Raw genomic sequence first — 144,179 nt, 5'->3', positions numbered from 1 at the left:
AATTACTGTCGCCACATCCCTTCTCTTAGATTGCCTTTTAACTGGCCTCATACATTTCAATCCATTTTCATACAATCGCTTGTGTAGTGTATGATGAGATATCTCAATACTGGCATCTCTCACGTTATACATAATATTCTGAGAGGTTGCAGTTAGACCTTCTAGAGCCTTTCGTAAAATAAGTCGGTCCTCCTTTTAAATTGTCTGTAAATTTCCTCTGAATTTTTTTCGACTACTCTGGAAAACGTGTGCTTTTTCACGAACAGTACTGAATTTTAGGCACTGATGACTTAGAAACCCTGGCATTTGAGGGAATCGCTGCATAGCTTGACATTCCCTCTTTCAAAAGGGACACACCTTGTATCTTTTTTTCTATCTCAATATCTCATTTCCAGTTAATTTACCGTTAATATAAAACACAGTTATATATGCAAAGTAAATTGTACCGTTAAACTTACTACTGAACTTAATTTCCAGAATTTGGCAAGAAAAACCACAAAAAGCACAATAATATTAAAAAATCGACCAGCTTAAAATACGACTTTTCACAGAATAAAGCGACTGTCAGGCAAATAGCGGTTATAATTTTATTCTAACGTCTTAACATATGTGGCGGAAAGGATGTCAAAACTAAAACCTGCACTTGATCGAGACGTAATCCAGACTTTTCATTTAGTACCCCATATGACTATATTCGGTGTCAATTACTGCATGAATGTGCAGTTCCAGCTGTTCCAGAGAAAGATGCGTATGGCAGACAAACAGACAGGCCTACGTAGCAGAAGCTGACCTGAATTCGAACACGGGCAACAGGAAAGGCGAGCTAACAGTCATATGTCAGTCACGGATTCTTGTATGCTCATTTGTATGCTCACTGTCGCTGGAAAGAAAACAGCTAAAATAATCCTGGAACGTGTCAAAGAATATTTTGAAAGTTTGATCGACAGAGGCTGGTTTCCGTTCGGGATCCTCCTGCATTGACCACTTCAACACTCTTCGGATCATTTTGGAGCAGTGCGTGGAGTTTAGATCTTCTGTTCATCTGCTTTTCATCGATTTTAAGAAAGCTTTCTATAGCGTGAACAGACATCAGATACACTGATGTACTTTCCACAGAAGGGGCATTCCGCAAAAACTAAAAGCTTTTATTGGAATGACATATGATGACGTCAAATGTCATGTCCTGGACTAAGGTAGAATCTCAGTAAATTCTGAAGTGCAAAGCAGAGCCTGTCAATGTTGTATTTTGTCACCGATATTATCTCTTTTTGTTATCAGTGACGTTCTTCATGCTGCTTTGCCCGGAGAATGTAGAGGAGGTCAATGGATGATAACATCTTTCCTTAAAAATCTCGACTACGCTGATGACATCTGTTTGACCCCCAATTGAGATCTGCTTTCGCTGCTTTCTGCAAAATTTAGAAATGCAGTTATTTCAATGTCAAGAATAATTTGAGACCGGTACGAGCTATTGTTCTTTTTGTGTTCTTATTTGGGAGTAGCACATAGAAAGTGACCTCCACCGTCACTTGAAAACTCTCGACCTTCGTGAACACAACGTATCATGGAAGTATGCTGACCTGATACTATATTAAACGAAGAACTTGGATGGTGCATAGGTTTCGGAATTTGGAGGGGGCAGTGGGTAGATCACACATTAAGGCGGGAAGACGATTCTATTGCTGTTTGAAAATGGAGCAATGATTTTCATAAAATCGATGGTGAATATAGCCTTAACCTAACTGTGTGAATGGCCGCACGGTTGTTGTCAGCCAACAGAGCCTATTTCAGCTTATAAAAACTGCTCCGCTCGAAACGTCTCACCATAGGGTCAAAGCTCTTACTGTACAAGACTATGATCTTGCCGGTCCTCATGTATTCCTCGGAAACTTGGGTTCTTAGCAAGAAAAATTGTGAACTCTTGGCCGCGAGAAAAGAATCCTCCTAAGAATTTTTGGCCCCCTACAAGAGGATGGACGATTCCGTAGCCTACATAACGACGAAATCTATGAGCGATACCATGACCGTCCGGTTGTGGATAAAATCCGGCTTAATACGGTGGGTGGGTCACTTAATTCGTATGGATGAGGATGATCCCACCCGGAAAGTCTATAAGGGCAATACCTATGGTAGAAAAAGAAGACGAGGGCGGGCCCTCCAACTCGCCGATGTTCTGGTTGTTCAGTAGCTCATCAAAGTAACAACCCATCGCTCTAATATGCCCATTCTGTCGGAAATCAGATTTCCCTCTTTGTCTCGGCAGGATGAGCATCGAGGTGTATAAGGCTTTATCCTGCTGACTTGTTGGTAAAACTTGCGCGCCTGGTGCGGTTGCTCCCTGTACTTTTCTAGTTCATAGACTTGTTGGTTCTCCCAGGCTTCCTTTTTCCGTCTGTGAAGTCGCTTCTCCATTCGACGGAGTTCGTGATAATCTTTACTACAATGACCACCATTATTTCTCTTGGTGTTACTTAGTCAAGCCACTTCTACTTTGTTATCCATTCGCCCGGTAGTACCTAATTTTTCAAAGATTTCATTGCTCCCAATCAATGCAGGTGGTAAGATTGCCTGTTAGACCAGTGCATTGGATTGGAAAGCTGTTTATTTAACAATTTTCCTATTTCCTAAGTTTATGATCATTTCGCTGAAGATTATCCCTAATTGGGAGAGAGGTGTCATTCTTCATAGAAGTTCTGCATGTCTTTAGAGGAAGTTTATTTTGATTTAGTATTCGACGAACCGTCTCTTCTTAATTACTGTTTTCACTCTACAACATCCAATATTCTCCTTGCGAGTAATTGTTCCTTCTTCCAGCCACTTTGGAATTCCTTTTCGTTGACTTGAAATTTTTCGTGTAGTGTTTTCTTGCCGCTTCCCGTTTTTCCAGCAAAATTACATTCAGATTCGGGGTAATGAAACAAACTATCGGAGTATGCCCCAAATCAGTTCTGAAAAACGTGATCCTTTTCCGGTTATCGCTTAGTCACTTGAGTATTACTCAATCACTATTCAAAAAGAGATCTTTTTTCTCCGGTCTGAGACCTGCCAACATTTAGGTGATTGTACTGATCAATAGCCAAAAAATTATTCATTTATGGCCCCACGTGCGCCGTAAATTAAAATAGCGTAATTCTAGTGGCTGTTGTTACCTAGCATCTCTGAAAGATCTATGTCTGAATCCCCTCTACATGCAACCAGAATTTGAAATTCTCATTTATCTCCGTTCGTGTGTCTTTGTGGTCCACAACGCGTTAGCGTCAAAGCTTTGGGCCGATGACGCTAATGGGAGAAAGTAGAGAGTTTTCGATTCTGAAAACATTTCAAGTTCTAAGCTTCGAGCTAACGATTGGGTCTTTCACTTATCCTGGCATTTTCTCATCTTCATTTTTATTTCTCAGACGAGTAGCTCTTGTCTTCTGGTATTTTTAACGTAGGTCAGTGTGTAGAAGATATAAATTACGACCAGTATTCGTACGCTTATGACGAAAGTTCGAACACAAATAGGAAAATGGGAGACACATAATATGCAGTAGAATTTATTGGGAGTCATCAAAAATTGGAGTTTTAAATAGATTTGATCATTGGGGTTGGCTTTATAAAGGTCCTATCCAACTATTTTATTGAAACATTATTCAAAATCTATCTTGCTTCCTTCAAAACGCATCTAACTTTTAGGCTTTGTTCAAGACATTTTCTTGATATCCAATTTTTTCAAATTTTAGCTTTCCTTCTGGAAACCTGCCCCGAAAATTAAGAAAATTTGTGTGTTTCTTGAAGGTCTACGTGTGTTGTACCAACAGATTCGACTTTTTCATAAGTTTTCTGTCTTGAGTCCTTCGTTTTAGATTTATTCTGATGAAGTCTTCAAACAGCGGATATTGTATGAAAACTTCTGCTTAAAGTAAATAACACTTAATCAAAAGTCTGATCAAAGGAATGCGGTTGTCTTCCTTCCCATTCGATTTGTTTTACTAATGATTTATCACAAGAATCACTTGATAAATGGCTCTTTCTGCTGTGAAACGGTTTCCCGACAGTTTCTGGTTACTTTCCTAAACTTGTCTTTAAAATACACACATAATTAAAACGCTTAAAATAAGAATTTATTTTTAATAATGCACATTTCAATAATTTGTTGGTCACGTTGGCTATTTCGCCTTCCAATTAGAACAAAATGCCGCATTCAATTTGGCATTTTTTCAAAATATTTTTGGTGAACAAGAAAAGTTTTTTTTGCATACCTTTGCTTATACTTTCAGGTAATTTTTTGAATAATGCGAAAATATTACTGATGACTGTGTTAAGATGGAAAATTTTTGCAACGGCAAAAGCATGCACGAGTATTAGGTCAAGCGTTTGTGACGTACTTGCAATTTGAGAAGAATCAGATGTAGCTTTTTTGTGTTGGGTATTTTTGAGTTTCGAATTTATTGCTTATTTTTTTTTATTTTTTGGAGAGCATTTCGTTCGTCATTTACGGACAGCAATCATTTCTCATAAATGACAACATTAATCTGGTTACAAGTTTTTTCTTTTAAAAATTCAATAATTTTCAAAACTAATTTGACTTTAGCGACACCTCGTACTTTTCCTCTAACAGCAGATGATTTTTTTCAAAATACCTATAGATCCCTCGGCTTGATCTTGCTTTCAAGTCTATGGCTGAGAACAGTGTCCCTTGGAAAATTTGATCATGATCTTCTTGTGCTACAAATGAAGAGGCGTTGCTAGCGAAAATACGAGCATAATAAATTGTATGATACCATTTTGCATACTGTGGAGGCGCACCAGTAGAAAGAGGACGCGAATAATAATACAATAGATGGAATTGCCGAAAGGTAAATTTCTATTATTTAAATTGTAATGACTTTCTTGACTTGTGGATGATCATTCGACCATCCTGAGTGGCCGAAGACGATCTAGAGAGGAGGGCCATCCCAAAGCCTACGAGTGGCTAAAATGGCCGTGAAGGTATGCCCGCAAATACTGAAGCTCCATCCAAGCGCTTTGTCGATGCGTGCTTGCACTCCTCTGTACTAGTTAGGCTTGGGAATGTGGGGGGGTGGGCGTTCTTTGAGTGATCTTGAAAATAATTACACAAACAAAGGGGATTCGCGGAAGCCTAACGAAATAAAAAACAAGTCGGGAAACCGAATGCTTCAGGTATGTGTATTTATTTCATAAAAACAATTGAGTGGACATTTGTTCCATTAGTACCTTGCACGTAATATATGAATGTGAGAATATCCACTTTCGCGTGATATTGACATTCAAAGTCTTGAATTTGCACAGAAGCGACAAATTTGACCTATTATAACTTTGTTAATAATAGTGCGATTTCCACCAAACTTGGTATATCATGCTCTATATTATACATTGCTGCACAATTACATGGTTTTAGGATGAACTTAATGGTTTTACAGTCAATAACTAAAAATTATAGTAATATACTATTAAGTTGTTGCAAATGAAATGGCCCTTTTGGTACTAAAATTTGAAACGTCTGTAAAGCTTACAAAAATTTATTTATTTAATCAAAATAGGTGCCAGTCGATTCAAAATACTTTTCCCAACGAGATTCAAGAGCATGTATACCAGCTTCGTAGAAGTCCAACTTTCGGGTGTTGGCAGCCTCTTCGTTCCTAAATTGTTTTTCCGTCAAAAAATGATCCAAATGCTTGAAAAAGTGGTAGTCGGTTCGTGAAAGGTCCGGTGAATATGGTGGATGAGGCAGAGTCTCATACTGCAATTCCTTCAACTTTTGAACCGTTGTTCTGGATACATGAGGTCGTGCATTGCCGTGAAGGAGTATTACACCATCTTTGTTGACCAATCTCGGCGGTTGAATACTCAATTTTTGGTGCATTTCCTCGAGTTGAGCACAGTATTTCTGTGCATTTATCGTTTCTCCAGGTGCCAGAAAACAATAGTAGGTAACTCCAGCTGTAGACCACCAAACTGTCACCATTACCTTCTTCGGATGGAGGCTCGCTTTCGGCATATGCTTCGGTGGCTCATCAGCATCTAGCCATTGCGCTGATCGGTGACGATTGTCGTATAATATCCATGTTTCATCACATGTCACTATTCTGTGCAAAAAGGGGTTGCTTCTGTTGCGGGAGAGTAAAGAACTGCAATGGTCATTAGAAGCGTCATGTTTTGCTCCGTAAGGGCTTGCGGTACCCATTTGTCGAGCTTTTTCACCTTTCCAAATTGTTGCAAGTTCCGGGAAACTGTCGAATAGTGTATGCCCAGTTTCTCTGCAATGTCTCTCACATACTGACGTGTGTTGGATTCGTCTAGCACCCGCAGCTCGTCGTTTTCCATCGATGGTCCTGGATGTCCATGTGCCTCACTTTGAAGGTTTACGTCGCCTGACCGGAATTTTTCGAACCACCGCCGTGTGATTTGTTCGCTTACCGTATCAGCTCCAAATGTGCTGTTAATGTTTCTGGTCGCCTCCGCTGCTTTATGACCGAGCTTGAACTCATACCCCAGTGAAACCCGTAGTTGAAATTCTGGACACACTAAAGAAACTTTCTGTCGTATGCTGTCCGTTACGACGGTATGGCGAAAGTTACTCCAGACGTGTCCAGAATGCAACTTATGCGAGGAACAAGCGGAGTTTTCTCAGATTGCTCCACGAATCCCAATAGAGCATCCAGACAGAACAGTTTTCGGTGATAGAAGCGAAAGAATATTGTGGTGGACTTTACGGGTAACCCGCCTAGCATGCACAAAAAATTTAGCAAAGTAATTTCTTTTGAAACAACGAATGGTCCATCATCGTGGAATACAGCAATCCGAGGGAATGAAGGATACAGGAAATAATGGCGAATATTATCTAGCTGCCTATGAACCACATCTTGAAATATGGAGGACGGTATTGAGTTGGACGTGTTAGTTTCTTTTATGTACTTTTCTTTCTTCTTTCCGTGCAAATTTGAACGGAGGGTAAATTCATGGATGATTTTTCTGAAAAAGGGACAGGACAGAAAAGTTGTGCGTCGAGATGTCAATGCCCGCGCAAAATAAATTTCTTTCGTTACTGTGAAATTTGGGAAAATCCAGAAATTTCTTTATGTCGCTTGTAAACTGTGCATTTGTAGATACTAGGACACATACACAAATTGCTTCAATTGTTGCTAAGCGGCCAAAGTTATCCTTGTTCATTTGGGAACCGGACCTTGTGAGCTCATGAAGAAAGGCGCGGGTTTTATTTAATTTAATTTATATTTTTTTATTCTTATTACTTTTAATTTGTAGCATTAGTATTTTCCTTTAAATTGTCATTTTTTTCATCCTTACGTTTAAGGTTGTCCTTACCATTTTTTATTAATCGCTTCTTCTTTTAAAAAATTTCCTTTTTTTCTTTTTGATTGTGGCTTTTATACTGATGTTTTCGTTTTAGCTTAATTTATTTTAAGTTTTTATTCAGGTTTTTCTGGTTTTTATATCCAATGTTATATATGAAGTTTATGTTTTTTTGTGAAATAAAACCTTATTAAAATCGATTCTATCTGTCTGTCTCTCTGCCTGTCTCTTTGTCACACTTAGTTTGCTCAGAAACCGCTAAACGGATATGTTGGGTGAGAAGGCATGGTTTGAGAATCCCTTTACATATAACCAGTGCTACAATTTTGTATTTAGTTTAAGCACCGTACATGCGAAAGACGGGTGTAATTTTTTCGACAGAGTATGGTCATGTGGTGTGTCAAAAGAAAGGCCTCAATTAGTCCTTTTCCAAACTGGTCCTATATGTAATATTGGACAGAACATAGAGCAAGAGATCAAAATATGAGCTCTGAAAAGTGAAACAGGTCTCGTTTTCAGAACCTATCCATGTCCATATAGCATATATGTATATGAAATCTAGACATCAAATCTGCAGTCGCAGAACATATAGTGGAAAGCGGTCCTAACATTTCCTAACGTGGACATACAAAAAATACATAAAGTTCACAAACTAGATGCCGCAGCAAGCTTGGAAATATTTAAATAGACTAACGGCTGGCTGTCGAACACCGGCATGCCCAGATGTTCATCTAGCTTGTTCCAAGTAAACAAGGTAAATAATAAAGAGGGCACCATAATTTCAGGTAATTGAATATTAGTTATTAGGTTGATTAGTTTAATTGGCTATGATATAAAAGACTATAGAGTTAAGCGAAACAATTTAGTGCAAAGCCAGCACTGAAGAAGGATACATATTGTGCCCGAAACACGTGTTTGCATTTTTCAAAACCCAAGAATAAATGTACAGTAAAATCGGAAACTTTTTCTTTTAATAGTTTTATTTAGATTTCTTTTCTATTTTGCGAAATTTTGTATTTTTTTCATTTTTATGTCTCACATTTTCAGGCCCGTAACTATCATTACTTGTGTGATTAGGATAAAACGATGTTAAGAAAATGTTATCGCAATAAAGCGGGAATTTAGTTTTTAAAGAAAATTACTACAACATCAAAATTTTAAGGAAAAAAAACAATCTTTGCATTTGACAAGCTATTGCTTCTACGCGACTTACTCTATTTTCACAAACAAACGTTTGTATTCTAGAGTGAAGTCTCAGCTGCGATTCAACGTTTATTCCAATGCTCTCTTTATCGTTGGTTTTGAGTTATCATAACACTACTGAGTCGTCAAAACAAGACCGCTTAGTTCTAAAGCTAATTTAGTATTCACCAATGATCTCTTCTGGATACGACCTTAGTTCAGAGCCTCTGTGACTGTTACAGGGAAATTTATCTCCCTTCTTATATAAGGTGGCTACACTCCTGCCCTGCCCCGTGGAACCACCGTAAGGTATTACTCACGGGGGAGAGTTAGCTCACGCTAGCTTGATCTACGTTCTTCTATAAGCGTGATTACATCCCAACCTTTCTCACATGCTACGATTCTCGACACCAAATTTTCTAGTGCCAGTACCTCCTTTTTTGCAAAAATATCAGTTAGTGGAAAACTAAATGCTCTAGGCCCTCTGGATCTCCATCCCACTTGGGACAATCTGATGAGATATCCAGTACCTATGCAGGCATTGGCGATATCATGCGTGTTGTGTGAGAAACTGAGTAACATTATAGTCGATATCAACGTGCCGTCCCTTTAACCACTTCTTGATGATCAACCTGTGAATCCATCAACTCTTCCCCAACGCCGTTGCGATCTATTTGCATATCTCTACCCTTAGGCGTTCTTCGTCTGCGATAAAGAATTGTCTACACATTGTATATGTTCGTCATTTCATCTGCCAAGATATCAATCAGGATCATTCTGGAGATGAGGAATCAGAGACAGTTCTGAAGGCAGAACACTCCATTAGGGCTGTCCTCCTGTTTAGTAGCATTTTAACTGAATTTTGTAAGGTTTCTCCCCAAACTGGTGTCACAAAAGATAAGATCGAACTCTCCAACAGCTATGGATAACCTTGAAGTATACAGTGGTCTTCTCGTCTTCGGCATTATGCTTGCCAGGGTTATACTTGCCGTGGATACTATTTATAACTGAGTTTCGCGTTTATCAATATTCCCAATGGAAGTGATGATATGATTCTCAATTTGAATTTGGTCATAATATTTTTCACGGCGACTGCACGGGTTAGACTAGAACTCTGTTTTTTTTGCATAATTATAATTCAGCATCTTTGCAATGCCTTACGACTACAACAAGTGCTATATCGTAGGCGCAACCCAGCACCGTGATTTCATCCGGGACCGGTAGATTAATTACATCACTGTTCATGATGTCCACAGAAGTGGGTCCAGTACGGAGCCCTCTGGGGCTTACACAGACCCCGTACTCTTGGGGTCTGTCATCAGTATCATACCAGAGTCTCTGTTCTTGTAAATAGCTGTTGAAAATAGCCGCATGTCTTCTATTCTAGCGCAGATCTTCAACAGCTTATCTCTGATGACTGGTTTTATTGAATCTCTTCCTCATGATGTTGCAATAACGCCTGGATGGTTTTTAATAAGAGAGTAGTCTACGTAATCTGTAGAGATGAACGGCCTCTAAATGATCTCCTTGTGGCGGAGCGAACAACTGAAGTGTCGTACGGGCACAAGTGCGGATCGAGTTGGTCACGGCACCGAAAAACATTTTTTGACAGCGAAAATTGTTTTTCGATGCCAATCGGAGTTCGAACGTAAAGGCAAAGCAATTAAATAAATAAAAATAAAATGAATCAATTAAATTAAACGAAATTAATCTGCTATCCGCAGGTCCTGCCACTCGTTCTTGTTGCCCTCTGAACATCCAATCGCGAAAAATTTGTTGCAAGTCCCGCGGAGATAGTGTATGGGGAGAATCTGAGACTCTCCGGCGACCCTGTTCTCGTCATCAGGTCGGAACTCAACGCTACCGGTCTGTTGCGTCTGCTCAAGAACACAATACCAAAACTGAAGCCGCTACCACCCACCAACCACGCGAAAGCCGTGACTAGCGTACCCAGGGATATCGAACCCTGTACGCACGTCACGTGGAAGCCGCTGCAGCTACCTTATGAGCGCGCGACGCGTCCGCTTTGACTTGTGGCAGCCGAGTTGAGGGAGCTGTATGTCTGGTTCCTCGCTGAAACCCTCTTTTGGTTTCTACTGGGGGTGAAGTGTTGTGCCGGAAAAAGCAACTAGCGTGTCGCACACGCACAAGTGCGAATCGATTTGACTACGACATCGAAAAGCATTTTTTGACAAGGAAAATTGTTCTTCGATGTCAGTCAGAGTTCGAGACGGCACCAAAGGAGTAGAGAGGACACTCCTCACTAAATAATTAATAAAATAATCAATTTAAATTACGAAAGAAAAATATTTTAATTACAATTCAATTTAAATTACAAAGGAAAAGTGTTTTTAATTACACCATGATGATTCTATAGACTCTCCGCCATATTCTAATGGCGGGTGAAATTTCATATAAACGACCTCTATTCTAAGTGTAAAGTATCAGTGTAGCATATATTAACGAAACGTTGATATTTTGTTGAAAAATTTAATTACAGACAGTTCGACATAACTAATGCTAAAATATTTCCAAAGACAATCGATATTTCTCTTCAGATGTATGCTGAGGCACAGCCTTCTTTTCTTCCATTGATATTGCCCTTATGAACTTTCGGGGCTGGATCGTCCTCATACATATGGATTAAATAACCCGCCCACAGCAACCTATTGAGCCGGACTTCATCCGCAATCAAATGGTCATGGCATCGCTTATAGATTTCATCGTTATATGGGCTAAGGAATCGTCCATCTTCATATAGGGGGCCAAATTCTTCGGAGGATTTTTCTCTCGAACGCGGCCAAGAGTTCGCAATTTTAGTTGCTAAGAACCTAAGTCTCCGAGGAATACTGAGGACTGGCAAGATCATTACCTTGTACAGTAAGAGCTTTGACCCTTTGGCGAGACGTTTCAAGTGAAACAGTTTTTGTCAGCTGAAATAGCAACGGACCGAGCCAACAACGGTGCACGGATTTCACCGTTGTAGCTATTATCAGTTCTGATTTTTAATCCTAGATAGGAGAAGTTGTCAACTGTCTCAAAGTTGTAGTTTCCCATCTTTACTATTCTCGTTTGACCAATGCGATCTGATGTTGTTGGTTGGTTGGTTTTTCATGCTGACCTTGCCACCAAATATTTCGTCTTGACTTCATTGATGTGCTGCTCAAGATCTCACGCCGCCTGCTCGATCAGGTTGAAGGACAGTTTATACGTCTCGGGTCGTTCTTCGATGTCGGCATCGCCAACATAGGGTAGTGGTTGGGTGGATTTAAAGAGAATGCTGCCTATCGCATTTACCTCAGCATCAGGGATCATTTTTTCCAGAGCTAGGTTAAAGAGAACGCATGATAGGGCAAATCTTAGACCGTTCTTGATGGTAAATGGTCTCGAATTTTCTCATGGCCGTGCACAAACCCACGCGTCGGTTAAAAGGACAAATATTTCCGTACAATGACACGTTAAGGATTGAGCTGTTTAAAGACACCTCGCCCCCTCATATTCCTGAGCTTATCTAGCACAGAGGAATGCAAGCACGTGACGACGGAACACTTCGATATATTTTCGTTTTAGGAATGATGGGGTCCTAAGTCCGCATCAACTTAATGCTGGACCGGACCAAATGGGAAGCAACTTACTCCCTCTTTCCTGGTCCACGGACCCCTCGCTTAGGGCTTGCCGTCATTGTCAACATTGTAAATCCGAAAATAGCAGCTGCAAGCCAGTTACTTGTTTTTTTTTTTCGCTTCAAACTGGTCTGTCATTTGATCGATCTTTTGTAAATTCTTTAGGTTGAAAACGCTGTCTGTGGTTCCATTGTCGACTTCCTGGATGTTACTGGATATAGCGTGCCATTTATGTGTACGTCATTCGAGTGAATCAGGAGGAAAGTTCCGTTAGTAGCCATCTCGCTACCGTTCTCGATGATCCTTGCATTGTTGTCGTTGATGAGTATTGTATTCTCGTCGATTTGTACAATTGGTGAAATGTGGTGGGCTGTCGTGGTGTTGCACGTGGCTGTGGCGTTACTGAAAATCTGCATTAAACAGTGGTCGAAGGGATACTTCTGCCAGATAGATAAACTTAAGGCTTCTTTGCAATTTCTTAATGCTTGGTTTCCTGACTCACACGTAGAGATATGCTGATGAAGCAGATTTAGAATAGTATTATTATGAACTACGGAAGAAACTTTTACTAATGGAAAGATTTCCTCAATTTTTGGAATTTTAATTAAATATTTTAATATGCTTTCGTCGGAATAGACTTTAACTTGTGAGGCTGTCATTAAATCATTTAGACTAATAGTAACGTTTGAATTAATCAAATCTCTTATTTCATAATTTGCTAAAATAATAGGATTTACAATGTTTAAGCGTGCAAAAGTAACCGAGTAGACGACATTATCTAATAGACCTATTGCTCTTTCATTTCTTATTGAGATTAGTTGAAATAGGCTGGATCTTGCAGAATTTTCCACCCTAATGGAATAACGTTGAATCGTATTAATTTGAGTGGTTAATTCGTTAATTTTTGCAGTGAGTTCTGTATTGGTCTCAATTTGTTGATTTTCCGCTATAAGCAATCTAGATTGTTTTTCTTGAAGTATTGTCCAGTCACTATGATCAGGAGTGCCAGTAATAAATTTCAATGCAGAGCCTATGAAATCAATTGATCTTTTTTGTTTGTGGAATCGCAAGGAGTTTAGTAATTTCGTAATTTCGTTAAAATCAGCTTCAAGAGATGCTTTTTCTTCTTTAACTTTAAATAGCTTTTCAAAGTTCTGAATATTTTCTGCGATTACTTCGAATTCGGTTAGGTTCACGGTGTGTATTAAATAAATAAATTCTTGGTAAATCGCGACGTTACCCTTCCGGAAAGGTATATACATAGCCGTTGAGAAGTCCAATAGTCGTGCGTTGGTTGTGGTGAAGACTAGTAATCCGAAAAGATTTTTATCGAATATTATCTTTGTGAATCTTTTTGCCATCAACTAATACAGTTGTCCCTAAATCTTCTTGAACAATCTTCGTTACGTATCTCCTAGTCAGTTTTGTTCCTCGCCGTTTGTCTATTCTAACAAATATTTCTTGACCGGCGTGGAATTCACGGGATACCCGTTTCTTATTCTGGATTTGACATTGTTTCTCTTGAGCTTTCTGGAGGAGATATCTTACTTCCTTAATTTCCTTTTCAGGTAGGGAAAATAAGACGTCTACAGGTCTTCTTTTAGTTACGGAGTGAATTGAACCATTATATTTGATGGCGGCTGTTAATATTATTTCCTCAGTGTCATCGGTGTGGTTCTCCATATTCAAAGTTTTCGAAATTTCAGCAAGTGTTGAATGGAATCTCTCTATTTGACCATTACTTACGCTATGCATTGCAGGTACGGTATAGTGAGATAAGTTGAACTTGCTTTTAATTAGAGATTCGATAGTTTGAGAACAGAATGAAGGTTCATTGTCAGTAACCAGTGTTCTTGGTTTCCTAAAAAATCCAATAATCTTGAGTAGAACATTCTTTGTATCGACTATGCATCGAGAGGATATACGTTCTACAATGGCAAACTTAGAGAACTTGTCGATACATGTGATAAAGTAAAGACCATTTGTGTTAAAAATATCCACGTGCAAGATCTCACCAGGGTAGTTGGGGATTGGAGTAGGAGTCAACATCTCTTTCTTCGGATGTCTTGCATACTTTCCTTGCGCACAAATAGCACATTTTCCCACGAAAGCCTTAATTTTCTGCCTAAGCTTGGGAAAGAAATAGCTATCTAAAATTTGTTGGTAGTTCTCGTTTGCTGAACGGTGTGCTCTTTCATGCTCTATAGCTATGGTTTCCACTTGATCGTTACTATTGAGAAGATCAATAACGAATTTAGTAGTGTGCCTAAATCGGACTAATGGAAATAGTTCCATTAATTCGTTTTGGATTTTTCCGAGCACATCAAGCGGACAATAAATTCCGTTTACAATATTATAATTAATTACATTTTTAAGAACCATATATAATGAATGAAAATCCTTAAATTGAATATCGTGTCGGAGATAGCCGGCGAACGGTGCTGTCGTTTTTATTTCGGTTGATTCTGCCAGTGATAAAAATATTTGGTTTCTGAAACTATTTATCGGTTTATACACGGTCCGTATGTACTGAGTAAAAGATACTTCACTGTTTGTGCAAGTTCTCCCAGTGGAATTATCGTTGCTGAGATGTTGAATGTACTGACGAGATAGAGCGTCTGCTACGACATTACTATTGGCAGGTTTGTATGGTAGAGCTTCGTTTGGATCAGCAAAAACGTTAGAATTACATCTCAAGATTGATCTGAATTCCGAACGAAACTCTTCAGGAATTTTACTATAATCCATCCTCAAGGTATTTACCTGAGCACACTCCATAAAGGAAAGAGGTTCCACGCCATTTTGGTGTCTGATACAACTTGAACCTGTATCAACAGTAGCGCTGATTCCCTTAAGGAAGTCATAACCCAATATTCCGTCAAAGTCAACCAGGTTCGGTAGAATGAAAAATTCGGATTCCTGTCCTAGAATGTGAATGGTGCATTTTTTTGAAATTTTGGTTGACCCATTAATTGATGAAACATAAAATGGATTCTGTACCGGTCTAATAGATTTCAAAAATGAAAGTTCTTTGATGTAATTCTTTGCAGTTCCAGTATCAATAAGTACCTTCAACTTTTTTCCATTAGCTGCTGTTTTCACAATAAAAGGTAGTCGAGAGCTAGTGTTCAATAAATGAAGTTGGTCAGTAACATTTGAATGTCGTTCATCATCTGAAACATTAGGATAATTCTGAGCTGACTTTGATCCGTATTTCTGTGCACTAATATAATTGGCACGTTGTGATCTTCTATGGTCTTTACCGGATTCTTTATTCTTAGGTTTGCCTTGTCGGGAAAAATTTGTCACTTGGTTTTGGTGGAACACTCTATTTGGTCCACTTGTATTAAAATTTGGTCGGTGAGTCGTCGAATACCTGTTCTGAGTTCTTTTAGAACTTGATACATTATTGAATCTCGAAAATGATGGATCTATATCCATAGGCTCGGGAGGAGATAAAATCTGTTTCTTTGTTTGGGACTCTACCTTGTACTGTGGAAAATGTTTGCGAGGCATTGGATTGAAAGTTTTTCGTTCAGCGAATGCACTAGCAAAAACTGACCTTTCTTGGTTCATTTCCAATTCTTGAGCCAACGCTAAAGCACTAGGAAGATCTACGGGTCTGCTGGAAAACAGTATATCGCTTAATGGGCGATTCAATCCAGATACAAATACACGCAGTGCGTCGCTCCTGTATTTTTCATTCAGCAATTGCAATGCTTCCTGGTTCTCGGAATATTGCATTAACGCTTTGTTTGTTATGAGAGTGAGCTGTTTTTCCACGGTATCGTAATACTTTACTATAGATAATTTACCCTGCCGAAGAGTTGAAAGTTCCTGCTCTAAGAGATGCAATGGTCTTTTATCACAATACGTATGGTCAAGTCTAACTAGAATAGCTTCAAAATTCAAAGGAGTGCCAAAGGAAGACAAGACAGTGTCGGCTGCTCCTGTAATTTTATTACGAAGAATTGCAATCGCCTGATAATATCGATTTGATCCAACGTATCTCTCATAAGGCTTAATAGCCGCTTTGGCCGATTGTCGCCAAGAGGGGTATTTCTCAGTTATTCCTGAAAATTCTGGCACGGTTTTTACAACGTCCAGCGAAATTTCACATGGAATAGCGTCATTAATTTGTACATCTTCGTACTTTTTTACTTCTTTAGAAGGAATAGCAGAATGAAATTGGGAAGATAATTCATTTTTTTGCGATTGGAGTGCATACTGAAGTCGCGTTTCTAAGGCGGCATCTGCTTCCGCTGAAATCTTTTGACTTTCAATGGCTAATGCATTGATTTGCCCTTGCACTTCGAATTGCATTTTAGATACAATCTCCGTAGTGATTCGGGTTATAAGGTCAGTAATGGCATCTGCGCTCAGTGACATTTTTTCGAAGTTTACGAAATTTCAAAAGAGAATAGAGAAATAAGAGCAAAGTAGATAATATTAGCTACAAGGTTTTACAAAAAAAAAAAAATTACTTACAGGATTAACATCGACGTATTTTCACAGGTAACTATAACTAACACTTAACTGTCTCTAATTGCTCGCCAGAATGCCACTTATCACTGCTATAACACCGTGCAACTCGACGCGATTATTACATGTACTATACACTCTCTCTTATACCGGATATAACTTTGCCGTGAAAAAATTTATCAAGGAATAGGATAGGTTCAAATCCTTTGTTGGGCGCCAGTTAACAAATAACAGTTGACAAATGGGTTAACAAATGAAACGATATTTGTTTTATACTTTTTTATTCGTTCACGAGGGCCAGAGTGCTTACGCTCTGGTAGTACTCGAGGAACTGTTGATCTCCGTTTTCTACACCTCCTTAAATACTACGTCTTATTTACTAATGAGTCGACAGGGAAATATATAACACATATTTCCTTGTGACCCATGGTTCTTATCTTTAACACAGGGAAACTATACAAAACATGTTTCCCTATGACCTGTGATCTTAATTACTATATGGGTTCAGACTTTTATTACCCATGGTGATAATGTTCCTGGAAGGTCGGGGATTTATTTATCTAATGGGATATTATTCCAGGAAGGTCGGGGATTTATTTATTTAATGGGATGTTATTCCAGGAAGGACTACAGACATTGTTATCTATTGAATTGCAGATGGTTGGCATCTGCTTCGTCGACTATGACTCCTGCACTCTAAATATTCGTATCCTCACTGGAAGATCGAAGGAACTCACAAGAGCCCTATGGTGGAGGCGCATAGATATTTAGGTTCTATGAGAAACTCGATGGTGTAGTGTGAAAAGGTTCTATGTCGCACCTTTTACGAGTTAAAAATGTTTATAAACTTCCCGGTTTCCTATTTCTAATATTGCTAGTATTGCCATCATTGGAGCTTTTTCGTGTCGTCATTAAAGAAGTCTATTGCACGATTTATTTGTCACTGTGTACGTACCACAGACGAGTCAAACCGATGCCGAGAAAGATGTCTTCTAACAACTACTTGACATAAAGACCTGTAACGCGTCTGCAGATGACATTATTGTAGGGCATTCGAATGGTCATGCGGGTAAAAAAACAGATGCTTTAGGGGGAAAAGGATTTAATATAGTCGATTTTGCAGACATTCTTCCTACATTTTATATTTAGAACAGTAAAACGCAAATCGACTATATCCTCATAAGACACCAACATTTTATCACTGTCACTGACAAGGCAGATTTGTCTTGACTTGTCAAAAGCCGACACGAACGTACACAGGATCTCGAACACCTCTGTACTCTGCTGTGGTACTTTGCTTACCAATCGATTACCCGCGACGGACAGATGACGAGTATACTTTGAGCAGATTTCAATGGAAAAATTTGCTCATTCTCCGCTTCCACATGCACTGTCTCCATTTGGACAGATTGCACCTATCAGCGCCATTGAAGTCGAGGAATCGGAGAAAGTAACAGTTCAGCAGAAGGTTCAAATTACTGTCCAATCCGGTTGCTGTCCCATACCATGAAGATTTCTGAACGCATTCTTGACAACCGATTCGTTTGGTTAACCACGACAGCATCACCCTCTGTACATTGTATTTTTGGTCCTAGAGAAAGCGTTTGATTTTGTGCCACATGAATTCATATGCGAAAGTACTTAGCCTCTGGTACTGGATGGTAGAAATTTTCTTAACGAAAATCTGCAGGCGGAGAAGGATGAAGGCGAGTCTCCAACGCCTAAAAACGGGACATTGTACCAACTGGTCCTCCAGGTTGGGGGTTGGGTAGGCCTGACAAACCCTACAAGGGAAAAAACATCTTATTACGAAGCCACAGCAGGAGTCTTGGATTGGATGGGTTTTACAACGACGAACCCGGCAACAAAAAAGGAATTACGATTTGCACATTTTCTCATGGAAACTGTGCTCCCTGTACTGAGATGGAGCTGCCAAGCAGTTAGCCGATACCCTGTTCCAATATAGGGCTGATGTAACAGCGTTGCACGAGATGCGTTGGACAGGCACCGGTTTCCAGGAGAAGAGTTAATACACCCTATATTATAGCGGCCATCCAATAAACTATGTGCTCAAAGTAGGTTTCTTAGTCTGCCAAAAAATGAAACATAAGCGAACGCGCTTGCGAGGCAAATTTAGAAACATAAGCCTCATTAACGAAATGGTTGTTGGATCCTTTCCAGACGGGACTACTTTCAACCAAATTGACCACATGCTGATCGAACGCCGCCTCCTCTCAGCCTTGATGAATGTCAGAACATATAGAGGGCCAATATAGACTCGGATCACTATCTCGTTGGCTCTCGTTGCTCCGAGCTCGAATAACAATACCACCCAGAATCCACTCTGACACCAGGTGAGAGTTAACACTGAAACCATTCACAACACAGCCCTCCACAACACCTATAAGAGGGAAATGGATGCCGAAATAACCGCAGTCAACAGAGATCCTGGAGATCAACAAATGATCTTCACAACCACCTGAAGAACTAAAATTGATAGACGATAGATTACTCCAAACTACAATTTTATTTTATTATGTATATATATATTTCGGGAGCAACTTACTCTCTTTATCAGTACAAAGCTACATAGCTTATACATATATACATAATAAAATTGTAGTTTGGAGTAAGCTACTGGTCTATCAATTTTAGACTTAACTACAAATAGAAGACAATATCTAACCTCACCTGAAGAACGTTATCATAGATACGGCCACAAACATACTTGGCTCAGCCGCAAGAAAAGTCGGAATGGCTGGTTTGACGATGAATGTAAGCTAGCTACGGAACAGAAGAATGCCGTATACCGAGTAATGTTGCATTCTCAAAGAACGTGGGCACGCGCGGAGACTTACCACGAACTCCGGCGAGTGGAGAAGCGACTTTACAGATGGGAAAGGGAAGCCTGGGAGATCCAACAAGTCTGTGAACTAGAAAAGTACAGGGAGCAACCGCACCAGGCGCGGAAGTTTTATCAACAAGTCAGCAGGATGAAGCCTTACACACCTCGATGTTCATTCTGTCGAGAGAAAGAGGGAAATCTGATTTCCCACAGAACGGGCATATTGGAGCGATGGGTTGAGTACTTTAATGAATTACTGAACAACCAGAACATCGACGAGTTGGAGGACGGACAAATACTGCCACCACCAAGTGTAGAAGAAACAGATGGAATGGAGGTGACCAATTACACCAAGTGGTATATCCACTTGTGCTCAAGGTGTGGGACCGCGAATCAATGCCTGGGAAAGAGTCATTGTCTGTTTCATACATAGAAAGGGAGATATCACACAGTGCAGCAAGTATAGAGATATCACATTGTTGAGTATCATCTATAAAATATTCTCCGCTATCTTGCTAGGCCGGATAGTCCCATACGCCCACAACATGATTGGCCCATACTAAAGAGGCTTCACTCCAGGCAAATCAGCAATAGATCATATTTTCTCTCTGCGGCAAACGATAGAAAAACTGTTGAAATATGGACATCAGTTACACCATCTGTTCATCGACTTCAAAGCCGCCTATCATAGCATAGCCAAGGTAAAACTGTATACGGCCATGAGAGAATTCGGTATCCTGACGAAATTAATAGGACTGACTAGGCTGACCCTGACCAATGTGCGAGGCCAGATAAAAGCAGTAGGATCACTTTCAAGACCATTCGATATCAACTTTTTTGAGACCGTTGATAATTTCTCCTATCTAGAGTCGAAAATCACAACCGCGGGCGCACGGTTGTTGGTAGCCAACAGCCTATTTCAGGTTACAAAAACTGTTCCGCTCGAAACGTCTCGCCATAGGGTCAAAGCCCTTACTGTACAAGACAATATCTTGCCAGTCCTCATGTATTCCTCGGAGGGTTGGGTTCTTAGCAAAAAAAATTGGGAACTCTTGGCCGCGTTCGAGAGAAGAATCTCCCGAAGAATTTTTGGCCCCCAACATGAGGATGGACGATTCCGTAGCCTACATAACGATGAAATTTATAAGCGCTACCATGACCATTTGGTTGTGGTTAGAGTTCGGCTCAATAGGTTACTGTGGGCGGGTCACTTAATTCGAATGGATGAGGATGATCCAGTCCGGAAAGTCTGTAAGGGCAATATCTATGGTAGAAAAAGAAGACGAGGCAGACCCTACCTGAGGTGGAACGATGACGTAGGTCGGAACGTCAGACAGCTTTTAGGGATATTGAATTGGTGGAATTCGGCGCAAAACCGGGATGTCTGGAGTTCCTTATTAAGGCAGACCTAGACCGGATTCCGGTTGTTGCGCGTTGATGATGATGATAGCGCCACTCGTTTGATGAAAATTGTTCCATTGAATGTCCATTCTATCTTTTATCGTTACAGAGTTTCAGCATTTTTCATAAATAGTGTCAAAAAGTTTGGTCTGCCCAACAAAATCACAATTTTCCATTGCCCCAATTATTTAATCCCAGATTTGATACCATTCTCAGAAACTTCATGAAATTTGGTGTAAATGGATATTTTTCCGATTAAGGATAGGAATCGTCAGCCTTTGCTTCTTGGCTTCTTGGCTTCTGTTTGCATTATAAGATCGTAACATTTTAGGTGTGCTTCCCTTACAGTATGAACTAATTTTCAATTTCGGTGGTTCCCCATTTAGCTTGAGGTAGAAACACTTAATTCAAGTCTTTGGCTTGGCTTGACATTGTTTTGGTTCCAATTAATTTATTAAATTATGTTTTATGATTAAACGCATCAAAAAGCCAGAGGAAGGAATTTCTACGACCTGTACCCGTTCAATATTCACTTCGAATATTCTTTGAGCACAAAGTCAAAGAAAGTCGAAAAAATCAGAGCTTGGAGCTTTCTGCGTATAAGAAAATTCTGGTAATTTTGTATGTCACATTGTGGTAATGATTATTTCATACACAAACCTACCTCATTATAGCAGCAAAGACGCAATCCTAATTACAAATATTTGCTCAATAAAGATGCTGTGGGATGATTCGATACAAGTTTACAGCTAAAATGTCTATTGCAGTAATATGACTGTTAAGGAGATTGCAGTAATTTTTATGAAGCAATTCAGAGGAAAAGGAGCAAGTGGATTTTCTTGGAACTGAATTAACGGTGTAAGTAAGCCTAATTGTAATGTACTTTTTATGTGAAAGGTTTCATTTAAGTTTATAAAATACGGACTGCAGATGAATGCAGAAATTACAATTTGAGAATGCGACGAAACGAGTTCCAGGATAATGATGAGATATTGCTTATCTGAACATCTGATTTTTTGTGAATTTGCAGCTAGCAGATAATAGCTTCGATAGATTCTTTCTGTACCTAGTTTTCCTCTCTTCTCATCTACATAATGCCATACGCAGGAGCGTATATGGTACCATTTGTGTGAATAGAGAAGGAAAGTACGATAATATATGTTTGTATGAGTGAAAGCTACTTAATGTTCAAGAATGGATACTTCAAAGCCCTGTTGAGGCTCCCGAACAACATGGGTAATCCGCTAGCGAATGGAGAAGCGTGTAGCGTAACTTGGTATTTTGACAAAGCAAAAAACGAAACCATACTCAACAAACTGATTACGGTGCATAAGAGCATTACATTCACCATAATAATAATCGTTGGCGCAACAATCCGTATTGGATTAGGGCCTTGAAGTGTGTTAGAGCACTCAAGACCGTAACGGCACACTACAGTACACTGTAGGAGGCAATGTGGTCAGCAATGCGTTCGCTCGAGATTATTACCCTGATCTGACTCAGGTACTCATTCACAGCTAAGTCGACTGGTATCCGACATCCAGTCACGATAATAAACCCCTTTGCCACCAGTGAAATTTGAACCGCGACCTTGCTCTACAAAAGCTCAATGCTCTAACCACCTGAGCCATCCGGAAATTCACCATTAAGCCGAATGTAACCACTAACTACCCCCAACACAGGAAAAATCGAATTTGGCATTTATCGGAAACCAACATCCCAGCAACATTACTCCACTCCGCAGTTCTCCATTGGCTGATAGCATTGATTTTATATATTTAAATCGCTCAGTTCTGGCAATAACAGTAACCCGCCCAGAACTGAGCGATTTAAATATCTCGGGTCAATGCTATCAGCCAATGGAGAACTGCGTAATGAAATTGCTTCACGCATTAACGCAACCTGGATGAAGTGGCATTCCATAACTGGTGTTTTTTGTGATCGACGTATCAGCACACGTCTCAAATCTAAAATTTATCGCAATGTCGTCCTTCTGCCGCTCTCTATAGTTCTGAGTGTTGGCCGACTATAAAAGACAATGAACGGCGTCTTGCGCTAATGGAGACTAGTTTTTGGACTAGTGGCGTGACACGTTTTGATTACATTCAAAATGAGGATATCCGCGATCGATATGGGGTTGTGCCGATCATGGGAAAAACTGCGAGAGAGGCGTCACGTAATTCGCGCTAATGAGAATTCACTTGCCAAGATTGGTCTGACCATCGAAGTCGTTGGTAAGTGACCAAAACGCCATCCGAAAAAACGGTGGCTTGATACGGTTGATGCGGATTTAAAATCCTCGGGATTTCTCGAGATCCAGATCAGGCATTTGATAGAGCCAAATGGCCAAACCGATCAGGATGAACAGGACAAAGGCGGAAGAAAAAGAAGACGGAAGCAGGCCTAACGTTCCGTCTAGTGCAGTAGCAAAAGATTTGAAATTTGATAAATTAATTACTGATTGCAGGTATCACTAATTAAGGAACCTATTAAAGGGTGAGATAATCTAATTACAGTTTTGGACAACGCCATTCTCTAATTATATCTGGCGATAGTCAAATTGGGATTTAATTTATGTTAATGAGCTGAGAACACAAGCTCAGCTATAAAAAGACTGGCCAAATAGGGAAGAGTATTATTCTTGGTTTACAAAGCTGATTGCATTATTAAATTCGTTCTTAAAAAAAATTTAACAATACAAAATGGAATTAACTCCTTTAGACAAAATCTCGACCATCAAAGGCAAACTTGAGAAGTGTTTACAAGCGAAGGCGGAACTACAAAATTTGGTTGAAACATCAATACCAGGATATTATGTAAAACAAGACAAGTTTTTGTTGAAAAATGTAGAGATATTATCAGAAGAGGATATTCAACGCCACGAAACGGAATTGGACAGATTAATCAACAAGTTGGAACATGATCTAAGCGAATTGGAAACTGATATCTGGCAGTGCTACCCACAATTTGGACGTGTCAGTACCTTGTCGAGTGGGTGGCTACCTATGATGTCATCGGAGACGGACCCTTCAATTGAATTCATTCCGGTCCCCTTTTTCTCGAAAGAGCGCAATACAGTAATGTTTCATCTCATCAGCCCTGACGGCAAATGTTACATCAGTAATGCTGGGAGAGATGGCTGCATCAGAACCGTAAATCTTCCTATATTTGAAATAACAGTGCTTGGAAGAGATAGCAATTTGCAGTTTGTGCCAATTCCGTTCTTTTCAGAAGAACTTAAGAAAGTTATGTTCATGTTAATTAGTACAGATGGTAGATATTATATTAAAAACATATGAAGAAGAAATTTTCAATTGTAGTTGTAAATAAATTGTATTTAGGTTATACCAATTTTTTCAATCCTTTGTGCGAATGCGCTCATATCCCCAATAAGCACTGTGGACAGCTCCACCATACGTAGGCCCGCTTCCGCTGCTTCATTACCTTCCAACCCAACATGGTGTGTCTGTGGACAAACTTGAGTAGTGTTCATGACAATAGAATTTGTACTTATCTGTACTTCTATTTGCCTACTATCTAGCATTTTGCCCATCCAGAATGGCAGATTGTTTCCCACTCCGTTGCGGCTCAGGGCATCTTGTATCTCTGCTTGCGATGTGTTGTCAAATGCTCCGTTGATATCCAAAACACACAAAGTGCTATTTCTTTTGTTTCTATGGCATCCCGTAGTACATCTGTCAGGTGACATATCGCTCGATATGCGGTTGCACTGATCGTAGAAAAACTGCGAGTGAGGCGTTTCGATGGTGTGGTCACGTAATTCACGCTAACAAGAATTCATTTACCAACATTGGCCTAAACATCGAAGTCAATGGTAAGCAACCAAAAAACTGACCGAAACCACGGTGGCTTGATATGTTGGATGGGGATTTAAAGGCTGTGAGGAGCGACAAGTGCATGGCAGCTCCGTGTCACACACGGTTCTTCTAGAATGGAATTCTAATATTGCACTCGAATCTCAATTATTCTCGTTAATTATGATGTCAGTATCTTATTTGTATGGCTTAAAATGCTGTCAATTCGCACGAAATTGATAAGTTTGAACTGCTGATACTGTATTGCCTAGGTAGCGATACTAATTCGATACACTAATTCTAGTTTCGGAAAACTATCGAATAGTGTTCGGAAGTGTTTAAAGTTTTCAAGGTTTTAGACGAATTTTTTAACTTTATAAATTTTATAACTAGTATTGGTTTTGCTAATATACCTAATTAGTTTTGTGCTCAAATAGTAAAGTTGTCTGAAAGTGGCAGAAAGCGAACAAGGGGGAATGAATCCCCGGATGAAAATCTTCGAAGTAAACTGAGAGTTCTGCGAAGACCACCACCATTACCATCTGAAATGGCGGGCGCATCCAACCGGTTTAGCATTTTACAAGTAGATGAAAATGAAATGGCAGTCGATAGCGATACAGTTAATGTGGTCACCGCCACTCAAAAGAAGGTAAAAATTCCACCTATTGTCTTTCCGAAACTACAGAAAGCTGAAATTGACGAGGCGATGGAAAAACTCAATGTTACTGTATACCATGTCAAGTATTCAGGCATCGGACGGAAACTTTTCACTGACACTATCGAAGACTTTGACCGAGTTATTAACCACTTCAAAGTAAATAAGACTGAATTCTTTACTTATCGTCGACTAGATAAAAGGCCGATCAAAATTTTATTATCGGGCCTGCACAGCATGGATAATAACAAACTGGCTGAGCTGCTTAAAACCGAATATGGCATTACCTGTCTAGATGTAAAAAAGTTCGAACCATCGAAATCCCGCTACACCGAGCAAACGTTTTACATTTTATATTTTGAAAAAGGTACGATCAAGCTAGCGGATCTCCGTCGCATAAAATCATTTCAGCGTACAATTATCACTTGGAGTTATTACAGTAATGCACGAAGAAGCCCCACTCAATGTCCCAACTGCCAACTGTACGGCCACGGTAGCTCTAACTGTAATCTGCCTACTAAATGCCAAATTTGCAGCATTTCGCACAAAACAACTGATTGCCAGTAAAACTCCAACCTGATCTAATTATAATAGATCATTTCTAAAGTGTGCTAACTGTAATCTTCAGCATTTAGCAAGTGATCCTACTTGCCCAAAGCGTCAAGAGTATTTAAATGCTGTCAGGGGAGCCGCATCAAGACGAAATCATTCAAGTTACCGCCAGCCGACCAAAACCGCAGCCGTCAATCATTTTAACAATGAAAGCTTTCCTCCTTTAAAGTTACATGGTAATTCGAATTTGCAGCAGAGTGCTTCGAAGTCGAACTTTGAACCCTCACGAATATCGTTTAGTCATGCAGTCAGGAACGGACTGCCTACGACCAATAGTAGAAATACAATTAATAATGCGAGTAACCTGTTTTCTCCAGAGCAAATGATAGAACTGTCAGCCGAGCTTATCACAAATCTTTCAGACTGCAAGTCTAGAACAGACCAATTTAATGTCATTGTAAACTTAGCTGTTAAGTTCCTTTACGGTCCATAAACTTAAAGTAGTTCTATGGAACGCACAAAGCTTTAAAAATAAGTCCGATGAGCTTTTTGACTTTGCAATAAGTGATCATATTGATATTTTGTTATTAACAGAAACTTGGCTTAAGAGTAAAGATAAGTTCTTTCATCCTAGTTTTAAGACTTATAGGAATGATAGGCAAGATGTAGTAGGCGGGGGGGTTGCCATAAGTTTAAGAAATAACATCAAGCATAAAATACTACCCGCGTTCAAAACTGAAATTCTTGAGACTATTGCTTTAAGACTAGAGGAGTTGGATTTGAATATTGTCGTTGCTTACTTTTTCCAGGCACGAAGCTTAATGTCCAGAAACTAAAAGCGTTTGAAAACGACCTTAAATTACTGATTAGTAAAAATGAAAAATTACTCCTTTGTGGTGATTTAAACGCACGACACCGTCATTGGAACTGTGTAAAAGCGAATAAGGCTGGCAAAATACTTTTTGATCTTGTTTGTGAAAGAAATCTTTTTATTCACACTCCCACAAGATCCACCTTTTTGAACCCTAGGGGATACGACTCTACATTAGATATTGTAATTTCAAACGGCCGAATCAGCATCGACCAACCTGTAACAGGGGACAAACTATCTTCGCCTCATTTACCAGTAGCTTTCCAACTAACTTCTGAGACTTCACTATCAAATCCAGACGAATCAGTGGATAGAATTAGAATAAACTGGTTGAAATTTAAGAAATACTTGAATGATATTATACAGCTTAAAAATTTAAATTTAGCACAGATCAGCTCTACCGACCAAATTGACTCCCTAATTAGTACCTTTTATTGCCATATTAATAGTGCCATAAAATTCGCATCCTATCCTGAGCAAGCCGATTTATTTCCCAAACAAGTCATTGATGAGGGAACCAAATTCCTAATTTCTTCAAGAAACTACCTACGGCGTCAATGGCAGAAAACTCGAAGCAGAAGCACAAAAACTGTGGTTTATAAGCTTACTAAAGCCATTCAAAATCGAATCTTCGGTGCTAAAAACAAGCGATGGGGTAGAATGCTTCAAGAAATTCCTAAAAACGGTGATAAATTATGGAAATTAAATAAATTATTAAAGAAGAAGAAAATTATTCCGCCCATGCGGAACGCCGGTGATATTATTTACGATGATGAGTCTAAAGCGAAACTTCTAGCAAATCAGTTCCAAAAAGCCCATTTTGCGTCAGACCACTTAGGATCGGTTTTGTTCAACAAAACCGTTCAGGAGAGGGTGGAAAAACTGCGTACTTCTCTCTGTGATTTCGATGCTCGTGAACTTTGTTCCCCTAGAGAAATCAAGGCAATCATAAAGCACTTAAAGGTAAAAAAGGCTCCAGGTCCAGATCGGGTAACAAACTCAATGGTTAAGAACTTTCCTAGAAAGTTACTATATACTATACTATATGTATACTATAATTTCATCGTGAACAGCTGCTTAAAGCTCTCTTATTTTCCAAAAGTTTGGAAGGAGGCTACGGTAGTACCCATCGTTAAACCAGATAAAGACCCAAAACTGGCTGACAGTTACAGGCCTGTTAGTTTAATTTCTAGTCTCAGCAAAATTTTTGAGAGAGTTATTCTAGCTCGTGTTAATAAGATTCTAAATCAAACGAATTTATTACCTGATTTTCAGTTTGGCTTCAGACCTAAACATTCAACTTCACATCAAGTGTTTCGGGTGACCAGCGAAATCCAAAAAATTTTCAAATATAAAGAGTCCTTAGGATTTCTTACTTTAGATATTCACAAAGCGTTCGACTCTGTTTGGCACTATGGCTTGGTATACAAGCTATTACTGTTCAGGTTTCCAATATATCTGGTCAAGCTTTTACTATCATTTTTAACTGGAAGAAGGTTTACAGTAAAAGTTGGTAGCAAACAATCCCCAGATCGATCGATTCCAGCGGGGGTTCCTCAAGGTTCTCCACTAAGCCCCATACTGTTTAATATCTACACCTCGGACATTCCAACTGCCCCAGGGTGTAAACTAGCTGCATTTGCCGATGATGTTGGCATTATTTCTTCCTCTAACGATCCTTCAACAATTATGTCATCTCTTGAGAACCAGCTGGATTCTCTGCATCAGTTTTATTTTAGGTGGAAGATTAAAGTGAACCCTTCTAAAACACAAGCTGTGTTCTTTACGAAAAAGAGATGCAAAGCTAAGCTGCCAAGCAGAGAGATAAATTTTCTTGGGGAGAGTATTAAGTGGTGTAATAGCTTAACATATTTAGGAGTCGTTTTGGATAAAAAACTTACATTTAAAGATCATACTGATTCAATTTGTTCGAAGATATCTAAATCATTTTGCTCGCTTTACTCGCTGCTACACAGAAATTCTAAATTATCGGTAGACAATAAATTGATTATGTTTAGAATGGTTATCCAACCAATTATTTCATACTGTGCCCCGGTTTGGTCTCAATGTGCAAGAACACATAAACTTAAAGTTCAGCGTGCGCAAAATAAAATCCTCAAAGTAATTTTAAACAAATCGTTTGACTTTTCAACTGAAAAACTGCACAATGAGGCAAAAGTCAAATATGTTGAAGATTTATGCTTATCGAACTCCGTCAGATTTATGAACAACTGCAGAACTGCTAGCAACCCTCTAATAAATATCCTATGCTCGTCATAAATTCTAGGTTAAGGTAGTTCAAGTTAAGTTAAGTAGGTTAAGTAGATTTAGTAATTTTGAACAAGGTTTTTGCACTTTTCCTTGGGTAATTCATACCATAGAACGAATTTATTTATTTGCGATGCAAATTTTAATTTTGTAGAGTAAAGATGAGTCTGGTATCTACAGCCATAAGTTCTGCTATTGTATAGAAGGTTAAGATCAGGAATAAAGATATATATGTAAATATGTAAGTTTGAACTGCTATAATTTTGTTGCGTTAATGGTCAGTTTTCCATGAAATTTAGCACATATATACGAAATATTATCCTCTAGGCTGGTATATTAAAAAGTTGATAATATGATATACTATCAGTAAGTTTATTTGAGCAGATATCGGAATAGGACAAATTTTGAGGCCTAGAGCCACACTGATTTTTTTCGGATTTTTAGGTTGGGTGGTTCCGAAAATAGGTCCTGTCTCACTTTGAGTGCGTACATTTTGACTCCTCACCCGCGCACTTTCCAATTCACGACTAAACTAATATCAGTTGCGGAAAGTACTAATCGAGACCTTTCCTTTGATATCCTACGCGAATATATCCGGGAGAAAAAAATTTTTGAATCCCCCCTTTGCCTGTATGGGGAGCCTTCCTTTAAACTCTACTTAAGTTTATGCCATTAGCTGTATGCATGGTATTTCATAGTTCGGTTTAGCGGTTTAGAAGAAAAGTACGTCTGACAGACAGACAAACAGACAGTAAATCGATTAAAATCGATTTATTAAAATAAGGTTTTGTTTTGCCTTAAAAACGTCCGGTACTTATGATCCATTCCTAAATCAGCTACCAAATCAAAAATATTCCAAGGAAACGCGACATCGGAGTGATATCTACTAGCAGACCACAGCAACTCCCGAAACGATTAGGGAGTGGCAAGGACCCCAAGAATGACAGTGAGAAAGCGGCATCTATCAGATTACCTGCACCGATAGCGAAAAATCATATATACGGCTAACTAGAAGACTATGTAATAACAACGATCATCAGTAGCCAGAAATGTCATCGAGGAAAAGCATACAATAACGGATTATAAAAGGTAATTAAGGAGGTCAATGATCCGATTTTCTCTTTGCGGTAAGCGATGGAAAAACTGTTGGAATATGGACAACAGTTGCACCATCTATTCATCGACTTTAAAGTCGCCTATGATAGCATAGCCAGGGTAAAATTGTACACGGCCATGAGAGAATTCGGTATCCCGACGAAACTTATAAGACTGACTAGGCTGTCCCTGACCAATGTGCGAGGCAAGATAAAAGCAGCAGGATCACTCTCAAGACCATTCGACATCAACAACGGTCTACGACAAGGGGATGCTCTATCATGTGTCCTCTTTAACCTGGCCCTAGAGAAAGTGGTCCGTGATGCTGAGGTAAATGCAATAGGTACGATCCTCTTCAAGTCCACCCAACTACTGGCCTATGCTGACGATATCGACATCATGGGAAGAACCACCCGAGACATACAAACTGCCTTCATCCAGATACTGCAGGAATCGATGTTATGAACATCCTGCTATGGCTGCTGGAGGACGCAAACGCTTCGTATAAACATTTGCGGACGGTCTAGCGGTAATAGTTACCGCCATGTTGACGGGCACAGTATATGACCGCTTGAATGCAACTAATCCAGAATTAGTGTCTCTGCTAGTCACAGGGAACGCTTGAAAGAATGATTAGTTATGTACACTTGGGGACGTTAGGTGAAGTAGCTACACGCTACTCACCTTATCAGGGACGGTACACCACAGTCAAATATTTAGGAGTACATCTCTACTCCAAGCTAATTTTGAAGCACCGCATCTAGGAACAATATAAGAAAGTAGCATACTGCTCTGCTGTTGTAGAGCTGTGGGATGGGGTGTTTCGGCAAATCCGATTATGGAACTGGCCCGGTCCCTCGAAAAAATGACGGCCATTTCATCGGCAGCAGAAGAATGTTTGCGACAAAAATGGCAGGTTTGAATCTGCTCTGACAGTTGGGCAGCGTTATCAGCACTAAACAGGTGCAACATATCAAGCCAGTTTGTGTGGAGTTGCCACCGGTTGTTGCTGAAACTTGGCCAGGGCACTCAAATATTGCTGGTGGTGAGCAAGCTGGTGAGGAAATGATAGGGCCAGAGCCAGATTTTGGCACACGTCCATCCACTGTCAAGTTTAATTTAAGGGGTGAAATTGCAAGCATACATGCATAGGCAGGTCAAAGAACTCGGGACCTCAAGGGTGGCATTATTGTTGCTCCATAAGAAGTAGGACATCAACACCCTAGTAGCGCGTTTAACGGGACACTGCTTGAAGAAACTTGACACTTGAAAATCCTTCAGGAGTAGCAGTATTGGAACCTTTTCGAGTGCGGAAAATGATCAATTAAAATTCAGAACCGAGATAAGAATCAATTAAAATTCAGGCAGAAATTCAATCGGCAAATGACCTTCTAAAATCAAACACTATCTTCGTGGTTTTTTTATTTCTTTATTAAAATTTTATACATATTTAAATATCTTCAAATTACATTCGGTAGTACAAATAATATTATAAGTAGAATGAGTAGATATGGCTGGATGATGTGTTGGTACTTAAGAGTTAGGAAATATATCAGTATCTGTGCGCAATTAGTAACATTCTTGGGCGAAAGGTGAATTGTTCAAAACGAAAAAGGTATTTCCAAAGGTTAGTACCATACTGCACCGACGAAGCTTCCACTGGAACAAAGTATATTCGAAAAAAATACGGGTGCACCTTTGAAGGCACTTGGCCACGGTTAATATTTGCAAATATCCAATAACCCTCCCACCCTTGTTGACATGGATATGGTTTCCTTATTGCAGTATACAATCCTATTTCAGTGTTATTGTTAATATTCTATCGAGTGATAATGTTAGTCGAGACTTGAGGTTCTAGATTCGTATTAATTGTAAAAAGGACTCGTTCGAAACGACTCCGTTTGTAAGCAGCTTTAAAGTAAAGGTTTGACTGTAATAAAGCAGAGTAACGAGTATTTGTTTCTTAAACTTACGCTGAATCAATATTATTTCAAAAAATGAATATAGAAAAAAATATGATAAAATATTACAACAAAACAAAAATAATAAACCGTAAAATTGGCAATTCAACTGGTTCAAAACGTGAACTGGTTTTTGTTTTACATAATTGAGCAGGGCATGGCGCAGCACAATGGTAAGCACACTGGGATCATCGTTGCACCTGACTTGCTTTTGCTCTTGGACCTTGATTCGGATTCATACTCATATCGGCCTTGTCCACGCGCCCAGGCTCCCTGAAATATTGATTGATTAGTAACAGAACTGCAAGAATGGCGGAGGAATTATACCCCTGCTCGGTAAGCAGCTCCAGACTCTTCCTTGCGTGCAAACATTTCATGTCCTGGTGGATAGTATACTGGTGGTCCAGCAACATTCTTCGATGGCGTAGCAACCACGGCTGAAGATTTTCCGGTTGCAACGGCTGTTTCCACTTCCCTTCTTGGCGTGTAGGGTTCATCGACTAAAGGTCTTCCATTAGGTTGAGGACCCTGAAAGAAGGAACGTTTTATTTGTATTAATTAAAAAAGTAATCTTTTTAAATATTTTTTTCAGCAAAAGAGGACACCAAAAGAGATACTTGTAATCATGAAATTGAAATTTCAGAACGAATGAGTTCTAAGGGTGAATTTAAAGAAGCGGAACAGAAATAAATGCGGTTTCCTTGTGTATCTGGTGAAGGCAAAAAAGCCGGTTTGCGCCAGAACATACTCAGAGTCTTCCCTGACTGAATGGGGTACAAGTTTGTGGGCTAGCAACCAGCGAATTTTGAAACTTTATTGCTACCGAAACGTCATTAACGCCTCGGGTAGGGACTGACCTCACTCCGAAGGCTATCGAAAACGGACAATGATTGGTTTCTAGAATGTACGCGCGCTTCTCGACATTAGTAGCAACTTAAGCGGGGATTCAAACGATATAAGCTGCACATTCTGGGCCTAAGGCAAGTAGGATGGTGGGAATCTGGAGGGCACTCCTTCAATTGTGCTTTCCTACTCTGGGAAAACTAGTGGTAGTAAATGCGAATTCGATATCTGACCGCTATTGCAAGGCACGCTGTCATCACTGGGACCTGATTCCTAAAAGAATTTTGATTGTGAGATTCCAGACTACATTAAAGAGCATCACAATTGTTCGCAAATATGAAGGTGCTCGTAATTCAAGAAAGATTTCCTAACATTGTGACATTGTAATCGTGATGGGAGATCTGCATGTCAAAGTAGAAACTGACAGCACCTTGTTCGGGTATATGATAGAAAGAAACGGTATTAGTGATCGTAACAAGAACGGTGTAGGGTTTGTAGATTTCTATGATTTTCGCCGCTTCGTGATGGTCAACGTATTGTCTGAGCGTGGAGCCTGATAAAAGGTCAGTTCGGGTTTGACCAAATCGGTAATATATCTCTACGCATTTACAAGCAAATCTCAAATTCGACCAAGCTGTACCTTGTTTCACTGAAGTATTAACATCAGCTGCCCTGCATGCAACACAAAACCTTAAAAAAAGGAGATGGCTTTCTAAACTAAGGGTAAACCTGGTATATTTTTGTATATACCGATGTTTCGGGAGCCAGTTGCTCTCTTCCGCAGTGCTTATTACAATCTTTTATTACAGTCTGTAATTAAACTTCAATTATGTGGAGCTATGGAATGCAAACGCAGAGATTGCTATGTGCTGCATTATATGTGGATCGCTACTTAACAATAGAAGCAACGAAAGACTGTCTCCAAGTAGGTGTGGTTTTAATCGATCGGCATAGTATTGCGCCAAATGCAAAATGTGCCGATGCACGTCCAAGCCTATGTGGATGAGATAGCTGCGCCAGTCGTTGATCAAAATCCGGGGTGAAGGAATCGACGGCCTATCGGATAAATTGCAGTGACGAAACACTGTATTTCAGCGGCACCCCTCCAAATACCTTCCTACTTTTGGAGGTAACCATGGGGCATTGCTACATTGGAACCCTGTTGCAGAATTGACTGGTTCCTCATTACTCGAGGAAATAAAGTTAAGAGTTGCGCAACAACACCGGAAGGCCTATTCGCTCTTGGATGCTTTGGCGGAAGACCTTGATCTGGATCAGGCAGAAGACTTCTGGAGAAGTATTTGGAGCGAACCCAGCCGTTGCAATTTAGAAGAAGTGTGGCTTCCACACCTTATGCGCTGATGTGATTCCCTTCCCGAAATGACTATGCCTGACGTAACAGAAGTCGACGTAGAAGCCGCTCTTGAAAAGACAGGTAATTGTAAGCCGCCAGGAGTTGACATGATTCACAACTTCTGGCTGAAGGGGTTCAAGAGCACTTACAACGTATTGGCAAATCATTTTAATCAGATGATTGCCGATCCTAAATTAGTTCCAGAATTTTCCACCAAGGGGATAACTTCATCTCATCTCCAAGGAATAGGGTGGCTCTTGCCCTTCAAAATGTCGACCAATTACTTGTCTTCCTACTATCTATAAGGTCTTCACTTCAGTTCTCTTGCAAAATATCTTGTTGTTCTTAAATTGACCATAGCTGAGGAGCAAAAAGGATGCGCAAAAGGCTCCCGAGGCTACAAGGAACAGCTTCCACCCTAGATCGATTATAAATCAGCCTTTGACATCATACCACATTCGGGGTTACTACAAGTGTTACGCTTGTATAAATCAACCCGAATGTGGTTCTTCTCCTCAGAACAGTAATGAAGAATAGGAGCTATTGGTATCCTCACAAAGATTATACGAGATACAAATCAGGCGTGGCATTTTCTAAGGCGATTCTTTAAGCTCGCTGTGGTTTTGTTTAGATTTGAATCCGCTATCCCATCCAAAAACGAGAACCAACTTCGCTTTTTGCTCGACAACGAAAGATACAGCCATAATAATATCCAAATTGAAGCGTGCGACCTCTATGCAAACACCTCGGCAAATTGCAAGCGTGACAATCAACAGTTTCGCCATTCCCGCCCTTCTATATACTTTCGGTGTGATACAATGGAGTAATACCGATTTAGGATCTGAAAATAGACAGGTTTTTGCAAACAATAACATGTACAATAGAGATGTCGAAAAATTGAGGATAATCCACCCACGTCATCAGGGAAGAAGGGAGGTACTTGATTTAAAAAAGTGCATGCAACAATCCTCTAGTGAATTACATCAGGCTATCGTCATGACAGATAATAAATTGTCACTTTTGAATTTGAAAAGCAGAGAATGGGAAATCCATTCAAGGAGGTCATATTAAAAATTTGTTATTGCCAGGCATTGAAATCGAAGCTTTCAACAAATGGTTGACTAACCGTTTACTATGCTATGGGACTGAAGCATTCCTAACTTTAATTCAGGATGCTTCGCCAGCGCTTCCAGTACAAAATATCTGCATGCAGAGTGTGGAGTAGTCTCGAGTACACCAATTGTTATAACTCCGTCTGCAATATTCTCCACCAAAACCTTGCGTTGAAATATAACTTAATGGCAACCTGCCGTCCTTGTTATAAGCATACTCCGCAGAGAATCTTGGAAAATGTTAGTCACAATAGACCCGATCTAGTTCTGCTTCTCAGAGATGAACGAGCGTGCTTCATAATCGATGTAACCATACCGTTAGACTCGAATACTGTTGAAAACAGCAAGAAAAAAGCTGCAACTATGCAACTGTGCAAAAAGCAGTCATCCTTGTAATCTGTGCTATAGTCCGAAAAGTCTAGTGGACTCCTATGTTGATCAGTACTGTTTTCGATTAACATAAATATGTATCTGTAGTTTAGATCCAGCGCGTCACTACTTGAAGTGTTTGCGATAATTGGAATGTAGAAAGACATTTTTATATGGTGGCACACATTTTGCGTTGAAACGCATCATCGCTGTGATGCGGGCGTTTGGATGCTGCCCTCAGTCCATCCTTAGGTTGATCGCCCCTTGGTCCGGTTGGACGGAAAGAGGGTTCCTGGCCTTTTTGAACTATATTTCGAGGACTATTATGAGAGCAGCTCATACATTGATTCTATTAGGTCGAAGATGTGGAGAAGTTATTGGAGTATCAGTAACATTGGCTAACGTGGCTACCAAAAACTGAGAATAAGCTTCCCATAATGACAGGTGACAGAGATTAAGTGCTGCAAGGTAGGCCTGACGAAACAAGCAGACCTGGAGGAATATTGTTGGCATTCCGACTGATCAGTGTGGAAGACTCACTAAAGCGCGGAAACCTGAAACCTTTGTGGCCCTACATTCGCTACTCCCGCTGCCCTGCCCAGTTATCCCCTCCGTCCATTAAATTCTCTGGCTTCTCAGCCAACTCCCCCCAACTATCTTATGATTTACTCTGCCGCTACTTTTCGTCAGTCTATGTTCCCCCTCCTTCCTCCGAATCCCTCCCGATAGTGGATGTTGCCTGCCCCACATCGTCTACCATTTCCTTTCTTACCCCTATCCTTGTCGAGTACCTCATTGGCCAACTTGATGCCAATGTCGGACCTGGCCATGATGGTCTTGCAAACCTCTTTTTGCACAAAACTGGTCCATCTACCTTCCCCTATCTCTTATTTTCAATAAAAGCCTCGAAGAGAATCATTTTCCCGGCTTGTGGAAAGAGGCTCTCATCATCCCCATACAGAAAAGTGGCGATTGTACGCTTGTCGAGAATTACCGTCTCATTTTCCTCTTCTCCTCCCGTTCCAAAATCCTGGAAAGATATGTCAATGACTGGTTGTCCGCCCACTTTGGCCAACACATAGTGAAAGAGCAACATGGCTTCGTTAAACGTAGGTCCACTACCTCCAACCTGCTTGACTTTACCAACCAACGCCAAATGTCTAATCTTAAGCTGTTTTCCGCTATATCGTCGCCTATAGACTGTGTTTCCTTCAATCTAACCTGGACACTCTGGTTCGTTGGTGCTCGACTAATGGTTTAGCGCTAAACGTCAGAAAGTGTCACTCTATTTGCTACTCCCTAAAATCCTCATCCACTTTCCTACTCTCTTAACGGGCATTCCTTATCCTGCTTAAAGTCCACTCAAGATCTCGGAGTCACTTTCGACAATAAGCTCGGCTTTGACACCCATTGCCTCGATGTCATCAATCGAGCTGCAAAATTGTCAGGCTTTGTACTTCCCGCCCCCTCTGATTTGGCTCCATTCAACTCTCCTTAACTCGTTCCCTCGTGAGAAATTTTCTTGCACTTGAAAATGTGCAACGTAAATTCACCCGTTCGTTAAGAAAAGCTTCCCTCGTGTGGACTATCCCTCCCGCCTCCGCTTTCTGAACCTTCCTTTCCTAGAACAGCGTAGATCCTATCTGGATCTATGCACAATTTTTAACCTTCCCTCGGGTCTAATTTTTTTTTTTTGGGAGTAGGGTAGGTGAATGCGTTTACGCACAGAGTGTTGAACTCCCACAACAGCACGCTGGCGGACTACCAACTAAACACCTCCCTGTTATCAGAGACCTCGGGTCTAATGGACTGCTCCGCCACTGACGACATCACCTGCCATCCTGCTTTCTATAACAAACGTAGCGCAGACATTTTCAACGTGCCCTTTGCTGAGCTCGAAGTCTATTTTTATTCCCCGATTCCTAGGCTTTGCCGAAATTACAATGCAGAACAGCTTGGTCCTTTGAACTTCTCTACTTTAAGTAGTCTTAAACATAGTCTCCTCCTCCTGAGGACAATAATTAATTGGAGTTTTCTCTGTTTGTTGTCCGTTAAATTAAATAAATTAAACTAAATAAATAAATTATTTATTAGTTTCTCCAAGATGATACAAGTCCATCCCATATTGAGGAAGGCGGTCAAAGGGTAGTATAGGTCCCGGGGCGAAACGTGGATTGGTACCCACGATGGAGCATAAAACCTGGGAAATGCCTGCTGAACCAACACCAACAGCTCTACTACCAAACCCTATCTCCACCTCCACGTGGTGACCGCTGGGAGCTCTTTCTTGACGAAAAGCTGCAGACGGAGAAGGATGAAGGCGAGTCTCCCGCGCCTAAAAACGGGACAAATTGTACCAACTGGTCCTCCAGGTTGGGGGTTGGGTAGGGCTGACAACCCTACACGGAAAACAACCTGTTACGAAGCCACAACAGGAGCCTCGGATAGGACGGATGTTAAAACGACGGACCCGGCAACGACAAAGGAACAACGATTTGCGCATTTTCTCATGGAACGTGCGCTCCCTGTACAGAGATGAAGCTGATAAGCAGCTAGCCGATACCCTGTCCCAATATAGGGCTGATGTAACAGCGTTGCAAGAGATGCGATGGACAGGGACCGGTTTCCTGGAGAAGAGCCACTGCACCATATATTATAGCGGCCATCCAGTAAACCATGTGCTCGGAGTAGGTTTCTTAGTCAGCCAAAAAATGAAACCTGCTGTTATCGGCTTTGAAAGTATAAGCGAACGGCTATGCACTCTGCGCTTGCGAGGCAAGTTTAGAAATATAAGCCTCATAAACGTTCACGCCCCTACAGAGGAGACTGCAGAGTCGGAGAAGGATACCTTCTACGAGGCAGTAGAAAGAGCCCTCGAAGCCTGTCCCAGATATGATATCAAAATCATACTTGGGGATTTTAACAGCCAAGTAGGGAAGGAGCACGTATTCAGGCGATACGTTGGCTCCCATAGCTTACACGAAAAAACAAATGATAACGGACTGCGGACTATTCAATTAGCAGGGTCACACGAAATGGTTGTTGCAAGTACCTGGTTTGCGCGGAAAGCGGTCCACAAACATACGTGGGCCTCTCCAGACGGGACCACTTTCAACCAAATTGACCACGTGTTGATCGAACGCCGCCACCTCTCAGCCTTGATGAATGTCAGAACATATAGGGGGGCCAATATAGACTCGGATCACTATCTCGTTGGCATGGTGCTCTGAGCTCGAATAACAATACCACCTAGAATCCCCTCTGACAATCAGGTGAGAGTGAACACTGAAGCCATCCACAACACAACCCTCCGCGACACCTATAAGAGGGAAATGGATGCCGCAATAACCGCAGTCAATAGAGGACCTGGAGATGAAGCATCAACTAATGATCTTCACAACCACCTGAAGAACGTTATCATGGATACGGCCACAAATATACTTGGCCCCAGCCGCAAAAGGAGTTGGAACGGCTGGTTTGACGATGAATGTAAGCTAGCAACGGAACGGAAGAATGCCGCATACCGAATAATGTTGCATTCTCAAAGAACGCGGGCACGCGCAGAGACTTATCACGAACTCCGTCGAGCGGAGAAGCGACTTCACAGACGGAAAAAGAAGCCTGGGAGAACCAACAAGTCTGTGAACTAGAAAAGTACAGGGAGCAACCGCACCAGGCGCGGAAGTTTTACCAACAAGTCAGCAGGATGAAGCCTTATACACCTCGATGCTCATCCTGCCGAGACAAAGAGGGAAATCTGATTTCCGACAGAATGGGCATATTAGAGCGATGGGTTGAGTACTTTGATGAGCTACTGAACAACCAGAGCATCGGCGAGTTGGAGGTCCCGCCAACTGAAGACGACGGACAAATACTGCCACCACCAAGTTTAGGAGAAACAGTCCGTGCAATTCATCGGCTAAAAAATCATAAGTCGCCAGGAGCCGATGGAATTACAGCCGAATTGGTTAAATATGGAGGCGACCAGTTACACCAAGTGGTTCATCAACTTGTGCTCAAGGTATGGGACAGCGAATCAATGCCTGACGATTGGCAGCGAGGCATAATCTGTCTCATACATAAAAAGGGAGATATCACACAGTGCAGCAATTATAGAGGTATCACGTTGCTGAGTACCATCTATAAGATATTCTCCACTATCTTGCTAGGCCGGATAGCCCCATACGCCCAGAACATCATTGGCCCATACCAAAGAGGCTTCACTCCAGGCAAATCAGCAACAGATCAGATTTTCTCTCTGCGGCAGGCGATGGAAAAACTGTTGGAATATGGACAACAGTTGCACCATCTGTTCATCGACTTTAAAGCCGCCTATGATAGCATAGCCAGGGTAAAACTGTACACGGCCATGAGAGAATTCGGTATCCCGACGAAATTAATAAGACTGACTAGGCTGACCCTGACCAATGTGCGAGGCCAGATAAAAGCAGCAGGATCACTCTCAAGACCATTCGACATCAACAACGGTCTACGACAAGGGGATGCGCTATCATGCGTCCTCTTTAACCTGGCCCTCGAGAAGGTGATCCGTGATGCTGAGGTGAATGCAAGAGGTACGATCCTCTTCAAGTCCACCCAACTACTGGCCTATGCTGACGATATCGACATCATGGGAAGAACCACCCGAGACGTTCAAACTGCCTTCATCCAGATCGAGCAGGCGGCGCGAGATCTTGGGCTGCACATCAATGAAGGCAAGACAAAATACATGGTGGCAACGTCAGCACCGAAGACGAATCAACCAACAACATCAAACCGCACTGGTCAAACACAAGCACGAACAAGAATAAGGATAGGGGAATACAACTTTGAGACTGTTGACAATTTCTCCTATCTAGGGTCGAAAATCACAACCGATAACAACTACGATGATGAAATCCGCGCACGGTTGTTGTCAGCCAACAGAGCCTACTTCAGCTTACAAAGACTGTTCCGCTCGAAACGTCTCACCATAGGGTCAAAGCTCTTACTGTACAAGACTATGATCTTGCCAGTCCTCATGTAGTCCTCGGAAACTTGGGTTCTTAGCAAGAAAAATTGCGAACTCTTGGCCGCCTTCGAGAGAAGGATCCTCCGAAGAATTTTTGGCCCCCTACATGAGGATGGACGATTCCGTAGCCTACACAATGATGAAATCTATGAGCGATACCATGACCGTCCGGTTGTGGATAAAATCCGGCTCAATAGGTTACGGTGGGCGGGTCACTTAATCCGTATGGATGAAGATGATCCCACCCGGAAAGTCTATAAGGGCAATATCTATGGTAGGAAAAGAAGACGAGGCAGACCCTGCCTAAGATGGAGCGATGGCGTGGGCCAGGACGCCAGACAGCTTTTAGGGATATCGAATTGATGGACCTCGGCGCAAAACCGGGATGTCTGGAGTTCCTTATTAAGGCAGGCCTAGACCGGATACCGGTTGTTGCGCCGTTGATGATGATGATGATGATATTGAGGAAACGGACGCGATATGCTCAAACTGCAAGGGGTAACTTCACATCCTATGATACAAAAACCAATGCGGAATATTGCGTTGGGCGGGGGAGTCGAGCACAATGACCAATACCGCTGAGTGCTAAGAGGAATTGCCTATCCTTCACCTCATACACAGACACACGTTATATTTGGAGAAAGCCAATGGAGGTAAGGACGCACTATGACAGACAATAGATTTAGCGGGAGTTGTGTCCTGTGTAGGGGAGGCATTAAAGGTCAATTCGTTCCCTACACATTAGGGCAGAATGAACAATCGAGATAGCCTTGGAGAATCATCTGGGGTAAATTAATTATTACGGTAAAATACCTCCAAAATGGAATGGCAAGTCGAAACATTGAGAAGACGATTGTTCACAGGGAAGAAATCGGACTCGACTCACGTTACAAAATTTCGCAAAAGTTTTCCCCCCTTATTTCAAAAGGTTTGTCAATGAAGGTCTCTTGATTGGCTACCATTTAAGTAGCGCAAGCACAACGGTCAAATAATAGAAGAAGGAGAAAGGGGAGATTAACCAACAAGTAGGGGTAGGAAGGTCTGTTCCGTCGGCTTGTCTGACATATAAATTAAAACCAGATTGTACTCCTGGTACTACAAGAATGGGAGGTTAGTGAATAGGAATACTGCCACACTTGCACGGTTCGTTTCGGTCTCATTTCCTGCAGATAGCTTTTCAAGATCAATGTCGCTAGCCAGATAAATATTCTCACTTACAATGTCGACTACGAAGAAACATTGTCTTCGGTTATGAGACATGACTTTGTGAGAGTACTGCCTATTCTTGTTGTTCAGAGAGCACTTCATGGCTGGTAACCGACCGTGCAATGTGGCTATTTTAGAACTCAAGGTCTTATCAAGAAGAAAAGAAAGTCTCAATTGTTATGTAGATATGATGGGCTTATCGCGTGATCAAGTTGCAATGTCTTCACCGGAGGGAGAGTACATAGCTGCCCTGTTTGTAAGAAGAGGGATATTATGACACAAGCAACTACTCACAGATAGTACTCATGACAGTGAAGCTTAAGCGAATTTCAGGTCCATTGAAGCTAGGACTGAGCACAAGGAAGAATCCTATCCTAGCGTGTCCGGATAGCCGAGTGGTTAAAGTACGGAAGGTCGAGGTTTAAATCTCACTGGCAGTGGGATTTGTATCGTAATTTGACGTCGGATACCAGTCGACTCAGCTGTGAATGAGTACGTGAGTCAAATCAGGGTAATAATCTCGGGCGAGCGCAATGCTGACCATATTGCCTCCTACAGGGTTCTATAATCCTGTAGTGTACCGTTACGGTCTTGGATGAAGTGCTCCAACATACTTCAAGGCCCTGATCTAATATGGATTATTGCGCCAACGATTATTATTATTAAGAATCCTATCACTAAATCAAAGCTGCTTTAGTTGTTTATTTGGTCATACTTTTAACCTCACACAGCCATCTGGGACAGAGGTTACTGTCCTTACGGTGGAACCATCCAACGATCTACAGTCACTTGCCGTTTCTACAAACATCCTATCTTATGATTATATGTATTTCCTACAAAGGCAAAATAAAATACTAAATATCTTACATTTCCAAACGACGCCATTAGATCATCCAAACGTTTCGGAGGCGAATCTGTTTCCGTTTGTGGTTCCAAACCATCAAGAGGGAATGGAGCAGGTTGCAACAGAGGCTCCCTTTCTGATGGTGTTCCATGTGTTGTGTTTCTTGATGTGGTTGTTGATGAATACTTATAAGTGACGTTGCCTGGTTCGTTGGGATATCCAGGACCATGCGGACTGCGCGGTGATCGACTTGGCAAAGTATCATTGGGATATGTAATGACTGGTGTAGGTGATTGATCATTAGGTCTACCGCTTCCTGGTGGTCCGTACAAAGTATTCTTCGTATTTGAAGATTCATACTTGTAATAGTATGTCTGAGTTGGTCCTGGCTGTCCAGGTTGCCCTGGGTGACCTGGATGGTCTGGATATCCTGGATGTCCAGGCTGACCCACCGGAGAGGGATGCTGATGTGGTGGTGATCCAGGACCGTAATTATTGGGTGGATATTGGTTAACATTTGTGTTTGTGATGTTCTCCTTGTAGATTATTGTAGTGTTCGGTCCTGGTTGTGGACTAGATTCACGTGGCCGTGGTCCAGTACCTGATGGATAACCTGGTGAACCAGGATAAAGCGTGTTGGTGGTTTCTGTAGTATTTTTCTTGTGAATGACTCTAGTTGTTGTGGATGGTGGTATTGGTGAAACAGATGGTTCCCTACCCGGTGGATAACCGTCAGTGCTATCCACCGTATTGTAGCTTTCTGTTTTGAAAACAACCGACGGTGGTACCTCCCTGTTTGGAGGATACGTGGTATTTGTTGTATTGTGCTGTTCGTTTTTGTAGAGGAGAGTTTTCGTTTGGGTTGGTGGTGTATCAGCTGGTATTTCATAGGTATATGTTCGCACGGTAGTTGTGACTTTAGTTCCTGGAACCGGCAAAATGTCATCTGAAAGCGGTACTTTCCTTAGATCGTCTGGTAGGACCGAGGTATCAACAGTGACAGTTTTTGTAGTGTATGGTGAAGTAGCACGTTCTCGGTTTGTATCCGAAGAATAGTTGTAACGGTTGATGGTATTTGTTGTTCTAATTGTTTCAGTTTCGGGTAAAACTGAAAATAGAGAATCTGTTAGGTAGGTAGGTAGGATCTAAGAAAATGATATATGGATTTTTTACTAATTATTTTATTATTCTATTTATAACTTCTAATAAGAGATCCATAAGCTTACCTGGTTCAAATGACACATCTTTTACAGTTCTAGTTTCTGTTGTTTTCATGTAAGATGGGCTTTTCGGTCCTGCTCGACCAGATGATCTTAAAGTGGAACTAGCGCTTGGTGGATCGAAAACGAGTTCACGCTGCACAGTTGGTTTTCCGCCACTAGTGGAAGTTGTGTATACCCTCGTTGTTTTGGTCACGGTAGAACCAGGTTCACTATAAAATTGAAGAGAACCTTGATCAGAGACAATTTTTTTGTAAGTACTAGTAAAATTCTTACACCAAGCCAGGATCCAGACGAATATCGTTGACATGGCTATAATCTGTAAAATGAAAGGAAACAAGTAGAATTCTCCCTCAAGTAGGCAATTTCAGAGCCTTACCCCTCTCGCGAGTGATTTCCCGCTCATTTTTCAAATCTTGCAGTAACGAGTCCAACTGATTGGTATTTGGATTTGAACTGTATGACACTGGACCCGTAGAGTATTGGTAGTTGGATGTTTTATAAACCCGGTCAGTAGTCTAAAAGAGTGGGGGTGGTTAGCTATTTAGTTTGCCATCCACTTTTGAATATCTTACCGAATTGGGACTTTTAGAACGTTCTCTAATGACAGTGGTTGAATTAGATGGAGACAAATATTCGATGTCTCTGGTTGTTGTTCTATACGAAGAATCATTCCTGAGGCCATTGTATGGACTTTCACTCCCCGAAACCGTAGATTGAAGATCTTCGAGAAGATAATCTGTAAACGAAAAAAATACAATATTTGTAAAATTAACGTTTTTGTTACATTAAGATGATTCTCAATAATCGTCAGCGGCCCTATTAGGCATTCTCGTACGTGAGAGGACTGCTAAGGGGAGACTTTATTCAGTTGTCGATGCACAGCTGATATCTAAGTGAGAATTTAATGCAACCTGAGTCATCATAAATTGAGTCTATCATTTGGATTCAGTTTGCGAATAAATTATTAATGGTGGGATGATATAATTTCCGTTGGTGATATTTGTTTAATTGTAAACGTCCACGCATTAGAGAGCAATTAAAGTTTTTATCTATGACACCATCAGAATTTATAATTTGATTTGTTCGATTCACGTAGAAATTCAAATAAAAGTTGTATTACTTTTGTCTGTAGACATATCGTTCATGTTATGTTAAAATTCCCATTTTCGTAAATTCCTAGAGAAATACCCCAAGATGGTGGAGAACCACAGGTTTTTGGTAGGCAGAGTAGGTGATTAAATGTCCGGCATGCAGATTTACTGAATGCTAACGAAAGTACTAGCTTGGCTGGTAATTTATGTGATGCCGACACCACAATGACCAACTGGAAGAGGAAGAGTTTTTTTGATGTCCTGTCTAAGAAATCGTTCGCTGGATGCATGTATGGTATGCATCATATGGTAGCCGACGCTAAATTCAATTAACAAAAAGCTACTGGCACAAATCCAAAGGCTTGGCTGCTAAAGCATTATTTGAGCGATTAGAACTACCCCTTTTGCATCATTTGAAGATACCTTAAATCTATCTTGCATTTACTTACTAGCAGCAGATAGACGCATTGGTACTATTGTGGATTATATTTATAGATTAATCTTTCAGGAGATTATTATTATTCTGTTAAGGGAAAGTCGCACCGCGTCCTTGAAGAACTATTGTGCCCCTTTTACTGGTTATAGTGTACCTTTGATCATAGTATCTCAAGCAGGCCTATAACCGTTAGGAACTTTAGTATGTTCCCTACTTCCAGATCTTTCAGCTTTGCATCTGGCATTAAGTGTTCTCCCAGATGCTTCGACCTACTTTGCACAAGTGCCGGACACTGTCCCAGGACATGTATAGAGGTTTCGTCATCCTCCTCAGAATACCTGAAGGCAGTGTTCGTAGATATCCCTAGCTTCCCTAGGTGGTAGTTCAGCCGACAATGACCAGTGAGAATTCCCACTATGATTCGATGGTTCTTTTTGATGAGGTTTAAGCAATCCTTTGTACGTATGGATTCGTATCGCCCAATAAGCACTCTGGACTGCTCCATCCCTGGTAGGCCCGCCCAGTATAGTTCCCTCAACCGTTTCCGATTTCACAGAAGGATTCTGGCCCGAGTAAAGGCGTCCTTGCTCCCTTCTTGGCTAGTTCGCCCGCTGCCTCGTTGGCTTCCAATCCAGCATGGCCTGGAACCCAAAGTATCCAGACATTGCTGGACGAGCCTAGTGTATTCAGTCTCTGAAGGCATTCCCATACCAGTTTACCTGGTTGGACCTAAGTGCCTTGATTGCTGCTTGGTTATCGGTGAGAATCGCTATGTTCTGCCCCCTATAGTTCCTTTGTAGATTAGAGGAGGCACATTTGTCTATGGCGTATATTTCCGCCTGGAATATTCTGTACCTGCCCATTCGCTCAACGTATATTTTCCTTGGACCAATGACACCGGCACCCTCTCCCTCTGCTGTGAGGGATCCGTCAGTGCACCAAGTAATCAGTTGCTAGTTTAAGCCGTATATCGCAGCCCCGCGCTCCCAGTTTGCCTTGTTTCAAATTACTTATCGAAGTGAAACCTCGTTGTCATGTTATCCCTTGGTATCAGTAATTCGGGATACCGCCAAGAAAAAATATCAATCTTCCTTCAATTTAGGCAGCTCCCTGCCTCACTCATACTACCGGCTATCCTGAATATTGCCCTCCTTGCTTTCATCTGTATGTGCAGATGGAGAGGGGTTAATCCCAGAAGGACCTCCAGGGATGCCGTTGGGTATGTCCGCTCCATAGGTAATCATTGGTCTTACTATTGCAGTATATATCCAAAGTAGTATTTTCGGGCTGCAACTTCATTTTTTTCCTGCTATGGATCTGCAAGTCATCAGAGCCCTCGTAGCTCTCCGACAAGTGTTTCCGACATGTGTCTTCCAGAGTCATTTTTGGTCTAGCGTAATTCCCAAATATTTGACCTCTGTTTCTCGTTTCACCTCCATATCATGTAATGTTATGGCTTTCAGGTGATCAAGCTTACACCTCCTAGCGAATGGTACTATGGTGGTTTTGGCTGGGTTGATCCGCAGTCCCACCTCCCTGCACCAGAATCCAGTTTGGATTCTATCACATAGGGTATCTTCATATTTGCCCCTACAGATTAAAACAATGTCGTCCGCGTAACCCTGGACTTGTATTCCAGTATTTGTTAACACGCCCAGGAGTTCATCCACTACCATACTCCACGTAAGCGGCGATAGTATCCCGCTCTGTGGACAGCATTGAGTGGTGTTCATGACAATAGAATTTGTATCTGTCGGTATTTCTATTTGCCTGCTTTCTAGCATTTTGCCCATCCAGAATGCCAGGGTGTTTCCCACTCCGTTGCCGCTCAGGGCATCTTGTATCTCTGCTTGCGATGTGTTGTCAAATGCTCCTTCGATATCTAAAAACGCGCACAGTGCAATTTCTTTTATTTCTATGGCATCCCTTAGTACCTTTGTCAGCTGATACAGAGCAGTTTCAGTTGACCATCCTTGCCGGTAAGCGTATTGACAGCTATGTAGGGGATTACGCTCCACCGTTTTGAATACGAACGATGTTAGGCAAATTGGTCTGAAAGATTTAGTGTGAAAAGGATCATTTTTACCCGTTTTCGGAATAAATACCACTTTTGCCCGTCCCCATGCCCTTGGTATGTATCCCAGTGCTATGCTCCCCCTTACCACCCTCAGAAGAGACTCTAAGATAATTCCTAGGCTTCTCTGGATAAGTGCTGGGAAAATGCTATCTACTCCGGGAGATTTTAGTGGTTTAAAAGTTCCCACTGTCCATCTTAGCCTAGTTTCTGAGCATACCTCTTTTGTTAGTTTCTAGCTCCCCTTCTTTCCCCTTTTATTCGTTGTTGGGGTGTCAGGTAGAACATTCTGCTAGGAGATACACTCCGTGATAATCCGTAAAAGCACTACTGGTTCTTTTGAATTACGGATATAATAATTTTTACTGATGGTAGAGAGATCTTAATTATGGGTTTGTTTCGAAAAATCCCTCGTATGATTGACGACCACTTTCCAGACGAAGGCACCCAGTTTACTGCCAGGAGAAAAATATCTCAGACACCATTCGAACCTGTTTGGACAATTGAACGGCAACGGTACTAGCATGAAGTAGCAATACAATTACTTCGTGTGAGGTACAATGGTTGCTACGTATATTGTGGCATCAGCAAAAGTAAACTAGTGACTACAGATATCGGGTGGCTGAACAACTCAAAGTAGTAAATGAGAATAAGTTATGAGCAGAAATATGCTGATTGTTCTTTCTACTAAAATTTTCTTCTTGAAGTCTTGAGTCAGTGTATAGTCCTTTTGTGTGAGTTTTTTGATTTCAATTTTGGTTTAACAATATTGCACATCCTAAAGAACTTTTGAGCCCCTCTACAGGTTTTGGTATACCTATAAACTACAGCATGTCGCTTAAACCTACAACGGACAGGAACTTTATTACGTTTCCTACGTCTAAGTGTTTCAACTTGGCATCTGCTATTAACATCAGAGTTCTCCCAAGTAACCCAACCCACTTTGCACAAGTGCCGGACACTGTTCCATAACATGTGTGAAGGATTCATAATTCTCCTCCAGAATCTAACGAAAGTGTCGGTAGATATCCCTAGTTTTCCCGGGTGATAGTTTAGCCTGCAATGACCAGTCAGTATTCCCACTACTATTCGAGCTGAGGGTTTTGAGTCTGTTAAGGCATTCCCATATCAGTTTGGAATTTAGCTGGTAGTTTTAATGTGGCGCGGCAGGATCTGCAGCATTCGAAATTTATTTCGGATGTTGCGGATGCGGACGGGTAGATGGCGCTGAACTCAGAAACTCTCCACTCACTCGTTTTCAGAACGCAACAGGGGAGTGGAGAACCAGCGGTAAAAAAATGCCGTTGGTTGGGACAGTAAGGACCGCATGGAAATAAGTCGGTCTCTTCTGTATCCAACCGCGGCTCTGAACACTTCGGCTCGCTCGTGACTTAAATTCAAAATATTGTAATCAATTACAACTCGGCAGATTTCGCGCTAGTAAATTCTATCTCATTTAAAGTTGACGAGAGTTTGTGAGTCATTTGCTTGAAACACGCATAACGTGAAGAACTTTCCAATTTTGAGGACAATTTCACTAAAAGGTAATACTTAAGTGGTGACCCCGATAAAAAAAAGAAGTGACAAATTGTCCGCCATCGCCGCCATTGGTGAAGTTCTATTAACGACAAAATTCGTCCGAGCAACACGGCAGAAATAGAACTTCCAAACACTGAGAAATTCATCAAAAATATCAGTAGACCGTACGGCAAGCGATTTTCACGCGTTCGCATCTACAGTTGAGTGTCGAGTGCCGTTGTAAACATCGCGAAAACACTTGACTCTTTATTACCTGAAAAATATATTTCGTGTGTTCAGCAACTACTGAAAGACGGAATAACCCCATTTCCGTACAAAGTAGCAAAGGCATTGGATCCCGATATATATCGTAATATTGAATTTGATGCATGGAGCGAACAACGAAAAGAGCAGCGCTTTAAAAATTGGTATACGGGAGGCTCTAATCTGCAGATTGGTGTGAAATGCCTGGTGAAATTGGGGTCGTCGCAAAGTAATCTCTACAATTGTCACATCCAAGATATGTCTCCCGAGAAAGGACCATGTCTTGTCTATATTGAAGAGCTGGCTCAGAAGCATACGGTTCCATATGAATCGTTACAACCGTTACCGTCAGAGCTTGCTAAGCCATGGCCGCTGCCATTCCGGTATCAAAAACATATTGATAGATGTCCGGAAAAAATTGGTTCAAATGATGGAAAAAAGTGCCGTAAATTGAATGGAAAAAGCAGATACCGCGAACTCATCTCTACTATCAAAAAGGAAATTTACACAGAAGACGAGATCACATCAAGCAAAGAGGATGTTTCTTATCAGCTGAAGCAATTCACGTCGATACAGCATTACTATCCACAGTCGTACGAGATGATAACGATGCCGTTCAATGTTGATCACTCTAACAATGGTGATAATAACCGACAGTCGCGACGCAATAGTGCGAACTCAGCCTTATCTCACTTAACTAGTGGCACCGACACTAAACGCGATTCAAAGAAAGAAGATGAAAAAGACTTGGATTTTGATTCAAGTGATCATTTTGTGGCGTATGGGCATGAAGGATACCCGGATTCGTTTTATGCTTATCCTTACGAAAATGGTGTAATCCATGCAGGCTCTCATAATCCTTTCTATTGCATGTATAATAATCAACCATTCCCGACTCCGCCAGGCCCAGTGGTTCCTCATGGGGTTTACGTGCAGCCGGCATCATCAGGCTTCCAGCCAGTCTCCAGTGCATATTTTCCAACATTGGGAACCCTTCCTCCACCCCCTCCACCAATTTTTTCGGTTATGACATCAACTTCATCGAATACTATGACAACTTCTAATGTATGTCGGCATCATACAGGGACACTGGCTACACTTCCAGGACGAGTTAATTTTGCAGCAACACGTTCTATTTTACCATCAGGGGATGATTTGCCTCAGGATATACCTACATTACGGTTCTTCTATAATTTAGGCTTTGATTATTTTCAAATGCAGAAAACAACAGAAGCGAACACTACTAGCGAGAAGAACGATGCGGTAAATAGATTGGCAACCGATATCCGATTCCACTCATCCACGACTTTGCGCATCACCTCGCGAATTGCCGCATCTTTTCGACCTTGGACTTAGCCAAGGCATACCACCAAATCCCAGTAGCTCCTGAAGACATTCCAAAGACGGCAATATGCACACCCTTTGGACTCTTTGAGTTCATCCGAATGACTTTCGGATTGTGCAATGCGGCGCAAACCTTTCAAAGGTTCATTCACTCAGTCCTGCGAAACCTCGATTTCTGTTTCGTCTATTTGGATGATGTTTTGGTCGCTTCTTCTACTGAGTCTGAGCACTTAGCCCATCTCGAGTGCATTTTTCAACGTCTCCTTGAGGCCGGTTTAGTCTTAAACGTTGAGAAGTGCAAATTCCTTCAAAAACAGGTGAGATTCCTCGGCCACTCCATTTCCTCTGAAGGAATACAGCCCGACCCAGACAAGGTGCAAGCAATCACAAGCTTCCCGCGTCCAAAAACAGTGAGGGAGTTGAGGAGGTTCTTGGGCATGCTAAACTTTTACCGTCGTTTCCTGCCCAAGGCCGCCCATCACCAGTCCGTTTTGAACGCGTACTTGTCTGGCCCCAAAACAAAAGACACACGAGAGATTGTGTGGTCTGAAGAGGCTGTCTGCGCGTTCAATAAATCCAGACAGCAACTGGCTGATGCTACACTTTTGGCATTTCCTCATCAAGATGCACCCCTAGCCGTTTTTGTTGATGCCTCTGACATCGCAGTAGGTGCTGCCCTTCACCAAAAGGTGGACCAAGTTTGGCAGCCGTTGAGCTTCTTCTCGAAGCAGTTGAATCCCGCTCAACGGAACTACAGCACCTACGATCGCGAACTGCTCGCCGCATACCTGTCCATCAAATACTTCCGTTTCTCCCTAGAAGGCAGGCCGTTCACAGTGTTCACGGACCATAAGCCTCTCACGTTCACTTTGAAACAGAAGCCCGACAAAGCGTCCCCTCGTCAGCTTCGACACCTGAGCTTCATAAGCCAGTTCACGTCAGACATCCAGCACGTGTCCGGGAAGGACAACATTGTTGCTGACGCTTTGTCTCGTGTCTCCGAAGTTAACATCCCCGCCTCACTCGATTTCTCGGCTATTGCCAAGGCGCAAGTGGATGACGCAGCACTTCAGAGCCTCAAGTCCAACCCCAAATACAAATTTCGGGAGTTGCCCATCTTCGGCTCAAACCTCTCGCTCTGCTGCGAAGACTCGGAAAAGGGACCTCGGCCATACATTCCGGCCACATTTCGCAAGGAAGTGTTCCACGCAGTTCACGACTTGGCGCACCCCGGCATCAGGACAACAAACCGGTTAGTCACCGGAAAATACTTCTGGCCCTCCATGAACAAGGATATCAATTCCTGGGCCAGAGAGTGCATCGCATGCCAGAAGTGTAAAGTCTCCAGGCATGTAAGGAAAGAAGTGGGCTCATTCCCCCGCACTACCAAGCGTTTCCACACCATACACCTCGACATAATAGGGCCTTTGCGAGACTCGCACGGTTACAAGTATTGCCTCACAATCATCGACAGGTTCACGCGGTGGCCTGAGGCAATACCTCTGAAGGACATTACGGCGCAATCTTGTGCCGAAGCCCTCTGCCGAGAGTGGATACCTCGCTTTGGCGTCCCTGCAGTGATCATCACTGACCAGGGAATGCAATTTGAGTCCACCCTTTTCTCCGAGTTAGGCAAACTCCTGGGTTTTAAACGCCAGCGGACTACTGCATACCACCCGCAGTCCAATGGGATGCTAGAACGTTGGCACCGGACGCTGAAAGCCGCCATTATGGCACGCGACGACAAGTCCTGGACGCAAGTCTTGCCTCTCGTCCTACTCGGCCGCCGAGAGGAATTTGCTGCCAGCCCCGCGGAGCTGGTTTACGGGGAGAACCCAAGACTCCCAAGCGATCCGGTCTTCGACAAGAGATCGGGTCTCACGGAGTCGGGGTTGGTGCGTCTGCTGAGGGACAATCTCCGACGCATCAAAGCGCCACCACCCACTCGACACTCGTCCATACCTGCTTGTTCGCCCAAGGAACTGGACACGTGCACGCACGTGCTGATCAGGACGGATGCCGTCCGGAAGCCGCTGCAGCCTCCATATGAGGGCCCGTACCGCGTTCTCGAGAGGGGAGAACATTTCTTCCAGCTCGAGATCGGTGGTCACAAAAAGGCGGTCTCTTTGTCCAGGCTGAAACCCGTGTGCGCCCCGAAGCAACGTCGTGTCCGCTTTGTGGATTAACGGCGAACGAAGTTCGGGGATCCGTCGCCGAAACCCCCTAGGTTTCGTCTGGGGGCGGAGTGATGTGGCGCGGCAGGATCTGCAGCATTCGAAATTTATTTCGGATGTTGCGGATGCGGACGGGTAGATGGCGCCGAACTCAGAAACTCTCCACTCACTCGTTTTCAGAACGCACCAGGGGAGTGGAGAACTAGCGGTAAAAAAATGCCGTTGGTTGGGACAGTAAGGACCGCATGGAAATAAGTCGGTCTCTTCTGTATCCAACCGCGGCTCTGAACACTTCGGCTCGCTCGTGACTTAAATTCAAAATATTGTAATCAATTACAACTCGGCAGATTTCGCGTTTAAGTTGACGAGAGTTTGTGAGTCATTTGCTTGAAACACGCATAAGGTGAAGAACTTTCCAATTTCGAGGACAATTTCACTAAAAGGTAATACTTAAGTTTTAAGTACCTTAATAGCAACTTGGCTGTCTGTTAGAATAGCAATGCTCTGCTCCCCATAGTTTCTTTCGAGGTTGAATGGGGCACATTTGTCTATGGCATATATTTCCGCGTGGAACATGTTGGAATGTATATCCATTGGTGCAAAATGCGTTTTTCTTGGACCAATGACCCCGATGCCTGCTTGTTTACCGTATGTCAATGCCACGTTCACTCAGTTTGCTCCAACGGGTTTCACACTTCTTATCGAAATAAAACCTAGTTGTCATGTTATCCCTTGGTGTCAGTAATTCGGGATGAGGTCTAGAAAGAATATCAATTTTCCTTCAATTTAGACAGCTCCCCGCCTTACTGGTACTCTTGGAGATTAAGAAGATCGCCCTCCTTGCCTGCATCTGTATGTGGCCCTGCTTTTTGTTTTTAATCCAGTTGTTCTACGGCATAGATATTGTTGTTTTGACTGAAAGAGTGATAGCTCTCTTGGTTTCATCTGTTGTTTCTCTTTATTTGACGGCTTGATCCATCAATAAAACTGAGGCACTACAAACTTTTCTTGCTCCTATTTTTCTTTTCCACTCGTTTGCTGAAAATTTTATATTGGTAGTTAACTTGACAAAGGCAAATTGTGACTGCTGTTTCGACACTCGTGATGTTTCAGCATAGCTATTCAAAAAGTATCAAAAGGAGAAGCGAGAATAGAGTAAGGGGTTGACATCACTTTGGTAAATATATCTGCGTAAAATTCCAATACCACTAGTGTTAGCCCTTCAGAATATGGGCGCTCTTCCAACAGAATCTGCAGAAAGTATCCGTAGATATCCTTGACCCCCTTGGGTGGTAATTTAGCCTGCAGTGGACAAAAGGTATTCCCACTATTATTGTTAAACTCTTCTTGATGAGGGTTAAAGAATCCTGCGAGTGCTTCGATTCGTACCTCCCCTATGAGCACTCTCGATTGTTGCATTCCTGGCCCAATATAGTTCGTTCAACCTGTCCTCTTCATTCCTTAGAGATACGGCCATGAACCGTTCCCCGATTCCACGAAAACGTTATGGTCTATATTGCCGCGTTTTTGCCCTGTTCTGGCTAGCCCATTCATAACCTTCGAATCTAACACGGTCAAGAACGCATAGTATTCAGACTTTATTGTGCAAACCAAGCGTATTCAATTTATTAAGGCATTTCCATACTAGTTTAGATCTAAGTGTCCTGGTAGCTGCCTGGCTTTTGGTTAGAATCACAATATTATGCCTCCGAGCGTTCTTTTGGAGATTAAAGTAGACGCACGTACTTATGGCGTCTATTTCCATGTGAAACGTAATTGATAGGTTCGAAGTACTTTTTTTGCACCAATGACTTCAACACTCGCTCCCTCTGCGATGGGGCGCCCATTAGTGGACTAGGTAATCACTTATTGGTTTAAGCTGTAGGTCACCGCCTTGCTTTTCCATGCCCTATTGCTCTACCGTGTTTCAATTTTCTTGTCGAATGAAGGTCATTGTTCATTGTCACCTAGAAAAAATATCCTGCTTTCGGTTTAGGGAGTTCTCGGCGTCGCTGATACCCCGAGACATTCCGAAGATTTCTTTGCTAGCCGCCTCTCTACAAAAATGAAGTGGGGCAATTACAGAAGGACCTCTAGAGACGCTGTTGAGCATATTCTCATTGGGAGTCTTTGAAGCTTGTCTGCCGATATTCGTTCGAGTTGCTTACATTACGGCTCGAAAGGTAATTATTGGCCCTACTATTGCAGTATATATCTACTAGTTCAGTAATTTCGGGGTGCATCGTCAATTCTTCCCAGCAAAGGACTTGCAGATTATCAAAGCCTTCCGACATATGGTCCCAACATGAGTCTTCCAGAGTAGTTTCTGGTAAATGCCATAGGTCCTGAACGGTCAAAATTCGCCACTTTTTCGATTTATTATGTAGTCCTGCCCACGTAATAGACAATGGCCATTTGACGGTCCTTAAATGAACCAATTAATGACCTTGTTTTGGAAGAGAAAGAAAAGCCTAGGTGTGGGATGCTGATGTAGGTGCAATACAGTATCAATCATTAGAAAGCACAACCTTAATTACTTGACAGTCATTACAATGGTGCGGGTTAAGAAAGGTGAGTTGGGCCCTTGGTAGCTCGTTCCTTTACAAACCGTTGATGAAGCTTCAGAATTGGACTGAGGTGAGCATAAAAACTTAATCGTTGAGCGACATGGTGTGAAATTTTACTGAGGCTAAGGCAGAATGTTAAATGAGAAAAAAAAAAGAAAACCATTCAACTGCACATACAAGTAAATTAATATTAAAATAATGTTTATAATTAATTGTAGCTGTGTGGAAAGAGTTCGAAAAATTTCTTAGGGTATTTGCAGATCTTCAGACAGCTGTTAGTCTTCACTAAACCCAATGGCGAATGGAAATTTTGTGGGGATTACAAACGTCTAAATACCTAACGATTCCAGACCGATACCCTGTTCCACTCATCCACGACTTCGCACGGTCTATCGCTGACTCGACCTTCGATTTAGTAAGGCATATCATCAAATCTCGTTAATTTTCAACAATATGCTGTTCGACTGTACAATGCGCTACAAGTCTTTCAGAGATTTATCCACCTATACTACGGAACCTCTACTTTTGTTTCGTTTTCGTTTGAGCATTTAGAGCACCTCGGCGTGCCCAGATATCTGGACTCTTGTACGTAAGTCCTAATTAGGACGGGCGCTTCCCAGAGACAGTAGCAGCCACTTTACGACAACCTCTATGAGGCGCCTCGAGCAAGACCCACATCACTTCAACTTCGATGTCGAAGGCATGTTCAAGAGGGTCTTCCTGGCTAAAGCCTTTCCTTCCGAAGGAAAATTCAACCAGGAAGAAGGGTGCGCGACACGTCCGTTTTGACTTACGCTAGTCGAACTCTCATAATTTTAATCACTAATACACTAATGATATTTGGAAAAAAAATCTATGCATATTTTAATAAATGGATTGACGATAGCCTTTGGAATGCCAGGCACGACCGCTTAATACCTTCTTAGCGGGTCGTGTCTACACCTTATCGCATCCTGAGAGCTGGTATTAGATGGTACACCCACATTTTTGCCAATTAACTAATTCCATTTCCGCATAGAGGCGGACAGATTGGTGGCAGACTACCAGTCTGCGAGCTGGAAGTGAGTAGTGCAGCAGAGCGAAATTTTAGAGGGGTGTCTCTCAAGCAAGTTCTCTAACCAATTGCATAGCTATTCTGCTGAATCTGAAGAAGAGGTAAACATGAAATGCATCTTAGGAAATCCTCAGTCTGAGAATCGAGGTTGTGATTTAGATTTGTTCTGTTGGAATTGTCGGCATGAAAGTCTGTTGGGGCCTTCTGCGGTATGGTTCATGCCGGAAATTAACTAGGTTCCAATTTGTCGGGTAGAGACGCAATAGTTTCTCAACATTGTCCCCGCTAGGCCGTACGTACATATGACTCCATCTTCAAAGTTTTAGGTTACATGCTTTGGTCCCCAGAAGCAAGTGAGAGTAGAGTTTCCAATCCCATTCTCGGTAGTATACCTCAAGAGTTGGTCGTTTCTTGTTTTTGCCTTTGGGACTTACCATCTCGATTGCCTCCCGAAAGTCTCTGGACCTACGGGCCTTTGAGACTATATGCTGATAGGCATTGTTATCCGAACTCCTGAGGGGTGTCTTTCGTTACGTTCTAGTGAAGCCGTAATTTCTTCGTTTAAATGATTGAAAAATTTAATATTCTTTTTTCTTCGTCAGGAAGAAGTGACGGGTGAGATGAATCTTTGATGGATTACGGAGGTAGTCGGCTAAATGTTGTGCCGTTGCGTCCTTATTGATTCATTCTCACTTTGTCCTCGGATTTCAAGTGAAGACGGTCGAATTCTCGCTATATTTGATTTGATTACCTAATACTTTGCGGCGGGGAGCAACTCGATTGATGTTTCTCCGTGCTCCCATAGTGCTTGGGTGGGGATTTTCTTGCGTACATTTTACAGCCTACTTTTTGAAATGGTCATCCATAAGTTTTGCGGAAGTTGTATAGAGTTGAACATCTGTTTGATTAGATTGTTTTACCCTTATTATTTATTCTCTTTTGATATTTCTTTTGCATTTTTTATTATATTGGGTTTTATCATTTATTTTTGCCTTTGTTGGATTATTTTATTTTCCATTCCACACTTTCTCTTTCTTTAAGGTTTTGTGAAAAACAAAAGCTTATTAAAATCAATTTACGGTCTGCCACATGCGTTTTTTTTGGAAACGGTGTAAACTGTAAACGCTCACGCATATAGTGAGTTACATCATTCTACGTATAATTTAAGGAGGAGGTTTCCATACATGCAAAAGGGGGTATAATTTTTTTTACCAAATGTGGTCATGTGGGGTATCAAATGGAAGGTCTCGGTTAGTACTTTCCGAAGCCGCTCTTAGTTTTGACATTTGTTGGAAAGGGGCAGTGTGAGGGGGGAAAGTGATTATTTCTTTCACGGACCCATTCCCAGAAACTACCCAACCGAAAAATCTGAAAATAATAAAAAAGTTGCCATGATATGGTGTCCAGGATCCGAAATACTTTCCAAATAAAGTTAACAATAATATATTAATACAATTTTTAATAATTTAATTTAGTTCAACTTAGGATCAGCGAATTATGCAGCAATATATCCTACCCATGGATGCCAGATTCCGACCAGACTACATATATAACTATTAGGAATAGGACGATGCCGACCCAGCTTTAGAACGCCAGGCCCGATGACTTAATACCTTCTCAGTGAATGGTGTCTATACAATTATCGCATCCTGGGAGCTGATATTTGATGGCACCACCAACATTTTTTTTCATGGGTGGAGGCGTTGCCACGTCAACTCTCCAAGGGATTTTGGTATGCTATGTACTTATGAACATACCCAATTCAGAGATAGACCAGCAGATTGGTACTGGGATTACTACCAGCCTGTCGGACGAATCAGTGCATATATTCTCATGAGACCTTTCGTCAGCAATTCAGGGATTCTGTAGATAATGGGGATACCCTTAAACTGATGCGAGAGCGCAAGGAAGGTTCATCCGAAGATTTCGACAGCTACTATAAAGTTGCGCGTTCGCTAGCCAATATACTAGATAATCTTTCACGGCAGACAAATTGGTAGAGTTGATACATCGTGGGCTGAGACTCGACATTCAGAAGCAACTTGTCTATTTTCCGGCTGCCGGTTCACGGGCTGCGTGAGTTAGTGAAGTTTTAGAGTAGTATTTCTCACGCAGGTTCTCTAAACAATTGCGTAGCTAAAGAGGAGGTAAGGATGAAGAGCATCTTAGGAAATTCTCAGTTTGAGAATCGAGATTGTGATTTAGGTTTGGTCTGTTGAAATTTTCGGCAAATTGGACATATGTTTGAGAGATTATTCGGAGGATACTAAGGTCTTCTGCTACGTCTGCAGGTTCCCTTTATGTCATTACAATATTTGCCATCAGCCCCTATGTGAGGCATAGCCTCGCTTCCTGGCAACACATGCCCCCATTTCCCGAGAAGTTAGTACTCTTTTCCCACTTTTGTACGCTACGTAACATTAAAGCGAATCATCCGCCATCCATCCTGGGGAAGTAGGTTCCATTGCATGGCATAACCCGTTGTCTTTTCTAAATGTGACCTATTCATTGCCACTTTTACCTTCGCACATTCTCAACTTGACAGATTGGTTGAGATAGTTGTATTTTCAGATTTTGGATAAAACAGCAAAGGCAGACCCGTTGAGTGGCATTATGTTCGGTTCCACCGCCGGCAAAAATAACGGTACCTAGAAATAAGGAGTAATAGACAATAATGTTTCCCCTCAGCACATTGTTTATGCGGGCGCGACGTTGAGGGTGAAACTTGGGTGGCCTAGTAAATTCGTAAGGTTTTAAAGCTCGTGTAGATCCTGGCTGATATACATACAGCTTTTTTTAGTGCGATTTAGAACTATACCCCAGTATCAAAAATAGTAAATCTTGAAGTCAATTCAAAATGCCCTTGCACGTATCGGCTTCAATAAAGCGTAACTAACAAATGGAATGCATATCATCCCCTGTCGTTTTAATTCTAGCCACATCAATAAACTAAAAATAGTTTTGAGATAATATCTACAATTCAATTGCAAGTAGTAGTTTTAATTGTAATGCTGTCTCGGAAAATGTTTTCAATTAAAATTCATCTCAATTTCATCTTCAATGTCAACCAAACCTACAATTGTTCACGCAACGACAGACACAGTTGCTGATAACTTGGAACATCATTGTTCTGTCTTTCAAGTCATCACTTGGAATCATCATAACATCAAATTATGTAATTTTCAATTAATTATTAATTACGATGTCTACTGGACGATAGCATACGGATCAGCAATTATCACGTTGCCTACTAAGTGCCACCCTCTTGAATGAAGTTAGTAAAGGTCGCTTGCTATCTCCTCTGGCATTCGTGATTTGTCCGATGAATCATTGTTACATTGAGGACGCATGAATATATTGAATACACATAAAAGAGGAGCATTAAAACTATAATTGACGGAACGTGACCATTGAATTTTGACTGGTCACTTTGTCACCTCGTTACAATACGCCCAATCAGGTGGGGGTTCATCAACCTATTGATTGTCTATTATATGTAGATGTGCCAAAGTTACACCTTTCTGAAAGTATAGGATGTGTAACGTCATAAAGGTGGGGAATTTCCATTGGTTCTCTCAGAATTTTCATGAACTTTAATCATTAAATTTCTTCAAAGAAGATTCCAACATTTTCGTAGAAACGTGAAGGTTACCGTCCTCTTAGATGAAGAGCGAAATTTCGGATGAAGTGGCAGAATCGATTGAGTTGGTTGTGCTAGGCCTTGGATATATTAATATTAAAAAACTTACAGATTGGAGGGTGGTTTGTCGTGGGGTGGAGATTCGCCTTATCGATTTGGGGGTTATGGGTTCAAATCGATATTCAGATTAGGGGTTGGAAAGGGAGCGTGGTGATTGAGAATTTTTCTTCTATATCCTGGAATGGAAATTCGCCAACGTGCTCGATAGGTACCTTATAAAATAAGGGGATATAATGTCGTATCTTTTAAATGGACATGCGGGTGGAAAATGGTATGGTGGAAGAATAATAAGATTTAGTAAAAATTACACAGAAGTGTCCAAATCCAACCGACTCGTGTAAGTTCAGAGAATATACGTATGCATTGTCTTTAATAATCAAATTATTTCAAGCATCTCCATGGCCGTATTAATCGCTTGTTTCATCAAGCTCTGAACAATTCCCTTTCTTTCACTATTGTGCTCGGAATACGAATTTCACCTGTTCTAACATTGATGTAGTCAGGAGCACAGTCTGATATCTTTGTACGAGAGTATCCCATACTGCTAGACTCCGTATACACAATGACTTTATCAGACAACAATTTAAAATAGAGTTAATACGTTTTTTGTTATTGCTGCCAAAATAAAGTTATAATTAGCTTACATTTATCGTCGATTTCATTAATAAGGTACAGACATATGGCCCAAATAATAAAATTAAAAATACATGTCGGCGACGTACACTCAGGGCAGAGTATCCGGCGCCGTGGGATTCATATGTACACTTTCAATGTAGATATATGTATCTATATTCCATCTGTTTTTCGCCGTAAGTCTGAACTTGATAGTCTGTGCTATGAAATTAGCAAATTAGACATTAAAATGATGAACTCTGATGAGATAATTGGCTTATGGCTTCCTAGCATCGTGGAAATTTGCGCTCGAAAGGGCTTGCTCTGCATAATATAGCCATGGATATATAGTATAAATATGAAACTGTGTTAATAACAACTCAAAAGTTATTTATAATGGGGTTCTAAGGCAAAAGCAAGTAGATTGATAGAAAGCTATCTGTTACTCCCCTTCACTTCTTATCAAATGAAAATGGGTCGAGGTTATAACGTTTGTTTAGAAGGTCACCAATTGATAATACCACACAACCGTTTTTAGCAATACACTGAGGTTTTAATTATAGCATGTTTTATAATAAAATATACTCGATGACGAACCATCCAACTTTGGCAAGAAAATCATTTTCCTCACTACACCAACTTTTATGTAGCTTCACCCACACTCTAAAATCTATCTTATCTATTGAATATCTGTCATGCCAGGTTGACTTGTCTGAAGTTCTTTCGAATTGAATAGTCATATGTCCCAGGCTTCGGTATGAAGACTATCTTAGCCTTCTGCCAAGAGGTAGGTTTGTAGCCCAGAAATATTTTTCTTAGAAGTTGCTCTAAGTGCTCTACACCATCCTTTAGCGTTGCTGGCGCCAGTCACACCACGTGTTTTGAAGTCTTTACAGGGCAGTATGGCACTTCTGGTCTAACCAAGTGCATGAAGGAGAACGTCTTCGTCCTGGCACCTGGGGCGCTAACATCAGACATATTTGCATTGTTCCAGTTGAAGACAGAGCAAGTAAGAGAGGAAAAAATTTGGTATTGCTGCTTGAGTGGGGTAATAACAACCATCGCGCTACACACCAATTTGAACCTATGTTTTGAAGCATGTCAAATCATTTTGTTTTGAGACTGAAATATTATGATAGGAGGCCGGGGTCAGTATTACTTACGGCTGGGCTAGCGGTCTCTGACAATGTACTTTAATTTTTTCCAGAAGGTTCTGCGAAATCTAAACTCCTTTTCATCACAGTTTTGTACTTTATGATAAAGCTAACAATAGAATTACTGAATTTGGTTGATTTGTGATCTAATCCAGACTGCAATGAGTTCCACCCTTTTTTTGGCAGGTTTTGTTATTTTGCAGTTAGGGTATTCCCTGATGCCGGCTGGTATGTCATAGCAGCGCCGTAATATATTGAACATCGCATTTACGTTTACATAGTTGTCATTATCGTAGTGGGTCAGCCAAGCCAAAGTGCTTTCGTTATTGGCCCTTTGGAATTTTCTTGAGCCCCCCGAGATTTTCCAAGAAGCTGGCAGTCCTCCGCTGTGCTGTGGAGTTCTGGTTTTGCTGATATTTACCTTCAGTTAAATTTTTCTCGCTTCGTCGCTTCGGTCGAAAAAGCATGCAGGACCGGTAACTGGGAACAATAGTATCGGTGATAGAATTCAGTTCTGTTGAAGTTGCCATGACGCAGTGCGAGTAGGCTCCGCAATGAGACGAAGAGTATAAATGTGGCCAGTACAGGAGGATCCACGAAGAAAGTCAACGGGTCATTTGTCAACCAGGGTTTCGAGGTGTTCATTTGGGGTTGGTGGAGGTATAGCCACTGAGCAGACCTTAGCGGTCAATTGTACTCGACTTTTCCAAATCCCATATGTGTTTATGTATCACAAGACATTCGCCAGTGGATGTAATGCTATCTGTTGCAGCTGGAGGACATCAGCACCGAAAATGTAATGTCTGATGGGTTTATAGACGGGGAAATCACATAGGAAATGTTCCGTGGATTCCGCTTCCTCATTATAGAAAGGACACAACTCACATCTGTCGAATTCCTATTCTGAATAGGTGTATGTCCAGCTAGTCCATTATAGCTAGCCAGAATGCACACAATATTTCTGCAAGTCTTCCTTCGTTTCGGCAGGATAAATTTTACAATAAGTTTATTTGGTTCTGACAGGGAGAGTTCGATGTGTCTTGCAGAATTCAGACTCTGTTACCATTTCGTTAGCAGCACTAGCCAATGCTACGGACACGTCAATTGCTGATTCCAGTCCGGAATAGGAGAAATGGTGCTAAGCAACCGAGATTTCATTTCCTTCTATGCCACAGTGACCAGATGCCCAGAGTATTCTTACCGTATTGAATTTATAAATAGGATTGCCTGCCCTTTAACTGCTTGTCAGTCACCCAAGTTGCTACCCTTGGGATCGCATTCACATTAGCCTGAAAGATCATTGCATATTATCCCAAGAAAAAACCTGCTCTAGACCAATGTTCTGGTTTTGAGCCATCGGCGTAGAAGGCCCTAGTATATCTCGTCACACACTCTTCTAGTTCATCCCAGTTTTCTCAACGTTTCGAGATAATTTCATATCTTCTACAAGATTTCGGCATCAAAAGATATTACGGAAATTGGATTCAGTTTCCCCAATAACTTTTCCAATGTATTGTCCCTCTCACGTCCGTTGTTACCCCATAAATCTAAACAAATTATTCTAATAGCTGCGTTCATTGCTCTGAATATAAAAATCAAAGGCCTGCAAACTGAGTAATGCATTTCAAGCTGCCCTGGGAATCGTGCTTATGGCACTGGTGACACTCAGAAATGCATTTATTTTGCAGTAAGGCTAGTTTGCAGTAAAAAATCTTCTGATACAATTTAACTCACCACATTACGGATGCATAAGCAAATATCGACCTAATGATTACACCATATACCCACATTAGCACATGGGTCCCAATGTTCAGCCTATAAGCTGTGAGAGCTCATTCCATCTTTGCTTCTATATGTTTGTTCCGAAGAAGTTTTTTGTTTGAAATAACTCCCAAATATTTCACTTTTTTAGAGAGTTGAAGGGTTACACCCCGCATCCGCCCCTGGAAGGCAAAGACCAGCCACTTTCTTCCCTTTTGTATACCATAGTGGCTTTATTTGGATTTACTGAAATCGACGGCGTGTTGTGTACTGTCTGTGAGACATCGACCAGCAGCTAGCATAGTCACATCAACCGCACTTGCTTGGTCGAGTTCGTCAAAGTTCCATCCGGTTCTCTAAGAGGTACTCGACCCATCTTTTTTAAGGACTGTGGACAGCATTAAAGTCTCTCTGTTGAGTTCCAGTTTCTCATACACGCACACACTTCTATTGTCCAAGCAGTCCTTAGTCACACATAACGGTTGTCTATCAATGAGACTTTGTCTAACACCCGCCAGTCTCTAATCAATTCTAACAACTTCGAGGTGCAGATTCTTAGGTCAATTATTTTACTTCTTCTTGGCACTACAAACGTAGGGGCGCATCCTACGTTGAGCGTTCATATCATAACATTACCAGATTCCTTAGTTCTTGCTTCGGCGGAGGAGACTAAGAACCATAGGTGAAGTAAGCAGAGGAAACTATGGCGTTAGTCCTCCTGCTTTTCTATCTCTCTTGGTATTGTAAGATGACCACAACCAGATCCTGGGAACAGAATTGAGAAGCTCTCATCATAGAAGATGCTTGCCCCTTACGGGTCAAGCAGTGTACTGCAGGATAGACTGATGCGGAACATAGCTCCCTGAGGCCAACCTATCTTTGTCCAAGGATGAGTTGTCTCTCCTCTGGGACGGTGTGTGCCTTTTCAGGGGCCAAGCCTCTCGTCTACCAAGACCGTTAGTGAGTGGTGATAGCCACACCCTGTACGAGGTGACCCTACTATTAACAAAACGCTACGGATCTAGACTGGGGAGTCGAAAAACACCTCCCCCAATCCAGGGTGTCATGCGAACCGTGCCCATTGGATAGTTTGCAGTCGGGGGTAACTGACTGTATTCGAACGGAGCCTCACTGATACCTGGTCGCCTCAGTGAGTAAGTTAGATCTTACCGTGCTACGGGGGGCTATGGCACGGCGGACCTCTTAATCCCCATACTCGTGGGAATCAAATGAGTACTAAATTGGAAAAAAAAAAACAAAAACCAAAAAAGCGGGGCCCCGTACCGCACCAAAACTGGTTAATCAGGTGGAGGCACGTCTCCGAATTACTGAAAGCCAGGTGACTACACCCAAGAAGGGAGAAGTTGGGACGTCAAGCAGTGGATCCAAGGTGAGCATTGGTATACTGCATGGACTACAGCCAACGAACACCACTGCTCAAAGAGCAGGGACCAGCAAAAGCACGTCTGAGATAAATATAACAGACGTCAGGAAGGAGACAGGTCTCAGTGGCGCCGGGGTTAAATGGTACCTGCGCTATCTGAAGGAAGGCCTGAAACCAGAAGAGGCCCTTAAGAAGGCTCAGGACAGACCTAAGCCATCTCTACCGGAGCCGAGAAAGCGGGGAGCAGCAGAGATCAGCCCGCATGAAGGGAATGCCCCCAAAAAACCCAGACCTGAACCCACGGGAGGAGAAAACCCGGGCAGGTCAGGAGTGAAGGCAGGACCCAGGAAGCCCGGCATTAGCTATGCTAGTGCGGTCAAGGGCATTCGACTGGCCATACTGCCAAAAAGGTTTCCCGAGCAAATACTCACTCGGGAGGAACAGGAAACCATTGAAGAACTTGTCGTCAAGCAGATGATCAAGGGATGGACGTCGAAACTGGTGTTCACCGGGATACGCTTTCGACCAGGCCTTATACTGGTGGACTGCGCGACGGAAGGTACCGCAGAATGGGTCAGAACCATAATTCCTAGATTGCCAGGCTGGGAAGGGGTGGAACTGTCAACATGTGCTGGAGATGATATACCAGGAGCCCACATGGTGACAGTTTTTCTCCCAAAGGCCGCGGCAATAGTAACAGAAGACCTCATGACACTCCTAATTGCTCAGAACGAAGATCTCCATACTCGACTATGGAGAGTCTTCAGAAGCAAGGTGGAGGGAAAGGGTAAACTCCTCACGATCGGGGTAGATGACCGATCCCTAGAGGCAATTAAACGTCGGAGTTGTCATATCAACTACCGATTTGGCAACATACCCGTGCATGTGCACAAGGAAAAGCCAAGGAAAGAGACCTCGGAGGAGGCATCGGGTGGAAAACTTACCGAGGTCCCTGAAGAAGTCGCGGAAGCCATAGAGGCGGAAAGAACGGGATCAACCAGGGAAATAGACCTGCTGCCCAGTGAAGAGCAGAAGCTGGACGACCTAGACCTAGGACTGCTAGGGCTCGGGGTGGACAGCGACGCGCAGGAAAGCGCCATGTCGGAGGAGGAGGGTGACACTCCGACAGTGGAGAAGAGCTCCAAACAATAACGGAGCCAATGGCCAGCACTAGGATAGCCCAGATAAACCTCCACCATGCGAGAGCTGCATCTGCAGTGATTGCAAGGGCAAATTCCAAGGAGAACATTGGAATAGTGCTGGCTCAGGAGCCCTGGGTGTACCGGGGGCAGATTCGCGGTCTGCAAGGAGGAGACATGCAGGTAATTTGGGACTCGTCTTGTGAAAAACCAAGAGCTTGCATAATTCTCAAACGTAATCTAAAATACATATGTCTTTCAGAGTTCTTAACCGGGGACCTTGTGGCTATCCAAGTCTCATTGGAAGCCGGGAGGAGCACTCGAAAGGTAGTGGTAGCATCGGGATACTTCCCAGGAGACGAGAGCCGGGCTCCACCGGAACAAGTCGCAAAGCTGACGGAGTATTGCGAGGAGAGGGCGTTACCACTTCTTCTCGGCTGCGATGCCAACGCCCACCACGTAGTGTGGGGAAGCAGTGACACTAATCGTAGAGGTGAGTACCTTCTCGAATTTATTCTTAGTAATAAGTTAGAAATATACAACGTAGGGAACACTCCAACATTTGTGACCAGCACCAGACAAGAGGTACTAGATATAACTCTAGGAAATACCCTAATGAATGGGATGGTCAGGAATTGGAGGGTGTCGGACGAACCCTCAATGTCTGATCACAGGATAATCAGATTCGACATTGAGGGTAACTCCGAAATAAAAAGAATAATAAGGAATCCCAAGAGAACGGATTGGGAATCCTACACAATGCACCTGAGCAACAACATTGCCCACCTTCAAGGGAGCGGTGACATCAGGAGCGAATTAGAATTAGAAACGGTTGTGGAAGACCTCAACACAATCGTCATTGACGCATATGAGGCCAGCTGTCCGGCCAAGACAGTCAAGTCATCAAGGGATGTACCATGGTGGAACAGAAACTTAGCCAGAATGAGAACGGAGGTACGAAAACTCTTTAACCGGGCAAAACGAACCGGGGACTGGCGGAGGTATAAAAATGCACTGACTGCGTATAGCAACGCCATCAGGGAAGCGAAACGGAACAGCTTTAGGGAATTCTGTGAAGGGATTGAACAGATCACAGAAGCAACTAGGCTGTACAAGGCTGTAGCCAAAGACGGGAGAATATCCTCTGTCTGCTTGAAAAAGGAAGATGGGACATTCACCGAGAATGAGGAGGACAGGGTACACCTGCTTCTCAGAACTCATTTCCCGGGGTCCTACCCCTCGGCGGCAGGCGACAATAATCTGCCTGACACCCCAACAACGAATAAAAGGGGAAGGAAAGAGAGCTGGAAACTAGCAAAAGAGGTATGCTCAGAAGCTAGGCTAAGATGGGCAGTGAGAACCTTTCAACCAATGAAATCTCCCGGAGCAGATGGCATTTTCCCTGCACTTATCCAGAGAGGCCTAGGAATTATCCTAGAGTCTCTTCTGAGGGTGGTAAGGGGGAGCATAGCACTGGGTTACATACCAAGGGCATGGAGACGGGCAAAAGTGGTCTTTATTCCGAAGGCGGGTAAAAAGGATCCTTTTCACCCTAAATCTTTCAGACCAATCTGCCTAACATCGTTCGTACTCAAAACGGTGGAGAAGGTCATAGACAACTATATTAGAACTAACGTTCTAAAGCGTAGTCCCTTACATCACTGTCAACACGCTTACCGGGCAGGAAGGTCAACTGAAACTGCTCTGTATCAGCTGACAGAGGTACTACGGGACGCCATTGAAACAAAAGAAATTGCACTGTGCGCGTTTTTGGATATCGAAGGAGCATTCGACAACACATCGCACACAGAGATACAGGATGCCCTGAGCCGCAAAGGAGTGGGAAACACCCTGGCACTCTGGATGGGCAAAATGCTAGAAAGCAGACAAATAGAGGTACAAACAGGTACAAATTCTATTATCATGAACACCACTCAAGGCTGTCCACAGGGCGGAGTACTATCGCCGCTGATGTGGAGTATGGTAGTGGATGAACTCCTGGACGTGTTAACTAATACTGGAATACAAGTCCAGGGCTACGCGGACGACATTGTTCTAATCTGTAGGGGCAAATATGAAGATACCCTATGTGATAGAATCCAAACTGGATTAAGGGTTACTAGTGCCTGGTGCAGGAAGGTGGGACTGCGGATCAACCCAACCAAAACCACCATAGTACCATTCACTAGGAGGCGTAAGCTGGATCACCTGAAAGCCATAACATTACATGATATGGAGGTGAAACGAGAAACAGAGGTCAAATACTTGGGAATCACGCTAGACCAAAAATTACTCTGGAAGACACATGTCGGAAACACTTGTCGGAAAGCCACGAGGGCTCTGATGACTTGCAGATCCATAGCAGGAAAAAAATGGGGTTGTAGCCCGAAGATACTACTTTGGATATATACTGCAATAGTAAGACCAATGATTACCTATGGAGCGGTAATCTGGGCAGAAAGAACCCAACTCAGCACACAAGCCAGGGAATTACATAAGCTCCAAAGGCTGGCTTGCGTGTGCATCAGTGGGGCAATGAGGACATGCCCAACGGCATCCCTGGAGGTCCTTCTGGGATTAACCCCTCTCCATCTGCACATACAGATGCAGGCAAGGAGATCAATATTCAGGATGGCCGGTAGCATGAGTGAGGTGGGGAGCTGCCTAAATCGAAGGAAGATTGATATCCTTTCTAGGCGGTATCCCGAATTACTGATACCGAGGGACAACATGACAACGAGGTTTCACTTCGATAAGAAGTTTGAAACACGTTGGAGTAACAAGACAAACTGGGAAAGCGTGGCTGCGACATACGGCTTAAACCAGCAACTGATTACTTGGTACACTGACGGATCCCTCACAGCAGAGGGAGCGGGTGCCGGTGTCATTGGTCCAAGGAAAATGTACTTTGAGCCAATGGGCAGGTACACTAGCATATTCCAGGCGGAAATTTACGCCATAGACAAATGTGCCTCCTTTAATCTGCAAAGGAACTACAGGGGGCAGAACATAGCTATTCTCACCGATAGCCAAGCAGCGATCAAGGCACTTAAGTCCAACCAGGTGAACTCTAAACTGGTATGGGAATGCCTTGAGAGACTGAATACACTCGGCTCGTCCAACAAGGTCTAGATACTTTGGGTTCCAGGCCACGCTGGGCTGGAAGGCAATGAGGCAGCGGATGAACTAGCCAAGAAGGGAGCAGGGATGCCTTTATACGGGCCAGAACCCTTCTGTGGAATCGGAAACGGTTTCATGGCTATGAATCTAAGAAACGAAGAAAAACGGTTGAGGGAACTATATTGGGCGGGCCTACCAGGGATGGAGCAGTCCAGGGTGCTTATTGGGGGATACGAACCCATGCGCACAAAGGATTGCTTAAACCACACCAAAAAGAACCTCCGAATCATAGTGGGAATTCTCACTGGTCATTGTCGGCTGAACTACCACCTAGGGAAGCTAGGGATATCTACGGACACTGCCTGCAGGTTCTGTGAGGAGGAGGACGAAACCTCTATGCACGTCCTGGGACAGTGTCCAGCACTTGTGCAAAGTAGGTCGATACATCTGGGAGAACACTTAATACCAGATGCAAAGCTGAAACTTCTGGAAGTGGGGAACATACTAAAGTTCCTAACGGTTACTGGCCTGCTTGAGATACTATGATCAACAGGTACACTATAACCAGTAAAAGGGGCACAATAGTTCTTCAAGGACGCGGTGCGACTTTCCCTTAACAAAATAATAATAATACGGATTCAGCACCACGAATTTTGTTAAACTGATTGTATCTTCTTCTTGTATCAGAAATATAAGGGCAGCCTTATAACTTTGTCAGTCCTGCGGCCAGTAGAAAGGAGTAGGCTTTGGCCAGTTAATTTATCGGATCTTTATCTCTTTGGAATACGTACCAGTCTTGGAGACGCGCGGTTTTCATACCGAAAGCGGGCTGGCGCGGCCATGAGCCCGTGAAGGGCTTTCGACCAATTAGCCTCACCACTTTTGTATTTAAGATCCTAAAGCGCGTCCTGGATATCCACTTAAGGGCAATTATGGAGAGAGGGCCTTTATCTAAATCGCACCACGCCTGCCTCAAAGGCAAGTCAATAGAAATCGCTCTCCACGAGGTAAGTGCTGAGGGGGGTTGAGATTTCACTGCAGTACAAATAGTATACTCTAGCTGCCTTCCTGGCTATAGAGGACGCCTTGACCAGTATTGGATTGAAGGAGTATCATACGCATTGGATAATATCCACGTTAAAAACCAGGATAATCCAATCGAATTAGAACTGTGAGCAGAGGCACGCCCCAGTGTGGCGCCATATCTCCGCCGCTCTGGTCCATAGCCATGGAAGAAATTTTACGAATATTGCTTAGGAGCGGGGTGAAGGTGATATTTGTACCAGCGATGTCTTCCTCTATTAAGTGTGCCTGTTGGCCGTAATATGTGGCGTAAATCCAACCAAAATGATGGAACTGATGCTGCTGATCACCAAACCAAGGTAACCGAGTCCCACCTCCCACGGCTGAATGGACGAAGATTTGTTCTTTCCTCAAATGTAAAGAATCTGGGTGCAATCCTGCACCCGAATTGAGGAATAAGAAGACCTGTATAGCTGTCTATGCCTTCAAGAGAACCTTAGCAAAGAAATGGGGTCTCCGGCTGAGGAGTACGTCCCATCCTATCGAACGACTCTATTGTATGGTGGAAGGCTTTGAAAAAAGTACAGTAAAACGAAGCTTAATAAGACCCAAAGAACCGCGTGTGCAAGTGCTATTGGAGCTCTGTAGTTCTGATCGGCAGATGTGCTCATTGTGCTCCAGCATTTCCTGTTGCTAAATCTCTACATTAAATACGTTGCAGCGTGCAGTGCTGTCTGACTACGTGAGTACAAATGCTGGACAGCAGAGCTCTATGGCCGTAGCAACATCCTAGAAGAAGTACCTGGGGAAATCTGAGCATTCCCCACCGACTATGCCACACGCAAACCAAAATTCACGAGAAACTTTGTAACCAAAGCAGAGTGGAAGACCGGCGGCATATTGCTAGGCTATGACACAGTATTCTTCACCGACGGATCAAAGATGGTCTATGGAGTCGGTGTGGGAATTTACTGCGGTCTCAAAGATTGTGCGAGTGTATTCTAAACGGAAGTGCTGGCTCTGCTCTTGGCAGTCCTTCGGCGGGTACAGTCTGCGTCCCGTTCGCCAACGATGGAATCTACTCACACTACTTAGTATACATGGACCTCATATGGCAAAGGCTCACCACCTATGCCCGCCTATAATAAAACCCGATCGCGAGAGCTCTTGTGTCAGATGCGTGTAAATGCATAGAAGATTACAGTGGTCTGCACGGGGCACTGGTCTATATGAAACCGAAACTACGAAGAAGAGGGGGAAACCATCAGGCTTCCTTTCCTTTGTGATTGCCCAGCTCTAGTTGGAGCCAGGCGATGGACCGTAGGTAAACAATTTTTTGAGGACCTTAGAGAGATCTCTGATTGCAAAGTGGGAGAGGTGCTTTCCTTCGTGAATGTTACGGGTTGGATCTGAAAATCTGAGCCGACTGGACTCTACCTCCTTACTCTTATAACTACAGGCATGGATTTAGGAGTTTGTGGCATCAAACGGCGTGCCACAGCTCCTTGTAGCGGCGAGTGATACCTATCCATCTACCTTGATTTAGGCAGCCCCTCCCCCTACTGATACCCTAGGGTATTCTGAAGATTGCCTCATTCCCCTGCACCTGTATGTGAAGGTGACGAGGATTAAACCCTCAGGGACTGCCCCAGATGCCATTGAGCAGGTTCTAATGGTCCCAGCAATATACATATAAGCAAGTTTCGTAATTTGTATAACTTCTTGGCTATTGTGTTTAGATTAGTTCTGTTCGCCCAAGATACCATAGCATAGGTAACCATTGGTCGTAAGTTTGCAGTGTATATCCGGCGTAGTATTTTTGCAATGTTCTTCTTTTTGTCTCTTTGTTACTGCCAACTTGAATATGGTGGTTGTAGTAACAAAGATGAAAGTTGAATTTTTAACTGGGTTGGAGAGGGTGGTCCTCTTCCTTTCCTTCTACACCTGGGATTGAAAATTCAACTTCTATCATCACAAATCTTTGATTAAATCTGTGTCTCCTGAAGTATTGAGAAGGTAAGAGTAAGTAAATCAATAATCTGAATCCAAAAGTTAATTAATTAATTCAGGACAAATCAAATATTCAGCAGCTTTTGCATTTACGGAATACATATTTACATTTCTAGCAGTTACAATGTACACCAAGGTGGATGAATCGGTAAATATGATAGCAAGGTCAGTAAAAATTTAGAGGCATTGTAAAGTGAAGAACCTTAAAGTACAAAATTAAATTATTGGGACTAGCTTTTATAAACTAATTATATTAAAGCCTTGAATTACAATTCTCCCAACGGTCGTATTTTGAGACAAATTGTTATGCGGGCTCATCGCTTTGTACACACGATGGATTTTGGGTGTGTGATCTTCCTTCATTGAAAATTGAATTACTTGAAGTGTGACTAAGATTTAAAAGATTTTCCTTTTCTCTTTTTCCTGCATATAATTAGAACAATGACTCACCCAGCTTATTGTCGATGTCGGACATATTGCTGCCAGGCGAAAGGGGTCGTGTCGGGCTTAATGTGCGAACAATATTTGATGAGTATTCTTCCCGTCTTTCTCGCGTTGAAGTGGCCATCCTGAAAATAATTGAAAAAAGCAATTAGGCAAAGAAAATTCGGAGAAAAATTCAATTAGGGTATGAACTATACAGGCGTGCTGTTACACCTATCACTATCTAAAAATACATATATGCCACTAGGTATCTAGATATATTTCAGTTGAAAATAGTTTCACACTCACAATGTTGTAATCAAAACGATATTCACACAAATTAATAGGTTAAAAACATGAGATATAGTTTTTTTTACACTTGGAGGATGTAGCACCTCCGTCAGCACCACATAAATTTGTGTATTATTATTCTATGTGTGCGAAAAACTGTGCCAAAAAGAAAGAAATCAACCAAAGAAAACATTATTTTCACGTAGAATGTATCAGATTGAGAATTTTTCATCAAAGAATTATTTTTAGCAAAAATTGTTTATTATTCGCTTTTAGCAAAAGTTCTTTGAATATATAGTTATATTTTGTGTTCATTAGATATATTTCTCAATGTTCCCATTGAAAATATTGTATTAATGCCTGTGACATAAACAATAACTCAGCAGTGTATTTTTTTACACAAAGAGTTTTCACGATGGTGGTGGCTGGCGTCTACATTACTTACAGATTAAGATACATTTTCGAAGAGATATATCTACTGCTTCCCTTCTTCTACTCCTTAATATTTCGCTGCATATTATATTGTGTTTTATTGTTATTAATTGAAAATTCGAACGCAATTTCGGCAATCTTATATCCAAAATCTTAAATAGATGATTTTTGCACTTCAAAGTGGCTGAGTTTTAAAAATTTCTGATAAATGTCGTTCGATTCTATTTCAGAATAAATTAAAAAAAGAATGAATTCATCTCTAAAATCATTAATTTTCAGAAATTGAAGATGTCTAGAAGCTATATAACTAATTAGATTGATTCTCTTTTAGTAGATAGTATGATTTTGAAGATCGACGAATCACTACTTTTCGAAAAATATGGAAGTTTAGCTTTTGCAAAATGTTTAAATTTAGAATGGCATATTATATTTTATAGAAATGTTTATATTCTGTATTCATTCTTTGGAAAAACTTCGGATTTTCGATTTCTCGTATTTCTAAATATACTGTCTGCATTTTTGAGTAGTTCCAGCACGGAGTGGCACCTTCTGTAACTCCCTTGCACATTGCCGCGGTGAATGTTCTTCCAACAGGCTTATTACTGTTACGAAAATAGCCCCTTTTTGGGGCACCATAACCTTTCAAGGGGAATGAACGCCACAATTCTTTGATGATGTTTGAAATGGGGGCCCTTCTTCCTGCGTACGTTGGGTTGGCGCTGACAAATCAAACTTTACTATAATGATATTAAAATACGGCCCATTTCAAGCGCTGTGGGGCTTTAAGAGAGAAGATCTTCTGCTTCCTCCGTTCATCCTCTCCTTTCCGTCTGGAGGGAGGGTTCAAAGTTAAACCCTACCATTTCAACATGAAAGTAGTCCCAATTCGGGGCGCCCATTTGTACCTAGTTCGTAATGTTTACCCATTTAGTTTGTCAGAGCATTCATTTTAGTATGATACTGACATTCAAAGTCATAGAATGCAAGAAATTTGCACAAAAGCGACAATTTTTACCTATTATAACTCTTTCAGTAATAGTGCGATGTCCACTAAACTTGGTAGTATTACGTTCTATACTATGGTCTATATTACTCCAAAAGTTGATGATTCTAAGGTAAAGTTAAGGGGAGTTTCCATACTTATATTAAGTACGGTAGTATACTATTACCAACTTTATTTAAACAAGTATCGGTGTGGAGAGTATTTTGAAGCATACATACAATGTGCATGGACCGCCGTATTTTATTCAGATATTTGGGTTGAGTATTTTCTGAGAACGTACTCCTCCCCTTCCCAACAAATATCAAAACTAAGCATTTTCATTTGATATTCTACATGAGTACAATCGGTGGAAAAAATGTTACACCCGCTTTTGCATGTATGGGATCCTCAAACAACGTCAGGGTGGGACTTGCAGGTTTCACCTGCCTATTAACTTTCGTATCAACAGGGGTAACTGTTTCTGAGATATAAGTTGTGACAGACAGACAGGCAGACAGACATTTTAATTTTAATAATAATTTTTTAATAAGGTTCTGTTTTACACATTTTAATATAAGGTTCTGTTTTACACAAAACCTTAAAAACTCGCTTTTTGCGAAGTGGCCACGAGCTTTTATCAGGACTGAGGGGCCGCCCTTCTCCTTCTTCTGCATAAACTTTTCACGCCCTATGAGGATGGGATTGAAAATTTAATCTTTACCAATATTCATAGGGATTGCATGAATGGTAACGATTCACGGCAACTTGTATAGCGTCACAACTTTCTCCGTTAAAAAATACATATATCTGCTAATTCTCATGGCAACCGGTTTGAAGAGTTTCGGAGTCCATCGATCACAAACGAATACCTACACCAATCACTTCCATTTTTAAGTTTTTATGTAAAACAAAACCTTATTAAAATCGATTTACCCTCACGAAACGATTATACTGATCGGCACCAAATTTGATAAGAGGGTGGGAACTCTGAATGTCTACGCATGCAGTAAGATTCATCGTTCTACGTGGAAGCGGGCTGAAAAGTGGTCATTTCTTCTATTCTCGAAACCTCCTCAACCAAAAAATCTGAAAAAAATTGCGAAACTCCCACTATACAGTGCTTAGGCTCCGAAATACCTTGCATGCAGACGTCTGTTCAAATAAAGTTAATAATATTTTTAATTATATTTTAATACGTTGCTATAATTCTTAGTAATTTGCTGCACAATCTTCCTTAAGTTCATTCTAGAATCATGAAATTTTGCAGTAATATTGGTTATAATACGAAGAATGACCCTACGAGGTTCAAAATGTGTACCACAAAGAATGGAACAAGTCTGGTTCTTAGAACCTATCTAGCTGCAGGTCTGAAAAAAACCAACCTACATCTACACGAAATCTAGACTTCAAAATAGGCTCCAATATCTGCTCAAGTAAAGTTAATAATAGCACATCACTATATTCCAGAAATTTGGCGGAAACCTTCCTTGAAGTTTATCCTAGAAGTACAAGGTATAGCTATAAAGGATAATATCAGAAGCCCCGCTGAATCTAAACCAAGAAGCAAGGATGCAAAACTCTGGAAGCTCCAACCCTAAGCTATCTAAATCAAACAAGCAAAAAGGGGACAGGGGTGATATTTCGCTTTTTCCAAGGTCTCTTTGACAAGAGAATGCATTCAATAATTTGTAATATCGCCTTTCTTCTCCCATTTTTACACCCCTTAGCTTTTCCAATTACCCCCCTGAAAATTCCAAATTTTATTTTTTAATAATGTTCGAATGGATCCACAAAAACTTGCCCATATTATCTATTGTTGATTGGCCTGTGCTTGTAATGAATGCTGCATAATACAATGCAATAGGGTGTAGTTGTTGTTTTTGGTGCACTAATTTCGAATTTTGAAGTTTAAGGTAGGGTTCGGCAAGAGCAGGAACTAGCGAGACCGAGACTGGCTGATTAGATGGGCAGAAGGAAATCAGTTTTTGCCGCTGAAGAAAGAGGCTCGCTTTGTATTACGGATGAAGTGGAGCCCGGCTTGATAATAAGATTGCGAAATATTCTAGGGAGAATCAATAATCACCTCGAGAGTAGAAGAATGCTGGCTTCAGCGTAGAATGCAGTTCTACAAATTCTCTTCAAAGTTTTGGAGAATAGATGATACGTCGCCCATGAGAATATTCATTGTTCGGGGATTATGGATGGACATTTCAGTTTACCTTGTGATAGTGACTTTTTAAAATTTTGCTACATATTTTTAGCCATAAAATTCTCAAAGGGCAGGATTCGGTTCTTTTTCACATAATTATCGGAAATTTATGAGAAAAAAGTTGTGTTGAACGCTGGAACCGCCTTGGGAGCAAGAGGTTGCTAACTTTCATTTTTCAAAACAATTTGCCAACAATGTTTTGATTGCGGAAGAGCTTAAAAAGGCTTTACAACCGAGTCAACGTCAGCGGGAGATGCAAAAAAAGGAGTGCATGATTGGATGGTGTTCGGTGAGTTATATAACGATTTATACCAGGTGTTAGTGTCACCTGAACTCATTTTCTTTAATTCCTAATGTTTAGCTGAAATTCTAACAAAGAGAAGAAGCAACTTCGTGTTTATTTTTAGGATAAAGACACAACTGTGTAAAATTGACACTTTTGGAAAATTGATCCAATGGAGCTCGGGGCGAGAACTTACCAAAAGTCAGGCAGTTTCATTTTGATTTCTTGTTTGGTTATTTTCTTCATATTTTCCTTCGACTATTTTTTGTTTCTTTCGATATTACTTTATCCTTTATGGTTTCATATAATTATTTATTATTTCACATTATTTATAATTCTCATTTAAGTTTTGGTTTGAATATACTAAGAACATTAATTTCAGATAAATTCGTTATGATTTGACGGTTTCCTTTTTCACTTCTATTTTTTTTTATTTTCACTTCCCAGTTTAGCTCGCGTGATGTTTTTTCGGTAAGCTTGTCCGAAAGCTCTCGTTTGTGGAATTTTCAGGATCCCGTGCAGAGCCAGGCACCAGAAAAGGCACCTAAAGGCACCTGTACAAGGTGCGGCAGCATAACTTCCTTTTTTCAAAACTCAATAAAAACTATTGTATGCATCGGAAAATATTTATTTATTTTTTATAATGTAGGTACATGTCTAAAGTTTTTATTTACATTGTTTTGAAGATCAAATCTGTTAGGTGACGTCCCGCATTCTCCATACATTGCGTAAACCGATTTCTGGCGTTTGTCATGACTCTGGTTAGCATAGCAGGTGTTATGTTGGCAATTTCTTCTTGGATGTTGGTCTTCAAATCTTGTAGGGTTCTTGGACGGTTCACATAAACACGGGATTTCAAAAAACCCCACAGAAAAAAATCACAAGGGGACAGATCGGGAGAGCGTGCCGGCCATTCCAAATCGCCTCTAATTGAGATAAGGCGCTCTGGAAAGTGTTCCCTCAAAACAGCCATCGATGCTCTTGAAGTGTGTGCTGTTGCACCGTCTTGTTGGAACCAAGTGTCCCCCAAATTCAAATTTTCTAGCCGTGGGAAAAAAAAATTCTGTAGCATGTTTACATACCGGTCCGAATTCACTGACACTGTAACCTCATTTTCCTCAAAAAACCAGGGACCAATAATTCCAGCTGAGGAAGTTGCACACCACACTGTAACTTTGGGTGAATGCAAAGGCTTTTGATGCAATTCTCGAGGGTTGGTGTCAGCCCAGTAGCGCATGTTTTGTTTGTTAACCGACCCACACAAATGAAAATGGGCTTCATCGCTAAAAAAAACAATAGCACCCTCGGGAACGACATCAAGAAGAAGCTCACATGCGTTCATCCGAGAATTGAAGTCACGTCTTATAGGGATGAAAATGAAGATCATCACAAAGAATTCTTTTCACAGAACGATCGGATAGTCCAAGGGCAGATGCGTGTTTGCGCGCAGAACGCGCCGTGGCGATCGCAACATTGACGCTCTCACTGCTTCAATGTTCTCAGGTGATCTAACGGGGCGAGGGACTCCAGTTCTTCCTTGTCGCACTTGCAGTTTGTCTGAATGTAGTGAACCATGTAACAATTGATTTGCGGTTTGGGACGGGAGCCAACGGGGCTAAATTAAAGCGATTCCGAAATGCACGCTGTGTTGCAATAACCGAATATCCGCTTGAAAAGTAAACCTCAACGGCAAAGGCACGCTCCTCACTATTCGAACGCATGATGGCGACTGAACCGTGTCGGGACAAAACTTTACAGTATCCCCTCTTGAACGAGACCACTAGCGTTCCGCTATGACATCAAGTAACTGAGTGGCGGGCATTTTAAGAAAGGAAGTTATGCTGCATGTGTTGACAGAGCTTCAATATTTGTGGGCGGGTCTCCGCCAGCTATTTAGGCCGTTGGGATAGCTGTTCCCTCTCGATCGCCTCCGACCACTCAGGATGGGATTCGACCATCGCACAACCTCACTTTAGTTGTTATAGTATTCCTCGGACAAAACGATAAACGTAGTCGAATGAAAAAAAGTAGGATTAATTCTATGGAAATTGCACATCGTTGAAGGAACACAGTTCATTGACCGAGGCAATTGGAAGCAGAGCCTGGAAAAAGTCAGAACGGGGAGTGGGGCACGGGTTGTATGACTAATGAGATCAATTTTTATTGATTTTTGAGAGTTATACGAAAGTTTGATGTTGTTGCTTTAAACATTAAAGATGTCTCTTAAGCTTAAAAATAACGCTAACTTCCTGTTACACCTTCCTTTCTTCAGCTGTAATCAGAGCATGTTAGGCCACTCCATTACCGCGAGGCGACGATTAGTCCTCTTGTTTAACACAAATCCATGGGGGCAACAGGGCGAATGACATTATTGAACATATAGAATCTGAAATGTTCGTTCATGCGTCGAAAAAACGGCAGTTGCGGAATGTCAGTTAATCTAAATTGCGATAATGCGTAAAACATCCTTATCCTTGACTGATAGTATTGATACAAATTACTTAATGGAAGAAACCACATCAGAAGGCGAAGAATAAATTGGAATTCAATCAAAGTTGAATATTATATTAGTCATATTTTAAATAACTTTTAATATTTTTGGTTCATTTAAACCAAAAATAACAAAGTTATGCGGGATTAGTCCGCTGAAGGTCGTAATTAGAGGTTTCCAACTACGGGACGTGTAGTGAGTCCAATTTTTATCTGAAACCAGGTATGGTTCTAGGGTATAAACCTGAACGCAGTTGAAAATAGAAAAATTAAAAATTTTGCACAAATGCACAAATATTTCCATTTTCACTAATGACGGCTTATTATTCTTTGATTCGAATTCCCCTAAATGTGCAGATAGTCACTTTGAAACGTAGTTTGAGCCTGTACCCGATAATCGTTCTGTTCCATGTCCATAAAATTTAAAGGAACGCGAATTTCATTTTGAAATGTCTTCAGCATGTTCTAGAATAGTTAACGATCTATCCGAAAAAAGTCGATTCTGAAAACCTCCTAAACCGGTAGTAGGCAGTTGCTACTGAAGGTGATGATTCCTATTTCAATCGGGTTGGTCGTCAAAAATCCTATCTTATCAAGATTCATTCGTCGACCGTGTTGCATGAAGAGATCATTTCACAAGCTGTTCGAGATCAGGCCCTTTGTAATACGTTAGGAACACACTAGCTATATAGTTTGGTGTGTAAGCCGCTGGACGTTGGATGTTCCAAGTGTAAACATCCATGCCAAGAACACACCCGCCGTACTTCGAACTTCACTTTTCAGATTGTGGTATTGCAATATAATTCAGCGCATGAATTTCTTTGTTACTAGGTGTTGCCGCCAGGCATGCAAGGTGAGTTTCTGTGGCACATGGCCAAACACCCTCATAAGATTCAGGAAGGCATGAATTTCGATGCTTTTCACAGTTTTTCTCCGTGAGCGTATATTATATTCACGCAGCATGTACGTCACGTCAGTAGTTTCGTAGTTGTTGACGCAACATTGTCAGGTCGTGTTTCTTCCCCCATTTCATTCGTTTGATTGACTCTTTAACTTCTTGAGGGCTAATAGCAGCAATTGCTCAAAAAGTGGGCCGTGTGTTTCCTCCTTGAAATCTGTTCAAAATATTTCAGCTATCTGCTCGTCGTAGCTAGTCGGACAGTCAAGAACGTGCCAATCTTGTTGTTAACACAAAAGAAGGACTCAATACCTTGTATGTGGTGATAGTTTAGTACAGATTGATCTTGCCGTTCAGGGAGCTCCGTTTATCGTAAAGATCCATATAGTAGATGGATCGGGTAGCAGTGATTGCTTTATTTGGATCACATTCTTATAAATTTGGCACTTGATCAGCGTTTTATCTACGAGAAAATTATGGTAGACGTATTTATCTTCATTTGGACTTCATTATTCCAAAGGGTTTCAGCTGATGAACTGCTCACCAAGCTTGGTAATCCCGACGAAAAGTCGTTCAGTAGTGAAACTGTTTTCTCGTTTCAAGGCTTTTTGGAATTTTTTTTATCTTTACGTAATTTTAAGCTTCAGATTCTTGTATATATATTTTTTAAACTTCACGGGGAGTGAGTGTGGCAGCTACCGAACAAAGGCTTTCAAGCCCTACAGAAAAGTGGGAAAAGCATCCGAAAAGTATAGAAAAGAAAAATTGCTCTTGAGATTCCTTTCGAATGTGACAAAATGTTCTACTGTAATTCTGACGTTTGCCGTTCTAAACACACAATTATGTTTCCGAAACTTGTCTTCATATAATAGTATAATCTCATCAAATTATTTCAATATTTCATATTTTGATGTTCACATTATCAGTTTTTGAAATGATGTGTAAAACGCTCACGGAGCATCATAAAATTTTGACTACATCCATATTTATCGATGATCGCGTCACTTACAATTTTAAGAGATTCTACTCCCATTTATAAATATGAATAGCTATATTCCCATATCAGTGAAATTTAAAAATATTTCACTTGAATTGTATAATCATCATTGACATTGCTAAGTTGCGTGATTAATCTACAACAATGACCTGGAATACCATTTAAGGGGATGCGCTCAATGTCAGAGCCATAAGTTGATTTGCTGAATGAACGGGTGATACAAGAACCAAGTAATCAGGGGAATAAAATGCGAACAAGCGAATCTGTAAAATGCCAAGAAAGAAGACAAGTGCTAAATGACATCACGCACACTTTTATTAGCATTGCAAATAGTGCTTAATTCATTGGACATAAAAATCACTTAAAGTTAATAGTTGTTTACTACCGAGCTGAGTATGTAGGCAGGAGTCGATTCCATGGTTGCGTATATTGGGAGTTCAGTTACGGTGCGAGGATTCTCGTTGGTGGAAATTTAAATATCATTAACTTTAATTTCTGTTCGTCAATATTGTTGCAAGTGTCGGCATGTATGTGAATGGGAAAGTGAATATGAGGGTGCCACTCTGAGAAGCAATGATTTCATATTAGGTACGAACATAAGCACGGAAATTGTGACGGGCAGAGATTGTGTATATAATGAGGGGATGACAAATTATGTTATCTATATAATAAGATTTGCGTAAAAATTTTGAACATAATCTTTCGTTACCCACAAATATATTTTTTACCCACTCAGCCCTGTTCATATTTGTAATTAAAATTTGGCGCTAAGCTTAAAAGCATAGGTGCCTGTTTTCACTTCTATGTTGTTCATATTTCAGCCCTTCTTTTATAACCGATAATAAACGCAACTGTCATTCCCAACTGAACAGTATAATAGGGGTTGTCCCCAAGTCAAAAATTTATCCCTTTCTCAAGGTGCTACTGGCATCATTTTTGATATTTAACTTCTAGGCAAAGCCGCGCTTTCCGCATCTTCCTTACTCCTGGAAAGAAAGAAAGCAAATACTCAATTTCGAATTCGATTCCATTCAGTTTCGACCTAGTAGTGATTTATTACGTCTAACTTGAAAGTTTGCCAATATTCTGCAAGGATTTACGAATTATGCGGCCAGCTGATATCGCCTCTTCTTACATAACATACTGCATGGGACGCTGGTCCCAAGCCCAGACAAAGGAGGCGAGTTAACATACTTTATATAATACTATCCTCTGTAAAATAAAAATAAAATGCTGAGCTCAAGGAAAGAGCTAAGCGAAGTATAGTTCAACCTGCTCCACTATCTAATCTTCTTGGGAAGAGGTTCTGCGACAAGCCGACCAAGACAACGTGTTCAACGTCGTTACAAAAAATTATCGCATTAAATAAAAACCTTCGGAGAAATGCCAGGGCATTAGTCTCAATCGACAACAGGAACGCACCGATCCCGTCGAGAAATAAGCAAAGGTTCTTGACCCATGGACGGCGATAGAATAGAAGTAAATTAGTTGAGCAAAATAAATACGTATCTGCACGGTAAACATTGGTATCACCACTGTAAAGATGGAGTAACTCCCAAGAGCGCTTCGGGAGAGGCGCATTGACATTTGCACTCTACAAGAAACTCGCTGGTTCATTATAGCCAAAAATGGTTCTATATTTTTCTATATTTTGGTAGCCCATGCCCCCAATATGGTGTAGGCAATGGCATCTCTGTGGATTTTTGTGATGCCGTTAAAGGATTCGCACAGTTCATATCTTGGTGCGTATGCATCATGGAAATGTCAATCCGATACCGAGAGAAATACCTTCTGGCAACTACTTGACAGAAAGACCTGCACCGTGCCCACCAATGACTATATCTTAATGGCCATGTGGGTAAAAATGCAGACGGTAACAGATGACACGGGAAAAAAGGTTTGGAGCGTATAGTCGACTCTGGATACTAACGACCTTGTACTTATCAATAAATGCGTTGTCAAACGATTGGTTGTTCCAACTATTACAAATATTCAAGAATCGTGAAATCAAATTAAATCCCGATCAACAAAGCAATCTCGGTACCACCAAGCAGTTATGAAAAAGATCCAAAGAAAAGTGAAAGTGAAAGTGAAAACTAAATAAAAAGTAGTGCAAATAGTGCCATCCAAAAAAACTATCAAAATAATGAAATAAATCAAACATTTCAAAAGAATCTTGAAGACTTTCCCTAAATGTTTCACTCCATATACAATTGGGCGAAATTCACGGTTGGCTAAAACATCAACTTGGTTTCAACAGGTGGACAGAAAAAACCCCCGCACACACTGTCCTAGTCAGACAGGGAAACATCAACTGAGGTGCTCTCCATCGCAGAGTATTAGATACCGAAAAACAAAATGAATCGCGAGAATTTGATTCTCCTGGTTTGAAATCCAAAAACAAAGTGAGAATGGTACAACATTGAGCTGACTGTCTCCTTGTTCTATCAAGGTTGCATCTCACTCGTCAGTTCATTCGGACAAAGAAGAAGGAATATTATTCTTTTCAAATAACTGAACGACGAGGTTGCCGTTTCACAGAGAATTAGGGAGAGACCCCTCAGAAGCTTGTTCAACAATACCTTCCAGTATATAGGCGCAAAGACCAATATATTCAAAGACTTTTACAAGGCAATGACCTACGAGACGGTAATTGTTAAGTCAAACAGACGAAACGACAAGCTCAAGCAAAGGCTAGATAACTCTCTATAAGCAGGGATGGAAAATCAGGCTTAGGAGCACGTGCTTCCAGCGAAAAGACGTGTAACCTAAAACTTGAAAGATGGAGTCAAGTGCATGTTGACCCTATCAGGAAACAAAGTTGAAAACTATTGTTTCTCTATCCGGCACAGCAAAACACCAAAACTGATTCACTTATCAGAGCCGGACAAGTCTTCCTTTTCATCAGCTTTTATCTCCTTTACATGCGGGATCGGCTCGTCGTGATCGATTTCGCCATTTTATTTTATCCAATGCATGATCTGGATGCAATCGTGAGGCTTTTATCCCCATCCAGCGTATCAAGCCGCTCGCTTACCATCGAACAAATGTTGGGTCGCGAAAGTCCTGAGGGTTTGACGTGAATACCTGCCTCGTGAACTTAATCCCATGGTCTTCTTAAGACACGGATTGATTTTGTGACCACAATCAGAGCCCCACCGCAGCAAGGTACAAGCTAGCAAGTGCATGGCTCAGCATTAATACTGGTGGATGCAAGACCTACTAAAATCTCTACCGAACTAAGGAGTACGGCATCCGTGTTCAAACGCAACACCACGTTGAGACCCCCATGAAGCTCCCACTAGGGGTCAACCACAAACAACCGAGCTGAACGCAGATACGACAGGAATTCTCCTAAAGTATGTGAGTCCAGGGGCTATCCCGGTTTCCATGGTACCAGTATACCCCTGGTAAGGTTTCGTGACTATTGCCACTTCAGATGTGTCCCCTTGCAGACTCGGGTCTGATTGCCCTAATTAGGGCCTTTGGAGCATTCGTCTAATGCATCACGACCGGCAAACCAATGCGTTACAGCGTCTCCCGGTGCCATCACTATGGAGGTTCTCCTCGGCCACTTGGTTTTGGTTCAGCCGACACTGTTGCCGCCCCGTCTTCCTACCCGTCACCTATGAGCACCAAATGTTGGGTCACAAACCTAGGAATGACGGTCCCCACATTGGGCGCCATTTGTTAAGGGTGGTGTCCAATGGTCATCCTGAGTGGCCGAAGTCAACCGATCATAGTAAGACATTACAAAATTTGAGTTATTCAAAAGTTTGGGCAGTGCAGTGTGAACGGGCCAAAATCTGAGCCTCCACTTGGAATCTTTCATGCTAAAGATCTATGACAAGGTATCTTTTCTCAGACGAGCCTCGAAAACCTAGCTGCCGTCTGGAATCCGCCGGTGTCACGACACGCAAATCATCTGGTTCCTTCATTTTCTTGTTTATTTCATCGTGCGCAGCATTCCCACCTTCACCTACTACGTAGCATTTTTTTATCAGTTTCACAATCCACTTGATCTTAAAGTGTAATGGAGGTCATGAGATGCCTTTCAACTGAAGCACCGAAGAAGGGAACGACTGGTTCCAGAAATACCGAATATAAGCAGATGAAACAATATCCAGGAAAGGATATCTCCTCTAATTCACACTTAATCTTTGCCCTTGCACGGTAACTGCTGCGGTTTGAGGCCGAAATCGCAAAAGTAGAAGTTATCATGGCGGATTTAGAGTAAATAATGTTCAAGTTGAAGCTAACGTAGGTCTTGGTATACCTAACCATATGACCACCATCTGGTCTGTTTTATTCAGATTGCGTCGCGAAGGTATAACAAACGCGTGTGGCTACTTTCCGCAATGTAAATTTGCTATTGAACGTACTGATTGATCAATATCTGAATCAAAAAGTGATTTATTTAGCAAGCAAGCTCCTAAATCACGGTTAGTATTCTAATCACAGTTCCTAAGGCCTGAAAATTGGAAAGTGGCCATTCAGTCATTCAGATTACTCACGCATGTCACATCAACCCTACCCAGGCAAAAACGCCACCCAGCCAGTAGTGAACGTTAACTGGACATCTAGTAAACATCAACCGAGTCCCACACAAATACTTTATTTAATTCGTCATTAACGAGTTTTCCACTTCCAAATCGGATGGCCACATTGAGGCGTTATTTCAGCTCAATATAATTCATTTGAAAGCTATCGAAAATTACCTTAAATTAGCATTCGATACGGGACACAGACTGTCTCCTCGTTCGTTTCGAAATGCTTCTACGGAATTAGCACTTAAACTAGAATTGCCAGTGAACAGATGGTTGCTGAGGTTAAACAGCGACCGGCTTAGAGTTATTATTATTATTGACTACTCGTATAACTATACAACACATCATTCAATTTAAGACCGCGGCGGCCCCACTTGCTCGGAGCTAGCTGGAGTGTCTATGATTGCCTCTCCATCTGTGAGGCTTGAACTTCCATACGTAACTATTCCGTACGGAGGCGAGCATCGCCCACGACATGTCGCATATTGTAGTCATGTGGCGGTATCGTAGGTACGTATCTTTCGGTTGAAACCGCAAAAAGTTGTTTTTGCAAGAAGTCCAACTCCGGCACTAATGTTAATAGATACTATCCATATTGATGCTACGGGGGTTCGTCCCACGTACTATTTAGTTGTGCTGCAGAAATAACACCGTGAAACAGGTTCAGTTCGAGGAAAAGGTGCTGATGCACTTTGGTGACTTATAAATGATGCATGATTCTGCAGACATTGGCATGTATGAGTGCATGCAGATTAGTGACATCGAGGGAAAAGTTGCAAACTTGCAAAATTATTACGTCCGGTCCGTTGCAGATGATTTATGCACGTTGGAACTCTTAGGACTTTCGGTCGATGGACGATAAAAGATTTTAGTGTGCAGTTGCATAAGATTTTAACGGGTGCTTTGCGATGAATATTTATAATCAATTAGGAGTTTGGGTATTTCATGGAAGGAGTTTGCTTTGTATAATGCACACAATCTAGTAAAGATTTTCAGCAAACATCTGCAACACTGCGTTTTTGCTTGAAAGAACTACCTGATCCAATAAATATCTAATCAACACTCTATTATTTATCATCTGTAGCGATTACCAAGGCCGAATGTTGTCCATTTTATTTACGAGTAAGTCAATCTTTTCTTAATGGTCGTCATGATAGATAGCTGAAAGTGGTATCTATCGTTAATACAGTCCGGAAATGAACTGTAATACTCAAAAGAATTTTGGTTCCTTCAAAAGATTATATCAAGGGAGAAGATATTCTGATTTCCAGTACAAGAATTAAATGGACGAATTTAATAGGGAAAGGGAAATCGCGAAATTGCTCATATCAAAAGAAGCTATTTCAAAAGAAAAAGTAGAGATTAAGGCCGCGAATTCCATGGTACACTGGATATAGTCCTGGACGAATTTTTGTACGAATGAAATGAGGTAGTAAAACTTAATGCTTTATGTCCACGGTTTGGAATTTTATTTATCGAAATTCATGATCCGAAATCAAATACGGTTGTTCGGAAAAAGGTGCAAATAAAAATTTTTTAGTGGACATTTCTCTTATCTTTATTTCGCTCGATTTCGTTTGCTTCAGGCAAAGTTCATGGAGGACTCGGAGAAATGTTCACAGCTTATTTGTTACCATCCTGGAGAGTTGTATACTGATACATATGAGTATATGTACACGTGTAAATGGAGTTAGTAGGCGATTAGTAATAAAAAAGCCATAAAAGTTTATTTTATGACTTGAAGTTGAGCCAACCAGAATAACATAATTCTGTGAAAGGTCAGCTATATGTAGAATAGTATTATGATCGGCATTACCTAATTAGATTATGCAATTTATTTTCATTTATTGGTTTTGATATTGTAATATATTTGATGTATGTATGAACATTTACAACCCTCTCGTAATTCCAAGTTTTCCTGGCAAAGTTTATGACGTGTTTTTTTTTATTTCCTATATTTCTTCAAGGCTATGAAATTCAGTTCTCGAGAAGGCTACACTTCTCCTCGTTTGTGTTGTCCCATCTAGGCATTCCCCCAGGGGCACTCTTTTATTACGTAGCCAGATAACCTTTCTCAAGTGGAGTTTATCCACTGCCATTTTTGTCTTCTAGTTAGATACCTCAACGATATGTAGACGCACTAGAAGATTATATTCTGTCACGGACACAAGCAGTTATATCTGAACACTTCTTAATAATTACCTCCAATAGCGAACACTGAACGACCCTCATGTTGACGGCTTGCCTCGCCTTACGTGCGATCAAGAATAATATGTAATTGCTGGCAAGCCGATCTATATCCTCAACAAAACAACAGCAACAACCTTTACTCTATGTTTAATTAGTTGCGTTAAATGGGTTATCTTCTACAACACAGTTGTATACACATCATCCATACATATTATACCGATGCCAGCCGTTTCTGTTTATGATATACGTCTTTTTATTGCTCTTTACTCATCTCGGCACTGAGAAAAGAGAAGACTCAATCTTGATTTCAATACATTTATTATATGACCCAACCATCCAGGGAGGGTTTTACCTGGTTCGTCATAATTCCATATTCCTTTTGGTTACTCCAGTCCGTCTCACGTAAGTAACAACATTTCGCACATGATATACCTATGCTTTGGGACAGTACCAGGACCTGAATGCAAAACGGTGAATATTGCGAGAAGTTAAGAAAACGAATACTATCGTAGGATCAAAATAATACAGGTCCGACCATCCGCGGGCAGCCGAGAACTCTTGACTCACGTGCCAGGGAAGACCCATGACGGATCACATTGTCAACTGATGTTTCTTGATGGGCGTGAACAATGGGGTCCCTTGCATACCTCGGCTTATCCTGTCGAAAACCAGGAAGACAGGACTATTGTAGGCATTCTGATAGGCCATAATTCACTAGTTGGACATATGTTCAGAATAGCAATTATTCAAGATGGTATCCCTCCTGTAATGAGGAAGCGGAATCCCCATCTCTGAACACATCAGAAATCAAATCTTTGGTGCCAATGTTCTCCAATTGCAGCATGTAGCATCTCATCCACTAAAGGAAATCCTGCGATGCATTAACGAATCTGGGATATTCGGTTAGCCGCTCAGAGGCTATTTCTTCTCGTTCACCACAAACACATGGTCACACACAGGCATACCTCCGCTTCTTCTGGTCATTTGTGAGAGATGCCCCTTGAGTAATGCAAGTTCTACGTGAAGTTTAAAGAAAGGGTGGGAACTGATCCTCGACGGTCCCAAGCTCGATTGTGAAAAAAGGAGGAATGAGTAGCCTCAGTCGAAATGGCTGTACGTCATCATAGGGTCTCAGGGGGTAGGTGAGCAAAGTGCAGGAAATTTGCAGTCTTGTAGATTATTCACTCAGGAAGCTATCACCACACCTGGCAATTAGGTATAAACTGCAAGCCCATCTAATGAAAAGAAGGAGAAACTTGAGATCCGGTACGGATAGTCGGCGGGAGTCGTCTGACTTGGTGACTGGAGGAACCTGCCCCAGTCACCAGTAATGGACAGTACGGCGTCGAAATTGCTAATTGTGGGGCGGTTCGAGATCTAGGCGCCATGATGAAGAGGACGGTTTCACCACATTCTGTGGCAAACTCTTCAGCAGGTTCGTGTAGGCAGCGGATGAAGTGGGTTGAGGAAAGGAACCACTTTATCATCTGCTCCTATTAAGGAATAACAACGGTGGGAACAGGTACAACGCCTTTTCGGCCCCCGTCGCACTAGATATTCGTCGAGCGCTTCCCGCAATTCGTGAATATGACTACGCAGTGGATTGCAGACCACTACTGTTTTAATACTCGCAACGACACAATCCCGGTCACCATAAAGAAGTGTGTTCGACTTGAGGCCATCACGGAAACTGGTGACCAAGCGTTTATGAGCGCAGAGGCGGTGGCATCAACAACACCGTCACCGTTAGGCTGGCTCAAATCAGCTCTTGCAATACCAGCCAGGTGAAAAATAAAGTGCAAAGAATTTACTGGAACTATGCCAGAAATATTTTTCGAGGGTGGTTGGTTTAATTTATAAAAAGGAGGAAACTGAATGGTCTTTGCCTTTTAGAGATGAGGAGTACAGCCCCTCAACTCTCCGAAGAAGTGAAATATTTGGGAGTTATTCTAGGCAAGAAGGTTCTTTGGAACAAACATGTAGAGGTCAAGACGAAACGAGCTCTCCAAGCTTATGTAGGCGGACCTTTGTCTCGACATGGGGACTTAGGCCTCAGGTAGTGATGTGCATATATGTTGCTATTACTAGGCCGATGTTCGCTTATGCATCCGTAGTGCAGTGGGTTAAGATGAAACAAAAGAGTTTTAGCTGCAAACTAGCCACACTGCAAAGAAATTTGTGTTTGGGTATCACCGGTGCCATGAGCACGACATCCGGCGTAGCCTTCGATTCGTTTATTTAGAGCACTGGAATTAGACCAGCTCATAGGTTAACTCAATTTGATCTATCGAGAAACAATGGACGTGGGAACAACTGAGTCCAGTTTTTGCAATGCCTTCTAATTCTCGGATCCCCTTACATCTGTTTGGTAGGAATAGACATACTGCATAATTTATCCTGTCGAAAAGCAGGAAGTGTGTGTGGGAATGCTGACTGGCCGTTATTCACTAGCTACGCATATGTTTAGAATAGGAATTCTCCAAGATGATACGTGCCCTTCTTTTAATGAGAAAGTGGAATCCAGGGAACATTTGCTAGGTGAGTGTCCCCGCATCAAAAGTCAAATTTTTGGTGCTTATGTGTTGCAACTGCAGCGGGTGGAATTGCAATCACTAACGGAAATCCTACGATACATAAATGAATCCGAGATATTCCGTTAGATGGGAGAATCGAGTACAATGGACCACTAGGGTCTGAGTGCTCAGAGGTTTTGCCTTTCTCTCACCACAAGCATGCACATGCCACACCCAGTGAGACACCAGTAGTTGAAATTCTGGAACTGTCACATGCAGTCTGTTGCGAATGTATGGAGAAAGTCACTTCAGACATGAGTCGGTCTGCGGAATTTTCACCCTTTCTCACTGCGGCTATTACAAACCTTATCCATAAGAAGTGCACGGTACAGAGCCCTGCAGACACAAAATCTTGCTTACCAACCCTCTACAAATTTATAATGTCCATAATTAGTGGAATGGACAATGGGCACCCCGAGACTAATAACATTCTGCATGAGGAGCAGAAGGGCTGCCGAGTCGAGTCAAGAGATTGCAAAGAGCAACTGATTGTCGACTCGGTAGTTGTAGGATAAGAAACTAGAGGCCAGAGAAAGCCAGAAGTTGTTACATCAATTATGCCATGGCTTTCGACAGTGTCCCTCACACCTGACTAATCAATGTCCTACATCTGTATCGCATTGATCCGAAGCTAAAAAAGTTTTTGGCAACAGTTTGGAAGGGCGGGATGCCACCTTACCAATGCATTCATCTGAGCATATCAACACGTCAGAACCTGTCCGCATACGAAGAGGCATTTTTCAAGGGGACTTATTGGTTTTCTATGGAATCTATTATGGCTTCTGAATGGCATGGTTTTGCAACTAAATATGGTCTACGTTCTAAGTACTAGCTGACACATTTGATGTATCTAGAGGAAATCAAGTTGAATGCTGGTGCAAATGACTGCATTAAGTAAATACGTTCAGGATTCTCATTTGGTTGAATTTCTAAATGAATTTCTCTCCAGGGTCACTCATTCGGGATCAAACCACGTCTACTTTTCTTTTAAACTGTCAGCTCTGTTCATTTTTCCTTCATTGATCTAGAATAGATTCGGCGAGTATAGTTACCAATTTTTTTAGGGTCGACTGTGTCGAGAGGGCAGCTATCAGTTGTACTCACGATAGTAAGTCATATTCAATCGGAGTCGTGGCACTGTATCACCTTTACAAACGTTTCACGACCAGGAAATACTGTTACCGCTGGCTGCCCTTCAAGTTGTTTACCGAGAAAGCGGGTTCTTGTTGAAATCGTTCCAAGCACTCGCGATAATTTCCCAAAATGCACAACCAAATACTCGCACTTACTTGTATGCAATTCCATTCATGTGTAGTTCTACTAACTTTCGCAGTTTGCCAGCGCTATCTGCCAGGAAAAACCAATTGCTATTCCCACAGACCTTAAATTTACTCTGCGATAGTTGAGGGGGTACAGCATCAGCCTCTCATTCTTAATTTTTCAGCGATAATTTTAGGCTACATTTTTGCTGCTTGCAAAACCATCACCACCACCACTAACCACGCGCATTTGCAGATTTAGAATATAAGCCAACTACTTCGGAGTTAACTATGGTCTTATACGGATTGTTTTGTAATTTGGCGAACTGGAGGACAATGCCCCTTAGGCGGAGAGATGACCTCAGGCTTTAGTACTTTATCCATCCTAGCATCATTGGGTAGGCATATATGAGTATGTACAATACATGTTGGTTTTCCAATATTGTTCTACGCCAAACTTTTGTTTACGGGCAGCTAGTCACGTCGAATATAGTATAGTGATTTAACTCCTGGAAATTTAATTGAATTTTTGTACAGTCATGAACACGTCTACCAATGTCACTGCATAATTAAGATAAGCTGGGAAAGTTTTATTTGTGACACATATTCTGCGGAGAATGCAACTCACTACTTCCCTTATCATTGTAGTATTATTTGCTTGCTTAGTCCCATTTTTGAAGTACATTCATTAGAATGATGCCGCGGTGATAACACATTGTAAACTGTATTATACTCCAGACGAAAAGCTTATACATTTATTTCATTAGTAACTTATCGGTACAAAAAACATAAATAAGTACAAAATACAAAAATAAATACAAATTTATCAGTACAAAGTACCAAAGGAAGATTATGAAGCCGAACAAATTTTGCTAGCAGATTGATTCGGCTTTTTAGAAAAGATAGTATCGTGTCAAAATTGGTGGCCGCGCGGTCGCTTCGGGCTAGAGCTTCTTTTCATCATCATCACCATCATCAACGGCGCAACAACCGGTATCCGGTCTAGGCCTGCCTTAATAAGGAACTCCAGACATCCCGGTTTTGCGCCGAGGTCCACCAATTCGATATCCCTAAAAGCTGTCTGCCGTCCTGACCTACGCCATCGCTTCATCCTAGGCAGGGTCTGCCTCGTCTTCTTTTTCTACCATAGATATTGCCCTTATAGACTTTCCGGGTCGGATCAGCCTCATCCATACGGATTAAGTGACCCGCCCACCGTAACCTATTGAGCCGGATTTTATCCATAACCGGACGGTCATGGTATCGCTAATAGATTTCGTCATTGTGTAGGCTATGGAATCGTCCATCCTCATGTAGGGGAACAAAAATTCTTCGGATGATTCTTTTCTCGAACGCGGCCAAGAGTTCGCAATTTTTCTTGCTAAGAACCCAAGTTTCCGAAGAATACATGAGAACTGGCAAGATCATTGGCTTGTACAGTAAGATCTTTGACCCTATGGTGAGACGTTTCGAGCGAAACAGTCTTTGTAAGCTGAAATAGGCTCTGTTGGCTGACAACAACCGTGCGCGGATTTCATCATCGTAGCTTCTTTTCACCTCCCTAAACTGACTGAAGAGAATTTTGAAATTGCTTCATCCTCAGAGAGCAGGGGTAGCAAAAGGGCGTGAGAAAGTGTCATTTTGCCTTTCGATGCTCTAAAAGATTTTTTTCTGACATCAGCATAGTTTGTAAACTTGAGTTCGTGATTGATCTAGGCAATGACAATTTCATCAATATCAACGGGGAACAAGGAATAGATTTTTTCCCTCTTTTCATTCTCTATCTATGACGCCCAAGTCCGGTGTCGCTACTTGACCTCGCGATGCGTCCATGCTCATCGATTTGTCAAACAGGCTTGTGTGTCTGGCTTTTCCTTTGAGTTTTCCTATCTACCCACTTTGAGTTTAATTCGCCATCTGCTGACCTTTCTTGTTGAACCTAAGATCCTCTTGAGGAAGAATTCATTACCTATTCTTCGGATTATTTATCGAACATGTATTGCCATTGTCACCCAGCATCCATTGTAAGAAAGTTTCAGTGGGAGTTGAAACAAACCCTTTATAAAAAATATTGCTGGAGTTAGGAGTTGCTAACTAATTTGATTAACATTGTCAGAGAGGAAGATGAAAGACTAAGTCAGACCGATAACTAGGAGAGTGTTACTCCTAGACTTTCCAATGTGCTATTGGAATTTGTTCCTAAAAGCTGATATCAACACATAGTTGAAGTGAAACAAATTAAATTCCGCAACTTCGAATGGGTTAGACAATTGCATGATAGTTGGACATTGCAATATAAACTCATCTGAGGAATGTTGTGGTGTACGATCAAACGACAAAAAAAGCAGATTGCTTCTACGTAGTTGAAATTGGCGAAAACGACTGTTGAATCGAAAGAAATGGAACATAACTCCCAGCTCGTCACGAGTCAATGAGGAGGGATTAACATTTTTATATATTGGTTGGGGAAAAAGTAATATCGTATTTGTGATCGAATTTTAACGTTTTATTTAACATACTTAGAATTATCCGATTTAAGTCATTTTGTTCGCAAACTTGTTGCCATTTAGAAGGCAACTCCACTATTCCCCTCTTATAAACCCGCCCCTCCTTATTTGCAAAAAACTCAGACAGCCAGTTTTCGCAAGCCTGAGTGAATAAACGAACCATCTAACGTTGGTGCTTTTCCTAACAAAATGGTTTTCTTAATGCATTTGAAAAATATTAACACTAAAATAACGCAAAACTTAAATTAACTCTACCAAAAACGGTCCGGATAGCTGAGTGGTTAGAGCACAAAGTTGTCGTACGGAAGGTCGCGGTTCAAATCTCATTGATGTCAGTGGGATTTGTATTCTGATTTGACGTCGGATACCAGCCGACTCAGTTGTGAATGAGTACCTGAGTCAAATTAGGGTAATAATCTCGGGCGAGCGCAATGCTGACCACATTGGCTCCTACAGTCTACTGTAGAACACACCTGAAGGTCCTGATCTAATATAGATTGTTGGGCCAACGATTATTATTTATTATTAAAGACGATCCCATGCCCGTTTCAGAAAAGAGGAGGAAGAGTCACTATAATCTGAATGGCTATGTAATATCCAGGCGCCTTTAGTGAGCCTTTACCCCTCTGAGAAAGTGACTCCCGACTAAAGTGATAGAAATATGTGGGCTAGAAACCTGCGGATTTTGAAACTTCCGTGCTACAGAAACTTTTTCCATGCATCGGAAAAGAAGGATGGACCTGTTAGTTATAACCTTGAAGGACACGAACTGTTTTTCGGAATGTGTATATGCTGCTCGACCACGGTATCCAGAATTCCCAGATTGCTCGCTTTTCCAATTGTCATTATAGGCTGGATATTTTGGGGCGGCGAGCCTTACTCTTTTTCGTGTGGCAATGCGCTATTGCACTCTGCAGAACGTGATGGAAGCAGGCGTGAATTCGGGATGCTTAGGGTCATCCGGTTTCGGAACATTTCAATAGCACAGTGTTACGCATCAACGGGGATTCTGAGGCAGAGGAGAAGGAGGCTTCCTATGAGAAATTGAATACAATCCATAAGAGGCTCCCTAAAGTGACATTATGATCGTGATGAGTAATCTGAATACGAAGGTGGGCTCTACTCACACCTTGCTCGGGCATGTGAGGGGGTCACAGTGTTTTTGTTCGCATTAACAGGCCAGCTTTGAAGGCTGAGCACTTTGCAGATCTCGGAAGCATCGTTTCTACCGACGGTAGCACCGAACTTAATTTGGCATTAACAGCGATAGATAAGCATTTGCGGCTTTGTTTAAAATCTGGAAATAAAGTTATCTCAGATTGTCATATTCTGAGTAGCACATGGGGAGTGATTGCTGCTTTTACTCAAAAACTTCAAACCTTCGTCAACATTTCTGTATGAATTTGCGAACGAGTTGAGAATGCACCATTGATGATGGGCTGCCCCAGTACCTAGCTGCGATCTACGTTATCCAATCAATTGCTACACGCTCATCCGTTCATTCGTCCCTACAAACGGGCAGGAAGAAAATGAAATCACGATGAAATTCGCGCTAATCTAATCTACGCTTTTGTGATCAGAGGCGAAGTATTGGGGGCAGCCAGGCCCAGCGTCACGCTATAAGTCTCCGTTTCCCAGCGAATACTCACTAACCAACGTTTTTCTCTAGAAAATGAAGAAAAGACATCTCTTCAATCAGCATGAATGAATGATATCAGAAGGGAGAAAGAGCGAATATCGGCGACGACCATGTAAAGCACCTCGCTAAAATCTTCTGTTTCCAACCTAACATGCGTTAACTCCAATTTGTCAACCTGACACGGAGGTAAAATATTTCACTTTTATTAAAATGGGTCAAATGCATTTTTCTCGGAAAAGGTTGTAGCAATTCATACCGAATTTAGTGGAAAGGTGGGCATAATTCTACATTGAATTTAAGGGGGGTCCCATACATGCAAATGACGGTGTAAATTTTTTTTTCATGAAATATAGTCATGTGGGGTATCAAAGGAAAAGTCTCGATTAGTATTTCCCGAAACCGGTCTTAGTTTTGAGTGCGGGGAGTCGAAAGTGATCATTAATCATCAGGATCATTTAACGGACCCATTCTCAGAAACTACCCAACCGAAAAATCTAAAAAAATTCAAGAGGTTGTTAGATGACGCCTAGGCCTCGAAATACCATCCATACTGATTTATATTTAAATTAAGTTAATAGTAGCATATCACTATAATTTTTAGTAATTGGCTGCAAAACCCTTCTTGAACTCATTCTAGCACTACGAACGATTCTGTAACAATGTAGGCTATAACATAGACTATAACATGATTTCATCAAGTTTGGGGGAAATCGCACTATTACCAACAAAGTTGTAATAGCTCAAAGTTGACGCTTCTTTGCAAATTCAATACTAAATGTGAATATTCTCACAGAATATATGCATATATTACGTGCTACGCACTAATGGGACAAATGCATACTCAAATGACTTTATAAAAGAAATACACAAAACCTTTCGTACCTGAAGCGTCTAGATTCCAGTTTCCCGACTTGTTTACTTTTCTTCCCTGCTTAGATTTGAAAAAGTAACCAGGTACAAAGTATTAAGGACGGCCGGAGATTGGAGTTCGATGCAGTAATCTGTTTCCAACCAAATGCTCGTAAACCATTAGCTTCTTTCTCGTCACATTCGAGACGGGGATCAATAACTGCGCGTCGAAATATAGAAAGAATCGTTATTCACATAAAGGCAAAAAGATACAACTACGGCCTAGGAACACTTGCTTCTGGGGAAAAGGCACGAAACCTAAAACTTGAAAGATGAAGTCAAGTGTAAGTGGAGTCTAGCCGGGAACAATTTTGAGAAACTATTGTATCTATATCTGAAACATCAAAACGAAGTTGGGAGCCAGAATTCAGGAAATTGGAACCTAGGAAATACATAGGAAACATTAGGATCCAGGTTAAGCAGCATTTGTAATGATGAAATGGTGATCAAAGACCATCCTAAGTGGTCGCAGCCGACCAAAAGGCAGGAGTTTAAACTTAAAAAGACCGTGAAGGTCCGCCCGTAAATATTGAAACTCCATCGTGTTTGCTTACCTTTATGCTAGCCAGGCTCGGGAATGTGTTGGTGGTCCTTTCAATACATAGACCGTACCCATCGAATTTTGGTTTTGGTGCCAACCCACGCATCGGTAAAGGACACGTGAAGTTTTATATAATGACACGCAAGAGAACAAAGTGTTAAAAGCACCTGCCTACATTCTCGAGCCTGGCTAGCATAGAGGGAAGCAAGCACGTGCCGATGAAATACTTCGATGGATTTTCGGGCGGACCTTCCCCGTCAATTTCGCCATCTGTTTAGATATTTTATTCAGAAGGCGGTAATTTTAGTTGGCAGGTCACACATTAAAGAAGGACCTCATTGCTGACTAGTCCATATAATTGAATGCACTATCCGGAGATAGTCGACCCATTGCTTCGGAAACATATTACGCTGAACGGTGGAGGCAGGGTGCATGCTTCTCGGAAGTTCAAAGTTCAGTAGTTGGAGTAGATTTAATTAAACTGTCTGCAACGCGTGTAGCGGGAGGAAGGGAGGGGGTTGCCCCCTATACTCCATTTAGGGGTGAATGCCAGCCATATATGTAGACCTTAGAGAGTCACTAAAAAGGATGCAAATGACACCAGTATTTGGGTCGTGAATTTGATTAAAGCTAATAAAAGAATTGTTCCAGAAATCGCAGTGATTTCGAAAATAAGAGATAAAATTCCATGCTGAGCGAAGGTGAAGATTGGCGAAAAGGTTGTTGAAGTGGTGAAGGACAATATCAAATTGACCTCGTAATCGACTTGATTTATATGGAAATCAATTGGGAAAAACGAAATTGGACATACTTTATGAATCGTAGTAGATTGTGAATCTGTTCCTTGTATATTTTTCCGGATTGTTACTTTCTTAGTGTTATCTAAAACTAACATCTGGGTAAAGCAAGTCCATTTCCAAGCCCGCCTCTGACAATTATCTTAATTAAGCCAGGAGAAAACTTTGTAGGCGAAACCCTTGTCTGAAATAGAGTCATTTACATGTGCAATTCAGTGTAATATAGGGGGCGTTCCAAAAGCATCGGGACGAATTTGTAGAGAAGAGGCTTGGCCACAGCGAACTCTGAGCCGCTAGAGTGAATGGACCGTGCTATGAGTGAATGCGTGGTTTGATCTCGCATAGAAGGCTCTGAAACTTCGCTCGTTTTTCGATTTAGTTTTGTGTGAAATGAAGGAGACAGAGCGTCAGAGCTTTAGTTGACACACTGATCAACATCCAAAGCCGAGAACGATTCACCTGAGCAGACCAATCCTCAAAGTATACTCAGGGAGTGGTTCACAAGGATAGATGCGACTGTTATTGGTCAGTTTAACGAGGGAGTGCATTCACTATTGGAAGGATTAGGTCCGTCTAGGCCATCTGGAGATCGGCGAAGATTGGATTCTTGATCACAGCATTGTGTCAAGTCACACGTCGCTCGTTGGCGCGAGGTTTCGGTCAGAAACAAGATTGCAAGTGGTTGCCTAGAGAGGTTTGCCTTGCCATTGGTTCCGAAAATGTTAATTCAAAAATCCAAAATGCGTATGGATTATAATTTTTTAAGGAGAGAGTGAGAGGGTCCTCCATCAAGTATGTCGATTTTTAGGAGCGACCTAATTCTTCCTTTTACTGCTTACTGCTACGAATAATCCCTCAATATATTCTTTCAGTTGTTCATTTAAAGAAAGATGTACATTCAAGTGAATACTCAGAGCTAAACAATACAATAAATGTTTGAAGTTGAGAATAAATAACATTTTTACGTGTCCTGAATTTTCATCAAGTGAAATGGCCAGCAATATTTTCACTATGAATACCATAACACTGCAGGTTCGACGCAATCTTATCTTTCCAAGAAATTCAGAAACAATTATGTATTCAATGCTGGTTATTGGAATCACTTTTGATGCATGATTTATGCGTTTAGATTAGAAAACTAATAGTAGCAACTTCATAGGTGGTAAGTACTCCCAATTGATCGAGGTGAAGTGTATTGAACGTGAAAGTATGTATGCATTGCTGATGGGGCGGCATTTTATGTAAAATATGTTATGTAGATGTAAAGCTTTTAGGATGCCGCTGTTTTTGGAGGTAATTATTTCTAAAGTATGCTTGAAAATCATGTATTTGAAATTCCAAATAGATCTTAGACTATGTCAACCAGTTGGTTATTAGTAGACTAACACTTGACAATTTTTTTTCTGGTTCTACTTTCATATCAAAACAGTGAAGTTTATTTTAAGTTATCAGCACAAAGTTTAATTACGAGTTTATTGTACACACGCAGCATAAAAAACATGTTTACGACATTTTTATTACAATCAGATTGAGACTATGATTGTTTCCTAATCAATGATAGTTTCTTATCATCTGTAAAATAACATATCAACTATGAAATGGCCTTGACTTTAAAAAGGAGAGATGCTAATCTACACTATGCTTACCTTATGATAAAAACATGATTGATTGCGGAGGTGTTGGAAAATGATAAGGTTATTGACAATGGAAGCCCATTCACGACATTTTTTTTGAGTTCCATAATAAAAAAAATTCAGAAATAAATATTTTCACTTTTCATGCGACTTGATTTGCTGAGAGAAAAGTAAATTTAGGGAAGGTTGGTGATTTACTTTCTTTTTCAAATTCCAATTCCAATCCAAAAACCAATTTCTTTTTCAAATTGGAAGGCTATTTGCAATTCAATATGTACTACATCCAGGTAGTGAGTGTCGAAAACTTGCTTGGTTTTAACACAAAGTCTTTCGAGGTACGTCTGCCAAGATTCACACTCTTCACACAAGAAGTTGCGAGAATATGCGATAGTATAGTTCCTGGAAGGGGACTGCTCTCCAGATGGGCGATCCAACTGCGAACGAGAAGAATTGCGGGATAATCGATAGCAACGAAATCCCAGTTTTGGGTAGCATTCCTAGGCTTTAAAGTTGACAGCGAAGACTAGACTCTATTCGCGAAAACCTTTTATGAATATCTAAAAGAACGAACGTCCTGAAACTAGTAATATTCGTACTACTACCTAAACTTAATAACTAGCCGCACACGTTGCATAATATTACCTTGCCTATCAGCTAGACACAGTGAGGAAGATGCTAGAAAAGTTCATTTATAGTACAATAGGCTGGTTTCTTCGGGCGTCAGTATGGATGCCAATGGTGATATTCCAGTGTCCCCTAATTTGCAATCAGTTAAAGATGCGGTAGTTGCAATGGGCGGTTTAGGGTACCTGGTGTAGCATGGAGGGAAACTTTTGAAGTAGAAGAGAATTTTGGCAAGGCCTGCTAACAAATATTTGGGGGTTAAGTTTGACGCCAAGTAGAGCTTCAATAGACACATAGAAAGTCAGTAGTAAGGCGACCAACGTGCTATGCAATTTGCAAAAGTATTTCCGAATATTGGTCGGCCGAAACAAAGTGGAAAATTCCTAAAAATTTAAGTAGTGCGACATGTATTGCGGTTGTCCACATAGGTATAAACGCCCAAAAGTTCAATGCATGGCTCCTACATGGAGATTTACGATTCCGTAGCCTATAAAACAACGACTGAGCGATATAATGATCGGCATGTCTGGAGTTCTTTGGTAAAGCAGGCTTAGACGGGATGCCGGATGTTACGCCGATGAGTTTGCTTTACCACCTATGCTTATGAAAGCTTGCAGCGTTTTTAGAACAATAAGAAAAAGCAGTGTTGATGTAGGAGGTATGATTGTCATCGATCTACTTGCGTCGGTTCGGTAGGAGAAAGCTGATGGTTAGAGAGACCGGGGGCACATACATTTATCCTAATATTAACCAGGGAATGGACTGACTGGAGTTACGAGGAAACAAACTTTTTTAATCACCTACAGAACACAAAAATTTCTGCACACAACAACTACACTGTTTTGAATAGAAGGGTTTTTGAACTTTCTGTGATTCATGGTATCCCGGAGGACCCAGAATACGTGCAATGCCATTTTCAGAATATGTACATGTTTCTGAAAAACCGGCTACCTTTACACCTACCACCGGCTACCTTTTAGTTACAAAATATAGTTCAGTTTTCGACAGACAAAGATCGAGGGGGATAGGAAATAGAAGAAGGGGGAAATAGAAGAGCAAGGTTGTAAGTGACCTAAAATTAAAAATTGTATATTAAATTTTTTGTTGAGGATTTTTTTTCAAGCCATTGTAGTACGGTGTTGTCTCAGTCTACGTTTTGCAGTTTTCCCAGATTTCAGATTTTTCTTTAATTTCTTCAATTTAAGTGATCCTTTTATGACCCCTTTCGTTTCCCAACCGACTTCAACACTAAGATCTGATTCGGAAACTACTTTCATTTGATAACCACATTCCTGGTAAAAAAAGATTTACACCTCGCTTTTCTTAAATTCAATGTAGAATGATCTAATTCGCTGCATGCGTGGGCGTTTACAATTGCCACCTTTTCACCAAATTTCATGTCAATAGGTGTAACGGCTTTTGAAAAAAATGCATGTTTTCAACAAAATCTTAAAAACAGATCGTAGTATTCGTGATTTTTTATGAAAATAATCGTCTAAATGAGACGGTAATGCAAAGGTTAGTGAGAAGATTTGAAAAAATAGTTTTTACCGATAATAGAACAAAGTCTAACAGCCTTTGAGCCCTGTGAGTTAGGCCATAAGAATTCATGCAAAGCCTTCTCTCCTTGTCATAATAGGCGGATTAAACAGATAGAAGCTGGTGGTGTAGTAACCTGCAAGTTGCGAAGCTGTACTACAATCGAACCGTCAGCAACGCCTTCAACAGGAATTCATTTCATGGCTACGACCATCGCCTATCGATTGGTGCACGCTTCTCGACAATGGAATCGAATTTCCCCAGTATCCTCGCTTTCTTTAACTCGAGCGAGAATTCCAACGATATAAGCTGGACAGCAGAACGCAATGATTTCAGAAGTGCAGGCTCCATCACAAAAGTATTTGCATGTGGTCGCAAATCTTTTGATGGTCCTGTGAAGGACGTTAATGATCGGCTCTTCATCTACGATGACGAGCAACCACGGTTCTTTGGTGTTTTACATCCGGTGCAATTTCTCCTCTTGTGGATGAAATGGCTTGTCACCGCTACATGCGAATACGGACTGTTCCTCAAAGCAGAAGAGAAATCATCTCGGCCATCAATGCATTCAAGCTGAATGAAGCCGCTTAGCTTGACATTCTCTCTGCATAGTTATTTATGGCTACACCTGCAGCTTCTGCAGATTTTCTGCTTCAATTTGTATGAAAATTGAAGACCGCATCAAAGAATATCTCGAAAGCTTGATCGACAGAGAGCAGGCTGGTTTCTACTCCGGATTCTCCTGCGGTGACTACATTAACTCCCTGTGAATTGTATGGACGCCTTCGGACCGGGAATGTATCTGGCGTACTTTACGTAGGAGCGATATTCCGGAAAAACTATCAGAGCCATATATGATGGCGCGAAATGCGATTTGCTACATCGAGGTAAAATCTCAGAGGAAATTGAGCTCTAAAACGGAATCCGCCATGGTTACGTCTTGTCACCAATATTATTTCTTCTTTTAATCGGACATATTCTTCATGCTGCCTTGGAGGAGTTCAATGGATAATGATACCTTGACTGAAAGACCTCCACTACGATGATAATATCTGTTTGATCTCACACCGAACTGTGGATCCTAGCCAAATGGCTCTCTGAAGAGTGCCAAGTAGAGTTGGACTGAAGATAAACATCAACAAAACATTCGTGAACTCCTGTTTGCATCGTGTCGTTGGAGTATGTTTCACATGAAAAACGCGGTCGATGTACAGGCCGGTTATTCGAACGGGATGTGGTGGGAAGGCAGAAGTAGCAATGGATAGGTCACATATTGATGAGGGGCACCAATTGTATTGCTGGCTACGCCATGCAGTGGGACCCATTCTCCTAAGATTACCAACGAATGGGTCGCCTCAAAAGTACTTGGCGCAGAACAGTGGAGAAGGAGTGCGGGCATCTCGGGTAGTCTGGGGGGAAGCTGAAACGAATTTCACTAAACACAAATTAGGTATTCATCCATCAACTGATTGGGGTATTTTACATAAGTATTTGGATTTGTATCCTTATAAATTCAATTAATATAAAGAATGACGCAAGTGGATTATTATCAACATAGGGCTTTTATCAATTGCTCGTTAAAGCATCCGAATTTGCGGATAAGACAATTAGGGGATAATTTCATTAAAATGAGTGCATCCATAAAAAAATTTAGCTTCCTGTGATTTATGGGTTGGCGAAGTCCTTGGCTAATTTTTCTTGGTAGCTTCAAATGAAGGAGCTACTACTATTAATCAAGAGGACTACAGGCGGGGTTTATAGATTCTTTATAGCTTCAATTTGATGAACCAGATGCAGCCAATCTCTATTCTCAACCGGATGAAGCGACAAGCCATGCAATTTGCGAAAGGATTGCGCGATTGTAATCTTTAAGTTTTTTTGAAGAGTAAAGTCTGATGAAAAATTTGGAATGAGGTTAATGCATTGAATGCGCTAATGTGAAAGCTAGTAATGGAAAATTGTGATGTTCTTATGAAAGCTTGTACACGTGCTGGCGGTGGCCAGCTAAAGCATGCTATTTTTCACATATTGTAATCATCCATACTTTTATCAAAATAAAGAAACTCACGTTTTATTTAAAAAAAGAAAACATCGCAATTTCGTAAGATCCCATATAATTGAGCTTTGTCGGACATCCACCGCATAACAATCGATACGGCTATATATGCGGATGTATATCGAGTATAATTCTACTTTACAAAATCCTAAATATTTCAAAATTTAGATTTCAGATAATATTATCAGAAAAAAATAAAAAATAAAAGAAAATAAAATGGAGGTAATAGAAAATAAGTAAGTTCTAGAAGCAAAAATGAATAGATCAAAGCCTAAATTTTCTTATCATTTTCCCCTATTTCGGAAAAGCTTATGGTTTCTATATACAGTCTGTATATGCATATGTCATTGTGTACTACCAATTTCTGAATTATAGGATCCTGCCCTGTAATGTGCTTCTGATTAGTGCAGCCTATTCAGGTTGATAGGTATATTCAATCATACCTAGGAATGAATGCTTCACAAGGATAATGGACCTTGTAACACTTTCTTGGCGAAAAGAGAGACGCAATTTCCTTTTCATGAGAAGATAAATATAATATAAAATAAATATGGTCAATTAAGTCATACAAAAATATTGTTGATGTATTACTTCCAAAACCTTGTTTTCTGTTTGCGCCATAAAATCTTAATTTATTGATCATATCTGTATGTCTGTCGCCCATATTCAATTCGACACTAAAAATATGGCTAGGCGACCAGAAAATATTGTTTGTACGGCTTGATTATCCACAAATCCAATGAAATTATATCCGTTAGATAGTATTATATAATACATATAACATAGGCATGTAAACTACATACAACAAAGCTGATGTGGATAATCTCAGATGGATTGACCAAATATTTGCTTTTCGAATAACATAATTCACACCTAGCAGCTTTGGTCGGCTCGTATGCGTTCCTACGCGATTTTACCACATTCACCGAATGGAGGCCAACAGAGAAAAATTATTTTTTAAGCTTTTTGATGTCTATTGGGTTCAATGTCGATATTGAATCAGCGTCCAAAAATGCGAAAACTGTAAGTTGTAGTATGTAGAATTGGAGAAGGTATGATGGGGTGTTCGTATTCAGACTATGAATCTGACGTCCTACTCCATATGTGCTAGTTGATGATTTTATCCCACAAATTAACTGACGATAAAATTGTAGCAGCATTCTAGAGGTACATTTAAGCGGGAAACGAAAAAAAAAAATCCACAAGACTCATACATCACTGTATGAAAATGTTTGTCAGTATGAATTTGTACTCACGATTCTTTTCGCAGTTATTTTTCGAGATAAATTTCTTACTAAAAAGTAAATAATCCGGGATATGTACAAATCGTACCTGAAAAAATAAAGAAAAACATTTACAATATTGCATAATAACCCTACCAGAGATATATATTTGTATCTGATAAAATAGTCTTTCTCAAATTCAAGTTTAAGAAAACCATAGAATAGTAAGACCATGTATTTGAATTCGTACGTGTATTTGTTGTATTCTAGCATATGTGCCACTACTGTGTATTCTCTGAACTTCTAGCAGTACAAGTATACGCAATTGGAAACATCGTGTTTGCAGCTAGTAAAGTGTCAAAGTGGTCCATGAAAGCTTGCACTGAAGAGCGTTCCCGAAATACTGGTAGTTATTTGAAAAACAAAAAAAAAACCCTTTACCAGTCACGAAAACGGTGCTGACAATCATAAGCATATGTATCTTTACATTTTACCGGTAAAATGCTGTTTTATTGAATACTACTTATGCATTTTTACAACGGACCAGCATTTTTAATTTTTGCCTGATATACCTATACCAGGCATCAAAAGTTGCGACAAATTTCTTAGTTCCAACTTTTTCGAGTCGACGTATTACGTGTAACTACCACTTTTCGACTCATTCTCCTTTCAAAGTTGTTAATGAAAAATATGGCTTTTGTTTTCCGGTTTTCATATAATTTTTGGATTTTCCGCGCTTTGTTCCGACTTTTCCAATGGAATAATTTTTATAACATTGTTCACAGGGTTTCCTCACTACTTACTATATCCCATTTTTCTTTTCGCAAGGTTACTTGTTCGGATTTTTGGCCCCTTTTTGTTCATTTTACACACATTGCGTCGTTACTCTGAATACCGGCCATAGTAAATTTGGCTTCTTTTCATTGGGTTCGGTTTCTTAAGGGATGTACAAGCAGGGTGTTCAAAGTTTCTTATAAGAAGTTGATGCTAAAAGTTTTCTATCAATCATCCCGGTTTTTAGTGTTTTGTTCTGTTTTTTTAAGTTGTTTACACAAAACCTTATTAAAATCGATTAATGTCTGCCTGTCTGTCATACCTGCTTTACTTAAAAACGGCTGAACCGATTGTGACGAAATTGGTGAGAACGTGTGGTCTGTGAATCCCTTTACATACAACAAATGGCGCCATTTAGCGTTGGGTTTGAAGGGGGCTGTATGCGAAAGAGAGGTATAACATTTTTTTTCATGGAATATGATCGTATGGGGTATCAAATAAAAGGGCTAGATGTTTGGGTGCCACACGAGTTGACGCAAAAAAATCTCTTGGACCACTGCTGAAACGGAATTCGGAATTCGACCCATTTTTGAAGCGGATGGTGACTGATGATGAAAACTGGATCACGTACGACAACCTCAACCGAAAAAAATCGTGGTCGAAACGCGGTGAGCTGACCCAAACCATCGCTAAGCCCGGATTGACGGCCAGGAAGGTTTTGCTGTGTGTTTGGTGGGATTGGAAGAGAATCATCCACTATGAACTGCTTAACTATGGCCAGACACTCAATTCGGTCCTCTACTGTGAGCAACTCGACCGTTTGAAGCAAGCGGTTGACCAGAAGCGGCCAGAATTGGTCAATAGGAATGGTGTTGTGTTCCACCAAAAGAACGCTCGCCTCAAACATTTTTGATGACGCGTCAAAAGCTACAGGAGCTCGGATGGGATGTCCTATCGCACCCACCGTATAGTCCGGACATGGCACCAAGTAATTACCATTTCTTCCGGTCCATGCAAAACGCTCTTGGTGCTACTAAGTTGGCCTCAAAAGAGACTTGCGAAAACTGGCTGTCTGAGTTTTTGCAAATAAGGAGGGGGGTTTATAAGGGGGGGATGATGAAGTTGCCTTCTAAATGGCAACAAGTTTGCGAACAAAACGGCGCATACTTGACTTAAATGGGATAATTGTTGATATGTTAAATTAAGCGTCAAATTTCGATCACAAATACGACATTTCTTTTCCCTCAACCCAATATAATAAATCATGGGCTTAAACTTTGCACTCCAATAACCAAGTCCGCCGAAGGAACAGATTTTATTTAAAATCGGACAAAGGAAATGCGGCCGGAATAGTGAGACGGAGTACGACACGGCCATGTTCGAAAAACTTCAGAGGGGGGGATACTTTGAACTGAGGAAAGACCCTTTTGCCATTCCATTAAACAGGTACAAAAAGTAATAAACGAATGCCGCCACATTATTGAGAATCCAGCCAAACTTCGGACGCCTAACCCCGTATGGCCAAGGTAACGAATTCCGGAAACCCGAATAACAGTCGCAAACTCGCCCACACAAACTACCGCCAAGTGGCTATTAAATAAGTTTAAGGAACTACTGGGACTACTCGCTGGAAAAGCCATCAGGAATAGAGAGGACCTCATCAGAAAACTAAAAGATGTGGAATTTTCGACATCGGATGAACGACTAGTGTCATTCGATGTGGAGGCCTTATTTACAAGCATCCCAGTGAAGAGGCACTTTTGTATCTGGAGGAGTGGCTACTGAGTAAAAATCCTGTAATGCTCATGAACCTTGCGAGGGTATGCATGACGGAGAGTTACCTGAAACTTAGAGCTAAGTTCTACAAAATAACCAAAGGGGTGGCAGTGAGGAACTCCCTTTCACCCTTTTTGAGTGACGTATTCATTGATTGAGAATGATCTACTTTTAAGTGTGCAAATGACACGTAGCTCAATCAGAGGATATTCACATACCGAGCAGGACCAAAGAAGACTCCGTCAGGATCAAAGAAAATCATGGTTTCGGACAGTCGTCAACGCTAATGTATATACAGTTTGGGAACTTCAATGACCCTACCAATTCAGAACAAGAAGCTTAAGATTCAATTTGTTTCTGATGGTTAAGAAAATAATATTTAATTTGAATGACTGACTGAACTTGTTAGCACTGATGAAGGAAACAAGTGGTTCTCGAAATATCGGTATTTGCAAACTTAAGAAATATCACTAGCGAATAAAAAAAAGGAAGTCATAATTTTTTCAAATATTGTACTGGATGCTTTGCTGTATGAAATCCTCTTATGGGCGCCTCCGGATCCCTTTGTCAACTATTAGCGTCGTGCTCATATAAGCCACCGGTATGGGCATTGCTGCTATCTTTGCTTCCTCTTCTCTGCTCCATACTGGAAAATTTGGTGTAAATCATACTACTACTGTCAAAGCAATAGTATGTTAGGTCAAAATTAGCATTACAGTTTTAAAGTGTGTAATGTGAGATCGTCACCATTAACTGCACATTAAGCGGTAGTCGATGTAGGCATGGCTTGGTAAGAAACTCCAGACATCCGATTTTCCGCTAACTCAACCAATTCAATATCTCTAAAAGCTGTCTGCCATCCTGACCTACGCCACCGCTTCATTTGAGACAGTTACAATCATGTTCTCTTTTATTTTTCTATCACAGACAGATAGTTTTTTTGGGCTGGATCATCCTCACCCACATGGATTAGTTGGCCCAGCAACCACAATCTATTGAGCCGGATTTGATCCACAACCAGACCGTCGTTAAAGACATCATTTGTGCTCTTATAGGAGGCCGTAAATTCTTCGACGGATTCTTCTCTCGAACATAAGTAAGAGTTTACAATTGTTTTTACTAAGAACCCAAGTCTCCGAAGAATACATCTGACATCTAATACAGACTGGTAAGATCGCTGACTTGTACAGTAAGAGATTTGACCTTCTGGATGGCTTCAGTATTCCAGTTTGGAGCGCCATACCAACGAGATAATGATCCGTATCAATATTGGTCCCTCTGTTATGTTCTGACATTCATCAAAGCTGAGATTTGGCAGTGTCAGATTAATATGTGGTCAAATTAGTTGAAAATGGTCCATCTGGGAGACTCATGTTTGGTTGTGTACCTTTTACAGCGCAAACCACGTACTTCAAACAGTCATTTCGTGTAATCCTATTAGTTGAATAGTTTGCTAATTTTATGTATGCCGTGGAAGCGAACGTCTGAACAAGGACTCCTTTCCTAATTGGCTGTTAAAATGGCTAGGTATGATTTTGAAATTATACCTGGGACAGCTCTGTAAGGGCGTGAATGTTTATGGGGTCTATATTTCGAAATTTATAACATCTGGTTACATTTATTTCGATTTTATTTTATTTTATTATTCTTTTCATTTTGATTTTATTTTATTATTCTGCTGTTTATGATGATGTGTTTCGATTTGAGGACACCCTCTTTCTCTCATCCTCTTTGACCCTGCAAAACTCTCTTCATTAAAGGGGCATCTTCCAATAGAATGGCTTGAGGACGACAAAGTAGCGGGACAACCCCAAAAAACCGCGCCTCATGGTTCGTCTGAGGCAGGAGAAATATTGATAGAGAAGCAATCCGTTGTGGATTTTCTCTTTTAATTCCCATTTAACTCGCGTGTTGATTTATTCGTGAGGTGCACACAAGTCCCGTGTTGGTTGTATTTTTTTCAGGATCCGTTCCGGACCCAAGCATTAGTTAAAAGGACGCGTGAATTTTTGTATACTGACACGTGAAGAATCGAAGTGTTCAAAAGACTTCCACACATTCCCAAGCCTGGTTAGCTTTTAAGTGTGCAAGCATGTGTCGACGGAACATTTCGATGAAGTTTCAATATTAGCGGAACTTCACGCTCAATTTTGCTATTTTTAATGTTTTTGGGGTAGTTCTCCCCTCTTGGTGCGGCCACTTAGGATGGTCTTTGCTCATCGCCCAATCTCATATATAATAGTCACTACAACATATAGGGTACCAGTTATCTGCTTAGTAGCCCATGTAAAGGGAGCGTACGTTGTATGCGTGCAAATACGCAAATCTTTTATTTGTTTTCGGTGCTGGGTTCGTTGTTTTAAAATTAATCCAGTTTAAGGCTCCTTTCGTGTCTCCGCAGTAGTAGTTGTAGTGTAGTCTGTCAGTCCTATCTAACTTAAACCTGTGTTGGAAAGTGTTTCATTATGAAAGAACTCTCAGTGATCACTCAATGGAGATAGGGTTTGGTAGTAAAGCTGTTGGTAGGATTCAGTAGGCGTTTCTCAGGTTTTATGCTTTTTTTGTGGATACCAATCCACGTTTCCGCTCTAGGACCTATACTATCCCTTGATAACCGAATAATGTGCATACGAAAAGTAGAATAGCCTAATTGAAAGTAGTGCCCAATTGGGTTTCTGTTTATGGGCCAAACAAACAGAGTAAATAAAGTTCCTTACTAACGAAAACCCCAAACCTTTCCCGAGGTTCCATCAGACATACGTAGAATTTTTCAGTGAAATAATGGGATAATAAGGGGGCTGCATAGTTTGAACCCTGGGCCAGAACTTGCTGTCAATGGCCTTAGGTACACATTGTTCATCCCTTGGACGGGGGGAAGGGAAAGAATAATTCCAGCGAATACATCGCCGTTCAGTGGCTGTACATAATAACGACAGGAAATGCATAACTTGTTACCTTCCCCTCCTTCCTTATTCTCCTCAGAATTCTAAAGCTTTTCATCCTTTAGAGGAATCAAAAGCCAAGTGCAGGTCTCACCATTAGCGTTCCAACGGGAACGTCATTAGTCGTTTGACTCAAACACCTATTCAAAGTTAAGTCGGATGGCATCCGACATTATGTGATAGTAGAGCTTACGATGCAACAAATCGCTGTATCACCGGTGATACTTGAACCGCTACCTTCTGCTGCAAGGGCTTAGTGTTATAACGACTAAGTCATCTGGACATGTATCATGTGTGCATTTAGGTGCCTCCCTTCGTACTACTGCTCGTTGAAGAGTAGCATGACTAGTTTCAGCAATATCAGCAATGAGATATCTGGGAAGATTTCAATGTCTACTACTCATAAACAGCAACAAAATTTGAACCTAATTGATTCCAAATATGCCAATACATGTCAGTCCGATAATCTCAGGGTCTAAAACCATTGATGATGCAACTCAATATTTATGGCTGATCTCCTTTATTAAGTAAACATCGCAATCATCATTCTATCAGAAATATTAAATTCAAACAAATTAGAGCTGTCCGCCTTGATTACGAATTAAAAATTTGACTCGTTGTCTGCGGCCAAACAAAAAACGAAACTGCTAAGCCCCATTTGCCAACATTGTGCACACATTCAAAGGAATGAAAATTGCGTCGAATATGTGCCAATTTCTAGAATATTGAAAATTATTGTGAAGCATCATCACAAATGTAGAATCCTCAGATCTTTTTGGTTCACTTGAGCTTCTGTACACTTGCTGTGCATCTTGCGTTGGGGAGAAGGGACACCGCACTTCATGTACATTCGGATATCTGTACATACAGTCAATTTAAAGGAATGGATGGAAACCGTTAAATTAAAAATAGAAATGATTGCTTCATATTTAGATCGCAACACTAATGAAAAGTAAACAGAGCAACCAGCATCATTTGTTGCAGAGAGTGGGTGATTGCAATTAGAGCCATCCAGCATGCATGACTGATGCAACTGTGCTTGCTTCCGAACGGACACGATGGATTCAGATACGCATCTTATGCTTCATTTCATCTTCGAGAATGCCCAAATAAAAGCAGCACGTTTTAAGTGATTGGTGGCTTTTGATTCCAAGAATGGATGGGGTATATTGGCTGAGCACGCGAGTTATGACAGCTGAAAAGTAGCTGATGTACGCAAAGTAGCCAGTCATGGTTAGCATTAGAGGAGCTGAGAGCTCATGGGGGATTAATTTGTACATATTTATCCGGATTGCTCGAGTGTGAGGGTCTTCGAATAATAGGCTGTGTCTCGAGCTCGTTAAGCAGAGATAGAATATGGGTGAAGTGTAAAATCATGGAATAGTTCCCGTCCCCTAAGTTCCTCAAATGGAATATTGAAATTCAGAAAGATGATGCTTAGTATTTACATATATTTTAGCTCCATCTAGCTCATCAACACTTAATGAATTCACTCTTTGAGTAAAGTCCTTCATATCCAATTTAAACTGTGTTTGCTTATCTATATCAAAACAATCTTACGAACATCTATCTCAACTTCAGTTTCACTCTGGATGCCCATGAGAGTCTTCTGTAAGCTGGTATGAACAGGATACGCTTCTTCCTTCAAGGCCAGAATACAGTACTTCCAGCAGCACATGCCTACCAGCGTACACACTATGTACATACATATGTAAGCTCGTACGTGCACCAGTTTAAGTGCAAGTACGATCCTTGTATCGTTTGACTCTTCTCCAGGATTGTTGAAATTGTTCCTTAATAGAAAAAACAAACAGGATCCAATTCTGAAAGTGAATTGGGTATGAAATAAAAGTCCTGTGGGCACGAAGAAATATTTACGTTAAATATTAAGAGCGGCTCCTTGTGCAATTATTTGTAGTAAATCTCTAAGAAAATCTTGCTCCACTAGCGGCTGAAGGAGGTAAACGTTAACTACACACAGAGATCTGAGCAATTTGACATGAACTCCCTGGAGTGCCATGAGTTGAATTAGTAACGAGATCTAGTTAGGCCCATCATTTATCCTAGTGGCTTTGATATTGATTGAATTAGAATTTTGAAGAATTTGGGAGGAATTTTAATTAGTGAACGCCGAACGGTGGCTAAAATCGTCGGAAATTTCGGGCTAAGAACGTAGATGAGAAGCAATCTGAATTATTACCACATGCTCAGCTGTATAAGAGCCTTTAAAATTCCATTAGGTATGTGGTATTCTTCGATTTCCTTGGGAGACTGGTATATGCAATTTCAGAGGATTAAGAAGCTTCCACCGATTAGAATACTGTAACTTCAATTTAAAGGGGATAATTTGGAATAAATACATCTCTCAATGTCAGTGGAATTTCACTTATCCTCCGAAATCTTCTGGACTCAACTATGCTTCACTTAGATACAATTTCGCATGAGATTCATGTACACACTTTATTCTGTCTGTATCTAGGTTAATAGCCGAATAAAAAATAGCAGAAACAGATAAAAAGACAGGGCACTAATCTTGTGTGAATAAAATCGGAAACGGCGTAATAAAAGTCTGCAAGTGCACTGTCGTCATCGTTGTTGACTGAGATTTTAGTCATAGAATGATACAATTTAGATTTAATTTGTGCTCCTGTCTTTGTCGTAAACGTAAATACACGAAAGTCTGCGATACATTTGGACATTCGAGAGTAAGTGCAGGGTAGTTGTAGAAATAATGGTTGGTACCGATTGACCTGCTGGCTTTATGGATGCTTTGGCATCTAGTTACTTCTACTTCCCAGATTGATTTAATCTCAGAACATTGGATTCCTCTTTGGATACCATTTCGATTGAATAAAATCGGGTTAAACAGTTGCTATCACCGACACTCCCCAGGCTCATAAATATAATTTATTGCAAATATACACCTAGATAGTGACTGGACTTTTATCTAGTATTCTGTTTTATAAAAAGTGGTAGCGAACCGAATACTATCCGAATGATACTTCTCCCATAAAAGGGCGTCACTTTCCAAAGATACCAGCAGGATTTGAAATTAATCCGCATGATCGGGATTTTAATAAAAACCGGATGGATTATAGAAAATTGGCGCTTCAGGTTTGGAAGATTTTATGTGTTTCTTATGTGAAAATATTTTGGTGCACGACGTTTCTATCTCTATGTAGTCAGTAGCTTGCAGTGTTTATAAATTTACTATGCCAATGCAGCAGCCGCATGGCGTCATTGAAAGCAAGAGGAACATTGCTTCCCCTACTTAATTAAAGAAAATACAGAGACAGAAAAATAATACAGGAAACTACTTTATAAATTAAATGTTGCTTCTTAACAGCAGTCTGACAGAACAAAAGCAGAACAGCAACAGAAAATGGCCGCTTTCCGATACACATTCCTTGAAACGCATTTTAAAATCTGCCTGTTAGACAGTCTCCTGGAAAACTCATTTCCTTGTCGACCGTTCATTGTGCATTCGTAAATTTTAGGGAGCCAATGGGATGAATTGCATTCTTGTGGCGGTATTTTCAGATTTGCTTCCAGAGCGGCAAAATTTGTTGCTGATGAATCGTGTGGTATATTGGTCCGATCGAGTGAACAGTTTCCAATTTGATTCCGATCGAAATGAACACTCAGTGGTTAAGTTTCCAATTTGATTTGGAAGTTTAGTTTTTGCATGTTGTAAATTTGCAAATGGTTGCATGTGACAAGTTAAAGTTAGTATTGAATAGAAGTTTTGGGTAGTTTTCGAATTGAAATGTATTTAGTAAATAAATGAAACGTAAAGGTATTCATTTTTGTGTAATCGATGATCTGTTTTTTTAATTGCGTTGGTAAGAGAAATAAAAATGTTGATAAATGCCGGTACTGAATATTATAAATACCGGAAGGAAGTCTTGCATTCGTAAATTTTCTAGTAAATTATATAATGTTGTAGATTGGTACACCAACTGCGATGTTAAAAACAAATTTATTTGTGGGTTATTCCTGCTATTTTCTTCCGAAAATAACGTGGCGCGAACAGGAAGATTTGGCGATTTAAATAATTTTCATAAAGCTAATGTAACGCACGGGAGCAAAATACGTCCGAACATTTGGGATCGGTATTACTTCTATCTAAATTAATTTAGTTTTCCGTTTCACAACTTTGTTGATAATAGTAGAGCTTGTACCAAACTTTGCAGCATTTTGCAATATATCATTTCGTACTTCCAGATTGAATTAAAGGTAGGGCAAATTTATAAAAGATAATGTATTGCTAATAACTGTATTTGAGCATATATCGCAATTTTGAATCCTGCTTATCATATTGAGGTCTCATCATGGTTTTTTTCTGAGAATGGGTGCTTGATTTAAGTGCGCATTTCAAAATCCCCCATACGAGGCAATATTCGGTGAAAAAAATTCACACTTGCCTTGTGCATCCATGGGGACGACATACGTTCCTGTGGGTTCATATTTCCATGATTAACGTATGTAACGGTGCCCGAACAGACAAAATCTTTATACAATAAAAACATCACTCGTGCGGATAGTATGCATTGTTAAGCCGGGATAGCACTTATTCTACTGGGGTAGTGACGTCCCTGTGAGTTGAGGATTACTAATTCACTTATAATAGAATATTCCGTGCATGTCGTAAAATGTGGAAAAAGGGTTGGTAGGCTGATGCAAGCTACAAGCCTGTCAATTCCTTCTTCATATCGAATTATTTTATGCGAGAGAAATGCTAACCACGTCTAACTTGGATTTCCGATACAGAGAAAATGAGGATTTTCTTTAACTAATCCAATGCGATCTAGTATAGGCTTTCAGAAGATGAAATTATAGCCGCGATGTGTGATTTTGCTTGGATGGGTGATGGTAGAAGAGGGAACCGTAATCATAACGGTCAGAGATTTTCGGTATTCCATACCATCCAGTAGGTGCACTAAGATAGCGAGGACGAAGCCGGCGAGCCTGTCGAACGAACCAAAACCTGCTCTACTCACTTTGACTTGCTAGTCGTGATACAGTAGCCGAATGCTCCAAGGCTTAATTTAGGCGATCAGATCCGAGTATTCACGGGGACTCATCTGAACTGACCTCGGTCACGAAACCTGACCAAAGATTATCTGGTACCATGGGAAGCTAGATAGCCCTCCGGGGACACCTCAGCCCGGTAATTAAGAGTTGACTTTTTAATTGGAGTTCCACGGAGGTTGTGGTTATGTCGCGCGGTTGTTCGCTTGCAGGACCTGCTTTAAAGTAAATAGTATTTGAGCCCACTGGTAGTAGATATTGAATTAGATCAAGTGTCCCGCTGTCAAAAGTAAATTTCGCATCAAGAGACTTTGGTTTGGCAAGAGATCTTCACCTAATGACTTCACATCATCAGATTCTGGTACAAATCAGGATGTTGGCTACGATACGAAGAAGTGCCATAAGATTTGACTGAGTGCGAAAGCAATTAAGTGGATCTATGACCTTACGAAACTAAACACTTCTATTGCCATTGAAAGTGCAGCGGTACATGAGTCGCCTCAGTTGTGGTAACGAAGAAAATCTTAGGAAGTGTAGCATAGCCTTCGTCGTAGAAAAAAGGAATTTATTATTGCGCTATTCAGGGATGATGATGGCTAATTGAAAGAATGTATTGGCAATTTTTATCGAGCATTTCCACGAAAATATTCCCAATCTTGATTGTTTGCGGGTTCTTCCCTTATGAGATATCCACTGTAAGGACGGAGTCACTAGAAAGGTGCAACACCAATGAGAATGTTCCGAAAAAAGCCGTTCGACACACAGACCCAATACTAAGATTAGGACGCAGGGAAAGTACGGATACATTAGCTTTAATCTTACCCAATTCTTTGCGGGGCACAGGTTAAATATGAACAGTTTACCTAAGTTTCCCAGCTGCGATGGTGTCCCGAAAGTTTCGGAGCACATTTTTTCCATTGTCGAACAAGAACGCTGGAAAATTTGGTTGCGGGATTATTGCGTGACAGGAAAAAAAGAATAGTATGGTAGAGCGCATACAATATAGACTAAGAAAGGTATAATTGCGCATCCGTAATATAAGAAGGGAGAGCTAGGTAGAGCCAAGTACGTAATAATTTGTGATACCTCCGCAGTGATAGGGTATAAGTTGTGCTTCATTTTATGGGATTAACTTCTTTAACGAATTCTTAATTGTAGAGAAAAATGTCCCAGCATTTGAAATGTGCTTCTTCAGTTGCGGTACTTGACAGGAAAGTAGCTCTTAATAAGCTTCTCGTCAAGTAGCGGTACTGAAACGCTTATAGAAGGGTCATTGGCATGTTTTGCGCCCAATGTGGGTGCAGTATATGGTAATTTTTGAATACTAGTATTATTCCGTCGAATAGTGTCATAAACAATATCGGGGAGGGCGAACAATTTAGTTTAATTTCCTTATTCAATCGAGGGGTTTTAGTTAAGATTCTGTTGGGGTTAACTGATGTCCCTGCATGCTTGTGGAGAGCTTGAGGCAGATCGTTTTCTTTAAAATCTACTGAGTACTGTTTTTGTTAATATTGCCACTATTTGGTATTTAATTTCCTTATTTTTTTTGCGGCAGAATTTGCTCCTGGAAATATTTTTCTTTCTTCCTACTTTTCTCATTAGGGACCTTTCTTTCTGGCCCTTCCTTCCCAAATTTACCTTGACTATTTGATGGTACAACTTCTGTTCTTAGCTGTTTTATCTGGATTACATGCCGGCCCTCTGAAAATTGTTGGCCAGTTTTGGACCAGCTTTCACGTGAACTTAAGGCTTCTCATCTGACATCAGATTACCTTTGGAGATCGTTTTGTTCTTCATTCGCATTTGAGGCTACTTTCCCTGTCGACTCGGGTAATATGTCCCATGTTGAAAGTATATGACCACCAGATATTTCCAGTCCTTATTCCAACGTTTAGAAACGGACGCTTCAACCTGTGGCTGCTACAGGTGTGACTATTTAGTTTATTGCTTTTATTTTTAAAAAAAATCGACGGTATTTGTTAATTGTCTTCGCTGGGAATATTGCTCCTCATATGTATGTATTCCTCCTCCTCCACGACCTGCGATTCTGTCACCGTCCGAGTCATTCCACCAAACATTTGCCCCTTTATCATATCCTCTGTATATTTTTCCTGCCACTGCCCTTTCACTGAACGGAGATTTTTTCGACAGATTATGAGAAGTCCTAATCGTATTGTTCTATTGTTTTCCTTTCATCTTCTGGGATTTTAAATCTTCCTATGCTTTCTTAACCTACTGCTCCCGGCCTTCCTTACGCGAAAACTTCACCGACTTTTTGCGGCGAAAAGTTTCCAGAAGGCATTTTTCTCGGCATCATGTGAACCTGCCTGTGGGGCGTACGAATAGCACGATTAGCTGACATAATGGTAAACTTCACTAGCCAATCGTCAAATTGTTCGATATCTTTAATGGCATCACGGAAACCATCTCAGATGGAAGTTTATAGCTATTTACCGCGTTTGCGTTCGATCTTGTAGCTTTTGACACCAGACCATTGGGTTTCTTGTAGAATTATCAATGCGCCTTTTTCGGAAGGGCTCTTGCGAGTTCCTCGGTCTTTCCAGTGAGGGTGCCAATATTTACCGTGTAGACACGTAGTTGATTTGTTGAGACTAACTTACTTACATCCTGACGCCGTCCTCGCGTCAAGAATCCTTGCCCATTTCTCGACAGGACTGGGACGTCTCCTGACGCGTCGATTGAGGTGAACGCCCAAGTAATTTTCCGAGGCTAATGACTCAACAAGACCATTTTGTTTTTAACGACATTGGATGCATTCGCTTGATTGACCTGTTGCGGGATTTGTCACCAAGAGAGATCAGGTAAGATTTAGTAAAGTAGAATAACTCCAATTATATTTTATTTGTCTCTCTCTCTGACCTCAGCACTTTCCTTTACCTTGGCTTTTGGCCAACATGGTATGTAAATAACATACGTATCATAATGTAAAAATCGGTAAATAGTTTATGGGAAGGAAGAAGGGGGAGCAAATGTTGCTGATATTTCACTTGCAGTTACAGCCCATATGCTGTTGAGCAGAAAAACTATTGGGACGATTCCTGCACCAGAGTTGATAACTGGAAATCATGTAATTATAATCTCTTTCTCTTTTAGTTTTTTTTTTGTATATATTTCTGACTGATTAGATTTTTTACTGGATTTTTTGTTCGATTTGTTTGCTTTTATCCAGTTTGCCCAGTAGTTTTAATTCTCTTATCGATAATTCATTTCCGTAAAATATAGAATAACTTTCAAATTCCTGAATGATTATCAGAATACTAAGCACAATAAACTAATCAGTTGAATTACAAAATTCTTGGAATTCACGTCCAATTCTCACAGTATGAGTAGATTAACATAATATTTTGTGTGATTGTCGTTAGTAACCGGTATCTTGCTGTGATCAACTTATTAATGATTTACCTTCATTGAATACAAATGCTCAAATCATAATCTGAAAACGACAATGAAATTTTAAAATCATATTGTTCCCATTGGAAAACCTCCTTTTGCTCCATGAAATGAATGAATATTTATAATTCCCCATTGGCAATACTTTTCCAAATGCATAGATATTTCCCGAGAAAAGAAATATCGATTGCATTGTAGATACTTTGAATAGTTTCATAACTAACGCAGACTACATGCAGATATTCCAAGGGCTCAATTTCCGACTTCAATTCTTGTAAAAGTATCCTTTGTATCTTATCCTATGGACGTATCGAAGAAATATTATACTCGGACAAAGTACCGGAAAATCCAATAACCAATATTTCAATGGAAAAATAGTTGACATTTTAAATTTCACATTGCGAAACTTGAAACTTGGTCACAGTCCTGATATTGGCTAGTACATTCCCAAGCTGGGAAATCATTTCCATGGAGTTTTCGGTTATTTTGAATGTGAAGATAAAAAATATTATGACTGGGCAACGTGAAATCTACAGAATTTCAAATATTTGAACGTTCAATGTTGTGAATTCTGAGATAAGATAAAATTCATGGCACATTTAACACGTTACACAATAATGTAGTAAACAAATATAGTCTCGTGGTGTGGTGTATAGCATGTGAAGAGATATGGCTTCGATTCTGTCAATAAAGTTGGCATTCGACACGTCCTATTAGCAATTATGTGTTTATGTTCTTGAGCCACAATCGATTTATGTTGGTTGATATGCATTTGATTAGTGTCAGGTTCATGTGGGAATGTGATTAACTCATGTTGACAGAGATCAGTGCAGAATATAGCATTCTACCATATAATTTGTGACGTTTATCGTTCTAATTTCTTTCATTTCATGATTTTATGATAGATTACCGTTGATCAATTTCGATAACTATTTCAGTGAAAATAGTAAACTTTTCTGCTGACAGATTAACTTCATGGATGTGTCCCAAACAATTTTTGGGTCCAAAAAATCCTTTAGAAATAAAATTTTTAAATTTTCCTTAATTAAGCCCTTCATTTTTACATGGATGGGATTAAATGATTGGGGTAGTGGATGTGATGTGGCCAATCAAACAAGAGAATGCATTCAATAATGTGTAATATTCCCTCCTAATTCACATTTTTTTTCCTTAGCTTTCCCAATGACCCCTCTCAATTTCATAATTCCCATCTTGACCTTCATTTATATACACTACCCAACACTTCAAATAATTATTTTTCCTTATTTTTAAAACAACGTAACAATTGGTCGCTTTACCCTAAATTCAAAAACCCAATTTCATTTGAAAAATTACAGAATTTAATTGATTGATTGATCATTGTTGGGAGGAATTTACATGCTGCATGATATGTGCAGTTATAGTTATTGCTGAGCCGGCGTGAATTTTATAGTTGAAGGTCTTGTTCAAGGGAATCAGGATTAGCGACAGGCTGATTAGATGGACAGCTGATCAGCTGCACAGGGAGGATCGACTTTGAGTTTCGGAGGAGGAAGAAGTGCTGCAACCGTGGCTGGAGAAAAGTGAATTCTCGAGGATATTAACTGTTGGTTGTGCGCTGAGTGTCAAGTTACTGATTTTAAAGAGAGCGAATCTTCGTTTTTTTTTTAAATATTTGCTCGAAAAGGGATTTTGCGTGATAGCTTTACATGTGAGATTTGAACTCATTCTGTGCTGTCTATTGTGTTAGCCATTCTGAAGGGATTTTCCTTTTAAGAGCAACTTGTGAGGTAAGAAGCTGATGCGGTAGAGTCGATAGGAATTGTGTGGTTCGCGTCGTTTTCCAGTTGGGGCGTTTATTTTTACCGGTAATCCGTGAATACAGTTTGGATCCCAATTTTCCGGGAACAACTCACTAAGGATTAGTAAGTAATTGCTTGCCATCTTTAAGGATAACCTCCTTGGAGATCGGTTTCTGGCTCCGAAGAAAGGAGATCGCGTTAATATTTCGATTTATCTTGTGGTGGTACATTTAAAAATTGTGCTTCATATTTTTAGTAGTAAAATTTCAGTTCGGGTTTTTGTTTCAAAGTGGGCTTAAAAAAAAATGTAATACATAATTACCAACAATTAATGTGAAAAAGTGGATAATATTTAGTGGAAGCTATATCACTGTACTTAAAAACTTGAAGAACCGAACTAAAACACCAGTTCTAAAGTGACAAGCAGTGCCCCATGTGCCAGTGGAAGTTTAAAATTTAGTAATCCGAAAACTGGACAAAATTGATAGGGTTGCAAAATGTTTCAGAAGGTATCGACATAGGAAATACACCAAACAATTTTGAAATCGGGGAGTTTGGTGTGTGCATTCTCGTATCACGGTTCAACGTTGGCAGGATGTGAAGAAGAAGAAGCGAGAACGAAACAAACTAGCAACTTTGTGTTTATTTAGAATTTAGCCAATAGATTGTCTATAGGATGCCATGACACAGTGAGAACCTCGAAGGCCACGCCTCACCATACATTTGAGGCAGGAGCAGTGTTGATGGAGGATATGATCCGTCGTGGATCTCCCTTTCCCATTGCGACACTCGGGACCGAAATTTTACGGCTCTACGGACGGTCGAGCCGTTATTTTTGTTATTATTACTTTGCAGTTTAGTTCGCGTGATGTTGCTTCTGTAGGTTCGTACGAATCTCCCTGTTTGTATATTTTCCAGGATCTGGTGCAGACCCACACATCGAAAAGGACAGGTGAATTTTTGGTATAATGACACGTAAGAGATCGAATTGCTCAAGGGATTCCCCCCCCCGCATTCCCGAACGTGGCTGGCATAGAGCCGTGCAAGCTCGTGTCGATAGAGCACTTTGATGGAGCTTCAATATTTCCGAGCGTTCCTTGAGGGTCAATTTTTCGGTTTTTGGGATATCTCTCCAGTCTTGGATCGCTTCGGCCACTAATGATGGTATTTGACCATCACCCCATCACATTATGTCATTACAACAGGACCCCCTGTATATTGGAGTTTACTCCGGTGAATCATATATATAGTATGCATGTCTGAGCAACCTGACCTCAACAAATATATAGACACATTTTCCTAATAAATAGATCTACAAAACCATTTGTTAATCAGCATGTACAACACGTTTAATGATTGGAGATGAACTGATTTCTTATTATATAAATGGCGGTTGATTGAAAAGGTAGTACTCCCATCTGTAAGGTTTCCAATTAGTATTCATTGTTCAGTTAGTTATGAAACGTAATGATATCGTTTTATCACATATTAATAACGTGCACTTAGTATTTAAAATGCCAATCTGTGCTAATCTGTTCATAGGTATGTGGCTGGATATGTTCTAGTATATTAAGACTCAAGTATTTTTTTTTCTAGTAAATCTTTTCCCGCTTGAAATTTAGTAGTTAAGCTTTCAGTACTTGTGCAGTGATTTATTCCATCGAAAGGATATTTTCAGTTTTCAATTTCTAAGTTGTATAATATAAAATGATAAGAAGTAGCTTTCAAGTGGTTGCTGTATACCAACAAGCCATCGTTGTCAGTTTCTGGCAATGTGCTTCTGCTCCTCCCAAGATTTTTCGCATAGCTGGCACTCTTTTTCCACTATTCTATGCCACACAGTTCTAGGGCGACCTACTCGTCGGTCATCCGGAGACAGTCGTTTTCGTCACATGGCATAATGCGCAATGGGGTTGTTGTCTTTTTTCTTTGCATGACCTCTGCCTTTTAATTAGCATGTGCAAGAGTACCTCGTCTGTACGCTGATGAAGTTCTTTTCGTATTGTGTCGAGCGAAACGACCTCGATGATTTGACGCAGACATGAATTAAAGATCTGCAAATTGTTGGGTGTTTTCGATGTCTGTCTATTAAAGCAATTATGTATAGAATGTTTCAGACAGGAAACTTTGGTTTTATTGTCCTCTATTTTCTCTGCTTGCCTACTTCTCCAATTACAAACTTATCTGGCCAATGTCCATGACTCGGTGAGAAAGCCAGAAGATATCGGGATGTCGTGAGCGTAGTTGAGATAGAAACGTGACATCATCCTTAACTCTGAACTCATCTTCCAGTCAAGGTACCATGAAAGACATCACCGATAACGAGAGGAAAAGTTAATGGGGATGCGATCCTGCCAGACTCCAATTTGGGCTTAAAATTTCTCTAAGAATTGAGCTCGCCAGTTCTATACCATACTCTCCGCTGAAAGATGAAAAGTAAGTGAAGCAGGATTCTAAACTCTGCACACTGCACCACAGTGACCAGAAGGGTGCTAATGTGGACGGTGCAGGGCGGTCCAGAGCGGAATTTAGTTTGGGGTTTGGGGGTCAAACTTCCGAGAATTATTTTAGCTCTGTGCTTTGCGACAGAAAGAAGCATGCAAATGCCGCTTCAGTTGCCGCATTCAATTCGGTTGCCTTATTTCGGAAGCAGATGCAGTACCGACACGCATTCAAAGATAAGCGACCATCAGATAATATTCTCTTTTGAAGTCGACATCAACATCTAAGGTGTTGTGCACATTCTACTGCTGATCGGTATGTCCGTTGTCCGTCAGTCGAAAGCCAACTGATCTTGTGGCAAGCCCTGTGCTCAAACAGTGTACCCTCGATGATGGTTAATTGAAATGAAAACTGAAATTTAGAAATCCACAAATTTCCAACCATTATCATTACGATCACCAAGATCATTCATCCCTTTTACTTACGCAAGCAAGTTGTAAGCAGAGCTCACACTGGCGTTCATATCAATCATTATTATCACAATGTTTCTTTAAGGAAGTCTATCGTAAATTGCGGTCTTGAACACACTTCAAGGCCCTGATCCAATATGGATTGTTGTGCCAACGATTATTATTATTATTATCGTGAATTGCGTGTAGTTGTTCATAGAACAACAATAAGCATCCTTAAAATTGGAAATCTCAGTTGATGCGTAGTTCTGTAGAATTGTGATGTCCTTTAACTTGTCAATGTTTACGGAATTTAGATAGCACACACACATACACATTTTTTGTCTCCTTTCCGTCACTTCTCCCTAGGGAGGTCTCAAGTTCCTTCAGGGGATACTTTCTTGCAAGTGGAAGACATCCTCTCACGTTAAACAATTGCTTTTGATCAGATGGAGACAGGACATCTTCGCATTTTTTGCGTCATCTACAATAACTGTCAGGTACAGTCAACTAAAAGTTTATTTTCAAATCCCTGTGGCACAAGCGGTATCCATCTGGCGTCCGTCTGGTATGTATCTAGTTCCAAAAGGCAGTAAAACTTGGATATTTTGTTTCTAACGTAGCATCTGCGATTGACCACAGTGGTGACCCCACATCTAGTTGCTGCAACACATGCACTGATCGAATAGATGAAGCAGATGATAAGAAGTACCCAGAAACAGGTGACGATTTGTATGTGTTAAGGAGGACGTATGATGAACTTTTCCCTCTTGGTAAGGTAGCTTCTTGTATTTCTCGATTTCATTGACTTGTTGATTTTTCTAGGATTTCTTCTTTTGACTTGAGTTGTGGCTTCACTCAGTGCAGTTCGGGAGAGATCACTATTCTTCAGCACACCTGTCCCTGTCCAATGCACTTTTGGTAATGTAATGATATCAGCCCTATATTGGAACGCTGTATAGCTTAGTTACTTGATAGTTCTTGCTCGCCGCTTATTCCATGAGAAAATGGGTAGGACGTTTGTTCTATTCCCTTGGCGAGTTCGTCATTGCATCACCATCCTAACTAGGTAGTTTTTCGTAGTAGGTTTGGTGGTAAAAAATGGAGTTTGTGCGCTTGATGAGCTAGATGTTGCACCTACATATATTAGTAGCAGGAAGAAGATATTTGACGTATTAACACATTTGTGCGTGCTTGTAGTCAGATTAGGAACAAGCAAGCTAGCAGCAAGATTTTTCAATACGAAAAGAAACAAACCAACAGCAATTAAAGCAGAAAGGACCACGCATGTTATTACTGCAAAAGGGACATTGGGTTATTCACTATACTGAGTTGACTGCACTCACTTATCACAGTAACGCATCGGTCGCTCACGCAGTTCCGATCACTATTTGTAAAGATTCGCTCAACGGGGACAGCTGAATCTACAGTTTGGTGGGTGGACAACTACCCTCTCAATACATCACCGGTAGTCCGAAATTTCTTAATGAAGTACTAGGCAGCGAGACGTTGCAAAAAAAGAGAGATTCGAGGCATATTAACAATTGATGAGAACAGTCAAGCATTGGCACTACAATCGACGAATATTAAGGCAAGCTGGTTGCGAAGGGGTACAGCCAGGAGCAGGGGGAATGATTACACTCATAGCTTTGAAGTAGTGCGTCTCCATTAGGCGGGGACAGTGGTGAACACCTACTTAAATCATATTTTCGTAATTATATCGGGATATGAAGCGGAGGTCTTCGGATAGCTGAGTGGTTAGAGTACACGGCTATCGTACGGAAGGTCGCGGTTCAAATCTCACTGGTGGCAGTGGGATTTGTATCGTGATTTGATGTCGGATACCAGTCGACTCAGCTGTGAATGAGTACCTGAATCAAATCAGGGTAATAATCTCGGGCGAGCGCAATGCTGACCTCATTGCCTGCTACAATGTACTGTAGTGTATCGTTACGGTCTTGAATGAAGTGCTCTAACACACTTCAAGGCGCTGATCCAATATGGATTGTTGCACCAACGATTATTATTATTATATGAAGAGGAAATTTCGCGGATATCCCGCTAAAGTTCGCAGCCTACACCAGTTCGGCAGTGGTTCTTATTTGGATTCGTAGCAGGAAATTGATAGAAAATAAAGTCCTAAGGTATAGAATCAAGGCTGTTTTTAAATTCGTCGCTTTTTTTCAAAACCATGATTTTCGATCAAAACGGAACGCAGTTGATTGTACCTCTAGGGATATTTGGTTCTCATGAATTTTGGTTCAACTTTTCTCCGCTTTAAAAATACGAGTTACCATCGATGTCTTTTTTATGCTTCATGCTAAAATAAGCCATGTCTCTGCAGTTAAGGTGGATTACACTTCTTGCGCAGACATTATCGTACATTTATCGTCTTTTAGTCGGTTGGTGAATACTGTTCCTGGATGCTTAAGACAGAAACTTGTTGGTAGCAAGCTGGAGATTCAATAGTTCGGGCCCGCAAACGGAATTATTTAGAAAACAAGTAACAAGGCTGGTTAAGATTAGACCTGTTAGCACTAATGAAGGGAAAAAGTGATTCCCGAAATATCGGTATTTGCAAGATCAATGAATATCACTAGCGAATAGAAAAAAGCAAGTCTTAGTTATTTTAGATAACTCATCAGGCCTATGATTATGTCACAAGGTTGATTCGGGAAACGCTGCAAAAAATGAATGAATTCCTAAGTAAAAAGTGAATTTTAAAACTTAACTTATCCTTGAGGAAAGCATGCCGCAGCAACGCATTATCTGGCATCACAACCTCCCAAGGAATAGCGACTATAAAGAATTGTTTGGGGCCAATAAAACGTGGGCTACAAGTTCAGGCACTGCAAATTCAGTTTTGGGCAAAGTTTGAAACTGAGTACCTGTGGTATTTGAAAAGAAGAACAGCATATGTGGATGAAGCTCTTGTCCGGAAAAATACCACAGGTCAATCAAAATCTTCCATGATTCCATGAGTAGGCAAAAATAGTGTTCATCGAGCGGTGTATCAACTGGTCCCATTCCTTGCAGAAGAGAAGGAATCGTAGGCATTTAGAATACTCGATTGGTAGGAGGGATATGGGCCAAGCATCAGCAGTTCGTCAACTTCGAACCGAGTGAATACGAAAGTGGCGTTTGGGTCCTCAGCGTGGGATCAGCAAGTGACTTGCTCTTCGTGCGCATTGCCAATCATGGGCAAACTACAGTTCAGTCTTGGTCGTGTAGACATTTTCGCCGATGGTAAAAGTCAACTGTACAATCTTCCAGGATTCGACAGTGTATACCCGGCGGGGGTGGTGGCAATATGGGAATCCTGTCAATGGCTGAGTGAGTGAGTGAGTGTGATTTGAGCCGGAAACGTAACATAGCCATGTGACCAGCAGCGAGCTGATCTCTAAGCCTTTGTAGACAGTGGTGGCATCCTCCAAGCTATTGGGGTAGTGAAGGAATGGGCTGAGCAATCTAAGTGGCACCCTCAAAGTTACTCTCCTCTGGGTTCCCGGTCATATGAGCATATAGGGGAATGAGTGGGCTGAAGTACTGGCCAGTCGGGACAGTCTTTCAGCGGACACAATTTGCGTCCAACTGGCAACTGTCAGGAGTGGAATCCAAACCCATCCACAATTCGGTAAAATACTCTATGAGGACCTCAAGTAGATCTTTAGCTGCAAGGTGGGGAGCTGCTATCCTTCGAGAATGGTACGAGTTGGCTCTGAAGTTTTGAACCGACTGGATCCTTCCAATCGTGGTTTTACCACAGCATAGCACAGTCATAGCCTTCAGAGTTTGCGGCCCCAAAATGGCTCACCGCATGCTAATTAGATACCTCGAAGCGGGGGCTGATACCTGCCTACCTACCCAATCATTACGTTTCTTCGTAGGGCGCATGCTTATAATTGTAACATATTCGATGTGAACCAATTTCGTCTATTGAGCACACCACTGAGTTTCACCAAGGTTGAATATTTTCTGATGATTGTACGATGTTATTGTCAATGCTCACCACATGAAGTAACAATCTTATTTGTCTACTTTGTGTATAATAAGTGAATGCATTTAATTAGTTATCGCTCACAGAATTTCTAATGCAGTGCGATGTGAGGAAGAGATTTGCATAAATGCGAGGGTACTTTGTGGAGGTTAAATTCAAGGAAGGCTTGGCAATATATGGATGAAATGATTAAATTTGAAAATCTTTTTTTTTTCAATTTGTATATCTAAGGGAGTCTCTTTAACTAGAAGCATCACGCTTTTGGCCTTTAGCTAGTTCTGCACTCATCTATTCTCTTTCCTGTTTCATAATGAATGGTTTGCAAATACACTGTACGCATCAAAAACAGAAACGGATGAATTAGATATGAAAAGCCCAGACGACTTCCTCAACTCACTCATTGTTACCATTTGGATGGGTGGGGAATCGTTATGAATGAGAAATAAAATTTCTGCCTTCTGCAAGCATTTTTCTCTGTAAAATGTTAACAATGTGCTCGTCAGGGTGAAAGCGAACTCATTCTTTCGTCTGTCAACTACGCTAGCTTGTTAGGAAGAAATTTTCAGTTGCAAAAGGATAGTTTTCTTGTATCTGTTCCCTAACAATATTTTCCCCCAATTTATTTCACCCACACACAATGATCCAAATTGCATTCATGCATTCTGAGCTTTGTTTACTTTCTTGCTTCGATTCCGTAAACAAACGGATGGAATCTTCTTCAACGGAAATAGATTGTTAATGCAGCTATGCTCCGAAGATTTTTCTGATTGATAGACGAAATTTCATTTATCCAAGTGGCTACTGCAGGGAAGAACCCACTGCAGACTAACTGTGAACTATATGAGTCTACTAGGTGGGTCTGGTAGTTGATTGGTGTTTGTTTATGCGGTAGTAGTCGTAATTTAAACCAACAAATAGTGATAAATTCTCGACATGCAGGTTTTAATTAAACGAGTTATCGCTAAATCAATTCAATTAACTATACGAGCGTTGAAGTTACTTGGGATTCGTGCTGCGGACTTGGATAGGGGAGATTGATTGATTTGCGTTTAAAGGGATTTTGTGACGAATTTTAGGTAATTTCACTTGATAGGTTGTGCTGTGCAACTTTACAGAGCAAGGGTGTTGATAAAATGGATCAAGATATTCTTTTAGACTGTTTTGCTGAGAGTAAATCTTACAATGAAAAAAGTTGATAGTAGCTGACATCCGAATTGCTCAGATATTTACCATGATTCGTTTGTTCTTTCTTCTCATTGATACGGAAGTTAATCTTCCACTTATAGGATTTCTAATTTTCTAGTAACATATAAAACGATAGCGATAATATATTTACACATGTTTTAGATAAAAATATTTTCAAATGTTTACGATTTTCTACTGTATTCATGCAAATGAAGCATGAATCCAGTATTTTTTGGATGTGCTATTCTAACCCGAATATTTCATGGGAAGCACTCAACACTCCACAACATACCTGCTCCCCTATGTTTGTAGTACAAGTCCCCTCTTTAAAATAGATGTGACAGATAAAAGATATTCCATTCATTTATAGGTGATTGTAGTATGTAGTTTGCCCCATTAAGTGTGTCGTTCATTATGAAGATTCGAGCTCGGCAAAGAAACTCAACGAGGCTGACGTCACTCTCTAATTTTACAAATTAAGTATGGAAAACCGGTTGAACTTCGGTATAAGGTCTTCATGTCGTCGGCGTCTATTTATGAGACCTTGTCGTAGTGCATTTTTGCATATATGGATATATTCAACAATAACTAAGGTAACCGGACGGAAATGCTTTCGGTGGATAAACACTAGTCAACGAATGTGAAATGGATTCATTCGTTTCACACGGGACCCACCCAAGTGTGTATGTGGAGGAACGGAAATAAGATCACTAAAGCTGAAGAAAATTTAAAATTTATTTTTATATCTTTCAGTTAACTTTTTGGCATTGTGTGGCGTCTTGCAAAGGCGTTGATGCTTTTATGAAGATAGTATAGTCAGCGGACAAATTTATAATATTCAATTCATGGGAAGGCTTTGTTTGCATGACAATTATGGTATGACTCAATAAAAAATAAAGATGAACCTTTCTTGGTACCGGTTTATTACATCATAGAATGAATTTAACTGGAAGGGAGAAAGCAGTAATTTGTATTTTATTTTGCGACATATGAGCAATATCAATTTAATCTTCCAAGAATATGGTATTCACAAATGGCAAATATGCATGCGCCTTTTGGGGTTTTCTTTCTGAGGTTTGTTCAGAAATATCTGTGCGGACTCAAGAGTATGGCAAGGAAACCTAGACACAGGTACTAAGAGTAATCACTCACAGTATTTCCCATGTATCCTGCAAGCAAGTCCTTAACGAATTTGGGCATCACTTTTTTTGTCAAAAAAAAAAAAAAAAAAAACAATACTCGTTTTGGGAAATGTCGGTTTTCCAGGAGATTAGAGAATTGAATTAGAGATTAGAGATTGAATTGGTGATGATAATGATGAAAAACCCACATTTTCCAAAGTAAGCGACAGCCTTTTAAAAAGCTAAGGGAATAATTGGAGTAGCTGCCCACATATTTGATTTTATTGCAATAGAGCGTAGGGGATTTGAAAGATTAAAGTAGAGAGTGAGAGCAGTATTCCCTGATTGAAGAGTAAAATTTTCTAACATAACGAACTACCTCACAAGCATATTGAAATTTCTAATACTCTATTCAACTACGTGCACATTGACATGGGGGAGTCAGATCTCTCACTGATTTTGTGGCTGTTCTGACGTTCTTATTATAACTGACAGATACACAAACTAGGCATGCGAATCAAGGGCATATTCGTTGGTACAATATCAAAAGTTCTTTATTAGAGTATCCAATAACAGTGACTTCAAACCAGAGGTTCTAGTTGGAGACAATGTTGTTTAAAGTTCTCTCTGGCTTAGTGGGCTTTGCAGAACACAGTTCCAAATTTTTTCAGAGCGCTTCCTCGTGTGCGCACGTTTTACCACCCTTTAGCTTTCTTAATTTTTCTTTCAGTTTCCTGATTCCCATCCCGACATTCATTGATATAAAAACTTTTAATATTTAAAATATTTTAATTTCATTTATTTAAAAAAAGATTCTAGTTATTGGCACCTTCCCTCTAATCCATAAAATCCAGTTGCATTTAAAAACTTCAATGTTTACATAACTCCCTACTAACTATATATTGCAAGCGCGATCCAACAAAGGAAATGCTGTTGCTGTTATTGGGTATAAGCCTAATGCCCAGCCTCTGGTTGAGGCAAATATACCGTGCATTTGATAATGCACTAAAAACATTTTGTCATTATGACCACCATTGCCGCCGACTTGTAATTGAAAGATCAAGGCTGGGGTCAGTGACAGCGAAAATTAGTGGGCCTGGGCCGGCCTGCAAGCTGCGATTGTTTTTAATTATAATTTGGGGTGCCTCAATCGATTCGGAAAAATTTGTAAAACGAGCTGGCGAAGTTGGATCTGAAGATGGGCCATGGCTCTTGAATTTGTGAAATTGCTGTCAAGGCAAGAGGAATTGTCTTATTATAAATTGCGAAATTTTCAGGTAACAAATCTGGTTATAGTGTCAATTTTCATTTTCTTCGAAATCTATATTTTGATAAGAATTAGCGAACTAATTTCTTTCGAATTCACGAATCGTCCACCAGTGGAGAGTATAATAATCCAAGTTCCTATTGGAAAGATACGGGGAATAATGGCAATTATTATCGAGCCTCCTACGCTGCACCACATATCTGGAAATGATGTCCATATCATCCGAAGAAGTCCAAGGTTTGACAGAAGCATGGAGGACGGCAGTGAGAAGGAAGTGGATAGGAGTAATTTCATGGGGAATTCCTGTTAAAAATCTTCATATTCATTATCACCATCAACGGCGCAACAACCGGTATCCGATCTAGGCCTACCTTAATAAGGAACTCCAGACATCCCGGTTTTGCGCCGAGGTCCACCAATTTGATATCCCTAAAAGCTGTCTGGCGTCCTGGCCTACGCCATCGCTCCATCTTAGGCAGGGTCTGCCTCGTCTTCTTTCTCTTCCATAGATATTGCCCTTATAGACTTTCCGGGTGGGATCGTCCTCATCCATACGGATTAAGTGACCCGTCCACCGTAACCTATTGAGCCGGATTTTATCCACAACCGAACGGTCATGGTATCGCTCATAGATTTTGTCATTGTGTAGGCTACGGAATCGTCCATCCTCATGTAGGGGGCAAAAATTCTTTGGAGGATTCTTCTCTCGAACGTGGCCAAGAGTTCGCAATTTTTCTTGTAAGAACCCAAGTTTTCGAGGAATATATGAGGACTGGCAAGATCATTGTCTTGTACAGTAAGAGCTTTGACCCTATGGTGAGACGTTTCGAGCGGAATAGTTTTTGTAAGTTGAAATAGACTCTTTTGGCTGACAACAACTGTCCGCGGATTTCATCAAGCTATCCTGGTTCCTACGGTACCAGATAACCTTCGGTGAAGTTTCGTCGCAAGAGCCAGAGCCACACTCGGATCTGATCGCCCCCTTCGCGTACATTGAGACAGCACACCCCAACCGGGTTGACTGGAATCAGTCCGGTGCGAAGAACTGCAAAGAAAACTTGTCACCAGTCATAAATCGGTTTTACGCCGAGGGCCACCAAAGCAACATATGATAGCGCAAAATATCACGTGCTGGATTGGCAAGGAGATTTTTTCTTCTCATTATGGGTGGAGTTCTGCTGCTTTGGCTGGAGAAAGTGAAGAACTTCGATAAACCACGCCATTTTTCCTCAGAAAACTTGACAACGTTGGTCATATCTGTTTGTTTCAATACCAAGTCATAGACGTTGACGAAAATAATCTAAAAATATACCAGCTTCTAGCAGTGCATTTCTGCAGCCTAGGACAATAACGAATGAAGTACTTCGTTGGCATACAGGTGAGATAACCGTGGATGTGTTGATCAGAAAGCCAATGTGACAGTGGATAGGTCACAAGTTAAGGAAGGGCGACAATTCCATTGTAGGTTATACTATCTAATGAACCCACTATCTCAGAATGTCCCGCAAGTCGGTCGGCCTGGAACTACGTTCCGTAGAATAGCGGAGGGTGGGGGCAAGGTTAAGGGAAGAGTTGAAGCCCATTGCTGCAAACCAACACTTTTGGTCAGTGTTCCCCAAAAGATTCAATTAAGTAAAGTGGAAAACTGTGGAAAAATTTGGGTGCACGGCAGTTCCATTTGTGCATAGCTCATAATATATAGCAATAAGATCTCAAATTAACGACATTACAGATGGAATTAACAATTTTCAAAAGTAAATTAACGATTTTCCAAACGTAGTTAATATTTTTCCAAATCAAATTCACGACTTTCCAAATGAAATTAACATTTTTATCAATCAAATTAACGACTCTCAAAATTAAAATTATTACAATTGGTACAGATGGAAAAAACACGATCATGTCAAGTACGTAGGATATGAAATTTTAAAAAATTTTAAAATTTAAAATTTTAAATTTTTGTTACTAAAATAACTCTTTCGTTTACTAAATTCGTAATAGTACAAGATGGTAAGGTCACTTGCAGTTCGCGAACAGATACCTAGATTTTTGAGAATACTGTCTTAATTAGATTCACCATAGGGAAATATGACGGTAACTTTAGCCCTGCATGTTGTACTGCCCCTTTGACTTTGATGCCTTTGCAGATTAAGGCGTTGTCCATTATGATTAATGATCCTTCCCATAGTGAACCCAATTTGGATGCCAATTGTTGTAAAAATATGCACAATTTCTCTGTATTGCAGGTTAATTGGTTCAAAATATTCGTGTGAAGATCTTCTTCGTATTCAAGGAATGTGCGGATTGAACCTACAATCATCTAAGAAAATAACTTTTGGCCGTGTTCCTTCACATTTTGCACATATTTTCCTTAGTTAAATGCTTCGCAGGTCGTTCATTCGATTCATTTTGTAACTTAAAACTTTTCATAGCAGGAAAACTAATTTTTCTTTCGAATTCTTAGACAATGAACTTATAAAAGTGAACATTTGATGTAAACTTGATTTGGGAAGTTTCCCTCGGAAAGTTATTGATTTGATTTGAAAAAAATTCATTTAGAAAGCCATTAATTTGATTTAGAATATTGGAATAGCGTCAAAATGAGGTGGAAATCCTATATCCTATATATGCATTGAGTACTTCCGACTATTCACTTCAACCTGACGTTTTTTCTTTCAGGGTGCAATAATTTCACGAATATTACAATTTTTTTAATGGTAGTAGAGCTTTCGTCATATTTTTCTCTATGACGTTTCATATTGACTACCCATATTATCATAGGATGAGCTTTGCAATGAATTTACAAGGTATATTAATATACTTTTATTAACTTTCTTTGAGCGATTGATATAACTCAGCGTTGAAAAATGTGATTCCCTGCATACGTGGGAATTCACCGTTCAAAATTTTCACAAAATTTCATATCAATCGGTGTAAGGCAAGGAACCGATTTTGACAAGGCTTTCTTTTCCACAAAATCTCGGAAGCGATCATAATTTGCATTTTAAAAGTACCAATCTTTTTCCTGCAACCTAATAATTCTGCGAGCAGAGAACTCCATACCGAGCGTACTCCTGCGAAGTTCAGTGTAATGTACACCGCGACAAAAGGGAATTTGTTTTTGCGCTAATCAGGTAAGCGGACGATACCATAGAACGTAATCATTTCAAAAGTGTATACCACATCACGAGACAGCTTGCATGTGGTCCCAAATCTTTGGATGGTCCTGTGAAGGAACTGGAACTGGTTGTTGCCGACGCGCTAGGTCGGCTTTGGCTGCCTTGTCTAAAATTTAAAAATTCAGTTGCTCCAACACCGAAATCACATTAAGAGTGTTCTGTGCTAGTCTTCTTTCTGTGTTGCTACATGGGCTCCAAGCCTTCGTCAACACCTGTTTGCGAGGTATGATCAGAGTACGCTGATCTGACACTATCACAATCGAGGAAGTCAGCCAGCTCACATATCCGCCATCATACGCACTGTGGCCGAAAGGCAGAAGTGGCAATAGATAGGTCAGGTATATTAAGCAGGGGAGACAATTGCATTACTGGCTGCGTCTTGAAGTGGAAACCATTCTCCAAAGATGGTTGACAAGTGAGTCGCCGCAGGAGTTGAAGCATATTTCAGGTAACCACGAATGATGACAGGTAGGTGTAGTTGACGCGTTTTACCCCACTAAGGGGTAGATGCCAACTATGTGTACATAATAATTATGTCTGAAATCGGTTCTCAGGACATTCCAGCTATTGTTAGTATTAGTCCCAAAACAGACTCCTGTTTCCTTTTCCGTTGCTCTTCGATGTCCTATGTCATTTAATTTTTTCTCCGAATTTTCTCACTGCTCAGGATCTCTTGCACAAACTGTAGAAACGCTTGTAATCGAAGTATATGCATATATTCCATAACCCACGATCCCTACGCGATGATGGAAAATAATATCCGAAAAATTTATCTTAGATTGTGGAGGGATGTGATTTCGTTAACAATAAATAAATAAATAAATGTAGGACAAGAGAGTGCTTAGGATCAGGTTCCTGCACTTAAGAGTAAAAGCTACTTCATTCTATCTGATGGAGCAATAGAATAGCCCCTAAAGGTACTTCAGTACTCCTTAAGCCTTCCAGGATGTACAAGATAAATGTAGCACAAACTTTCTCTTTGATCATCGCAACAAATAGAGAAAGTCAACTTTAAACTCTGCCATAATACTGCAATTATCTGCTTGTTGTTGTTTCCCAAATTTGCATTGATGGGTGGTTCGTTATTTTACATTTCCCAGATGACTACAGTCATCGCCTGCAACACTTCAATTCAACAATTTTTGGGGCATTCAAGACAACAGAATTTGCTTGGTTGTGGATTGGTTTATTTAATCGTCTATGTGTTTGTTGGAGTGAGTGGCATCACTTCTGTTTTTAAAACAATACGAGTTTTTTAATTATGTTATCTGAGTTAACTGAATCATTTTGATAGAAAAAACTAGACAATATATGAGGACTTGCGAATGTTTCAGGTCCTTCTTTTTCATATGAAAGGCAAATAGGAGCTGACTAAATTGAGGCCCCGGAGCTGGTGAATTTTAGAAGTTTGGCTTAAAATTAATGCGTTTAAGACAAAGTCCCGATTAGGACCAGAGCGTGATTTAAGAAAAAACACGGTCTGAGAAAAGGGTTACTTTAGAAGTTCCAACTCTCTCTCTCTTGACAGTTTGAGGCCTTGGAGAGCGCCCTAAGTAAGGAGCATTAATCTTAAGATCTAAACAAATCTCGGAACAGGTTTGGATTAAGCAAAACATTTCACCTGGTACGATCCAAAAAGTAATCGGTAAGTTTGTTTATGCTAATTCTAATAATCTAGTAGGGTGGGTCCAAAGTAGTTTTAATCCAACAATCTCAGTCCAAGGCAGAGTAATGACGCAGATGAGCCCAACATGTTGACGCTTTCCGAGACTTACTATGTGCCGAGGTAATCTACTTGCTATTAAATATTGGTTCACATATTAAGATCTAAGGTAGATTGTAAAGGAACGACATATGGCTCCTCAAGGGTCAATGTTATATTGTCGGGCGTCAAAGTAGTCTAAAACCCCTACTTGATTAGCTGAGTATATAATTGTGAGTTCGTGTATGCAAACGAGATAATTATTCCGTAGAATTCTGGTTTAATTTGCCTCCATCAAATTTTAAATTACATTTGTGTATTTTCGTAATTTTTTGCGTGAATTTTACGCATACTTGATTTTTTCCTTCGTCACACGCTCTCATTTAAATACATTTAACCTTGTCCCGAAATAAATACAACGCGAACCAGTCCAAAAAGTAGACATCGACACTGGCTCCGGCTGGTTCCACAACTTTTCGGAAAATAATATATTTTGCCTTGCTCGCGGCTTCTAGCCAAGCATAAGATCAAGAAAGATACTTGGCTGATCTTCCAGACATTTCATACACATATATAGGTGCTGCCCAAAACCATCTCAAGAGGGCGAAATTCATTTTTTCGAATTCCAAGAAAAAAGTTTGCTAAGGTTGCATATCAAGATTCAAGTTCGTTTGCGAGCTGGAGTCAGTTTCTAAAACATATGCTTCTGCCTGTGATCGTTAAAAAAGATCAAGGCGGCTAAGCACGTAACTCGTCGTCAGGAATTATGACCGAGAGTGTGAATGTGGTGGTTTCGCAGTATATTTTCTTTTCCATACTAACAAATGGGATTTGGCTAGTGAAACACTCCAAGCTTTCGAGATCTTAAGATGAACGTGCTGCGCAGATCGTTACAATGGGCAACAATAGTTTGCGGAATCGGAAAGTCGGTAGCTCCACAGAAGATCGCCAGTTACGGCGCCGGTATTGATTTGCGAAAATCTATCTATGTATCTATCCACGGGGTGGTCTGGTATTGGCACAACAGGCACTAGAGAATAGTCAAACGTAAATAAAATTATACTTAATGATCTCACGCACGATCGAGTGCTTATCAGTAGTAATAATGCAGGTTGTTTACAAGTTGTACGGGTTAGCCGAGCTGATAGCCGGGAAACACGTCCCCTCCGTAAATACCGGCAATAAAAGATAATAGTAGAGGCTCGTATCTATGGAATATCAAAAATAGTATGCACACCTTCACTTTTTATTCGTTATCTTTAAATGGTATTGTGTAACGACCACTGTTTTTGAACAGCACTATATGTTTCGATCACTACGAGTATCTATATACGGTCACGGACTATCGAGCCAATGGGGCGGACTTCCGAACGGTTTGAAACGCGCGAGCCTCTCAAGAAGTGATCTTGACGGGAAACTCTTCTCTACTAAATTCCGTATTGATCTTTAAGCACCACCGAAGTTTAGTATAAGATTCTACGCTAAGATATACTCGCACTTCGTCTTGGGGCTGAGATGCTAGAAACACTTTGAATCAGTAGTTGTAGTGTGCTACTCGAAAGATCGTGGTTTCGTCGGAACGGCCGCGATCTGCACTGAACACTGAAAAGCTGTATCGCATAGGAAAACAACGCAAAGCGTCTGAAATTCATTTAGCATATGTGTACATATAGCGGAGAATAAAAATTAGATACAGAAAGGTAAATTTATGCCCAGTTGGAAAAATATGGAAAGTTTTGATGAACTTGCGGTTTACGTGCAGAAGATTTAAACATTTTGACTATATAACGCGAACCTGGAGAAGATACCAATCAAAAATCCAGATCTAGAGTTTAGCAAATAGTATAACTGGATACCAGTTAACTCTTTCTAAAAGAATCTTTGTATAATAAAATCTCATTTTAAGGTTAGGCGAAAATTAAGTAAGCAAGACACAAACATAGATTATGTAGTATGAATTGTAATTACAAAATATTAAGGGGTTTTATGGAGTAAATAGAAAAAAGTTGAAGGTTAGTTTGCCAACCATAGCACAGATTCAAACTTGTCACCATTTACCGCAAATGGTGACTTAAAAAGCTTGGAGCTTCAGGTATGAAAGGTTTTGTGGATTTTCGATATACGAATATTTTAATGTTATGGCGACTTTCTATGTGCGTACATATGACGTGTTAGGGTACAGTAAACTTACGTAAAACAGACAAATTTGAGCTACTATGACTTTGTTGATAATAATAGGATTTCCACTAAACTTACTAGTATGACCTTAATATATACTGTAGCTGTAGAATAGGTCATATCATTACTAACCTTTCTTGGGCAGGTCTCGGTACGTGAATATTTCCATCAACATTAAATTTTTTTCTGATGTTTCGGCAGGGTAGTTTTTACGAACATTAATTTAAATTGCCCCTTTTTAATCTTCCCTCCGCATTTCTCCACTTTGCCAGTGGTGTCAAATTTAACACTTCTTAAAAGGAACTAATGGGGGCCTTTGTTGAATGTACAACCTGGTGGTGGTATTGGGTGAAAAAAAAATCATTTCTCATGTGTAGCACCCCGCCCCCTCTAAATTCTACATAGAATTTTAAGTAAGAATTCCAGCACTACACATTTCTTATTCCATACGTCAGTATAGATGGTTCTCAGCGCAATAAAAAAACGACTGAAGAAGACTTATTGTAGCCTGAATGACTGGGAGATATCTGGATGTCCTATGGAGAAGGCTGGAAGGATAATATCTAGGTACAGGAGATCAATAGGTGATAATACTTAATTTAGTTTAGCCCATTATTCGACTGCAGATAAGTACGCCTGTGATTTTCGCGTATAGTCAATAACAAATTTCAGAAAAATAGGGTTATCGTTTGACCACTCTCATCCCACGTTGGGCGCCATTTGCAATAATATTGATTGTAGGGATGGCCGTGAAAGGAGTACTGCTCTTTTTGTTGCTGACAAAATTGAACACGGGGTAGTCTTCTCAGTATCTTAGAAGATTCAGGATTATTACGAATCAATTCAAAATACTCCCAACTTGCCGTAAAGAGGTATAAATTTATAGATTAACAACCCGCAAACTTTGATTTCCGAAACTACTACAATCTGTTATTCAGGCCTCGGATTTAAAAGCAGTTTTTGATCTCGAATTTCCGATATTTTGAAAGGATAATATTTCTGTATCTTGCTCTTTTTCTATGACGCTACAGTGCAATGTCATTCCCAGTAGTTCTCAGCGTGATGGGGCACATTTCCGGTGGACGATTTATGACCTTTTATTGGGCGAAGTATAATGATATATAGTTGGCGGTATGTACCAACTGGTCCTCCAAATTGGAGATTGCTTAGGGCTGACAACCACACACGGAAAACCGATGTTACGAAGCCAAAGAAGAAGCTTTGGCAGGGCGGAATTTAAAACGACGAACCCGGCAACTACAACGGAATAACGATTTGCGTATTTTCCCATGGAACGTGCGCTCCCTGTACAGGCCCAATGCTGATCAGCAGCTAGCCGATACTCTGTCCTAGTATAAGGCTGATGTATCAGCGTTGCGAGAGATGCGCTGGACGGGGACCAGTTTCCTGGAGAAGGGTCGGAGTAGGTTTCTTAGCCAGCCAGATAAAATTCGGCTCAACAGGTTGCGGAGGGCGGGTCACTCAATCGTTGCAAATATCGCATTTAAGTTATTTGCGCTTTTTGTAAGGCTCCCCTTTCTTACATTTATGTGAGGTCCAGAAAATATAGTGACGGAGCATTTTTTCTTTTTCCTTGCTTTTTTGCCAACTTAGGCCAACTGACTGCAGAATAACCCATACATAGAAGCATTTTAATGTCAATGCTTTCTCCCCGCTTGAGTTGGTGCGAAGAACTACTTCTTTAAATACTTTTTTTTTACTCCTGGATTCAGCGTATTGTAGCATCCGACTTATCCCATAGGAGCAGAAAAACATTATCGCAAATCAGTTTTCAAGAAATCGATCAATTTCATCGATGGTGACGGGCATTTTGGGATTCCGTTGTAATGTGCCGAACTCTCTACTAAGATGATGAATAAGACACTGTCAGTCGAAGTATATTCTGGTTTGATGGGAACGCATTGTGTTTATCCCAAGTGTCTTCGGATCCTGGGGCGAAGTTAGGCGTAGATCGATAAAAGCCTGTATATCCTTTTTTAATAGGGCTCGCACAATTTCTCCTATGGATCCCTAAGTGGTCTATTACTCGCTTTTTATCTCTGATTAATTTACTTTGAAGCATCATTAAACGCTCTACATAGCCATTATTGGAACTATTATAAACCGAATTGAACAAGCCTCTAAATGACTCGTGGAGAGAAATACCTCCCTGAAACAATGAGATTTCTAGAGCTGATGGATTGGATAGTGGACTGAAATTCCGAGGAGTTTAGCATAGTGCACGCTGTGACAAAAGGCATTTGCTATTGGGAAGCTAACGATGCTGCAGAACGCAAAGATTTCGGAAGTGTATGCTATTCCACGAAACAACTGCATGTATTCGCAAATCTTTTGATAGTCCAATGAAGGACGTTAACGGTCGACTTTTCCTCCACGGTGACGAACTACGCAAGAGGTGGAAGTAACACTTTACTACGGTTCTTAACCGTGTCACTTCCGGAGAAGTTTCTCCTTTTCAAATGGAAAAGAAATCATTTTGCCCATCAATGCACTCAAACAGAGTAAATCGGCTGGGATTGGTTTTGTTTATCGTTGCCACTGCATTTGCTGCAGATGTGTTGTTTTCACTCACACCCAATCTTGGGAATGCGAGACCTTTCCCAAAGGGTGGAAGAGGGGGATGATCGTCAATATTCCAAACAAGGACACCGTTTTGTGACAATTAGAGGGGTACTTTCGCGCTCCTTGCCGTCGCAAGGATATTAGCTAAACTAATTCTGGAATGATCCAAAGAATATCTCGAAGGCTAGATCGACAGGAAGCTGGTTGGTTTCCGCTCTGGATTTTTCTGCATTGACAAAGTCTACACCCTGCGGATCATCTTGGAACGATGCAGGGAGCCTAGGTCTATGCTTCATCTGCTCCTCACCGGTTTCGAGAAATCGAGGGGCAAGTAGAGTTGGACTGAAGATAATCGTCATCATCAACGGCGCAACAACCGGTATCCAGTCTAGGCCTGCCTTAATAAGGAATTCCAGACATCCCGGTTTTGCGCCGAGGTCCACCAATTCGATATCCCTAAAAGCTGTCTGGCGTCCTGACCTACACCATTGCTCCATATTAGGCAGGGTCTACCTCATCTTCTTTTTCTACTATAGATATTGACTTTCCGGGATGGATCATCCTCATCCATACGGATTAAGTGACCGGCCCACGGTAACCTATTGAGTCGGATTTTATCCACAACCGGACGGTCATGGAATCGCCCATAGATTTCGTCGTTATGTAGGCTACGGAATCGTCCATCCTCATGTAGGGGGCCAAAAACGGACTGAAGATAAACGCTAAAAACCAAGGTTCTCATTCTGATGGGTCATCGTACTCTCCCTGTCTGCATTAATGGGCAGAGCACCGAAAGCTTCGATCAATTTATATATCTAGGAGGCTACGTTTCTCCGGACGGCGGCACCGAACTGGATGTTGCCCGATGCATTACCAACACTAGATTCGCTTTTGCTGCCCTGTCTAAAATCTAAAAATGCAGTTATCTCAACGCCAAGATTGAGTTGAGGCTATGGTGCTACTCAAAAGCTCCAAACCGTTAAGACTTGTCTTGTTAACACGCTGCACTGACACTATCTCAAACGAAGAATTTGGTACGCACGTGATGGAAAGTCGGAAGTGGCAGTGGATAGGTCAGACATTAAGGGGGGCGACAACTGCACAGCGAACTACGCTATACAGTGCAATCCACTCTCCCAAGAAGGTTAACGTGTGGGGCACTTGGGGAGTTGAAAGGCATTTTAGGTAACCGCGAACGATGGCGGCCATTTAACTGATTTTCCCCGCAAGTCTGCAGGTGAATGATAAGAAGGACCCAGAAGGTAAAACACGGTACAAATTTGCATGGTGACACAAACCAACAATTTTGAAATTTTGATCTTTGCTAGGTCTTCTGCACGTATTACAACTCATGACATTTAAGCTATCTGGCGTCCTGGCCTACGTCATCGCTCCATCATAGGCAGGGTTTTCCACGTCCTCTTTTTCTATCGTAGATATTGCCTTTACGGATTAACTGAACTGTACACCGCAACCTAGTGAGCCGAATTTTATCCACAACAGGACGATCATTGCCCCGATCATAAATTTCGTCGTCGATGCGCCACGGAATCGTCCATCCCTATGTAGAAGGTCAAAAATTATTCGAAAGATACTTCACTCGAATACGATTAGAGTTCGGAATTTTTCTGACTAGGTTTTCGTTTCCATTAACGCCAATTGCATGTCCATAACATCGAAGACATACCTCTCAAAAATTTTCCATCGGTGCAACCCAAAATCGATTGCGAATGTCCTCACTTCAGATGTGATCACGACGCATGATGCCACTGGTTCGATGCAAGACTTTCGTCTCCATCACCTCGAGGCGCCGTTCACTGTCCTTTATTGCTCGAAATGATATGTGCTCCATAGAAATAACATCCTAAAGGGAAGTCTAGGATGAAGCTAGTTAGGGTTGAATTCTACGGTTCTTTATTGGCTCTCTAAGAGAACTTTCGTGCTGGCCACGGGAGAGGGTTATTTGCTCTTCAGTTTGTATTGGATTCGCCTTTCCGGTGGCTAGCGGAAATGACGAAGGTGAGGATGCCATAGGCCGCTTTTTTAGGTTAAGTCATTTTCATGTATTCTTCAAAAACTTATTTACGGCAGTCAGTGGAGAGGTCATACATTGAAAAGGGGCAACAATTTCATTGCTAGCTACGCCATGTAGCGGAACCCATTCTCCGAAGATGACTGGACCGACGAGTGGGTCACCCCAAGACCATTTGACGTAGAACAGTAGAAAGCATCCGGATGCGGACGTTTCCGGGAGTCCTGAAGTGAGTTGAAGCTTATCTCAAGGAACCACACACAATGCCACGTTTGTGTGCTTGACACCCTATGCCCCACAAGGTGTAAATAGTAACTATATAAACTGCATATCAGACTGAGTTATTTCATTTTTAGTTAACTTTAGCTATCTGTTGGCAATTCTTTCTTTGAGGATTTTTTCTATCGTATCCGAAGTCCGTGTGGTTGTTTGCATCCTTTTGGGAACAATTTGAATCGTTACCACTTTCACTTCTTTGTATGGTACGTCAAAACATGTTTGGTCTCCTGTAGGAAACGGATTTCACTGTCTTTTTTAGGGTACCATTAGTTTTAAATGGCTTTATGTCGCTTATTTTCCTGCGCACATTAAGCAACTCGCCTTCTATGATATGAGGCTCCACAAAAGATGAATTTTCTTTGATTTGGCTGCTCTTATTGCTTTAATCATTGCCTTCGACTTTTGCAGACATACTGCCATCAATATTGATATCAATATCGTAGGGAGCTACTTATAGTAATTTCTCCCCTTTTTTTAAGGTTTTGTGTAAAACAAAACTTTATGAAAATCGGTTGTCTGTTTGTCATACACATTTTTCTCAGAAATGGTTGTA

General features: G+C 40.9%; 1 protein-coding gene across 3 annotated transcripts; it reads right to left on the bottom strand.

Annotated features, from left to right (window-relative positions):
- Positions 1-31,515: 31,515 nt before the first annotated feature.
- On the bottom strand, positions 31,516-138,160 carry LOC119656755 (leucine-rich repeat extensin-like protein 5). 3 transcript variants are annotated; one of them, XM_038063335.1, is made up of 10 exons: positions 137,635-137,770; positions 105,528-105,603; positions 72,902-73,020; positions 44,599-44,762; positions 44,403-44,541; positions 44,300-44,342; positions 44,030-44,235; positions 42,827-43,911; positions 32,392-32,592; positions 31,516-32,337 (listed from the first exon to the last, which is right to left on the bottom strand). In XM_038063335.1, exons 3-10 carry the CDS (start codon positions 73,017-73,019, stop codon positions 32,203-32,205), a joined length of 2,091 nt encoding a protein of 696 aa, XP_037919263.1. In that variant the 5' UTR covers position 73,020; positions 105,528-105,603; positions 137,635-137,770; the 3' UTR covers positions 31,516-32,202. The 3 variants fall into 3 exon arrangements, with proteins under 3 accessions (XP_037919263.1, XP_037919273.1, XP_037919254.1); XM_038063345.1 differs by having other exon boundaries at positions 137,675-137,690; XM_038063326.1 differs by lacking the exons at positions 105,528-105,603; positions 137,635-137,770 and adding an exon at positions 137,792-138,160.
- Positions 138,161-144,179: the final 6,019 nt, after the last annotated feature.

This window comes from Hermetia illucens, chromosome 1, assembly GCF_905115235.1.
Source record: "Hermetia illucens chromosome 1, iHerIll2.2.curated.20191125, whole genome shotgun sequence".
Lineage (NCBI taxonomy): Eukaryota > Metazoa > Arthropoda > Insecta > Diptera > Stratiomyidae > Hermetia > Hermetia illucens.
Note: the sequence above shows the minus strand (reverse complement) of the source record. Positions and strands in the feature narration are given on the sequence as shown.

Coding starts and splice junctions, on each gene's coding strand:
- LOC119656755 (XM_038063326.1), bottom strand. CDS start 73,019: ATGGCCACTTCAACGCGAGAAAGACGGGAAGAATACTCATCAAATATT. Junction 44,763..72,901: donor CGACATCGACAATAAGCTGG/GTGAGTCATTGT, acceptor TTTCGTTTACAG/ATTATCTTCTCGAAGATCTT. Junction 32,338..32,391: donor GAGCTGCTTACCGAGCAGGG/GTATAATTCCTC, acceptor TCAATATTTCAG/GGAGCCTGGGCGCGTGGACA.